The sequence below is a fragment of the Patella vulgata genome, chromosome 1, assembly GCF_932274485.2.
Source record: "Patella vulgata chromosome 1, xgPatVulg1.2, whole genome shotgun sequence".
In the NCBI taxonomy this organism is placed as follows: Eukaryota; Metazoa; Mollusca; class Gastropoda; family Patellidae; genus Patella; species Patella vulgata.
Window position 1 is genome coordinate 86,712,957 of NC_065879.2, and position 144,179 is coordinate 86,857,135.

General features: G+C 37.4%; 2 protein-coding genes and 4 long non-coding RNA genes across 8 annotated transcripts; 4 read left to right on the forward strand and 2 right to left on the reverse strand.

Moving 5' to 3' along the window:
- Window positions 1-9,868: 9,868 nt before the first annotated feature.
- Window positions 9,869-12,964, reverse strand: LOC130014431 (uncharacterized). Its single transcript, XR_008789429.1, has 3 exons — window positions 12,908-12,964; window positions 10,766-10,856; window positions 9,869-9,970 (listed from the first exon to the last, which is right to left on the reverse strand). It is a non-coding gene; the product is annotated as an uncharacterized LOC130014431 (long non-coding RNA).
- Window positions 12,965-19,447: 6,483 nt separating this feature from the next.
- Window positions 19,448-26,329, forward strand: LOC126808871 (uncharacterized). Its single transcript, XR_007674801.2, has 4 exons — window positions 19,448-19,606; window positions 21,930-22,012; window positions 23,837-24,025; window positions 26,273-26,329. It is a non-coding gene; the product is annotated as an uncharacterized LOC126808871 (long non-coding RNA).
- A 3,122-nt stretch (window positions 26,330-29,451) lies between these two features.
- On the forward strand, window positions 29,452-33,792 carry LOC126808874 (uncharacterized). Of its 2 annotated transcripts, none has more exons than XR_007674805.2 (4): window positions 29,452-29,603; window positions 31,376-31,460; window positions 31,917-32,099; window positions 33,733-33,792. It is a non-coding gene; the product is annotated as an uncharacterized LOC126808874 (long non-coding RNA). The 2 variants fall into 2 exon arrangements; XR_007674806.2 differs by lacking the exon at window positions 29,452-29,603 and adding an exon at window positions 30,064-30,087.
- A 2,561-nt stretch (window positions 33,793-36,353) lies between these two features.
- On the forward strand, window positions 36,354-42,702 carry LOC126808875 (uncharacterized). The gene is made up of 4 exons (XR_007674807.2): window positions 36,354-36,559; window positions 39,127-39,233; window positions 40,563-40,745; window positions 42,588-42,702. It is a non-coding gene; the product is annotated as an uncharacterized LOC126808875 (long non-coding RNA).
- A 3,542-nt stretch (window positions 42,703-46,244) lies between these two features.
- LOC126808848 (myb-like protein X) lies at window positions 46,245-91,808 on the forward strand. 2 transcript variants are annotated; one of them, XM_056098704.1, is made up of 7 exons: window positions 46,245-46,527; window positions 65,362-65,467; window positions 86,279-86,384; window positions 87,396-87,474; window positions 88,241-88,386; window positions 89,540-89,674; window positions 90,719-91,808. In XM_056098704.1, the coding sequence occupies exons 1-7, from the start codon at window positions 46,513-46,515 to the stop codon at window positions 90,951-90,953; spliced, it is 822 nt and encodes a 273-aa protein (XP_055954679.1). In that variant the 5' UTR covers window positions 46,245-46,512; the 3' UTR covers window positions 90,954-91,808. The 2 variants fall into 2 exon arrangements, with proteins under 2 accessions (XP_055954679.1, XP_050389833.1); XM_050533876.2 differs by lacking the exons at window positions 46,245-46,527; window positions 65,362-65,467 and adding an exon at window positions 73,297-76,562.
- A 33,549-nt stretch (window positions 91,809-125,357) lies between these two features.
- On the reverse strand, window positions 125,358-135,929 carry LOC126808846 (zinc finger protein 91). Its single transcript, XM_050533872.2, has one exon. The coding sequence runs from the start codon at window positions 135,911-135,913 to the stop codon at window positions 130,484-130,486; it is 5,430 nt and encodes a 1,809-aa protein (XP_050389829.2). The 5' UTR covers window positions 135,914-135,929; the 3' UTR covers window positions 125,358-130,483.
- Between the last annotated feature and the right edge of the window lie 8,250 nt (window positions 135,930-144,179).

Sequence of the window (144,179 nt, forward strand, 5' to 3'; positions counted from 1 at the left end):
AGAAGACATTAATCATACAACACGCCAGAATAGTTAAAAAATCAATATCCAATTATCTATAGAATTTACTTTTAAGAATAAAAAATTGAACCGTATGTTAATTGAACCGTATGTTAGTTCCGAATTGACCTAGTTTCTGTTGAGTGGACGGTAAACCCCATTCCTCTCAACTGGCGTGGTTTCGATTCCCCGGTTGTACGTCCGGGCCCTGCAGTTTCCTCCCACTGGTGAAGACCCTACGCGCTATTGAATTATTGAAATAAAATTGAACCATATGTTAGTCCCGAAATGACCTGGTTTGTGTCGAATGGACGTTACCCCCCCCTCTCTCTCTCTCTCTCTCTCTCTCTCTCTCTCTCTGTACATATATTTTATTGCCAATAAAAGTATGTCAAATTCGGCACAGAGAGAGACAGAGAGAAAGGGTTTAACGTCCACTCGAACAAAAACAAGGTCAGTTTGAAACACGGTTCATTTTTGTTTCTTTGTGTAGAGTGGACTCATATAACAAATGTTTTCTTTCACAAATAATATGTTAACTAATACCTGTGTAGGTATGTGAATACCGGTACAAACTACCTGTGTAGAGACCCGTCACAGTACAATGAACACGCATCTTATTAACCCTATCCTGACCTGATTTTTTTTACACGTAATTGTCTCGTAAATTGAGCTCAAAAGACGGAATGGTTTTTTTGTTATGTTCAGAATTTTGTTCTACGTGTAAATGGAGGCGTGGCGGTGATGTGTACAGCCTATAAATCAAATACATCGGTGTATTACTTGCGCATAATATTTAGTTAAATTCTTTGATTGGGGTTCGGGGGGTTGGATGTCCGAATGGTTAGCACGTGCGCGCTGTATCATAAGACCTATAATTGAGTCAACTGGCGTGGTTTCGAATCCCCACGGGTTGTACGTGACAAGGAGTATGGTCGCATGTTCAACCTCGTGGGTTTTCGCTGGGTCCTCCGGTTTCCTCCCACTGCTAAAGACCCATAAACGCAAGCGAATTATTGAAATAAAATTAAACCATATGTTAGTACCGAAAGACTTACTTTGTGTCGAGTGGACGTTAAACCTCTCTCTCCCTCTCTCTCTCTCTCTCTCTTGATTGGGGTTCTCTGCAGGTTTGGGCCTAGGAAGTTACTGGGAATCTTCCGGCGGAATTCCCCCTGTCGATGATGCAGGACTGTGTCTAGGTTCATTCAGATGGTACGCAAGACGGTGGTCCCGTGTACCCATTGACAATTGGAATTCGATATAAGAGCAGGCCGTAGTGCCGCTGTCCGGGCAAAATACACCTCATAGCACACTGCACGGCGTGTGCCCGTCTTCATTAGTCCAAACGAAGCATAAAAGGAGTGCGTTAAACCCCATTTTATTTGATTTTAAATTATTATAGGGTTTGGCCGGTGTCTAGGTCCGGTATTGCTTTATCCGTCCCTGCACAAGGTAACCAATAGTCAATACACTTATATACTATAAAGGGAGTATGTAGGAACGAATTCGGGGGGGGGGGGGAGAGGGCGAACCCCACCCTGCTCAGCTACATAAAAAAATGTAAAAAAAAAAACACTTTATGAGAAAAGTGTAACGGTCGTGTGCTTTATCCTTTATCATCAGATGGTCGGACGGACATTCAAAGCCCGAACTAATGATATAGACATGTGTGATACCACAATTAATGCTTTGCATCAATGAAATTGAATCACAATGTGATCCTATATAATTCATACTAAAAACAGGGTGTTGGATTTCTCTCTTTAAATAGCTCAATGTGTATACGTATAATTAAGAGACAATGATCGGATCATGTATTGTCAACAACTGTCAAACTCCCTCCTGCAAAAATTCCTGAATCCGCCCCTGTTATGATGGGTGTATACATATATAGCATGTCATATATAGTGGGCGTTAGCTGATATATTTCAATGTTGATTTATTTGGTCTATAGTCGAGTCATTCTTACTTTGTTATAGATACGACTGAATGATCATAGCTATTATACGTCACCACGCCCTAGAAATAGACACGATCTGACGAATGTCGGTAAAAAGTGCTGAAAGAACAAAGAGATATTAATATGGGGGCGAATTGTTAAAGTTGTTGGGGATCACGGTGGATAAGTGGGTAAGACACTGGCTCGCTAGCCTGGAGGCCGGGTGTTCGATCCCTGCATTGGCCGAGAAAGTTCATCCAGATTTTCCGGCGTGGTTCCCACTTGTCAGTGATGCAGGACGGAGGGCCTGATAAGGACAGCTGTCTAGTCGTTCGGGTGGGACGAAAAACCGAGGTCCCGTGTACACATTGGCGAGCACGTAAAAGATCCCTTGACTGTTGGAATTCGATATAAGAGTATGTTGTAGTTCCTCTGCCCGGGCAAAATTTCCAGCATAGCCCGTCTTCATTTGCCCAGTTCGGAGCAGAACAGTAGGACGTCAAACCCCATTTCATTTCGTTAAAGTTGTTTAACGTTTCATGAACATTTAAACGGGTTATGTTGATACTTACACATGTGTTTATTTTTGTGGCCAATGTCCCGGATCCACCCAACCAACGTACATTTTTATGGCTGGGTGTGTGATGCGACGGGTGGGTCGGAGGGCGCCTACTCGTTTTCCAATTCAAGACGGTGGCTCAGTGAGTGAGACGTTGGCTCGGTAAACTTGAAGTCCGGTGTTCAATCCTTGAAAGGGCAAAGAGATATTAATAGTATGGCATGAGGTTAAACGTTTCCTGAACAATTTTCACGGGTTATTTTGAAACTAACATATTGTGTTCATGTATTTATTTTTGTGGACATGACCCGGATCTATAGATTAAACCTATGTACATGTGTATGGCTAGGTGTGATGCGGGGGTGACTGGGGTTTAACGTCAACTCGACACAAACCAGGTCATTTCGGGACTAACATATGGTTCAATTTTATTTCAATAATTCGCATGCGCCTAGGGGTCTTTAGCAGTGGGAGGAAATCGGGGGACCCGGAGAAAACCCACCCTATCCCTTGTCACGTACAACCAGGGATTCGAAACATGCCACTTGACTCAATGACAGACCTTGCTTTAATCATTCGCCCCCCCCCTCCTTTGTGTGATGCAAGTCAGAGGGGCGGGTGGGGAGGACGCCTATTGTACGATATAAACACACCTTTACAGGTAAAGTAAAGGTGCAAAAAAAAATGTTATCCAAGGACACTGGGATCTTAATTCATCAAAACAAGTTCAAAGAAGAAAAGAATATTGTAACTTGAGATGAAATGTCAATAATATATTATCTTTACGTGATGGGTGGAGTAGGCGAGCTTGTTTGTTGTATAAAGAACAAGGGCAAGGCCAGGTGTGAGTATCAAAGCGGGGGTGTACCTGTTTAAGGAGAAAAATGGAGTTCGTATAGAACAGGTGTGGTTGAGAGAGAGAGAGAGAGAGAGAGAGAGAGAGAGAGAGATGGGGGTTTAACGCCCACTCGACACAGACTAGGTAATTTCGGAACTAGCGTATGGTTTAATTTTATTTCAACAATTCGCTTCCGCGTATGGGTCTTTAGCAGTGGGAGGAAACTGGTGCACCCGCTTGGCAGTGTTGGAATTCGATATAATAGTAGTGAGAGAGAGAGAGAGAGAGAGAAATGGGGTTTAACGTCCACTCGACACAAACTAGGTCATTTCGGGACTAACATATGGTTTAATTTTATTTCAATAATTCGATTGCGCGTAGGGCTCTTCAGCAGTGGGAGGAAACCGGAGGACCCGGAGAAAACCCACGAGGTTGGACAGGCGACCCTACTCCTTGCCAAGTACAACCGGGGATTCGAAACCACGCCAGTTGACTCAATGACAGACTTTATGATACAGCGCGCGCACGCTAACCATTCAGCCATCCAACCCCCCTTGGCAAGACGAAAAACCGAGGTACAGGTCTGTACATATTGGAGGAAACGTAAAAGATCCCTTGGCAGTTGGAATTCGAAATAAGAGTAGCTAGTAGTGCTGCTGCCAGGGACACTGTAGCCCAGTCGGTGCAGAAGAGTAGGACGTTAAACTTCATTTCATTTTCATTGCATCTCGAAATGAAATGAAATGAAATGAAATGGGGTTTAACGTCCTACTGTTCTGCTCCTAACCTGGGCTGGGCTGGGCTGGGCTAATGAAGAAGGGCATACGCCGTACAGTGTGCTATGAGGGAAATTTTGCCCGGGCAGCGGCACTATCGCCTACTCTTATATCGAATTCCACTGCCAAGGGATCTTTTACGTGCATTCCAATTTATACACGGGACCTCGGTTTTTCGTCTCATCCGAAGGACTAGACAGCTGTCCTTGTCGGGCCCTCCGTCCTGCATCACTGACAAGGGGGAACCACGCCGGAAAATCTGAATGAACTTTCTCGGCCAATGCAGGGATCGAACACCCGACCTCCAGGCTAGCGAGCCAGTGCCTTACCCACTTAGCCACGTGGTCCCCCAATCTCACTTGGCGGGTTAGTGTTAAATGATAAAGCCAGCTCAATTTTCCCTCAAAGGTCACGAGATGTGAACAGGGCTATAGCGCTAATCGAAACCCTAACCCTAACCCTGGGCCTAGCCCCAATTCTTACCCTAACCCTAACTTACAATCTCGCCAACAATCCTGTGCCCTAACATTATTACGTCTCAGCGACCATGACAAAAAATTGAGCTGGCCTTAATAAATAGATTTAGCCCACTTGGCGGTGGCTCGGGAGGTGCAAGCTGGTACGACCGAGTTTTTAATCGGAGTGACTGCATCACTGTAATCAACTCCACCCGATTTTTATCATTTCATATTCAATTATAGCTTATCAAAAAAAAGATAGTGCAAGTTTAAAATATAGCCCAACGACACGTTGATTTCTATAATAATTGCTTACAATTGGGGTGCATTAACCCGTTGCCTGGGGTATTATATGAACTGAATTAGACACTGCAAGGGTTTGGTTTTCTCGGTAGTCTATGTAATTATGTGTTGCACAGCAGTTGATGCAGATCAGATAAGAAAGGGGAGTATGGACGCCTGTTACTACCACCGTGTGGTATATCGATCGCCGCGATCACGAAAGCCCATAAATCGACACCCACGAGACAAGTCGACAGACCCACGAGGCAAGTCGACAGAACCACGAGATAAGTAGACAGTCCCACGAGAAAAGTCGACAGAACCACAAGCCAAGTCGACAGACCAACCAGACAAGTCGCCAAATCCAGGAGATAAGTCGTCAGAACCACAAGACAAAGTAGACATCAACAGGAAGGCAGCTTGGCGTGTGAGAGCTTTAGTTTTTAAATTTTACACTGACATTTTATTGCTTTAAATCTTCCGGGGTCACAAAGGACAAAGGTGAATTTAGCAAGTTAACATTTTTATTGAAAGGTTGATTACTTTCGATCATTTCCAGCATGTTTTCATGGTACAAGAATGGCTGTGCATTCATTTTCAGTGCAGATGACCTCATTTGACCTTTGACCCCGAATATCTCGAAAACGCCCCAACGGCGGACTGATTACCACTCGGCATTATATTCTACGCAAAATTTTACTCTAGAACAGACCCCCCCCCCCCGGGCATAGGCCATACAGTGTGCTACGTGGGAAATTTTATCCCTGCAGTGGCACAATGGCGTATGCCCGTCTTCATTATCCCGTACGGCGCAGAACAGTAGGGCGTTAAACGATGCGAGAAAAGGTGGTATTACTAAGCTTCCATATAGAGGAGTGTATAATCGATGTAGGCCGATGAACTGCAGATACGGGATACAATCACGAAAATATTATTTTTATATAAAGTCTAGACACGGATAAACTTTCATCCTTCATCAGATATCAACTACAACAAGTTTATACTATAAATATTTCCTTTGAGAGAGAGAGAGAGAGAGAGAGAGAGAGAAAGACATAGGGGGCGAGAGAGAAGGTGTGTGTGTGAGAGAGAGAGAGAGAGAGAGAGAGAAGACATAGGGGCGAGAGAGAAGGTGTGTGTGTGTGTGTGTGAGAGAGAGAGAGAGAGAGAGGGGGGGGGCATACGAACTAAAACGAGTTAAAAGCTATATTTCAACGAGGTTAGTTAATAGGACATTAAAATATAGGGGATGCTCGATTCACAGTCCAGAACGTCCCGAATTGACAGAATTACAATCGAGTAACGCGGAATTCAGTTCTGTCACAGTTCTGTCAGTCCCGATAACGGAGGTGGTGTGAGTAGAATCGTGACGTAATTAAAGAGAGAGAGAGAGAGAGAGAAAAATGGGGTTTAACGTCCACTCGACACAAACAAGGTCATTTCCGGACTAACATATGGTTTAATTTTATTTCAATAATTCGCTTGCGCGTAGGGGTCTTTAGCAGTGGGAGGAAACCGGAGGACCCGGAGAAAACCCACGAGGTTGGACAGGCGACCCTACTCCTTGTCACGTACAACCGGGGATTCGAAACCACGCCAGTCAACGTGACGTAATTAAAAGGTTTCGGCTGCATGGTTGGTTGAGATATTTACTTATTCAGTCGACGCATGAGTTGTAGCCAGAAATCCACTTTTTCACTCGATTGTCACTATTTTTGGGATTGAGAGAATTCAATTCCGGAACGTTCAATCGAGTACCCCCTTAGTGTATTCAAGATGAAATGTGAAATGGGGTTTGACGTCCTACTGTTCTGCTCCGACTGGGATAATGAAGTTGGGCATATGCCATACAGAGGATGGAACGAAAATCCGAAGTCCCGTTTAGATATTGGCGTGCACGTAAAAGATCCCTTGACAGTTGAAATTCGATATAAGAGTAGGCCGTAGTGCTGATGTCCGGGAAACATTTCCCTCACAGCACACTGTATGGTGTATGACCGCCTTCATCAGCCCAGTCGGAGCAGAACAGTCGGACGTTAAACCCCATTTCATTTCATGTAAGATTTAAATAATGAGCAGACAGTTATCGCTATAATAGTTGCAGAAAAGATAATGAAAAGAAAATATGTTGAAAATTCAGTCGAATTATTTCAGGTATGGCTGTTTAGAGAATAGCCGAGTCTCGATTGCCATTGCTACTGTTTTTACGATAGTAAACAAAGTCTCCATTATCCATTTTTTTGAATTAAATTATTAAATGACGACCTTGTTTCAATCCATTGAAAATCGCGACCATTCAATGCCCTAGAGAGTAGAGAGTTGATTATGGTCTTGTCATGTTAATTGATGTCTAATTAATCATTTATATAACATCTAAGGCCCAAAGAAAGACCTGCGATAGACAGATTTAACTCTTGAATAATGCAGGTTTAAAAAAACGGTTTAAAGAGAGAGAGAGAGAGAGAGAGAGAGAGAGAGATGGTGATAGTTAAGTAAGTGTTATATCATTACTGTGTAAAGATCGTGTCAACTGCTGGTAGAGGATATCTGTATTTAATATGAACAGATATTAGAACTAGTCACGTTTTTACACTAGACATGACATGTTTTACAGTTAGTTACACTCACTAATTAATAATAACCACGATCCACATACTTATAAACATTAGATTGTAGAGTCATAAATTTAATTAATAATGACTCTTGGATAATGTTATAACCACGCGCCCTACATACTTAACATTACTCGTTAGTTTAGAGTAGGGTTGGATGGCCGAATGGTTAGCACGTGGAGGCTGTATCATGCGGTCTGTCATTCAGTCAACTGGCGTGCTTTCGATTCCTCGGTTGTACGTGACAAGGAGTAGGGTCACCTGTCCAACATCGTGGGTTTTCTCTGGGTGCTTCGATTTCCTACGCGCAAGTGATTTATTGAAATAAAATTGAACCATGTGTTAGTCCCGAAATGACCTAGTTTGTGTCGAGTGAACTTCAAACCCCATTTCTCTCTCTCTCTCTCTATCCTCTCTCCATCTCTCACTAATTTATAGAGTAATCATTTAATGGCAACAAAGTGCATTAGTAAAATTCATCGGTAAACCTATCAGTTTCTAGGTGTTAAAACACAGTCGTCTTCTGTTGTGACCGAAATACCATTCGTCAATTATCTGCTCAATGACAACATTGAATTTAGACATCAAATTCAAACCAAGGCACAGAATAAATGTGTCAGCATCATTTTTTCGTTTTCCATTAATTTGGTTTCTGGATAAAGGGAAGTAAATCTCTTTAGTGAGTGGTCATAATTGGGTTCAGACCGGTAATTCCCTTCTCATTCATGTAATGATAAATCCATGACATTTCTTGAACTATAATTGTTTCTAACATTGCGATGAGAGAGAGAACTAGGGTTTAACATCCACTCGACACAAACTAGGTCATTTCGGGACTAACATATGGTTCAATTTTATTTCAATAATTCGCTTGCGTGTAGGGGTCTTTAGCAGTGGGAGGAAACCGGAGGACCCGGAGAAAACCCACGAGGTTGGAAAGGCGATCCTACTCCTTGTCACGTACAACCGGGGAATCTAACATTCCGATGAACTTAATCTTTATAACCACAACGCGTCCAACATGTCACATTCGTTTGATAAAAATGATGAAGAGGAAACTGTCAACTCTCTTCATCATTTTTATCAAACGAATGTGACATGTTGGACGCCTTGTGGTTATAAAGATTAAGTTCATCGGAATGTTAGTTATGAGCCACGGTGGCTAAGTGGGTAAGGCGCTGGCTCGCTAGCCTGGAGGTCGGGTGTTCGATCCCTGCATTGGCCGAGAAAGTTCATCCCGATTTTCCGACGTGGTTTCCCCTTGTCAGTGATGCAGGACGGAGGGCCCGACAAGGACAGCTGTCTAGTCCTTCGGATGAGACGAAAAACCGAGTTTCCGTGTAAACATTGGAATGTACGTAAAAGATCCCTTGGCAGTTGGAATTCGATATAAGAGTAGGCGATAGCGCCGCTGCCCGGGCAAAATTTCCCTCATAACACACTGTATGGCGTATGCCCGTCTTCATTAGCCCAGTATAGGAGCAGAACAGTAGGACGTTAAACCCCATTTCATTTCATTTCATTTCATTTCAGTTTCAAAAAATCTCATGGATTTATCATTACCAATCTGGTTAAAATACAGATCTATATTTCGTTTCGTTTTTTTTATACATATACTTTCGATGGTCTCTACTACATGAAGATCTGACCAGTTGTAGTGGGAGGAGGCATCAGAGGTCATACGAGCGTCTTTTGACCCTATGACGTCAGACATTCATTAATCAATCAGCGTTGACTTTTCTTGTGGTTTACCCACAGAACTCGCCGTAACAGAACGTTTCATTGGCTAATTCCTCACATCAAGCAGAATGCCTGTTATATAACAATTCTTCCAGATCCTAGTGTAGTAAAGACAAGTAAAACGAAATTTTGAACTATAAAAAACGAAACGAAATAGGATCTGTGTTTTGATCAGACTGTATCATTACGTGTTGTTAGATGTTATAAGAAATAATAATTCAAAAACAAATATCCAATAAGTGAATCAAGGATTATTTTGAGTTTGATTTTTCAGTTACTTCATGGCATAAAAATAAGGTTTTCTTTTTAATTTCTATGAAAAATGTTTTTTTTTATTTATATAGTCATAAAGTAATGGGTAATGGTAATTAATTACTTTCAATGTAATGGGTAATGGTAATTAATTACATTGCTAAAAATGATAAAGTAATTGTAATGATTACATTTAAAAAGTAATGGTGATGGTATTGTAATTAATTACATTGGCAACGTAATGGCCCCAGCCCTGTGTGAAGGAGAAGTCAAAGCCCGGAGATAACATACCATAGTAAATGTAGCAATGCCTAATGAACCGACCATGCTGTTAACCATTGCTTCACAGGTGTGTGTGACGACCAGTTTTGCGTTAAACATTAATAACAACAAACATTTTTATTTCAGAGATGAAAGATATTTATTACCGGTAATATAGACAAAAGGGATTTGATGTCTGTGGTGTCCTTTGGATTAGCGCAGCAATGTCACACTTCCATATCCTGTAATGCTGAATATAAATTAATTAAATTAATTGAAATATACAGAGAGAGAGAGAGAGGGAGAGAGAGAGAGAGAGAGATGGGGGTTAACATCTACTCAACACAAACTAGGTCATCTCGAGACTAACATGGTCTAATTATATTCCAATAATTCGCTTGTGCGTAGGGGTTTTAGCAGTAGGGGCGGTTGGGGGGGGGGGGGGAACAGAGGATCCGGAGAAAACCCATGAAGTTGGGCAGGCGATCCTACTCCTTGTCACATACAAGCAGGGAATAGAAACCACACCACTTGGCTCAATAATGACAGACCTTGTGATTTTCGTAATATAAAAGCCCAATGAAAGTTTGGTTAGCTATTTGGGAGACGCCTTGACTCTGTTTTGGTTCGGATGGGACGTAAAATAACCCTTGGCTGTTGGAATTTGATATAAGAGTAGGCCGTAACGCTGCTGGCCGTCTTTATTAGGCCAGTCAGGGCAGAAAAGTAGGATGATTAACCGTGGAGGATAAACGACTGGCTCACTAAACAGGAGGTTCCTTGTTCCATCCGGGTTGTTGGCCGGCTGACAACATCTAGTCGTTCGGATAGGACGTAAAATTAATGTCCCTTGTACAAGTTGGTATTTGATATAAGACTAGGCTATTGTGCCGCTGCACGGGTAAAATTTCCCTCGTAGCACACTGATTGGCGTATGACGGTCTTCATTATCACAGTCAGAGCAGAACAGTAGGACGTTAAACCCCATTGCATTTCATTGTATTTATCTTTATCATTCATTTCCTTTAACAAAATAGTCACTTACCATTGGCATCAAATTCGTCATTCGTCATTCGTCTGCTCGCCTATACCGTCTATAAAATTGTTCTCCCATAATTTGGTTATTCCACAATTAACTTTCAAATAAAAAAAAATATATAAAATACTTAAACATACATTATGGAAGAGCTGAATCTGCCTATTGCAGGTCTTTCTTTAGGCCTGAAATGTTATCTAAATTGTTGACAAGCCAACAGTGAGGCTGATGTCCCCCGCCGAAATCCCAAAATAAATAGATGACACACATTAATTAATCGCACATTTATTTTTTTTTTTTCAAAAGCACCAAGCAATCAAACTATACACTAAGTTACATCACTCTCTATCAAGATAGAATGAAGATTAACTTGTCCCAAAGCATTGACCAATGAAATTGATTAGCTCTGCTTAGCTTCAGCTCGAAATGTTAATCATTGAACTCAGTCAAGACATTCACAAATGAACATCTACATCAAGTTTAAACATTCTACTCCAATTAAAAGCAGAGTTGTTATGTTTGAAAGTCTTGACCAATCAAATTTCTTATCGGTCATTAGCCTAAGCAGAAAAATTCTCACCATCGCAATTAGTCATGGTAATGATATAATGAATCTATATTCGGAGTTCCATCGCTCTCACTTCATTATAACCAAAGTTATCGTGCCTCAAAGCATCAACCGATCAGATTGCTTATTTCTACTTACCATAAGCAGACAATGTTGATCATCGAACTCCATCAAGGCATTCCCCTAATGAACGACTACACCAAGTTTAAACATTCTACATCAATTAGGAGAGTTATTGTGTTCCAAAGTCTCGACCAATCAAATTGCTTATCGCTCTAATGATGTATAGCTTGTCCTCACTCTCACTTAATTAGAACTAAAGTCATTGTGTCTCATGTATATCAACCAATCAAATTGCTTATCTCTGCTTACCCTAAATAGAAAATGCCCATCTTTGAACTCCATCAAGGCATTGCCCTAATAAACACCTACACCAAGATTGAAGATTCTAGCTCAATTAGAAGGAAGGAGAGTAAATGTGTTCCAAGGTCTCAACCAATCAAATTGCTTATTGCTCTACTAATTTTAAACATATTTTATTGTTCAATAAACAACTGAACAAGACACAAGTTTTACAACTTATAAAAGTCTTTCCCAATACATATTACATAAATGAACTTAAAGGAGCTAAATCGCTAACATTTGGGACCTAGAAATTGACAAAAGTGGGTCGCAACGCATATAATACTGTAATATGAATGTATATAAACTGATTTACATTCAATGGTTTCCGTTTTTACTCTAATTTCAAATCAGTTATGTTCGGCGAAATAAGCCAGCAGTCTCAAGCGAGTGCAAATTTCTAGCGTCTGGTTATTCCAGTCTACATACGCCATTTGATTTGGTGCAATGTGTCTAGCCTCGTCCCTCGAGTCTCTTGATACAACTGGGGCTGAAGCGCATTATGGTACACGATTCGTGTACCAATGGTAAAATGTTTATTTTGTCTTAAATATTGGATATCAAAAGCCCATCTTTTTCCGGTAAGATTACAACGTGAATGTTGATTTAATTTGACAAATAAATCGTGTTTTCAATGTTGAAGATTTTGGATGATATTGAGTTAGAGACTTAGCTACTTTAAATAATATTAAATAATTTTTTATATGGAATAAGACATGAAGAACACACCAAAAAAAAAGAAAATTTATAAACTAGTTCAAAAGATCTTGATCAATACAAAGCATGACTTGTGTAATTAATTCGCATTTTAAATATTTACTGACATGAATGTTAAAGCTGATATACAAATATGATCACATTCTGGAATATACTTGCCCCCCCCCCCCTCCCCAAATTTACATAGTAGACCCTAACTCCTATTTATTTACAACAATTATTAGGATTAGTTAAGTCCTACTGTTCTGCTCCGATTGGGCTAATGAAGACGGGCATACGCCAGACTGTGTGCTATGGGGGGAATTTCGCCTGGACAGCGGCACTACGACCTACTCTTATATCGAATTCCAACTGTCAAGAGATCTTTTACATTAGCCCAATTGTTGCAGAATAGTAGGCCGTTAAACCTAATTTCATCCGTCCATTTTATTCGTCCATCCATTGCATACAGGGTAATAACTTACCTTTTAATATCGTCCACAAATCTTCGTCACCAGATCAGTGAATATCCCAACATGTCGAATCCTGCAATATTTATACCCACAAACTCTAATTAACTTTGATCTGATAATAATACTTCATAATATATGTTGGCATAATAAATCTATTTTATATTAATTTCATTGCATTATTCATTTTAAAAGTTCAATTGTGTTTTTAAATTAATTAAAAACGCAGCAATATTTTTGAAACGAAACAGTGGAGTTTATTATTGGGTTCTAAATGATATATTTAAAATTAATACTCCAATGAGTTTATTATTGGGTAATAAACTATATATTTAAAATTAAATCCTTATTTTCATTGGGTTCTCAATTTAATAAATCTAATTGTATTATTAAAAACGTCACAATATTTTGAAAGTAAACAATTATTGGTTTACTAAAATAGACGTTTGAAATTGGGTATTTTTTTTATCGGGTTCTCAACTTTAAATATTCAATTTTATTAATGATATATCACAATATTTTGAAAGCATTTAAAATTGGGTTTTTTCACCGACTGCGCCGTAGGGGTTGGGTGATGTGGTGGGAGGGGGGGCACGTGACAAAGAGTAAAATCGCCTGCCTAACTTCGCGGATTTTGTCCAGGTCCTGTGGTTACCTCCACCCCCACCCCCACCCCGACTTGTATCTTACCGACTTTAGAAATGATGATCGAGACTATGGCTAAAATTCATTGGCTAATATCTCGGTTCAAAGTGGGGCAATTTACATTATCTAGTTTTTAACTATTACTGGAAAACTGCCAGCTCTTTATCCAAATCCTCCATCATGCAGTTTTAATAATATACTGGCGTGGTTTCGATTCCCTGGTTGTACGTGACAAGTAGTAGGGTCGCATGTCCAACCTCGTGGGTTTTCTCCGGGTCCTCCGGTTTCCTCCCACTGCTAAAGACCCCTACGCACAAGCGAATTATGGAAATAAAATTGAACCATGTGTTAGTCCCGAAATGACCTAGTTTGTGTCGAGTGGATGTTAAACCCCAGTTCTCTCTCTCTCTCTCTTTCTCTCTCTCTCTCTCTCTCTCTCTCTCTCTCTCTCTCTCTCTCCCCTCTCCCCTAAGTTGTAATACAAGGATAGCTTAAAGATACATTATACGATCTGGCAGTTCTCACTATAATATACTATTCAAATAAAGTAGGGGATATTTGATTTTTAAGTGTTATTAAAGTCACCTAATGAAACTGACGAAGAAACAAATGACAAAATGATATGAAGTTCACATTCATCGATTTATTCCAAATGATCGTTAGACTAGACTGACCATTATAAGGGTAAAATGATACCCGGGGTCAAACAGCAAAGTTACCACAGCATCACAACCAAGTCAGTAACGGGTAAATCCTCCTCTGTTTGCCAAACAAGCATTGATCCGACGTGGCATACTCCTAATGAGACGTCTAAGGTCATTTTGGTCCAGATTGTTCCATTCCTGTTGCAACGCAGCAGCAAGTTCTTGGACATTGGCAGGACGTTGTTGACGTTGACGTAACCTCTGTCCAAGCATGTCCCAGACATGCTCGATGGGGGAGAGGTCGGGACTCAGTGCTGGCCAAGGTAATGTGGTGATGTTCTGTTGTTGGAGGTAACCTGTAACGATCCTGGCCCTGTGACATCTTGCGTTGTCATCCTGGAAGATGAAACGGCGGCCATGACGTCGTGCGAACGGCACAACATGGACTGCCAAGATGTTGTCCCGGTAGTACTGGCCTGTAACACGCCCTGCAACAACATGTAAAGCCGTTCTTCCAGCAACAGTGATGCCTCCCCACACCATAACAGAACCACCCCCAAATCGATCATGTCTGATGACGTTAACGTCTTGGAAGCGCTCGTTTCGACGACGCCACACCCTCCTACGTCTGTCCAAATAAATCAACAGTGAACCTTGACTCATCTGAAAACATCACATTGCTCCAGCGTCGATTATCCCAGTGTTGACGATCCCTACACCAACGACGTCTTGCCTGAATGTGATGATCTCTCAAACAAGGGATCACGCGAGGACGTCGGGCGCGAAGGTGACCCCTATGCAGTCGATTCCGAATCGTCTGGCCACTCACTCTCACACCAGTGTCTGTTTGAAGACGAGCGCTGATCTGATTTGCTGTGATGACACGATTTCTCAAGGCCAAGGTACGGATAAATCGATCCTGGGCTTGAGTTGTCGCCCTTGGTCGACCTGAGCGTGGTCTGACCTGTACAGATTGTGTATCACGGTATCTGGACCATAGCCTGCTTATGACAGACTGAGAAACATTCATCGTCCGCGCCACAACCGCCTGTGTTGTGCCGATCTGTAGCATGCCAAGGGCACGTAACCTTTCATTTTGGGTAAGCCGACGCATATCAAAATTTGTTTTCTGGTCACTAAAACAATTAAACTGATGTTTCCACCCTGGAATTCAATGCCACAATGACTGTAACATTCAAAGTCAGAGTCGTGCAAATCTTGGGTTGGACCCCCATGATGATCCCAAGCATCACCTGCATTCCATGCGGTAGCTATTGGTGCGTTTGGGCGTCACATGTAACTGGAAATGTTTCTTCTGTTAGGTTCTATAGTGACTTTTTTCGTAGTCATTTGCATATTTTAGTATTATGCCCCCAAAATCAAATATCCCCTTAGTTAAAAACTAGATAATGATAGAGCCACTGTCCGGGAAAAATTTCCCTCTTAGCACACTGAATGGCTTATGCCTGTGTTCATTAGCCCAGCCAGAGCAGAACAGTATGACCTTAAACCCCATTTCATTTCATTTTAATTCCAAATTTTCCCAACAATAGAGTTGTTTTAAATATATTCTAGATGTATTCAATACTGACACTTATTAATATGGAGGGGAAACCCTGTCACATTCCCAACTTGTAACTCACAACTTTTATCCACCACGTAAATGTTAAATTCTTATTTAAAATAAATATAAGAAATTACAAAAACGAAAGTTAAAAATCAGAAATAAAAGGAGCTAAGTCTCTAACTCGATATTGTCCATAATAATCGAAATTAAAAACACGAATTAGAATTCAATATTGATCAGTTTAGTCAATATTGATGTTGTTATCTTGCCGTGAAAATATGGGATCATAATATCCAATATCTAAGACACAATTAACATTTTATAATCCGTACATAAGTCGTATTGGTTTCTGGTGCCATTTTGTAACGAACATATAAAAACATATCCTACAACACAATGTGGAAGTAATTACTAAAGGTTGATTCACAAACGACAAAATAATAATTTAAAGAATGTGTAGAATGGACTAAGCATCCGTAAACGACTGCTGTCAATTTGAAATGTTCACATATTCTACCGAACATAATTGATTAGAAATTACAATCTTTTTTTTAAAACAAAATTGAATATAAATTACTTTAAATGCTTTTAGAACCATTTTTGTCTATTTTATGGTTCCAAGAATAGAGTCATATGTCATTTAAACGTCAGAAATAAGATTTGAACATTTACACGAATAAAAGCTGGGAGTTAGAAGTTGGGCTTGTGATAGGGTTTCCCCTCCATATGTTAATAATAGATTTCTTCTGCTAATATTATTTGAAATATAATGAATATTAAATACATTAATACAGATTTTAAAATGGTTGATGTGTTTAGCAAACACAGATAGGATACACAATGCATTCCGAATTTTTATTAACGTCACTTATTTTCAGGTGTCTCAATACATTCTGAATAATAAACTTTAAAATAATGATTTAATCAAATTAATAGCTTTCAGAATCTTTATTAATATCACTTATTTTCAGGTGTCTCAATCCATTCTGAATAATAAATTTTAAATAACTGATTTAAACAAATACATAGCCGTCTGAGGCCTTATTGAACGCGGATTGTCGGTGAAAAAAACAATTTTAAATGCTTTCAAAATATTGTAGTATATTCAATAAAAGAACTGAATGTTTAAGGGGTGAGGCTACCTGAAAAATGTGTTCTTAAATTCTAAAGCTATTGAATTGAAAATGGCACAAGTAGTTAGGAAATGTAATAAACAAGGGAAAACTAACATTAAAAAAAACAAGCCAACAGTGAGGCTGTTGTCCCCCGCCGAAATCCCAAAATAAATAGATGACACATATTAATTAATCGCACATTTATTTTTTTTCAAAAGTATCGAGCAATCAAACTACTCTCTATCAGATAGATTGAAGATTATCTTGTCCCAAAGCATCGACCAATGAAATTGATTAGCACTGCTTAGCTTTAGCTTGAAATGTTAATCATTGAAATCAGTCAAGACATTCACCTAATGAACATCTACATCAAATTTAAACATTCTACTTCAATTAAAAGCAGATTTGTTATGTTCCAAAGTCTTGACCAATCAAATTGCTTATCGCTCCTTAGCCCAGGCAGAAAATTCGCACAATCGAACTTAGTCAAGGTAATGATATAATGAATCCATATTCAGAGTTTCATCGCACTCACTTCATTATAACCAAAGTTATCGTACCCCTAAAGCATCAACCAATCAGATTGCTTATCTCTGACTACAGTAAGCAGACAATGTTCATCATCGAACTCCATCAAAGGATTCACCCAATGAATGCCTACACTAAGTTTGAACATTCTACCTCAATTAGAAGGAGAGTTATTGTGTTCCAAAGTCTCAACCAATCAAATTGCTTATCGCTCTGCTTACTCTCAGCAGAAAATGTTCATTATCGAACTTAGTCAAGGTATTGATGTAATAAAGCTATACAGCAAGTGTCCCCACTCTCACTTAATTATAACTAAAGTGATCGTGTCCCAAAGCATCAACCAATCAAATTGTTTATCTCTGATTATCCTAAGCAGAAAATGCTCATCTTTGAATTCCATCAAGGCATTGACCAAATAAACACCAAGTTTGAACATTTTAGCTCAATTAGAAAGAGAGTTATTGAATTAATCACATCAAGCAAAACGCCAGCTATATAACAATTCCTTCAGGGCCCTGTTTCTCGAAATCTTAACTAAAGGTAAAATCCAAATTTTACTAGATTGGCTAAGCACTAAAATCAATCTAATATTATCCAATCAAATTACTAAAATTTGGATTTTATCTTACTTAAAATTTCGTGAAACAGGCCCCAAATCCTAGTGTTGTGGAGACAAGTTATACGATATTTTGAGCTATAAAAAACGAAACGAAATAGGATATGTGTTTTAATCACATGGAAAGAAACACCTGCAATAAACAAATTTAGCTCTTACATAATGCCTTTTTAAAGTGACTATCCAGATTTGAACAGAGTCTCAAAAATAAATGTCGGAGTACGTATGAAATTTAAGCGCTAAAATATAGAATGGTCTATTTAGCTTATCTCAAAATTTCAGCTCAAAATATTGAGTCGTTTGGACGTGAACGTCAAAACTGCTTATCCGGACACGTAATTCGTTTAAGATTTCGGGTCAATTATTTCGTTGGGTGACCTGATAATCGATTCCCGTTCCTTGAGGGGTCTATAAAGTGAATGATCCATGAGCTGTACTTGATACGAAATTTAAATTTCACCTTATTTTTATAAAATAAATGTCTGGTTTTATCCAGACACCGCATAATACAAATACAGCTTAGGACACCGGTCTCCATTTCCAGATGAAGACTGACAGGTTTAAGTTGTTTGAAAACGTATCATAAATATTGAGTTAGTTGCTCGGTCCCCAGGTTGAGGATTTTAAGGGATTTTAAAGGGACAATAACACTCTTGCTGGCTTGACAGCTCCAGAAAATAAAAAAATAGCCTTATTCTAAGTACTAGATGTGTTAGTGTCCTACCTGTTGTGTAAATTATCCATTAAAACCTGTTTTACTTGTCCAGAGGGTTCAAAAATATTTTTAAATCCAAGTCACATTTGAAATCATTTAGTTGAATTTTTCTAATTTTTTAAATTAGGTGTGTTAAGATCAAATTTGCATCATCAATTAATTGGAATATTGTAAAATAGTACAACTTGTTGGACCAGAATAAAGATTGGGACATATTATTCAGTTACAACAAGAGTGGTATTGAGCCTTTAACACAAAATCAAACAGTTTTATTCTCCAAAAATTATCGGGATTGCCCCTTTAATCAAATGATCTATTTGTGTCCTGTTTATCATTGACGTTATTGTTCCCTGAAAATGAAAACTAATGATATAATAATAATATTATTAGAATTGACTTGAAAAGCAAAACCACATATTTAATATAGATTTGATTAAATTTGAAAAACAAGAATAAACCATTTATATAGTCGGTTATCCAATAAATATGGTCAGGCTGTCAAATTGTGAAAACAATATTATAACTTTTGTATGGCGGTCCAATAAATATGGTCAGGCTTTCAAACTTGAAAAAAACAAATATTATAAATTTTGTATGGCGTTCCAATAACTATGGTCAGGCTTTCAAATTTGAAAAAAAATTATAAATTGTGTATGGCAGTCCAATAAATATTTTAAATGGGGGAAAAAAGAATAAAAAGTTTCAATGAAATATTTTAATTTAATTAAATGATGCCAGGTATAAGTATGGTGTGTTTAGCCATGTTCCAACAGTTACCCCGTCTAAATTAGCCCAGTCGGAGCAGAACAGTAGGACGTTAAACCTCATTTCATTTCAACATTTACCTGAGTATTGGCGAATATTTGTGGCAGAAACAAAAAGTGGTGAGTAGTTCTTTTAAATTTTAACAGGGGGATTGTACATGACTAGGAGTAGGGTCGTCTGTCCAAACTCGTGGGCTTCGGGTCCTCATGTTTTTTTGGGGGGGATGGTCTATGGCATTCGCTTTAGAACATAAGGTCTGTCATTGAGTCTACTGGTGCGGTTTCGATTCCCCGCTTGTACGTGACTAGGAGTTGGGTCGCCTGTCCAACTTCGTGGGTTTTCTCCGGGTCCTCATGTTTCCTCCCACTGCTAAAGACCTCTACGCGCAAGCGAATTATTGAAATGAAATTGAACCATGTGCTAGTCCCTAAATCACCTGGTTTGTGTCAAGTGAATGTGTATAACTACCACTCAACTCATTTATCGTTGATAATAGGCTGGATTGATTAGGTAATTAAGTGATCAACGTATTTATCGTGTTATACGGTCTATACACCTACCTTGATTAACTACTTAATCTGCCATGATTGACTGACTTAATCCGTTGTCGGAAAATTCATCAATCTAATCTTAAGCACAAGTCATTGCTTCCCCTTTGTCGGACTATTCATCAATCCAATAAGAGTTACTATAATTTTAATCCACGTGTTTATCTCGCGGTTTCTCCATTGTCGGACATTTTAGTCCCATTCATGTGAGCCGACAGCATCGTAAGTGTATATAACACCCTAAATCAATGGACAGTCATTTTGTCTGCGATATCTTTTACGTCTTTTAAGACTCCATATAGAAATTCTCATCTACAGTGGCACTTTCCCGTGATCTCGAGCGCCGCACGAAAATTGCTTAACATATAAAGAAGGCAGTGCTTACTATGAAGCTATGTGCTATGGCTCACGCACGCCATACGCTGAAGTTATGAGTGATTTAACTATCTATGTAATTTTAAAATACTGACTTATGAAGCAGGAAATGGTGTTTTGTCATCACCACAAGTATTATTATTTCGAACGCCTTTCTTTCATTTGTGCCGTATAAACCAAGATATGTACTTTTGGGGGAATATTAATGGCTGAGGTTTAAGCCGGTACGGATCGGCAAACTTTCATTCTATCGTGTTACGAAAACACGTAATTTTGTAGGAATATTACTGACATACATTTTAATATCATAACCATACGGGAATTAAATATGAAAAAACAGTGAGGTGTTTCTATTTCTATTACGCACGCATTTGAATATTTTGTTGACATTTTATAAAGAAAAAAAAATGTTCTGTGGACATCACAAACTATTCTTATTTCGGAAGTTCTGCATTCATTTGCTGCCGTATAAACGAAGACACGTAATTTTGAAGGAACATTACGTTTGTGAATTTGATGCCAAAGCAGGATCGACAAGCCCCCATTCAATGTATTACGAAAATGCTTAATTTTGTAGGAGAGTTACTGACATAAATTTGAATGCCGTATGGGAATTAAATGTGAAGAATAGCGAGGTTCGCCAATTTTTTATTACGTACGGGATTTGAATATTTTGTTGACATGTGATTTTAATTGTGGTATGAATTGAATACCGTACGGGAATTTAATATCAAAAATAGCGAGGTTCACCTATTTTTATTACGTACGGTATTTGAATATTTTGTTGACATGTGATTTTTAATAGCGATTAGAGTTATGCCCCTTTATTTTCGGTAAAATGTCCGACAAGAAAAATTTTAAAATCCCATCACTGATGTTACCGCTCTCTCGCCGTGACTCAGTGAAGTCACCGTGACTCAGTGGACCCACCATGACTCAGTGAGTAAGGCGCTGACTCTATATCCAGAATCGATCTCGGCGTTGGCTGAAAATATATTAGAACATAAAACAGGGGCGGATCCAGGAATTTTCGCAGGAGGGGGTTTGCCAGGTTTCTGAGACAATGTATCTCCCCCCCCCCACACGCATTGCCTCTATCGTCATTATGGCGTATATACACACACATTGAACTTTTAAAACAGGGAAATTCAACATCTCGTTTGACGTCAATTTTTATTATGAATTAATACAATGACATTGTGATTCAATTTCATGGATGCAAAGCCATCAATTGTGATATCACATAATGTCTATATCATTATCTCGCGCTTTGAGTGCCCATCCTGTCCACATCTGACGATAAAGGATAAAGCACACGGTAGAGAAACTTTTCTCATAAAAAGTTTTGATTTACAAAAAGAAATTTATGTAGCTGAGCAGGGGGGGGGGGGGTTCGACCCCCCCCCCCCAATCCCCCCCCCCTCTGGATCCGCCCCTGTAAAACCACATTTCATTTCATTTATATTTTTTTTTCCAAGAATGTTTTTATTATGATTTCAATTTTATTCAATAAATTTAGACCTACTATTAGATTCAAGATGGCTACGATGTTTGTTAAAGTTATGATAGTACTGGTTTTGGTTGGAATTCTTAGTGTTCACGGTAAGTTTATTATTTTAGCATTGAGAGAGAGGGGACAGAAAGGAGAAGAGGGAGAGGGGGGAGAGAGGGGGTGGAGAGAGAGAGGGGGGAGCATTGAGGGCCTCTCCTTCTCTTTTTCAATCCAATCTGATTAAAACACAGATCCTATTTCGTTTCGTTTTTTATAGTTCAAAATTTCGTTTTACTAGTATTTACTACACTAGGATCTCGAAGAGTTGAAATATTATTACCGGCGTCATGGTTGAAGTGAGGGATAAGCCAATTACGGTTTAATGCACGGAACGTGTACGTACTGTGGGTAAACCACTAGAAACGTCTACGCTGATTGATTAATCAATGTTTGACGTCATAGGCCAAAAGCCGCTCGCACGACCCATGGAACAACCTTCCAGTACAACCGGTCAGATCGTCATCTAGTGTAAGCCATCGAAAGTATAAAAAAAAAGAAATGAAATATAGATTTGTATTTTAATCAGATTGTCTCCAATCGTGCATTTCTATATTTCTTTTGTAACTAAGACATATTCACCACCCACTACACTGATGGTTAGATCTATTTCCTAAGGTTACCTGCAGATTTCGTCAAGGTCACGGAGATGTAAACAGGGCTAGCGCTAACCCAGACCATAATCCTGTTTACATCTCGTGACCTTGACGAAATCTGGAGACAGCCTTAAAATTTAGATCTGACGATGTATTAATGTATTGTGCCACCATTACGTAGTAGTTATTAGCACACTTTCCTCGGTGTATCGGTGAATATCAGGACAGTTTTGGTCGAGCCGACCAAAACTGTCCTGATATTCACCGATACACCGAGGAAAGGTGCTAATAAGTTACTTACATCACATTTCTATCGAGTATTGTGAAGCAAAATGTGAAAAATAGTATATATTATCGAGTCGTTTCAACCGAAAAGTGACAAATACTTTCTGCTCTTTCATTATTTATCCCTTTCTGAGCCTCACGTTACATTTCATGGTAGAATGATTTCGCAGTGGAGAGACGACCTCAGTAGTATTTACACGTGCGTCTTGCTATGATACTCTGAGCGTAAAACAATCACGTGTTTGTTTAGACCACATCGTCAAAACAACTTGTCTATGGCGTAGAGGACTGCGATATTATTAAATGTAGTGTAAAGGAAATGCGAAACGGGGGTCATTCCTGGTGAAAGTATGCATCGGCGGATGGTTCTTCCGTTGAAATTTATTTGTAATAAAGTTTATGACTTTCTAGGCGTTTTTTTTCATCCTTATTTTTAATGCCTGTGAAGTGTCCAGCAAGAGAACTGCGCCTTCTATCATCACAATTAATTAAAATAATTATTCAATATTCTAATTTATATATTTTGAATATTAATATAAATCAAACCAAATTATGAAATAGATGCCAATTGGTATGTATAATAATTGATTTTTGTAATATGTTGTTATGTTAATTTAATGTCATTGTATATGTTTTTGAACTGCCATGTAGTTCCCCCTATTTTGTTTTGTTACTATGATTTTGACTAGTTGTTCCATGTACATTATATAGAGCCATCGTTATCAATTGCGATCTGGGTCGGACTAAATGTCCGCTACTTATTGCTTGATATGTATCTAAAACGGTATAAAAGTATCCGTGTATCAGAAATGAACAATACTCTTTCTGTACATTTCTGATACACAGATACTTTTATGCATGTATTGCAAATAAACAGGACAGTTTTATCAAAGGTTGCCAGTGGCAACGAGTAGAAGTGGGATGTAAATAATGATATCCCCAGTATTCTAATGAGACCATATTATTGAAAATAATTTATTGTTTTTATCTCAAAAGTTAATGGCGGTATGTGGGAATACTTTATAAAGGAGAATGACGTTGATAGCGATGGCGTATTAAAGGGTGCCGAGGAGTTGGCCAAGTTAAAGGCGTCGTTGATGAAACTACTACGTATAAGCGAGGACACAGCTCAAACGGCCATTGATTCGGCTGATACAAACTATAATGGGGAGATTAACGCAGAAGGTATTGTATTTCACTGACAGCATTATGTAAGAGATAAATCTACCTATTGCTGGTCTTTCTTTGGGCCTTAAATGTTATATATATATATATATAGAGAGAGAGAGAGATAGAGAGAGAAATGGGGTTTAACGTCCAATCGACACAGACTAGGTCATTTCGGGACTAACATATGGTTTAATTTTATTTCAATAATTCGCTTGCGCGTAGGGGTCTTTAGCAGTGGGAGGAAACCGGAGGACCCGGAGAAAACCCACGAGGTCGGACAGGCAACCCTACTCCTTGTCACGTTCAACCGGGGATTCGAAACCACGCCAGTTGATTCAATGACAGGCCTTATGATACAGCGCGCACATGCTAACCATTCGTCCACCAGTCACCTACCCCCACCCCACCCCCCGCAAATGTTATAATAAATTTTTAATTAGACATTTATTAATATGACAAGAACATAATCAACTCTCTAGGTCATCGGGTGGCTCCGATTTTAAGTAGACTTGAACAGTTTGGTCATTTAATGACTTAATTTAAAAATGGAGCAGCGAGGGTAAGACTCGAATTTCCAGTATGCCAGATACGATCAATGCACACATCTTGTCAAAACTACAACCATTGATAACTTCGCTCAAAATAAAGTAATTTGAATGAAAATTTCAATATATTCATTTTGTATCATCTAGGGGGGTTGAATGGCCGAATGGTTAGCACGTGCGCGCTGTATCGTAAAGCCTGTCATTGAGCCAACTGGCGTGGTTTCGCATCCCCGGTTGTACGTGACAGGGAGTAGGGTCACCTGTCCAACCTCGTGGGTTTTCTCCGGGTCCTCCGGTCCCCCCCCCCCAATGCGACAGACCCCTACGCGCAAGCGAATTATTAAAATAAAATTAAAACCATATGTTAGTCCCGAAATGACCTGTGTCTGTGTCGAGTGGACATTAAACCTCATTTTTCTCTCTCTCTCTGTCCTATATATCGGACGATGTCCGCTGACCGTTCCTATCCGTCCCTATATAGTTGCAATATGAAAATACCGCTCTTCCCCACCTCTGTTCTAAGGCTATTTTGAAACCGTTACCTTCTATTTTGCATCGTGATTTTTTTTTATTTTCGCCAAAAAGATTCATTTCTCACCATATCTGTCACTAATTTATAATAATTCAGCACTATTTCCAAGTAGAATTTTGCGATTAAATAAACATGCGGTCGTAATGGCTGATCAGTTCAAACGTATTTTGTGTATGTTTGTAATCGCAAAATTCCACTTGAAAATAGCGTTGAATTATTATAAATGCGTGTCAGCTGTGGCAAGAAATGATTCCTTTGGCAAACAAAGAGGAATCGAGGTGGAAAAATAGTCGGTAAGGAATCCAAAAAAGTCTTAGAACAGAGGTGGGGAAGAGCGGTATTTTCATATTGCAACTATATAGAGGCGGGTAGAAACGGCCAGCGGACATTGTCCGATCCGATACCATTCACAAAGGAACTAGCAGGTAAAAAATAAATTAGGCGCTATTTTGGACAAAGGGTTTCGATCTCATTGCACCTCGCGAGGAGTGTTAGTGTATATTTATCGCCCGACTCCACGCTCCCACGCCGAAAAATCCCGACGAACTTTCTCGGTCAACTCCGGGAACTAACAGCGTACGTCCTTGTAAGTTTAACTCACTGAGCCAAAGCTTATTTGTCTAATGTATGCACGAGCCACGGACACAAAGTGAGTAAGACACTGATTCGCTAAGCTTGGAGGTCGCGGGTTCTCTCCCGGTGATAGCCGAGACAGTTCATCGGTATTTTCCGGCGTAGTTTCCCCTTGTCAGTGGTGCAGGATGGAGGAAAGGGGCAAGGACAGACTGTCTAGTCGTTCGGATGAGACGAAAAACACAGAGGTCCCATGAAGACATTGGCCGAGACAGTTCATTCAGATTTTCAGCGTGGTTTCCCCTTGTCAGTGATGCAGGACGGTGAGCCTGACAAGGAAAGCTGTCTAGTCGTTCGGATGGGACGAAAAACCGAGATCCCGTGTACACATTGGCGTGCACGTATAAGATCCCTTGACAGTTGAAATATGATATAAGAGTAGGCCGAAGTGTCGCTGCCCGGCCAAAATTTCCCTCATACCACACTGTCTTCATTAGCGTTTTACCCCGTCTTCATTAGCCCAGTCCGAGCAGAACAGTAGGACGTTAAACCCCATTTCATTTCATTTCCAATGTATGCAATAAAAATCTAAATATCTTTTTATGTTTTCAGAATATGGAAGAATGAGAACGGAGTTATTGGAATAAATTAAAATTGGATTATACTATGCCTTCCATCTTTATTGTCATTAATTGTGTTTTTTTAAGCAAGAAAGTTCATCGGAATTTCCGACGTGATTTCCCCTTTTCTGTGGCGCAGAACGGTGGGCCTATGACAATAGGCTTGTAGTTTGGATTGTACGAAAAACCGATGACCCGTGTATACATTGGCGTGCACGTAAAAGACCCCTTGGCAGTTGGAAGTCGATAAAAGAGTAGGTCATAGTGCCGGTGCCCGGGCAAAATTTCCCTCATAGCAAACTTTGGCATATGCCCGTCTTCATTAGCCCAGTAGGAGCAGGGCCCTTATTCACGAAAACTTAAACTAAGATACAATCGAAATTTTAAGAAATACTGCAATTCGATTGGCAGACCAATATGCAAATTGGATATATGCAAATTGTTTTACTGGTCAGCCAATCGAATTGCAGTATTTCTTAAAATTTCGATTGTATCTTAGTTTATGTTTTCGTGAATAAGGGCCCAGAACAGTAGGACGTTAAACTCAATTTCATTTCATTTCATTTAAGCAAGAAAGTGACTATTTTCCAATATGAGTATATTGGAGGGAGGGGGGGGTCTTTTATTTAAAATTCCATTTCATCAGGGGCGTGGTGACCCATGGATTTTGCACGAGGAACAAGATTCCGGAGGGGGAGGGGGCACGCGGAAAATCCCGCTTGGCGGAAAATCTCGGCCAATGCAGGAATCGAACACGCGACCTCCAGGCTAGCGAGTCAGCATCTTACCCACTTAGCCACCGTGGCTCCAACAATGTTTGGAGCTTACAGATGATCTTCATACTTATAATAAGAATGGACCACCGATGCTTCCACCATATGCTAAAACTATTGCACATGGTTGTAGGCCAGGGGCCTGTTTCACGAAATTTTAACTAAGATAAAAATCCAAATTTTAGTAATTTGATTGGATAATATTAGAATGATTTTAGTGCTTAGCCAATCAAAATTGAAGTATCTACTTATAAAATTTGGATTTTATCTTTAGTTAAAGGAGCTAAATCGCTAATATTTTGGACCTAGAAATTGGCACAAATGAGTCGCAACACATTAATGTAATATGAATTTATATAAACAGATTTACATTCAATCGTGTCCGTTTTACTGTGAATTGTCATCAGTTATGTTCGGCGAAATACGCCGGAAGTCTCAACCGCAAGTCAGTTTCTAGCGTCTGGTTATTCCAGTCAACACCGATATTATTTATTGCGCATGCTCTCCAAATAAGAATATGATATCACCGTTTGACATGACTTGTGGAATATGTCTAGCATCATTCTTTGAGCACCTTGTTACAAATGGCGCTGAAACGCATTATGGTACACGATTCGTGTACCAATGGTAAAATGTTTATTTTGTCTTAAATATTGGATATCAGAAGCCCATCTTTTCCAGGTAAGATCACAATACCAATGCTTATTTAAATTGCAAAAAAAAATCGTGTTTTCAATGTCGAAGATTTTGGATGATATTGAGTTACGAGAAACAGGACCCTGATTTCATTTCTCATTTGAACTACACATTTGTTTCTAGGCAAAATTCCACTTCGCGTGACTAAGAAATGAGGGAGGGGTGGATTAAAAAGGGTTGGGGCACGTCCTGGATAAAGAACACCACCGACAGAAATAATCCCATCTTAACATTGATCAGATAGGGGTAGGGGTGGCCGAATGGTTAACGCGTGTGGGTTGCATCATAAGGTCTGTTATTGAGTCAACTGGCGAGGCTTCGATTCCCCGGCTGTACGTGACAAGCGGTAGGTCGTCTGTCCAACTTCGTGGGTTTTCCCCGGATCCTTCGATTTCCTTCCACTGCTAAAGACCCCTACGCGCAAGCGAATTATTGAAATGAAATTGAACCATATGTTAGTCCCAAAATGACCTAGTTTGTTTCGAGTGGACGTTAAACCCCATCTATCCCTCTTTTAGCATTGCTCAGAGGGGTGTGAATTGGGCTCATTAAACATGGCTAGCTAACCTAAACTACAACATGACCACGTCCATATTCCAGCGACTGCCATTATAATGCACGTATAACTATTTGCTTTGAAATGCATTTCTATTCCGTTTTACAGCTTTCATGCACAAAAAGACTATAAATACACACGCAGAATAATTAGGAATTAAAATGTCGGTCAACTAGCTTCGTGGCTGTTCTCAAGCGGATCTAATTGTGAATAAACATATATACCTTATGCACTTCCTTCCATGTATAACAACAGTTACAGACCTAAATGACCACACTGGTCAGCAGTGAATTTTCGCTAGGCCGCTAAAATCACTGATAAGGATGACATCGATGCGACTTAATGAGCCAGAAATATATTAACTTTTTCCCTGCGACAAATTAAATTCTAAAACATTTTTTTTTATGTATTGGAAAATAAATAAAAGCGTTTGACGTATTTGTAGGTAAAAATTATTTCCTATTTAGTGTAAATGGGTATTAAAATGACTAAAAGGCAGCATTCCGCCCGAAGCAGTAACGTCTTATGTAAACAATGCACGCGTCATTCAGCCAATGATTGACCCCGCGTGCTGTGACGGCACGTGTTAAGGCAGTCATCTTTGACAGAGACATTACTACTCGTAATTCTCTGTGAAACAGATTGCTAAATGACATTATTTATGAATAGCCCCAAGACGGATGAAAAGTACTTTAATTTTGTTAAAATGTTATTAAACCAGTGTTGAAATCAGTTTGTGTCGTCATACCTTTTACTTTATCTTTTCATCGTTTACCGTGAAACAAAGTAGCCTAGTGCAGCTTTACGGTTGTGCTAATATTTTTGGATATAAGCCTAATGTCGTTATACATGAAATCAATTTAAAATCTACTATTAATGTCTCATGTATACATTAATTTATGTATCCAAAGGTATAGGCTCAAACGTATATCTATATCCAATATGGCTAACTTTATTGCCTCATAAATATCTCGTTACAAGCCGTGGAAAAATTGATCGGAAAAATCCGAAATTCAGAAATAATGATGGCAGATTTCATAGCTTTTGTACTTACACAATTTAATTACAGAATTACGTTTTTATTAAAATAGTAATAAATCCCACAAATCTCTCAAAATTATTTTGATTAATATTTTGGAGGCAATTTAACCGCAAATTAGAAAATTTACCAACAATTTTCCACTCGACTGTGTTGACGATCCAAGATGTGTTTTTGATTACAATAATTAATGGCGACAGTTGTATAAAAAAGACGGGTCGCGTCGTGTCGATATATCCATCAATTTGTTTCTTGACAGGTAAGCGCCATTCTTTTTTCTGTCTCCAAACAAAATTTCAATATTTTATTAACGTATTTTGGATTTTATGCTAATTGTTGGCCGGTTGGGGAGGTTCGCTTTATATAAATGAGTATTTTGGGGAATGTCCGCTCTATATGAATGAGTATTTTAGGTCAGTGCTTATGTGGAGACGTAACCTCTCCCCCAAAATTCTTAAACCTACCCCTTTTTAGAAGACTTGGGCCCAATTTACCGTTTACCCCTCTTAAAAGGGTTAGGGTTAGTATTTCCCAAAATACTAATTTATATAAAGCGGCCATTATGAACTCCGGAAATTCCCGAACCTCCCCAACCGGCCTATGATTAGCATCTCCCACCGTATTTAGTTCTGTGGCCTGTTTAAATGATAGTACAGATAAATGCGGGTTACTATGGATCCAGTATATGTGCTGGATAAGGAAACGAAATGAAATGCAACTGGCGTGGTTTCGATGCCCCCGTTGTACGTGACAAGGAGTAGGATCGCCTGTCCAACCTCGTGGGTTTTCTCCGGGTCCTCCGGTTTCCTAACACTGCTAAAGATCCCTACGCGCAAGCGAATTATGGAAATAACATTGAACCATATGTTAGTCCCGAAATGACCTAGTTTGTGTCGAGTGGACATTAAACCCCATTTCTCTCTCTCTCTCTCTCACGAAATGAAATTGGGTTTTGCTCCGAACTGGGCTAACGAAGACAGGCATATGATATGCAGTGTGCTATGAATAAAATCGAAATTTTAAGAAATACTGCAACTTCATTGGATATATGCAGTATTTCTTTAAAAATTCAATTTTATCTTAGTTTAAGTTTTCGTGAATAAGGGCCCAGGTGTGCGAGCCAGCTCTTTAATCAAAGTGCCATCGTGGCCCCAATATATTTGTTTATCGTATTTAGTTGTTCCTTAGCCGCCTGCTAAATAGATAAATACGGTTACCATGGGTTGTGTTCTAGAACACAAACAACAGAAATCCTTAAACACATTGGTGTGTTCTTTAAAGAATCGTTGACAGTTGGAAATGGTAGCAAGTAGGCGGAAACGCTGATGTCCGGGCAAAATTCTACCACCGTGTCGAGATATAAAAATAGGCGGTAGTGCCGCTGTCCGGGCACAATTTCCCTCATAGCAAACAGTATTGCGTATGCCCGTCTTCATTAACACAGTCGGAGCAGAACAGTAGGACGTTAAACCGCATTTCTGTACGTCGTTAATGTGTAACGTTTGGACAGCGGTGTAATAAGCGTTGGTTTCATCTGGAAAATTACTTTCGTGTTCAGCGTCGGATTAAGGCATTGGTTTTTTAGGAGCTGCAGCCTAGGGACCCCCGAAGATTAAGTTGAAAGCTATCATGAATTCTGAATCAAAGTAAAAGTTCTCTAAATTATCTATTGAAAAGAGAGAGAGAGAAATGGGGTTTAACGTCCTCTCGACACAAACTAGGTCATTTCGGGACTAACATATGGTTTTAAATTTTATTTACATAATTCGCTTGCGCGTAGGGGTCTTTAGCAGTGGGAGGAAACCGGAGGCCCCGGAGGAAACCCACGAGGTTGGACAGGCGATCTATTGAAAAGGCTTCAATTAATATACTGTATCTCTGTTAAACATACCACGGCAAAGAAGAAACAATTAATAATTTTTTTAGATATTTGTTTCCAAAACATTATGTAAAGCAAATTTTTAAATTTAAAATTATTGTTAGTCTCGCCGTAGCCAATGAAATTTTAATCCAGCTCTGTTATGCGTCCAGTTTCAGGAAATCGGTGACGTCATGGTTCTGTCAGCTGGAAAACTTTTAGCATGTTTGGTGTTAGTGGCTGTAGTTACCGTTCATGGTAAGTCTGTTAATTGTGTTTCTTGAAAGCTGATCCTGCTCTACTCGGTCTCCAAGAACCATTGTAAAGATTCTGTTCTTCAGTAAGACAGATATGTGTTTCTCGAAAGCTTATCTTGCCCTCCTCTGCCTTCTGGGCGACCAATATCTCCAGCTAGAACGGCAATGGATGGTTTGGGAAAGAGTCTATGAGTATGGTAGGATCCCTAAAGAAGTTAATGTTCTCGCGTAGTTCTTGTCCTTTTCATATGGCTTGGGGCCATTTTTAGCCTAGAATTTACGCCATTTCTTGATGAAATGGTAAGATGGCTAGACGCTAAATTTGTGCATAAGCTAGAAACATCAGGAAATACCCTAGTAGAAAGTATCATTGTGGAATGTGGAAAATATTGAGTTAGAGGTTTAGCTCCTTTAAGTTCAGCCCAAAGTAAAATTTATAATAAAATGATATTGACAGTAAATGGTATGTGGGCGATGTTTATGCAGAGTATTGACTTGGATAACGACGGCGTGTTAAAAGGCGAGGCGGAGATGGCGAAACTAAAAGAATCTTTGGTGAAAACTGGTGAAACTGCTGAGAGTGCTCAACAAGCAATAGATAGTGCTGACACTAACTTTGATGGCGAAATCGACGCTGATGGTAAGAAGAATATACACTGTAATTCCACCCAGTTTTTAAAACCACCCTATACTTAATTCTTGTTAGTTTTGTGGGGGCTTATATTCGAGGACCGCACCTCACAAAAACAAAACCCAGAAAGCAAACCTTCGAGGGTGATATCTCAGACAAGTTGTCTGTGAGAGGAAACCGGGGTACCTGGAGAAACCCCGCGAGGTTGAGAAGGTGCCCCCATAGGCGTACGGGGAAATTTTGGACTGGGGGGGGGGGGGCGGTGGTGGTTGGTGCCCAAAAATGTAGTTAGGTTCTTAGTATGTTACTTAATAATAATAAATTCTCTGTTAAATTGGACACATTCAAGGACGCAATATTATTTTATACAACTTTTACAAAGTACAATTGTGTGCCCAAATTTTCCCAGCATTTGGTGCCCAAAATGGGGGGGCAGCCGCCCCCCCCAGCCCCCCAGCTCGTACGCCTATGGGTGCCCCTATCTCCAAGCCACATACGAAACCACGGCTGCAATCCAGAGGTGACTGGTCAGCTAGATAGAGTTGTCAGTTGACCACAACCACAACCGGAAGCCAGATGTGACCGGGCAGCTAGAGTTGTCAGTTGACCACAACCACCACCGCAAGCCAGAGGTGACCGAGCAGCTAGAGTTGTCAGTTGACCACAACCACAACCGGAAGCTAGAGTTGTTAGTTGACCACAACCGGAAGCTAGAGGTAACGGATCAGCTAGAGCTTGAAGCTCGACTAGGCCATTCCAACCCCACCAGCAAGCCTTCGGACAAGACACAAACTATATACAGATACTGCAAGCAATAAACAAAAAACATATACATGTATATTAAATCAAGTGAATGGATCCGGGGGACCAGTCGTAAGCGTCCCGGGTCTTTAATGATATTGAACGGATTATAAAAAAAACTTCTTACTTTTTATCACACACAAGTGTCCTATGGAAAGCAATTACTGCAATTACTGATTCTCACTCGTATTCTTACGTTAATCTTGGCTAGTCTACAGTCGTACGTAACTAAGGTACGAAAGTTAAGTGGTAGCTGGCTTTCTCCGCAGGTAGCGTGTCTCTGATGTTCAGAATGGTCTACAGCAAATGAAATTATATTAAATGTTGACAATTTCTGACGCCCATTTCTGTAAACACTGTTTTGGCATATATTACGGGGTTAAACTAAAACATCACACCAACATATTGGGATATGTATAGGTTTTATACAGATAGAATCTTAACTAATCCTAATAATTGTTGTAAATAAATAGGAGTTAGGGCCTACTATGTAAATTTTGGCGGGGTCCAAGTATATTCAGACCCCCCCACCCCGAAAAACAATCGGGAGGATTGGGGGAGGGGGCGGGGTCGACACCCCCCCCCCCCCCGCCCCATGTGTGACGCCCATGTTCTACATTAAGAACACAGTATATCACTCGCCATTTTGTCTTGACTCGGTGAAGTCATTTTATCCTTGATTATTTCTATACTTTTAACACTTCCCGTCATTAAGAATTTGTTCCGTGTGTCTTAAACTGCCGTTTTTAACATTTATGTTAAATGGTTGGGTTGGGGTGGGGTGGGGAGCAGAGTGATAACGTGTGTGATATTAATGCTATGTGTCATATTTTATTTTCAGAATATGGCGAGTTGAGGACGAATTTATTGTAATTCCTCAGAAATAAAATATATAACTCTATATATGTTGTGTTTCTTCTATTATAAATACGAGCGAGGAGAGAATGGTTTCAGGCCCTGAGTTCACAAAGCATTCTCAGACTCCTGTTAAGAATTTACTCAACCTCCAATCACTGTTTATGAGAATTATCTTTGACAATTATCTGCACATAGTTTCTTATTGAAGTTTTTGAAACATTAAAACAATAAAAGTTTAAAAAGGGCTATATGTTAATTAAAATAAGGCGAACAATTTCGAGTAAATTCTTAACTTAAGTCTGAGAATATTTTGTGAACTTGGGGCCAGGTGTGTTCTTTAGATCATAAGGTCTGCCATTGAGTCAAGTAAAAGGTTCGCCTGACGACCAACCCTGTGAGTTTATTGAGCGTCCACCCCGACCGCTGCTATAGTTCCCAACATGATCTAGTTTGTTTGTGTCGAGTGGATGTAATTATATCCGACTTCAATGTCAATGTGCCTGTCCAACCTCGTGGGTTTTCTCCGGGTTCTCCGGTTTCCTCCCACTGCTAAAGACCCCTACGCGCAAGGGAATTATTGAGATAAAATTAAACCATATGTTAGTCCCGAAATTACCTAGTTTGTGTCGAGTGGACGTTAAACCCCATTTCTCTCTCTCTCTCTCTCTCTCTCTCTCCCCGCCCGGTGCTTTTGTCCCCGACATGATCTAGTTTGTTTGTGTCGAGTGGATGTTGAATCCGACTTCTCTCTCATTTATAAAGCAAGGCTGACACTTGCACGATTCCGTGGCACGCATTGGCACGACTCGAGTCGTGCCAGTGCGCAAACTAGTCGTAAACTGGCGTGAAGTGTGCGTAAACCCGTCGTGACTGCGTGCCATGTCGGGACGAGAATTTTGAACTATGCGCAAACTGTTCGTGAACTCGTCGGGACGATGCGGGGGGATGCGCGGGACGATGCGTGACAGTGCGCGCCATGCCACGACTGTCACGAACTGCCACGACTAGTTCACGACTAGTTCACGAACAGTTCACGACTACTGCGGCACGACACCGTCCGAATTGCGCGACCTCGTCGTGTCAACGTGGACACTGATGGGCACGCATTCGTGAACTCGTCGTGAACTATGCGTGAACTAGTCGTGAACAGTGCGGGAGGCTCCCAGTTCGTGTCCCAAAATGGGCACGACTTGCCACGACAAAATCGTGGCCAAAAGTCGTGCAAGTGTCAGCCTGGCTTTATAAACATAAGATATCGTGAAAGAGACGATGTTATCTCGAGATATTTTGGTATTTTTAAGGTGACCTTTGAGGGATTCTTTGACCAGTTACAAAGATCGGACATCTCTCAATTGGCCCATATTCCGGGTCTCACGAAGCACTTAAATTATATTTATGGCCGGTATTCGTGCCACGGAACCCCTGATCAGGTCCCCGATGCCCTACCCTTGCGATGTAGGGGTAAAGTTAGAAGCCTTATTTTTGTCCCCCGCCTTTCCAAGAAAGCAGGGGACTATTAAAATGGGTTCGTCCGTCTGTCTGTCCGTCCGTCCGTCTAATTGAGCGAGAATGTTCAAAATTGGTGTAGGTGTTCATTAGGTCATTGATGGATATCGATGATAAACATTGTATGCTTAGGGTAAGCATAGATAAGCATTGTGATTGGTTGATGCTCTAGGACACGATAACTTTGGTTATAATGAAGTGAGAGTGATGAAACTCCGAGCATAGATTCATTATATCATTACCTTGACTAAGTTCGATGATGAGAATTTTCTGCTTAGGCTAAGGAGCGATAAGCAATTTGATTGGTCAAGACTTTGGAACATAACAACTCTGCTTTTAATGGAGGTATTATAGAATGTTTAAACTTGATGTAGATGTTCATTACTAAAGTAAACCATAGCTAAGCAATTTCATTGGTCGATGCTTTGAGACAAGATAACTTTGATTCCATCTGATAAAGAGTGATGAAACGTAGTGTATTGTTGATAATCAGTCTGATTGCTTGATACTTTTGAAAACAATAAATGTGCGATTAATTAATATGTGTCATCTATTTATTTGGGGATTTCGGTGGGGGACATCAGCCTCACTGTTGGCTTGTTTGTATAGGGATACACGGGGTCTGGGTGAGTAAGAAGTTGGCTCACTAGCCTGGAGGTCCCATTTTCGTTCCCTGCGTTGTCCCAGAATGTTCATCGGGATTTTCCGGAGTGGTTGCACCAAATGGGGTTTAACGTCCTACTTTTCTGCGCAGATTAGGCTAATGGAGACGGGTTTGCGCTATACAGTGTGCAATACGGCCTACTCTTGTATCGAATTCCAACGGACAAGGGATCTGTTATGTGCACGGGACCTCGGGTTTTCGTCCCATCCGAACGACTATACGTTGTCCCTTGTCCTGCACCATTGACAAGGGGGAACCACACCAACGCAGGGGGGTCGAACACAGGTTAGCGAGTGAAAGTCTTACTCACTGAGCCACCGTGGCTCCCCAATAAAAGTTGAGTTTCTGGATAATATAAACAGTCGATTTTATCATGAATAAATTCCTTTCTTCTTAAACGATTGAAAAGTTTTGTTCTGGCATCGATCGTCTGTTGTAAATCTGTTGATTTCACTCCCCAGATGTGACAAGATTTACACGTTAGACGTCTGTTAATTTATGCACAGCCATGTTGTGACACCTAATCCCCTTGATATAACAAAACCAACGATATAACAAGAACAACGATTGGTGGTTCAAAGTTCGGCAGAATAAGAGTCGATAGGCCTACACACAATCTCTCGAGAAAGGCGTCTAATAGGTAAGAGATTTCATTATTCAATTTTAGATTTTAAAATTCCAAAATATATTATAAAATATCTTTTCCGTCTTGTATGAAAGGGAATTGTGAATTAAGATAATCTCATTAAAATACAGTTTGGTTTTTTTTTGGGGGGGGGGGGGGTTAAAGAAAAAGTTAAAAATGAAATGAAATGAAATGGGGTTTAACGTCCTACTGTTTTGCTCCGAACTGGGCTAATGAAGACGGGCATACGCCATACAGTGTGCTATGAGGGAAATTTTGCCCGGACAGCGGCACTACGGCCTACTCTTATATCGAATTCCAACTGTCAAGGGATCTTTTACGTGCACGCCAATGTGTACACGGGACCTCGGTTTTTCGTCTCATCCGAATGACTAGACAGCTGTCTTTGTCAGGCCCTCCGTCCTGCATCCCTGACAAGGGGGAACCACACCGGAAAGAAAAAGTTAAAACCTCATTTTTAAAAAAGTCATTTTAATTGTTAGATGTTTAGATGTTTTAAGAGTTTGCTTTTTATAATTGCATAGCTAATTGTGCAATGTTTCTTTTCTTTCTTTTAAATTTTATTTTTGATATATTATTATTTTAAAAATTTTTGAGTCGTAAAATTCCCCCCCCCCCCAAAAAAAAAACCAGAATCCATAAAGATTTTATGAAATCCTATACAGGCCCAGTCATGAAATTTGCTGGACTTAAACTACAGTCTGTGTACGATCATTCCCCAAAGTTTCAGTTATCTTGGTAGAGAGAGAGAGTGAGAGAAAGAGAGAGAGAGAGAGAGGATTTAACGTCCACTCGACAAAACTAGGTCATTTCGGGACTAACATATGGTTTAATTTTATTTCAATAATTCGCTTGCGCGTAGGGGTCTTTAGCAGTGGGAGGAAACCGGAGGACCCGGAGAAAACCCACGAGGTTGGAGAGGCGACCCTACTCCTTGTCACGTACAACCGAGGATTCGAAACCACACCAGTTGACTCAATGGCAGACTTTATGATACAGCGCGCACGTGCTAACCATTCACGCCCCCCCCCCCCCCCCAAACAAGCAAACCCATAAAAAATTTATTAAATCCTATAAAGGCCCAGTCACGAAGTTTGCTTGACTTAAACTACAGTATGTGTACGACCATTCCCCAAAGTTTCGGTTATCTTGGTACTCTTGCATAAAAGTCATGTATTTCCAAAATATACCCCAAATGGCCTCCGCTGCATTGAAGGAAAAATTGTCAATTACTCGAACACATTCCTGTTTCGGGATTTTGATGGAATCGAGAGTTAATTATGGTCATGTCACGTTAATTAATGTCTAATTATATAAAATTTAAGACCTGCAATAGGCATATTTAGCTCTTGCATAATGAAATGAAATGAAATAAAATGAAATGGGGTTTAACGTCCTACTGTTCTCCTCCTATACTGGGCTAATGAAGACGGACATACGTCATACAGAAGAGAATATTGATTATCGAGGCTAGGCCCAAAATTCAATCGCTAAATTCTCGGTTCAGAGTGGATCAATTTGACTGAAATTTTCAGCAAATTCCCTTTACATGATCTATTTTTTATCTATTATAGTGAGAACTGCCAGTTCTTTATCTAATCTCCCATAATGTATCTTTAAGAAAATGTTCCCTGGGCCGTATAATAAATTACATTCATGCGTCCGTTTGTTTGAAATTTGTGGTTTCGAATCCCCGGTTGTACGTGACAAGGAGTAGTGTCACCTGTCCAACCTCGTGGGTTTTCTCCGGGTCATCCGGTTTCCTCCCACTGCTAAAGACCCCTACGCGCAAGCGAATTATTGAAATAAAATTAAACCATATGTTATTCCCGAAATGACCTAGTTTGTGTCGAATTGACGTTAAACCCCATTTCTCTCTCTCTCTCTCTCTCTTTCTTGCGTCCCTTTGTTTGAAATTTATCATTAGTCCCGAAATTACCTAGTTTGTGTGGAGTTGACGGTATACCCCATCTCTCTCTTCTCTCTGTCTCTGTCGTCGAGGGGATCACGTGGCTAAGTGGGTAAGACGCTAGCTCGCTAGCCTGGAGGTCGGGTGTACGATCCCTGCATTGGCCGAGAAAGTTCATCCAGATTTTCCGACGTGGTTTCCCCTTGTCAGTGGTGCAGAACGGAGGGCCTGACAAGGACAGCTGTCTAGTTTTTCGGATGAGACGAAAAACCGAGGTCCCGTGTATACATTAGAATGCACGTTAAAGATCCCTTGGCAGTTGGAATTCGATATAAGAGTAGGCGATAGTGCCGCTGCCCGGGCAAAATTTCCCTCATAGCACACTGTATGGCGTATGCCCGTCTTCATTAGCCCAGTATAGGAGCAGAACAGTAGGACGTTAAACCCCATTTCATTTCATTTCATTTTCTCTGTCGTCGAAGAAAATGTCCCTTTGTTTGTATTTTATTATTACGTATTTAGCTGTACCGATTTATGAAAGAGGAATCTGAGCTTTGTATGAAAATAATGATTTTTGAATAATTTTATCAATATATTTATTTTCTTTCGGTTTTTTTTTTTATGAATTTGATCGATAATTTCTTTCTTTCAGATATATTTCAAAATATTTGATCTGGTTGGTATATAGATTTCTCACTATGTCACGGTTTCTAGATATCACGTTACTGGTCTTAGTGGTAACTGTGACGTCATTGTACGGTAAGCCTATTTGTTTTGCTCTCTGTCTGAAATGAAAAGGGGGGTTGGGTCACTTGGGTGGCCGATTGGTTAACGCGTGTGCGTTGTATAATAAGGTCTGCCGTTGAATCAAGTGGCTAGTACTTGACAAAGAATTTGGTTGTGTGCCCAAGGATCTTTTACGTGCACGCCAATGTATACATGTGGCCTCGGGTTTTCGTCCCATCCAAATGACTAGACAGCTGTCCTTGTCAGGCGGCTCCGTCCTGCACCACTGACAAGGGGAAACCAAGCCGGAAAATTTCGATGCACTTTCACGGACTGGGAGCGAACCCACGACTCCGACTAGCGAGCCACCGTTTGACATGACTTGTGGAATGTGTCTAGCCTCGTTCTTCGAGTCCCCTGTTGGAAATGTCATTGAAACGCATTATGGTACACGATTCGTGTACCAATGGTAAAATGTTTATTTTGTATTAAATATTGGATATCAGAAGTTTATAACATCAATATTGATTTAAATTGACAAATAAGTCGTGTTTTCAATGTCGAAGACTTTGGATGATATTGAGTTAGAGCAGTGATTCTCAGCCGGCGTGCCGCGCGATATCTTCCTAGCTAAGTGTGCCGCGCGATATCTTCCTAAGTGTGCCGCGAAATTTTGAACGGCACACTAAGAAAATGTGAAAAACCACGTGATCCCAATTGAGCGTATTCACTGGTATCTACTGATAGCTGTGTTTTTCTTTATTTAGTTTGAGTCATTATATGTGTCTATGACTAGTCTCTGTCTACGGGTGTATTCCGTTTGACTTATCATGTTTTTATTTTGCCGCTATTTTTTTCATGTGTTCTAAGGTGTGCCGTTGGCAAAAAAAGGTTTAGAACCACTGGATTAGAGACTTGGCTACTTCAAGGATATTAACTTAAAGATACATTATGGGAGATAAGATAAAGAGATGGCAGTTCTCGCTAAAATAGTTTAAAAAACTAGATAGTGTAAGGGTAATTTGCTGAAAATTTCAGTCAAATTGATCCACTATGAGCGGAGAAAGAAGCGGGTGAAATTTTTGCATAGTCTCGGTCATCTTTACAAAAAACATTAATATAAACAGCATAGACTCGATTATCCACTTTTTCTGATTTAATTATTAATGGCCGTTAGCGGCATATAGGAATCTAATCCAGCCAACATCGATGGCTAGCCTTGACATCGAGAGTTTATTATGGTCTGGATAAGTTAATTAATGTCTAATTGATAATTTTGATAACATTTCAGGCCTAAAGAAAGACTTGTAATAAGCAGATTTTGCTCTTGCATAATGCATGTTTAATCTTGTTTCATTTAAGCCGATGATATGTGGGCGAGATTTATGCAAGAACACGATTTGAATAAAGATGGTTTCATAAAAGGCGAGGCTGAATTCGCCAATCTACGTAACTTCTTCCATCAAGAGAAAATACCGGAAGCGAAAGTAGAGGAAGTTCTGCGCAATGGTGATGAAAATGGTGACATGGCTATAGACCCAGAAGGTAAACTCAAGCTAACATTTAAAGTTGCCACCATCTTGTATTGTGGTCTGGCCTCGCTGGTCGTTCTCAGAGATTTCCGGTTTCACCTTCATCTCAGACCTATTGGGTCGAAATTCATATTGCTGTGGGAGGAAAGGGGTGAGGAGGGTTCGGGGGTTCAGCGTAGCGAATCTAAATGGGGTTACGGGGACTTGCCTCGGGACAGCATTGAAACTAAGGGGAGATATATTACAAAATTTTCAGTTGCGGTGGGAAATGAAATAAAATGGGGTTTAACGTCCTACACCTCTGCTCCTGCTGTGCATGCAGTGTACTGTGAGATCAATATATGGCCCGGACAACGGCACTACGTCTTATTCTTATATCGAATTCCAACAGAAAAGAGATCATTTACGTGCACGCCAATGTGTACACGGGACCTCGTTTTTTCTTCCCACCCGAACGACAGCTAGCATGGCCAAATGGTTTAAAGCTTTGGTGCATAGGGTCTGTCATTGAATCAAGTGGCTTAGTGTCAAGGAATAGGGTCGATTGTTCATCCTCATAGGTTTTCTCCGGATCCTCTGGTTTCCCTCCTGGGGATCACGGTGGCTAAGTGGGTAAGACGCTAGCTCGCTAGCCTGGAGGTCGGGTGTTCGATCCCTGCATTGGCAGAGAAAGTTCATCCAGATTTTCCGGCGTGGTTCTCCCTTGTCAGTGATGCAGGACGGAGGGGCTGACAAGGAAAGCTGTCTAGTCGTTCGGATTGGACGAAAAATCGAGGTCCCGTGTACACATTGGCGTGCACGTAAAAGATCCCTTGGCAGTTGGAATTCGATATAAGAGTAGGCCGTAGTGCCGCTGCCCGGGCAAAATTTCCCTCATAGCACACTGTATGGCGTATGCCCGTCTTCATTAGCCCAGGTTAGGAGCAGAACAGTAGGACGTTAAACTCCATTTCATTTCATTTGGTTTCCCTCCACTGCTAAAGACCCCTACGCGTAAACGAATTACTGAAATAAAATTGAACCATATGTTAGTCACGAAATGACCTAGTTTGAGTCCAGTGAACGTTTAACCCCATTTCTCTTTCTCCCGAAATGGCATAGTTTGTGCATTTCTTTCTCCTTTAAACTTTTGTGTATTTTCACTCTGCACTCAGAGAACTAGCTACTCTAGTTGGGGAATAGATCTCTCCCCTAAACGGCTGCCATATCCAACAATCAGTATACTATTTTATAATGCGGTCCTACTCCGGTTCACATCTGTTATACACAAAAAGACTAATTAAATCTTTTCAATTTTAGTAAATGAAAGTAGAATATATACTTCTCAAAATTCTCGAAATATGCTTAGTGTTTTCGACTAAAACTGTCGAGCTAGGACTTAAAATGTCGGTCAACTAGCTTAGTCTCTGTTCTCAAACAGACAGCGTATGTTCAGTATGGGGCTAGCTAACTGACCAGCAGGCAGGGCAATAATAAATTCTCGAAGTATACTTTGTGTTTTGGACTAAAATCGTTGATATAGGACTTAAAATGTCGGTCAACTAGCTTAGTGTCTGTTCTCAAGCGGAGCTAATTGTAGATAAACAGGGTAGGTTTAGTATGGAGTTCTTTTAGAAATGCCACTAAATATATCTTAGGCATCTGGGGCCTGTTTCACGAAATTTTAACTAAAATAAAATCCAAATTTTAGTCATTTGATTGGATAATATTAGATTGATTTTAGTGCTTAGCCAATCAAGATTGAAGTATCTACTAAAATTTGGATTTTATCTTTAGTTAAGATTTCGAGAAACAGGGCCCTGGGCCGATTTTCATTTTCAAATATGAAATATTGATGTATTTTTTTCTTTTTCAGAATACAAAGATATTCGACTTGAAATGCTAAACACTGACCATATCGAGGCAGCTGAACTTATTTCCATTTAGATGATCTTATGATCAGTCATAAAAAATAAAGATGGAAAATTGTTGTGATTTTTGTTTTTCATTTGTTTTTTTAAAAACTCTAGTTTATACACAAAATGAAATTTATAGGGGTTAAACGTCGTACTGTTCTGCTCCGACTGGGCTAATGAAGACAGACATACGCCATGCAGTGTGCTATGGGGGAAATTCTGCCCTATGACCTAGTCTTATATCTCGACACGATGGTAGAATTTTGTACGGACAGCAGCGTTTCCGCCTACTTGCTACCATTTCCAACTGTCAGTGATTCTTTAAAGAACACACCAATGTGTTTAAGGATGGATCTCGGTTTTTCGTCCCATACGAATGACTAGACACAATTTTTAAATGAAATGAAATAAAGTTGGGTTTAACGTCCTACTGTTCTGCTCCTACTGGGCTATTGAAGACGGGCATACGCCATACAGTGTGCTGTGAGGAAAATTTTACCCGGGCAGCGGCACTATGGCCTACTCGTATATCGAATTTCAACTACCAAGGGATCTTTTACGTGCACGGGGTACACGGGATAGTTTATACACAGAATGACAGGATAACTGCACCATGACAGAAAGACTGAAGAAACCACACAGAATGTGTAATTGATTAGGCATTTTGGGGTCAAAATTGGTTGGTAAAAAAACCCCTAATTTTTAATTTGACTGATTTCTGTTACACGGTCGACGCATTGCGCCAAATTTTCAACTATACAGTTCAGCATATAAAATGGCACTGCAAGTGATGGCCATCAGCTTTAGTTTTGTGATTTAGAAGTTGGTGACCATGGCGTATGTCTTTGATTTTTCTGTCTGATGATGCCATCGAATGGGTTGAGTTGCTTTAATTATATATACCGGTATACAATAGATAGTCCATGATAATAAACAATAGTATGACAATATTTATAGCAGTATATCAGACACTCTGATTATTTTATATGTCAATTAAAGAAACATTATGTAAGATTTAGATAAATATAAAACAACAACAAAAACAAGGCTGGTCGTTATTGCCATAATAGTTTAAAGGCTCAATACCAATCTTGTTGTAACTGAATAATATGTCCCAATCTTTATTCTTGTCAACAAATTGTACTATTTTAGAATATTTCAATTAATTGATGATACAAATTTCATCTTAACACACCTTATTTAAAAATTTTGAAAAATTCAACATGATGGTTTGAAACGTCTAACGTAAACCTTTTCAAATGAAATTTCGATTTAAAAATATTTTCGAACCCTCTGGACAAGTAAAATAGGATGTAATGGATAATTTACACAACAGGTAGGACACTTAAACATCTAGTACTTAGATAGAGATATTTTTTATTTTTCTGGAACTGTCAAGCCAGCAAGAGTGTTATTGTCCCTTTAAAAAGATAATATAAAATGAATGTATTGAAAATTTTAATCAAATTAGTTTATTCTGAGCAAGTTTATGAATGGCTACTTTTATCTGGTTTCAGACAGCGGGTGGAATACCGCAAAAATTATAAAGGGAAGTAATCAATGGTTTATCAGACCACTAATATTTTCTTATTGGGATATTATCTGGGTTCAGACAGTGGATGTAATTAATGTTTTTATATATTTGGGTACAACTCCATTGTAAGGTGGAGGTTGGATGGCCGAATGATTAGCACGTGTGCGCTGTATCATAAGGTCCGTCATTGAGTCAACTGGTGTGGTTTCGATTCCCCGGTTGTACGTGACAAGAAGTACGCTCGCCTGTCCAACCTTGTGGGTTTTCTTCGGGTCCTCCGGTTTCCTTCCACAGCTAAAGACCCCTACACGCAAGCGAATTATTGAAATAAAATTAAACCGTATGTTAGTCCCGAAATGACCTAGTTTCTGTTGAATAGACGTTAACTCTCTCTCTCTCTCTCTATTGTCAGGGCTTTTATCGGCTGTCTCCGTGAGTGATGTCATGTATTTCCGGAAAATTTCGCCTTGGTCGGGGATATAAGTGTTTAACGCAGATATGGCGGGCATTATCTAATGTACTCAATATCCAAGCCACTCGGTGATCTAGATAGTTAATTATGGGTTTTTCGTGTGAATAAATGTCTAAATAATAATTATTTATTATAAGATTTAAAACCATAAAAACCACCCATGTGTTAGTTCCGAAATGACCTAGTTTGTGTCGTGTGAACATTAAATCCCATTTGTCTCTTTAATTTATTCTTGTTGTAAGTTCCCTGTGTAATAGACACTAACATAAAGGCCATTAGAACATCACCCTAATCGGATTACAGTAAAAACATTACAAGTTCACACTGGTACATGTAATTGTAATATTGACTGGTTGTTCGCGAAAAACAGGTGTAGTGCAGTGTTGTATATATTATCGACTGGTTATTCGTGACAAACAGGTGTAGTGCGTAGTGTAGTGTATACTATTCCCAACTGTTCTGCTCGGACTATGCTAATGACGATGGGCATACGCCAAATAGTGTGCTATAAGGGGAATTGTGCCGAGAGAGAAAGAGAGAGAGAGAGGCACCACAAACAAGCGGAAACCATGCCGGAAAATATCGATGAACTTTCTCGGCCTACTCAGGGATCGAACACGGGTCCCCCAGGTTAGCGAATCAACGTCTTACTCGCTGAAGCACCGTGGCTCCCGCAAATTTGGACCTTTCTCTAATTCCTGGGGGTGGATGGCTGAATGGTTAGCACGTGCGCGCTGTGTCATAAAGTCTGTCATTGAGTCAACTGACATGGTTTCGATTCTCCGGTTGTACGTGACAAGGAGTAGGGTCGCCTGTACAACCTCGTGGGTTTTCTCCGGGTCCTCCGGTTCCCCCCCCCCCCCAATTTTCGACAGTGCCCTTTTTTACTGCTGAAAGTGCCTTTTCTCAGACCCAAATATGTCCGTTCCCAACCCGTTGCAGGGATCCCAAATGACTCAAACCATCGACTCAAACACACTTTCAAACGAATTCTTGTTGTTTAGCTGACGGTGCCGTAATCCTATAGAGTGACTATAGACAGACATCAATGATAGCATCTTGTTAAAATGCCTCGCTCGCCTTGACAATTTTCGAGTCGCGTGTTGAACTGGCGTTTTTGCTCGATTTTAAGGCTCTTTTTCAACGATTTCCGAACGTTTACTTACACGTAAATATCAGCCAAATAGCTCTTGGAATGGCTACAGATGCAGGAAATGACGGATAATTTTCTTCGGGACCCCCCCCCCCTCTCAGCGGCGTGCCGCGTCTCCGCGGTCAGTGCCCTCATTTTGCGGCGCCCCCCTTTTCAAAATTCCTAGATCCGCCCCTGAGACGTATAGCTGCAGTGTCGCTGTCCTGGCAAAATGTCCCCTCACAGCACATAGCATTAAATCAATAGCACGTATGTAGGATCAGACAAGCAGGACATGTAACGCCATTTCATTTCTCATTGCTACTTGACGAAAAAAGAAAACACTTTCGAATGCCAATATATCGCTTCAATAAGTCGGGGTTATAGGCTTAAAACATCAATAAGAACACACGATTATGCACTACAACGGTTTAGCGATAATGCTCTGGGACAAAGGTCTAACGCGCGACGATAATAACACAGTCAAACGGCTTTTACACGGACAAATATTACCGATTGATTAAAAACTTAGTGTTAAACGAGGGGGTCTTTTCTAAGCGTACCTGTGTTGTCACTATGGTGACGACGACGCCGTTATGTGTAAGTTGTCGGAGGCTTAAGGGTGTTAAATCTTAGTTTGTTAAGTGATATTGGGCCATTCGATTTATTTATTACCCCAGTTTTACAGGCTATTAACGGAGTAGGGGTTTAATTAAAAAATATACGTGAATTTTACGGCTTATTATAATGGCAGACACACAGGTAAGGCCTTGCTTTAATTTTAGAATGAATTTTATGTCAAGAATATAATCGCTTTATAATCGACGATTCTTCAAGGGAAAATGTTTATAACACGGGAAGTCGAACATTTCCTTTTTATTGAGAGATCGATATAAAACTGCTGCAATGATTATCAGAAAAGTCGTTCAAAGATTGTTTATTTTCCGGATTCCATTTTTAAATGAAATGAAATGAAATGGGGTTTAGCGTCCTACTGTTCTGCTCCTAAACTGGGCTAATGAAGACGCCAGTGTGCTATGAGGGAAATTTTGCCTGGGCAGCAGCACTATGGCCTGCTCTAATATCGAATTCCAACTGCCAATGTGCATGCCAATGTATACACAGGACCTCAGTTTATCGTACCATCCAAACAACTAGACATCTGTCCTTGTCAGGCCCTCTGTCCTTGTCAGGCCCTCCGTCCTGCACCATGAACAAGGGCAAACGATGTCTGAAAATCCTGATGAACTTTCTCGGCCAATGCAGGAATCGAACACGCAACCTCCAGGGCTAGCGAGCCAATGTCTTACCCACTTAGCCACCTTTGCTACGAATCCATTTTTGAGAGGTTAGGAATGCTGTGAAAGTTTTAATTCGGAAACCGATTTCAACATTGGTATAAATTAATTTAAGTAGCAATAAAACTGTCATTATAAATTTAGAAAGTAATAGCAATAGCTTCAATTAACAATCTACACAAACTAGGTGATTTTGGCACTAACATATGATTCCGTTTTCACTTGCACTAGGGGTCTTTTGCATTGATAGTAAACTGGTTGAAAATCCATGAGTTTGGACAGACAACCTACTCCTTGTCACGTACAAGCTGGCAATTGAAACCACACCACTTGACTAAATTATAGACCTTATACTCTAAAGTGCTTTCTGGCCAGGACAGCTGTCTAGTTGTTCAGATGGGACAGAAAAATCTAGAGGTCCTGTGTACTCATTTGCATACACGTAAAAAAGATCCCTTGGCAGTTGCAATTCAGTATAAGAGTAGGCAGCAGTACAGTTGTCTGGACAAATTTGCCCTCATAGCCACACTGTATGGAGTATGCCCGTCTTCATTAGCCCAGTAGCAACAGAACAGTAAGGGGGGTTGTATGGCCGATTGGTTAGCATGTGCGCGCTGTATCATAAGGCCTGTCAATGAGTACACTGGCGTGGTTTCGAATCTCTGGGTCGCCTGTCCAACCTCGTGGGTTTTCTCCGGGTCCTCCGGTTTCTTCCCACTGCCAAAGACCACTACGCGCAAGTGAATTATAGAAATAAAAAATTAAAATCATATGTTAGTCCCGAAATGACCTAGTTTGTGTCAAGTGGATGTTAAACCCAATTTTTCTCTCTCACACAGAACAGTAGGAAGTTAAACCCCATTTCATTTCTTAAAGTCTCAATACCACTCTTGTTGTAACTGAATAATATGTCCCAATCTTTATTCTGGTCAACAAATTGTACTATTTTACAATATTTCAATTAAATGATGATACAAATTTCATCTTAACACATCTAATTCAAAAAATTGGAAAAATCCAACTAAATGATTTGAAAAGCCTAATGTGACTTGGATTTAAAAATATTTTCGAACCCTCTGGACAAGTAAAATAGGATTTAATCGATAATTTACACAACAGATAGGACACTTAAAGATCTAGTACATAGAATAAGGCTATTTTTTATTTTCTGGAGCTGTCAAGCCAGCAAGAGTGTTATTGTCCCTTTAATAATAGGACCATTTATTTCAATATCTGTGTTTACATATGGGGTGGCTAAGTGGGTGAGGCGCTGTCTCGCTAGCCTGGAGGTCGGGTGTTCGATCCCTGCATTGGCCGAGAAAGTTCATCCAGATTTTCCGTTGTGGTTCTCCCTTGTCAGTGATGCAGGACGGAGGGCCTGACAAGGACAGCTGTCTAGTCGTTTGAATGGGACAAAAAACTGAGGCGTGCACGTAAAAGATCCTTTGACAATTGGAATTCGTCATAAGAGTAGGCCGTAGTGCCGCTGTCCGGGAAAAATTTCCCTCATAGCACACTGTATGGCGTATGCCCATCTTCATTAGCCCAGTTCGGAGCAGAATAGTAGGACGTTAAACCCCATTTCATTTCATTTCATTTTGTGACTTTTTATATTGTTGGTGCATTCATTGAAAAACATGGTAACTTTTTATATTGGCCTATGAACAGGTTTGTACAAACAAGAAGAGGTTAAACTGTGTTATTATATAGCCTATTATTATAATGATATAACAAACAGGTTCCTACACAGTCAACCAACACCTTTAATTAAACATACAATATACCCCCTACACACTGTATTAGGCCAAGTAATATTATAATTGTAACATGGATGGGAATTCTTCCTTTGTTCTTTTTCATTGAATAAGCAGATTGTTTTCCCTCTGGGTGAAGCTTAACCGTGCAATAACTCGACATGTAACATGGATGGGAATTCTTCCTTTGTTCTTTTTCATTGAATAAGCAGATTGTTTTCCCTCTGGGTGACTGTGCAATAACCGTGCAATAACCGTGCAATAACTAGATATGTAACATGGACGAGAAATCTTCCTTTGTTCTTTTCGTTGAATAAGCAGATTGTTTTCCCTCTGGGTGACTGTGCAATAACCGTGCAATAACTAGACATGTAACATGGACGAGAAATCTTCCTTTGTTCTTTTCGTTCAATAAGCAGATTGTTTTTCCTCTAGTAGTTTGGGTGGAGCTTAACCGTGCAATAACTAGACATGTTACATGGACGGGAAATCTTCCTTTGTTCTTTTCTTTGAATAAGCAGATTGTTTTCCCTCTAGTAGATTGGGTGGAGCTTAACCGTGCAATAACTAGACATGTTCAATGTTATTGCACTATTTTGCTGGTTTACACTAGTTTTAGTAGAAATCATATAGAGAAGTGGGGTGGGTTTTCTGTTCAATAACAATAAGCATGTTGAGCAGGTGTCAGTGTTACAAGTCATTTATTATAGCACGCTTCATTCGTTAACAGGTTTAACAAGTTTGCCTACGGCCTCGATTTTTAAACCTGTTAACTCACGAAAGCCATGCTATAAATATAACTTGTTTCAGGGGTCTGTTTTTGGGGTTTTTTTTAAACAATATTTTAATCAGAAATTGAAAGGGATTGAGGAACAGGCATAGTCTATATGACCTCTCTAAGGGAGAGAGAAATGGGGTTTAACGTCCACTCGACTCAGACTAAGTCATTTCGGGACTAACATATGGTTCAGTTTTATTTCAATAATTCACATACACATAGGGGTTTTTAGCAGTGGGAGGAAACCGGAGGACCCGTAGAAAACCCATGAGGTTGGACAGGTGAACCTACTCCCTTGTCACTTACACCTGGGAAATCGAAACCCCCCTGTTTTTATAAGGATGCAAGCAGAGCATTTTGTTATGTTTAATGTTTGGTCATTCAAGAAGTACAAGCAGGTAATCAAAACCATGCCATTTGACTCAACAACAGACCTTCTTACGTGCACCCAATAAAGCCACCCCACCCTACCCGTCTTGCCTATCAAGAACACAAACTTTAAAGGAGCTAAATCGCTAATATTTCGGACCTAGAAATTGACACAAATAGGTCGCAACGCATATAATAATGTAATATGAATGTATATAAACTGATTTACATTCAATCGTTTCCGTTTTTACTCTAATTTCAAAACAATTATGTTAGGCGAGAAAAACGCCAGAAGTCTCAATCAAATGGAAAATCTAGCGTCTGGTTATTCGAGTCTACGCTGATAGTATTCATTGCGCATGCTCTCCAAATAAAAATTTGAAGTCACCGTTTGACATGACTTGTAGAATATGTCTAGCCTTGTTTTTCAAGTCGCTTGTTGCAAAGGTTGCTGAAACGCATTATGGTACACGATTCATGTACCAATGGTAAAATGTTTATTTTGTCTTAAATATTGGATATCAGAAGGCCATCTTTTCCCGGTAAGATCACAACATCAATGTTGATTTAAATTAACAAATAATTTGTGTTTTCGATGTCGAAGATTTTGGATGATATTGAGTTAGAGACTTAGCTACTTTAACTTGGCGTGATATTCTAGTAACATACTGAAATATTTTTAACAGTTGATTCTAATATCTATGTTATCAATTTATTGCTACAATTTGAAAATACAGTGGTCTCTGACAATTCTGACATCATACGGGATAGATACAATATGCCATATTTCACAGCATGTCGGAAGACTTAATTGCCTCAATACCGGATTACACAGCATGTGATGACAAGCACTCTCTTACAAGAGATTATAAAATTATCAAGGTAAACAACAAAGACCGACACATATTTTATGCTCACAGATAATTGATTGGTGATTGCTTGTCGGTTAACACCCACTGATTGAAGGCTGGATTATCCAATCTCTTTTAAATTAATTAATTAGTTTTATCAATGAACATTTAATACCAAGATAAGATTAACTCTGTAATTAGATAAAGACATTAGCCTATCCAATTACCTACTACTTAAACAATACTGCACTTGACGACAAAGGGATTATTGTCTAGATTAACCAGTGACTAATAGATTAACCAGACACTAAGATTATATACATAAAACCAATAACAATAGCCACTTATCTTTTTAATCCAAGAGACAATGAATGAATTATTTAGTTAAACATACATTTAAACAAGAGCTAAATCTGCCTATTGCAGGTCTTTCTTTAGGCCTGAAATGTTATATAAACTATTAATTAGACATTAATTAACTTATCCAGATCATAATCAACTCTAGATGGCATCGCTAGTCTGCAATCTTGGATTATGAGCCGATTTACTGCATAACTTTCCTTCGCGATTTAACAATTTAAATGGATAATCGAGACTATGCTGTTTATCGTACTGACTTTAGTTATGATGATAGAGGCTAGGTGGAAATTTCAAACGCTTAGTTCTTGGTTCATAGTGGATCAATTTTAATGAAATTTTCAGTAAATTACCTTTACATTATCTAGTTTTTAACTATTATAATGAGAACTGCCAACTTGTTATCGAATCTCCCATAATGTATCTTTAACTTTTATTATATGGAAAGAACCACGCGGACATTTTTATTTGTAAATACTCCACAGGTACAGCTATGTGGTTTTTACTGCGAGAACTTCGTTTTTCCACATTAAACAGCGGATTCTTTTTCCCACAGGGTTTTTTCAATCAGCAGCGATCTCCTGTTTTAACTTGTTTTCATTATGACAAAGTGAGAAGATGACCAGCCCTCTCATCTCAGGACAATGATTTTAAAAATGTGTTTTAAAATGACTTTTAGATATACAAGAACTTTTTATTATTTAGTGTTTTTACCTATCTTCTATATATTACTCATTCAGATGTAATTTAAATAACTTAATTAAATCAACCTGTCCATAATATCATATTTTAATGTATTTGACATTAAAGATACATTATGGGAGATTAAATAAAGAGCTGGCAGTTCTCACTATAGTAGTTAAAAGCTAGATAATGTAAAGGGAATTTGCTGAAAATTTCAGTAAAATTGATCAACTCTGAAACGAGATTTTAGCAATAAAGTTGATGCGATAAAAAACATAGTCTCGATTATCCATTTCATGATTTAATTATGAATGGAAGTCGAACAGGAAATCGGAACCTACTCCAATAAACATCGCAGGCTAGCGATGCCATTGAGAGTTGATTATGGTCTGGATAAGTTAATTAATGTCTAATTAATAATTTAGAAAACATTTCAGGCCTTAAGAAAGACCTGAAATAGGCAAATTTAGCTCTTGCATAATGTATGTTTAAATTTGTAATAAACAACAAGAACAAACAACATCGGTATATTCAATAGCATTCTTAGATCACTTACATAGTGTTCAACTCTTCGTTTTTTTTCCTCTCAAAACTAAATTGTACATGAACTTGAGTGTTTGCAATTTTTAAAGAGATATGTTGTAATTGAATGTGATAAATATCGTATACAGTGATAATGAGTTTCTAATCCTATATATGACTGATTCCTGAGTACATTGAGAGTGATAAATATCCGTATACCCTGATAATTAGTTTCTAATCCTATATTTGATTGATTCATGTGTACATTTTGAATAGAAGATAAGTGAATAATATTTAAAATACTCATTAACTGATAACACCTGAACTTATCTCACATATTTTATAGCAAAAATGGCTAGCTTTTTATCTATATCTTGCATAATGTATCCTTAAAGTAGCTAAGTCTCTTAATTCAATATTATCCAAAATCTTTGAAATTGAAAACACGATTTATTTGTCGGTTTAAATCAACATTGATGTTGTGATCTTACCGGGAAAAGATGGCCCTCTGATATCCAATATTTAAGACAAAATAAACATTTTACAATTGGTACACGAATTGTGTACCATAATGCATTTCAGCACTATTTGTAATAAGGGACTCGAAAAACGAGGCTCGGCATATTCAACAAGTCATGTCAAACGGTGACGCTATATTCTTATCTGGAGAGCATGCCCAATAAATACTATCGGCGTCGACTGGAATCTAGAGATTGAAATTCGATTGAGAATACTGGCGTATGTCGCCGAACCTAACTGATTAGAAATTACAGTAAAAACAGAAACGATTGAATGTAAATCCATTTACATACATTCATATTTTACTGTATGCGGTGCGACCCATTTGTGTCATTTTCTAGGTCCCAAATATTAGCGACTTAGCTCCTTTAAAATACTTGTTTACCGATAACACATGAACTTATCTCATATATTTTATTCATTAAAGATACATTATTGTAGGGTTTTTATACTCTCGGCTAAAAAATTGATTTTCAGGTTTTTTTTGTAGGTTGTCCATCTTCTCTTGAGCTGAAATAAAATGTTTATATTAATATCAGAAACATTTGTTAGGACACTCCAAAGTATTTGACTTTTTTAAGAATATTTTTGATTACAAAGAACCATTGGACATGAACAGTGCCATATTTAGATGAAGCGAGGTCCTATGAGCACCTCCCAATCTCACAACTAGTTAAAGATACATTATGGAAGATTAGATAAAGAGTTGACAGTTCTCACTATAATAGTTAAAAACTACATAATGTAAACTGAATTTGCTGAAAATCTCAGTCAAATTGATCCACTCTGAACTGAGAATTTAGCGATTGAATTTTGGGCCTAACCTCGATCATCATTATTTAAGTCGGTACGATAAAAAAACATAGTCTCAATTATCCATTTTTTGATTTAATCATCAATGAGTGTTGAGGAGCAGATCAGGTTCTAATCCAGTAAATATTGCAGGCTAGCCATGACATTGAGAGTTGATTATGGTCTGAATAAGTTAATTAATGTCTAATTAATAATTTAGAAAACATTTCAGGCCTAAAGAAATGAAATGAAATGAAATGGGGTTTAACATCCTACTGTTCTGCTCCTAAACTGGGCTAATGAAGACGGGCATACGCCATACAGTGTGCTATGAGGGAAATTTTGCCCGGGCAGCGGCGCTCTGGCCTACTCTTATATCGAATTCCAACTGCCAAGGGATCTTTTACGTGCACGCCAATATGTACACAGGACCTCGTTTTTCGTCCCATCCGAACGACTAGACAGCTGTCCTTGTCAGGCCCTCCGTCCTGCATCACCGACAAGGGGAAACCACGCCGGAAAATCTAGATGAACTTTCTCGGCCAATGCAGGGATCGAACACCCGACCTCCAGGCTAGCAGGCCTAAAGAAAGACCTGCAGTAGGCAGATTTAGCTCTTGCATAATGTATGTTTAATGTATCAAATAATGCATGTTTAATAGATATATAATGTATTTTTAACATAGTTAACCATTAATTATTTGATAATAATGATACAGTCTATAATGTTTACTTAAGTTTTCACACTTCTCTGCCAAAACACTTTTTGATTGGGGGGCATTGCGCGATTAAACCGGCAGGTCTTTATTTTGGCGTCAATTGTTATATAGATTATTATTTAAACATTTATTTACACGACAGGCCTATAATTAACTCTCTGGACCATCGGTTGGTAGATATTTAAATGGATTAGAATGCTTCGGCCATTTAATGATTTAATTTAAAAATGGAAAAGTGAGGCTAAGTCTCGAATAACAAGTACAGATGTTTCAACTATGAATAACTAATGCACACATCTTTTCAAAACTCCAAATGTGATAACTTCCTTCAGAATAAAGTAATTTGAAAGAAATTTTCAATTTATTCATTTTGCATGATCTATTTTTGAACTATTATAGCAAGAACAGCTAGCTCTATATCTAAATCTTATGAAATATATCTTTAATTAACTGCATGTACATATTGAAGGTTGTACGTGGCAAGGAGTAGGTCCATCTGTCCAACCTCATGGGTTTTCTCTGGGTCCTCCGGTTTCCTCCCACTGCTAACGACCCCTACGTGCAAGGAAATTATTGAAATAAAATTGAACCATGTTATTCCCGAAATGACCTAGTTTGTGTCGAGTGGACGATAAACCCATTTCTCTCTCTCTCTCTCTTTCTCTCTCTCTCTCTCTCTTTCTCTTTCTCTCTCTCTCTCTGGCATGTACATGTAGTAAAAATATAATGGAAATCGGTTATTATGATCAATAAGAATGTTGTACACAATTAAATTCTCTTTCCATTCGGTCAATATCAGAGTCAATCACCATTTAATCCATGGTGCCTTTGTCTTCAAACGAATAGAATCTTCATATAGCATTTTTACATGGATTAGACCTTGCACAAATGTCGTCAAAAGTCCATGTATCAAAATAAGATGTGTTGACAAAAGTCGAAAATGGTTGTTTCAAAGTTAAGGTCTTGTTTTGGTACATAATGTATCTATAACCAAAGATTGTTTCAATGACATTTAGTAATGGAACTGGAATATACAGGTCACAATTTTATGGAATACAATGACTAGAGAAGCCTAGTCGAAACGTCGCTCAGTAATAGGCAATAATTATTTTCCATAGAATTGTGACCTGGGGCCTGTTTCACGAAATTTTAACTAAGATAAAATCCAAAATCTACAGGTTTGCATTTAAATGAGCAGAAATGTTATCTGAGAGCTTCTGACATTATCAGATTCTTGGGTGATCTCCTAGACTTAATGGTGGGGGGGGGGGATGGTTAACACATGCGCGTTGTATCATAAGGTCTGTCATTGAGTCAACTGGTATGGTTTCGATCCCCCATGTGTACCTGACCAGGAGTATGGTCGCCTGTCCATCCTCATGGGTTTTCTTCGAGTCCACCGGTTTCCTGCCACTGATAAAGATCCCTACCCACAAGCGAATTATTAAAATAAGTTGGAACCATATGTTAATCGTGAAATTACCTAGTCTGTGTTGAGTGGGCGTTAAACCCCAACGTCCAACCTCATGGGTTTTCTCTGGGTCCTCCAGTTTCCTCCTACGGCTAAAGACCCCTACGCACAAGTGAATTATTGAAATAATAAAATTGAACCTAGTTCGTGTTGAGTGGACAATAAACCCCATTTCTCTCTCTCTCTCTCTCTCTCTCTCTCTCTCTCTCTCTCTGTGAGTCTCTCCTCCTTTAACACCAGTTATATCTCATTGTAAGAGTCTCGACTAATCCAACACTATATAAGTAAATAAACAGGACATGACTTTTATACATGATATAAGTACTATTACGTTTTACTACATACTTCATATCGTTTAATTGTTTATAGTATACTTACTAATAAAAACATACATCAAAACAACAACTCATAAAACTTAAAGGGGATATGCGTCATTTGATTTCAACTGAATTAAAGTAACGCCTGCTAGGACATGACTGTTATACGTGATATAAGTACTATTAAGTTTTACTGCATTCTTGATATTGTTTACTTGTTTATAGTATACTTACTAATAAAAACAACAACTCATAAAACTTAAAGAGGCATTAGGTAAGATTGGATAAGAGCTGACAGTTCTCGCTATAGTAGTTAAAAAATAGATAATGAAAAGAGAATATGCTGAAAATTTCAGTCAAATTGCTTCACTCTAAACCAAGATATTAGCAATTCAGTTTTAGACAAGTCGCGAACGTCATTAGTAACTTTGGTGCGTAAATAAACAAAGTCTCAATTATCCATTTTTGCGTCAAATTATCCATCACAAAATGTATTCAAATCCACTAAATATCGCAGGCTGACGATGGCATCAAGAATTGATTATGGTCTTGATAAGTCAATAAATGTCTAATTAATAATTTGTATAACATGTCAGGCCTAAAGAAAGACCTGCAATAGGCAGATTTAGCTCTTGCATAATGTATGTTTAATATATAGGCCCCTTGAATACCAAGAAATTAAAAACATTGACATTAAGTGACATGTTGTGTCAAAATAACCCTATGAGTCAGTTGTCACTGAGTCAAGTATGATCTGTTTAGGTAATGTTATCTGTAGTTACGATACAGTCAAGGATTGGTTATATAGTGTAATAGTAGGCGTATTATCTTGCACAACCATTTAAAATAGATAGTAAAATAACCTTCTTACATAGCGCTCTGTGACCTCCAGTATGTAATACTGCTCTTTGGCGCTTCACATAATTGTTCATAAGTTTAAAAATTAGGCATAAACATTTAAAGAGGCATTATGGGAGATTAGAAAAAGAGTTGACAGTTCTCGCTATAATAGTTAAAAAAAATAGATAACGTAAATAGAATATGCTGAAAATTTCTGTCAAATTGCTCCACTCTGAACCGAGATATTAGCTTTTGAATTTTAGGTTATCTTCGATCATCATTACTAAAGTCGGTATTATAAAAAACAATGTCTCGCTTATCTATATTTACATTTAATTATTTTTCAAAAAATGTATTCCAATCCGCTTAATATCGCAGGCTAGCGATGGATTCGAGAGTTGATTATGGTCTGGATAAGTTAATTAATGTCTAATTAATAATTTATATAACATTTCAGGCATAATGAAAGACCTGTCATAGGCAGATTTAGCTCTTGCATAATGTATGTTTGAAATATTGCTCATAGCCTATTGTATATCTTGCATAAAGCTGTAAAATACTGTCTAGCAAGCAAATTACATGTAATATAAGCTTCCTTGGCTTGTTTTTTAATCCTATTTTTTATGCCTTTAAATTATACAATAACACTTTCAAAATTAAATACTGTTTAAACCTTTTGATTTTCAATTATTTCTAACTTTATCTTCTTGATTCACAAATTACTGGGCAATAAAATTGACTGGCCATCATATTTTCGGCTAGATATTTTGAGCTTAAGCTGGATAATAACTGGTGAAAGTGACTCAAATAAAATCTCTGTTCTGTACACAATAAATGATCCACTTTCATTTAATCTGAAGCTAAATCCCTTTTCTATTCATAATAGTAATTTTTATTGCTTGGCCTAAATCCCTTTCTATTCATAATAGTAATTTTTATTGCTTGGCCTAAGCCCTTTATAGACAATCACAAAATAGTAATTTTTATTACTTGGCTTAAGTCCTTTATATACTATTCAAAAAAAGTAGGGGATATTTGATTTTTAAGTGTTATTAAAGTCACCTAATGAAACTGACGAAGAAACAAATGACAAAATGAAATGAAGTTCACATTCATCGATTTATTCCAAATGATCGTTAGACTAAGTAAGGCACAGACTGACCATTATAAGGGTAAAATGATACCCGGGGTCAAACAGCAAAGTTACCACAGCATCACAACCAAGTCAGTAACGGGTAAATCCTCCTCTGTTTGCCAAACAAGCATTGATCCGACGTGGCATACTCCTAATGAGACGTCTGAGGTCATTTTGGTCCAGATTGTCCCACTCCTGTTGCAACGCAGCAGCAAGTTCTTGGACATTGGCAGGACGTTGTTGACGTTGACGTAACCTCTGTCCAAGCATGTCCCAGACATGCTCGATGGGGGAGAGGTCTGGACTCAGTGCTGGCCAAGGTAATGTGGTGATGTTCTGTTGTTGGAGGTAACCTGTAACGATCCTGGCCCTGTGACATCTTGCGTTGTCATCCTGGAAGATGAAACGGCGGCCATGACGTCGTGCGAACGGCACAACATGGACTGCCAAGATGTTGTCCCGGTAGTACTGGCCTGTAACACGCCCTGCAACAACATGTAAAGTCGTTCTTCCAGCAACAGTGATGCCTCCCCACACCATAACAGAACCACCCCCAAATCGATCATGTCTGATGACGTTAACGTCTTGGAAGCGCTCGTTTCGACGACGCCACACCCTCCTACGTCTGTCCAAAAAATCAACAGTGAACCTTGACTCATCTGAAAACATCACATTGCTCCAGCGTCGATTATCCCAGTGTTGACGATCCCTACACCAACGACGTCTTGCCTGAATGTGATGATCTCTCAAACAAGGGATCACGCGAGGACGTCGGGCGCGAAGGTGACCCCTATGTAGTCGATTCCGAATCGTCTGGCCACTCACTCTCACACCAGTGTCTGTTTGAAGACGAGCGCTGATCTGATTTGCTGTGATGACACGATTTCTCAAGGCCAAGGAACGGATAAATCGATCCTGGGCTTGAGTTGTCGCCCTTGGTCGACCTGAGCGTGGTCTGTCCTGTACAGATTGTGTATCACGGTATCTGGACCATAGCCTGCTTATGACAGACTGAGAAACATTCATCGTCCGCGCCACAACCGCCTGTGTTGTGCCGATCTGTAGCATGCCAAGGGCACGTAACCTTTCATTTTGGGTAAGCCGACGCATATCAAAATTGGTTTTCTGGTCACTAAAACAATTAAACTGATGTTTCCACCCTGGAATTCAATGCCACAATGACTGTAACATTCAAAGTCAGAGTCGTGCAAATCTTGGGTTGGACCCCCATGATGATCCCAAGCATCACCTGCATTTCATGCGGTAGCTATTGGTGCGTTTGGGCGTCACATGTAACTGGAAATGTTTCTTCTGTTAGGTTCTATAGTGACTTTTTTCGTAGTCATTTGCATATTTTAGTATTATGCCCCCAAAATCAAATATCCCCTACTTTTTTTGAATAGTATAGATATTCACATAATAGTAATTTGTTTTGCTTGGCCTAAGTGCTTTTTAGGTAATCCATAGAATTTTATATATGAAGTTAATTTGTATGTTAAAGGGGGTATAGCCATTTTCTTAAGTACCTTAAAGTAGACAAAAAATGTTTTGTTTTTATTATTATTATTTTGTCGGTTGTGATTAGATATGCGTTATTCAAGAACTAAATCTGCCTATTGCAGGCCTTTCTTTAGGCCTGAAATGTTGCCTAAATTATTAATTAGACATTAATTAACTTATCCAAACCATAATCAACTCTCGATGCCATCGCTAGCCTGCGATATTTAGTGGATTTGAATATATTTTGTAATGGATAATTTAATGTAAAAATGGATGATCAAGACTTTGTTTATTATCACACTATAGTTAGTAATGACGTTCGAGACAAGCCTAAAATTGAATCGCTAACATCTTGGTTCAGAGTGAAGAAATTTGACTGAAATTTTCAGCATATTCTGTTTTCATTATCTATTTTTTAACTATTATAGCAAGAACTTCAGCTCTTTATCTAAATTTTACATAATGCCCCTTTAAGTCTTTCATAATGGTAATTTTTATTGATTGGTCTAAGTCATTTATAGGTATTCAGATTGACTTTCATATGTATGCTAAAATAGGCATGGTGATAAGGCCAAAATAAAGGATACCTGTTTTTATGGTTACCTAAACCACCCTATTTTTTGGAACCAAAATCTGTTGAGTCCACGATCTGGTACGTGCATATATGTTCGGATACGTTTCGATACGACCAACACAATTGCTACGAATGGCCACAATATATGATAAGACCTGATAGGTTCACCATGATTACTCCATTATTTAGACCACAATTTCAATCGTAGCGTGAATCGTGATAGTGAGAGAGAGAGAGAGAGAAAGGAGTTTAACGTCCACTCGACACAAACTAGGTCATTTTGGTACTAACATATGGTTTTTAATTTTATTTCAATAATTCGCTTGCACGTAGAGGTCTTTAGCAGTGGGAGGAAACCGGGAATCGTGATATTGGAAACCTAGCATTAGCTAGAAATGATGGGAAATAAATAATACAAACCCAACAGAAAAAAAAGTTAAAAAATTTCCAACCGACCTACCTACCCTTTTTTTTTTATGTGGCTAAATAGCCGTAAACACTTTCTTCTCAGGGATCCCGATTCGCGGTGGCACCTACCCTTTATTTTTTTGGGCCAAGTAGCGGTAAACATAAGTATTTTTTTATCCTTGGCCTAATAACTAGAGCAGTATTTATACAGTGTATAGCCTGTACAATAAAACACTTTATCCAATAATTGAATACTTTAACCTTAATATCACTGGTCAATATGGAGATTTTCTAGGAATTAAGTGCTGTATTGTGTCAAGGAGCCTAGGGTTGATAACTGGTCTTACTTATTATATCACATTGTACATCCATAAATGATCAACTTGGTGGCTGCAATGATACAATAAAATCTTATCTTATCATCAGGTCTGTGATTGAGTCAACTGGCATGGTTTCGATCCCCCATTTGTAAGTGACAAGGAGTAGGGTCGCCTGTCCAACCTCGTGGGCTTCTCTGTCTCTTCAAGTTTCCTCGCAAGAGTAAAGACCTGTACGCGCGAATTACTAAAATAAAATAAACACTTCCAGATCCAAGTGTAGTAAAGACAAGTAAAATCGAAATTTTGAACTATAAAAATGAAACGAAATTGGATCTGTGTTTTAATCAGAATGGGAGTAGACATTAAACCTCTCTCTCTCTCTCTCTCTCTCTCTCTCTCTAGTCTCTCTCTCTCTCTCTCTCTAGTCTCTCTCTCACTCTCTCTCTCACTCTCTCTCTCTCTCTCTCTAGTCTCTCTCTCTCCTCTTCTCTCTCCCTCTCTCTCTCTTTTTCTCTCTCTCACTCTCTTTCTCTCTCTCTCTCTAGTCTCTCTCTCTCCTCTTCTCCCTCTCTCTCTCTAGTTTCTCTCTAGTCTCCCTCTCTCACTCTCTCTCTCACTCTCTCACTCTCTCTAGTCTCTCTCTCTCTCTCTAGTCTCTCTCTCTCTCTAGTCTCTCTCTCTCACTCTCTCTCTCACTCTCTCACTCTCTCTAGTCTCTCTCTCTCTCTAGTCTCTCTCTCTCTCTCTAGTCTCTCTCTCTCCCTCTCTCTCTCACTCTTATCACCTCAAGTAAATATTGACAGTAGAACATTAAAACTCCATTTCATTTCTTTTCATGTAAATTCTGACAAGTAAATACTGATAAGTAAATACCTGTTATAGGTTTGTTAATATTCAATATCTTATGTCTATAATGACTAATATATCAAACATTGTTCTAGAAACCAATACCATATTCATTCAATTATATAAATCAAACAACCATTATTTCTAGTACCGGTACACACAGGACAGTCTCTAAAATATTTGTTTGGTCCAAAAAAAATAGAAAACATCAGTAAGCATGCAAAGCACTATGGTGGCTGTTAGCGGCCATTCAAATGAATCTAAATCGTCACCTTGTGAAGAAGGCGACAAGTCGACAAAATCAACCCTCCAACACGACAAAATAACCCGACGATCGACGCCTTCATTTCGTCGACTTGTCGGGTCAATTCTGTCGACTTGTCGCCTTCAACTTATTCACAACCTGACAAGTCGACAAAATACAATTATTTCGACTTGTCGTGCGGCGACTTGTCGCCTCGGAAGTCAAACTCGAGCTTGCGCATTTGCTGATAGGATAACTTGCATGCGCACAGATTAACTTCCAAGGCGACAAGTCGCCGCACGACAAGTCGAAATAATTGTATTTCGTCGACTTGTCGGGTTGTGAATAAGTTGAAGGCGACATTGCGACAAGTCAACAAAATCAACCCGCCGACACAACAAAATAACCCGACGATCGTCGCCTTCATTTCGTCGACTTGTTGGGTCAAATCTGTCGACGTGTCGCCTTCGACTTATTCACAAGCCGACAAGTCGATGAAATCAACCCGCCAACACGACAAAATAACCCGACAATCGTCGCCTTCATTTCGTCGACTTGTCGGGTCTATTCTGTCACAACCCGACAAGTCGACAAGTTGACAAAATACAATTATTTCGACTTGTCTCCTCGGAAGTCAAACTCGAGCTTGCGCATTTGCTGAGTCGCCGCACGACAAGTCGAAATAATTGTATTTTGTTGACTTGTCGGGTTGTGAATAAGTTGACGCGACAAGTCGACAGAATTGACCCGACAAGTCGACGAAATTAAGGAGACGATCCTCGGGTTATTTTGTCGTGTTGGCAGGTTGATTTCGGTTGGCGACGATTTAGATGACATTTGAATGGCCGCTAACAGCCACCATAAAGCACTGAGTTTTGCTTTTGTTGCTGTTTCGCCATAGTCCTTGAAAATCAAACATGTTTCATCTTGCTCTGATTAAGGGGGTACTATGGGAGATTAGATAAAGAGCTGGCAGTTCTCACATAATAGTTATAAACTAGATAAAGTAAAGGGAATTTGCTGAAAATTTCAGTCAAACTGATCAACCCTGAACCGAGATATTAGCTATTGAATTTTAAGCCTAGCCTCGATCATTATTACTTTATGATAAAAAACAAAGTCTTGATTATCCATTTTGCCATTAAATCATCCATCAGAAAATGTATTCAAATCCAGTTAATATCGTGGGTTTTCTCCGGGTCCTCTGGATTCCTCCCAATGCTAAAGACCCCTATTCGCAAGCGAATTGTTGAAATAAAATTGAACCACATGTTAGTCTCGAAATGACCTAGTTTGTGTCGAGTGTTGATGTTTCGAGTGGGATACCCATATTTCCGTGCACCGCACACCAAAAACTTGCCACAACAGACTGTTTTATTGGCTAATCTCTCACACCAACCAGAACGTGGGCAATATAACAACTCTTCCAGATCCTAGTGCATGTTTCTCTCTCTTCTTATATTTTGTCATTTGGAGAAATTTTATTTTGCCAATAATTTTGAGCTCTTCTCAAACTCCACCTGACTACTGGATATTGGTTTTTCTTTGAAAACATATCACAGTGGTTCAGATAGTTCCTTACTGTGATTGATCAAGAGTCAATAAATTATATTATCAAGTTCCCAAAGAACTAAAAATTAAATTGAGTTGGCCTTTGTAAATATATTATATAGGCCTACTTATGTCAGTGTTAGAGTAAATACTCAAGATACTCGATATACTCAAGAGTCATTGTTTATCAAATATTTACCCGTAGAGAAGGTAGCCATTACATTATTGCTACACTCATACTGGACCTTACACACTCAAAACTGAGGATACTTTTAGAGACGGATGAAGTGATATTGTGTGGAAATGAAATGAAATGGGGTACTTTTAGAGACGGATGAAATGATTTTGTGTGGAAATGAAATTGCGTACTTTTAGAGATGGATGAATTGATTTTGTGTGGAAATGAAATGAAATGAATTGGGGTACTTTTAGAGACAGATGAAATGATTTTGTATGGAAATGAAATGAAATGGGGTTTAACGTCCTACTGTTCTGCTCCGACTTGGCTAACAAAGACGGGTATACGCCATACATTGTTCTATAAGGGAAATTTTGACCGGGCAGCTGAACCATGGCCAACTCTATATTGAATTCCAACTGCCAAAGGATCTTTTACGTGCACTCCTATGTACACATGAGACCTCGATTTTTCGTCCCATCCGAACGGCTAGACAGCTGTTCTTGTCAGGCCCTCCATCCTGCAACACTGACAAGGGGAAGCCACATCTGAAAATGATTTCGTGTGGATAGTGGAAACCGAGAAGTTGTAACAGTTAGGAATGAAAAGAAAATATGTTAAAACTTAATTTATTTTGATACTAACAAGTTAATATTTTAGAGAGTCACTATGAGTAATGGGATTTAGTGAGGACATTAGACATTCAGAATTAAGAGAGAGAGAACTTGGGTTTAACATCCACTCTATAAAAACTAGGTCATTTTGGGACTAACATATGGTTCAATTTTTTTGTTAATTCGCTTGCGCGTAAAGGTCTTGAGCAAAGGGAGGGAACTGAAGGACCCAGGGAAACCCATGAGGTTGGACAGGTGACCGCTTGACTCAATGACAGACTTTATGATCCAACGAGGATGCATTAACCATTCAGCCGTAGTGCCACTGTCCGGGTAAAATTTCAGTCTTAAAACACTGTATGGGGTATGCCCAGTTAGGGCCGAACTGTAGGACATTAAATCTGATTTCATTTAAAACTCTAGTTTGTGGGGTTCAGTACCCTATAACACAGCAGTAGGCTACTTTAGGTTGATTTAAGATACATTATGTAAGATTTAGATAAACAGCTAGCCATTCTTGCTATAATAGTTTGAAAATAGATAATGTAAAATGAATAATTTGAAAATTTCATTCAAGTTACTCTATTGTGAGCAAAGATATTAGCCTTTGAAGGTTTGACAAAACGTGTGCAATAATTTCAACCACCGTATCGGTTGTTCGAAGCTAGGTCTTGCTCTTCAATTTTTAGCTTAAATCAAGATATGGCTGAACTGTTCTAATCTATTCAATATTGGAGAAATCCGATGCCATTGAGAGTTGATTATGGTCTGGATAAGTTAATTAATGTCTAATTAATAATTTAGATAACAATTCAGGCCTAAAGAAAGACCTGAAATAGACAGATTTAGCTCTTACATAATGTATGTTTAAGTTATTAATTGTATCAAGTTAAAAACATATATAAAATTCTGAAAGACTATACTGAAAATTCATAATTTTTGTATTCCTTTTCAGAATTCGAAAACGCATGAAAATGAAGAAATAGAAGATAATCAAACTAGTGCTCGATCAGAAGAAAAAAACAACAAAGAGAAAACTTATGAAAAGCAAGACGGACAAGGTAGGATTTTCTTTATCATTTGTTTAATTTTTTTTATTTTTTGTCTCTCCCTTTTTTAGATTTACTCCCACGATTAATACTAAAATTAGTTATTTTTTAAAAAGAATTTTAGAATTGCTTTCAGCTTACGTACATGTAGAGTCACTTAGATTTTTAGGTTTGAGTTACCTATGCACTTGTATTTTGATTTTGCATTTACTACTTATAGGCCAGGGTCCCGATTCATAAAAATTTCAACTAAAATTTTTTAAAGATGCAGTCATTTCATTGGTTGAGAATTATAGACCTTGTACAAATTTTAGCTCTTGAAACCAATGAAATAGCAGGATTCTTGAAATATATTAGTTAATATTTTTTAGGAAAAAGGACCCAGTAATATAGGTTTTATACTAACTTTATTAAACTGTATCTTAAGATATTTATTATTGTTAAATCATGATGAACTTTCTCGGCCTACGCATAGGGAGTGGACACAGGACCTCTAGGTTAACGAGGCAACGTCTTGTTAATGCATTACATGAGTTGTGTGTCACTTAAGCTTGGTGTTGAAATTATTAACTTTTTTTTCGTGCTAATAGAAACCTGTTTTATCAATTATTAGGCCATACCAATTCAATCCTCTGTTCTTTGGGATTACCTGTAAAAATTGTTCTTTGGGGATGAACACCTGTAAAAATTGTTCTTCAGAACGAACACCTGTAAAAATTGTTTTTCGAGAATAAGCATCTGTACAAATTGTTTTTTGGGAACACCTATAAAAATTGTTCTTCAAGAACACCTGTAACAATTGTTCTTCGAGAATGAACACCTGTAAAAATTGTTCTACGGGAACACCTGTAAAAATCGTTCTTCAAGAACACCTCTATAAAAATTGTTCTCCGGGAAAACCTGTGTAAAAATTTCCCTTCTTATATCTTCTGGAAAAAGTCTTCTTTAAAAACCAAAAGTATTTGGTTGTGAAGTTCAAAAGTTTTAGGAGGAGTGGATGACCAAATGGTTAGCACGTGCGCAATGTATCATAAGGTCTGTCATTTAGTCAACTGGGGTAGTTTCAATTACCTGGTTGTAGGTTTCCTCCCACTGCTAAAGACCCCAATGTGCAAGCAAATGATTGAAATAAAATTGAACCATATGTTAGTCCCAGGGTGACCTAGTTTGTGTCGAGTGGACGTTAAACCCCATTTCTCTCTCTCTCTCAAAAGTTTTAAATAAAACATTTTCCATGTTGATTCAAGTAGATGTCCAGATCCCAAAAACATAAAATCAAATTCGTGTGGCCTTGATATAATAATCCCTTTTGGGTTTCATATTTCAAAGAAATTATGGATTAAAATTTGTGTGCATAATATTTATTTTAAAGGAATTATATTTCAATCATTTGAAATACATTTTTTCGAATTGACTTTTGATCGTTTTTGTCAAGCTTTTAGTTTTTAACCCTGTTAGAATTAGATTTCTAAAACAAATGTTAATGATTTTATAATGTCAAAAACATACCACTTTACAAAGTTTTTTAGTTTTTTTTAACCTGTTAGAGCTTTCTAGAATTAGATTTCTAAAACAAATCTTAGCACCTGTTAATGATTAATAAACACAAAAGTTTTTATCATGAAACGTATGCGAAAAAAGAAAAGATTATTTCTGTAGGCATGCGGTTGTGAGTTGGTGCTGACTGTGTTCCCATAGTAAAAGCGGGTTCCATATTTTTAACCTTTTGTTCACCATGTTCTAATTATTTTAATGTTTGAAGTAAAATGCCAATTTCGTGCATGCAGAAATGAAATGAAATGGGGTTTAACGTCCTACAGTTCTGCTCTGACTGGGATAATGAAGACAGGCATACACCATGCAGTGTGCTATGAGAGAAATTTTGCCCAGACAACGGCGGCGGTACAACCTATTCTTGTATCAAATTCCAACTGCCAAGGGATCTTTTATGTGCACACCAATGTACACACAGAACCTTGGTTTGTCGTCCCAACCAAAAAACTATACGTTGTCCCTTGCCAGGCCCTCCATCCTTCACCATTGACAAGGGGGAACCAAGCCAGGAATATCCTGATGAACTTTCTCGGCCAACGCAGGAATCAAACACGAAACTTCCAGCTTAGCGTGCCAACGTCTTACTCACCGAGCCCTTACGATTCCCTATTCTAAAATGAATCCTTAAAATTTTCTGTGTATGAACTTAATGGGAATATGATAGCTTAATTAGCTTTAATTTCATTAACCCCGAACAAGGCAATGCTTAATGCTTTTAGAGATATTTTTATGAGTTTTTATAACAAATAATGACCGGTTATGGGGTGGACATGTATACCCACTTTCTCTTCTTCAGCTTATTAATGATCTGGTTATGGGAGTATTTTTTATTTTGTTTAAAAGTGTGTTTTGTCCTTATTGTCAATTAATTTATTTATTGTATTGGACAGTTTTTTTTATTTTGTTTAAAAACTTTGTCCTCAAATAATTTATTTATTGTATGGGATAGTTTTTTTTATTTTGTTTAAAAACCTTGTTCTTAATGTCAGTTAATTTATTAATTGTATGGGACACATTTTTTTAATTTTTTTTTTTAAAAAAACTGTGATTTGTCCTTGATGTCAAATAATTCATTAATTCTAACTATATAATTAATTAATAAGGTTCTTTCTCAATGTTTATAGTCTTAATAAGGTTTTTTTAGTCTTAATAAGGTTTTTTAGTCTTAATTAGGTTTTTTCTCCATGTTTAAAGTTTTATTAAGGTTCTTTCTCTGGTAATAAAGAGGCATTTTTATTGACAAATCATAAATTTAAGATCTACTATATTTTTGGGCACGAGAGGTCAAATATGTGCGCCTAATGTTCCGAAAAGTACTTAAATTTATTTTGAATTAATTTCACTAAAGAAAACATTAATTCTTATAATTATTATTTTGCATTGGTTGTTTTATCTGATGAGTAAAAATGCCTCGATTTTTAAAATTATTATATGTTTAATTGAAAATTAATAAAAGAACACTAATCAAAATTTTAAACACCCATAGTGAATAATGAACTTTTCTAATCAACATAATGTTATCTAACAAATGGATTAGTTCATAATTGACAAAAGGGATGTTTTTATTTTAAAAATAATTATTCTTAGAAACCTCTGTCAACAAAATGTTAAGAATGAAATGTAACCTGGCAGATTAACATCACCTCTGTATTTATAGGGTTAAATTTGAGACTAACAAAGTTATTTTTTATGTAAAATGAGGGGCATAAACTGTATACTGAATGAACAGACAATTTTTTCCATCTTTCTCAAATCATTTTATTGTCACCATTCATTTGGGGTTTTTTTCCGAATCAAAAGTTGGTTTACAATCATCAAACTATATTCAAAGCCTTATCCTTTATTCTTCAGTTCCCCGGTTATACATGACAAGGAGTAGGGGCACCTGTGCAACCTCGTGGGTTTTCTCCGGGTCCTCCGGTTTCCTCCCACTGCTAAAGACCCCTTGTGCAAGCGAATTATTTAAATAAAATTGAACTATATTAAAGTCCCGAAATGATCTAGTTTGTGTCAAGTGGATGTTTAACTCTCGCTCTCTCTCTCTCTCTTTCTCTCTCTCTCTCTCTCTCCTCTGTCTCTCTCTCTCTCTCTCATTTACAAAAGAAGTAAAACCCTAGAAAAAACTGATTTCCTCCCACTGCTAGGCACAAACGAATTATTGAAATAAAATTGAACCATATGTTAGTCCCGATAGACCTAGTTTTTGTCAAGAAAAACAAACTTGCCTATTATTCTTGAAATAGTTCTGGGTGTTAATGAGGATGAGGAAAGGTTGAGAAATGATCTGCTAATATCCAGTAATTAGCACCATTAATTAGTGATAATAAGACAACCTTAATTCTGATTAATGGATTTATACCAAGACAAAAAGACATCACTCAGTATAATAATAATGGTTTCAGTTTCAAGGTCTGGTTGTAGAATATTGACTTGTCTGTTCAATTATGAAATTATTATGGAGCTTACTGGACAAGAGATTTATTTGAGAATACTGAAGTACATTCTTTTTGAAATCATCATCTTCTTTATCATCATCATCATCATCATCACCATCATTATTTTCATCTCCATCGTGTTTATTCATCATCATCATTATCGTCACCATCTTTGTTATTTTCATATCATCATTTTCATCTGAATGCATCTTCACTATCTTCATGTTTATGCATCATCATCATCATCATCATCATTTGTATGCAGCAACAGCATCTGTATGCATCGTCATCAACAATCATCATTCTATTCATCTCAATCGTCATCGTCGTCATCATCATCATCATCGTCATCATCATCATCATTCTATTCAATATTTCCACCATGTTTTTAATATATTCAGATATATCTATTCTTTTTACTCACCTGTCCTCAAGTTGAATTTATTTCTTGATGCTAGAAAAATCAATGTCATTCCAAGAATATTTCTAATATTATTTTAATCTCACATATAGCGCATCCACTGTTTTTTCTTTCTACCAAATAATAAAATCGTGATAGAACTTAAACTTTGATCAATAATACCATCATGTTAAATAAACAACAGTTTGTGCTCTTTGTTTAAAGGACCTAATAAAACCATATTATTGATTTAAATCCAAACTGTATCCATGCCATCCGTGGGTCTACAGAGTTGATTTTGAGCTTGTTGTGTAAATAAAGGTCTAATTAATATTTTCTTTGACATCCGAAGCCTAAATAAAGATCTAATTAATAATTTCTATAACATCCGAAGCCTAAATAAAGACTTGCAAAAGGCAGATTTAGCTCTTGCATAATATATGTTTAATAAGCGACATTTTGTGCTCATTTTTTAAAGGATGTAATAAAACTATATTAGATATTTTAAAGATGCATTATGTAGAAGCTAAATTTTTATTTTGGCTTCAAATATTATATAAATTATTATATAATTTGGATGGCCGAATGGTTAGCATGTGCGCGCTGTATCATAAGGTCTGTCATTGAGTCAACTGGTGGGGTTTCGATTCCCCGGTTACGCGACAAGGAGTAGGGTCGCCTGTCCAACCTCGTGGGTTTTCTCCAGGTCCTCCGGTTTCCTCCCACTGCTAAAGACCCCTACGTGCAAGCGAATTAATGAAATAAAATTGAATCATGTCTAGTTTGTTTCGAGTGGATGTTAAACCCTCTCTCTCTCTCTATTCACCTGACAAACCCATAATCAACTCTCTAGACAATCGGATGGCAGAGTTTTAAATGGATTTGAACACCTGTGGGATTTGAACACCTGGGAGATTTGAACACCTGTGAGATTTGAACAATTTAAAATGATAATTGAGACACGGTCTTGGTTGGAAAGTTTGAAGCCAAAATAAAGACCTGCAATAGACAGATTTTCTCTTACATAATGCTTCTTTAAACATTTAAAAATGATGTAGGTTGATTTAAATTGATTGACATTAAAAGGATATGAAAAAGTTTGCACTTAGATAAACCTACACGTTGACCAATTAACAGATAAGATAAAATAACATAATAGCGATTAAGGGTGTATTGCACTTGAGATAAACCTACGCGTCGACCTATTAACAGATAAAATAAAATAGCATGACAGCAAGTAAAGGTGTATAAAATTCATAACTATGTGCAGATATGCAAATAATTAGGAGAATGACAGAAAACAAAAACTTCTTTTCTAAAACACAATTTTTATGGGAAACAATCACTGGTTTTATTCTAAAAGCACGCAAATTTCCAACAAGTATCCTCTTATCGTTATCAAGCGCAATTACATTTAGTAAACATGATTTCAATATATAATTGTGCTTGAAAACAATAAAAGGATACTTGTCGAAACGTCGTGCTTTCAGAATAAAACCAGTGATTGTTTACCATAAAAACTGTGTTCTGTTAATGTGTTTTCCAATCGCTAAATGCCACTTATAGATTACTTGTTTCCTGAAAATTTTTTATCTATGTGCAATTTCAAAGTGCTTGGCCTCAAATATATTTTGAAATTGTTAAAAATTTAAGGACAGCAACATCCATAGTTGTGTTTTCCCTAATTAGAAAATTGCTTTTTAAGAATGTTTTTAATAAAAAAATTTAATTTTTGGATTATGCCAAGTTTCAAATTTTTCAAAAAGTTACGGTAAATTTCAAACCAGAATTCTGATAACATCTGCAGCATCTTTTCTGCAAGTAATTATAAATTTTAAACGTTTTCAAAAGTGTAACCACAATTTCCAGTGTTTTTGTTTTTTTTATTTTCTATGACACAAATCTGTAGCTTTTCTTTTAATTTTACAGACACCGAGTAGGGTCGCCTGTCCATCCTCGTGGGTTTTCTCTGAATCCTCTGGTTTCCTCCCACTGCTAAATACCCCTTCATGCAAGCGAATTGTTGAAATAAAATTGAACCATATGTTAATCCCAAAATGACCTCTCTCTCTCTCTAGTCTCTCTCTTTCTCTAGTCTCTCTAGTCTCTCTCTCTCTCTCTCTCTCTCTAGCCTCTCTCTCTAGTCTCTCTAGTCTCTCTCTCTCTCTCTCTCTCTCTAGTCTCTCCCTCTAGTCTCTCTAGTCTCTCTCGTCTCTCTCTCTCTTTCTCTCTCTAGCCTCTCTCTCTAGTCTCTCTCTCTAGTCTCTCTCTCTAGCCTCTCTCTCTCTCTCTCTCTAGTCTCTCTCTCTCTCTCTCTCTCCTGTATAATTTTACACTTAAATAATCATCATGTTTTAATCCTATATATTTCCTAGGTTATTCCAATTTCCTCTCTCTCTCTCTCTCTCTCTCTCTCTCTCCCTCTCTCTCTCTCTCTCTCTCTCTCCTGTATAATTTTACACTTAAATAATCATCATGTTTTAATCCTATATATTTCCTAGGTTATTCCAATTTCCTCTCTCTCTCTCTCTCTCTCCCTCTCTCTCTCTCTCTCTCTCTCCCTCTCTCTCTCTCTCTCTCCCTCTCCCCCTCTCTCTCTCTCTCTCTCTCTCTCTCTCCCCCTCTCTCTCTCTCTCTCTCTCTAGTCTCTCTCTCTCTCTCTCTCTCTAGTCTCTCTCTCTCTCTCTCTCTCTCTCTCTCTCTCTAGTCTCTCTCTCTCTCTAGTCTCTCTCTCCCTCTCTCTCTCTCTCTCTAGTCTCTCTCTCCCTCTCTCTCTCTCTCTCTAGTCTCTCTCTCCCTCTCTCTCTCTCTCTCTCCCTCTCTCTCTCTCTCTCTCTCTCTCATTTGTCTTCGAATTAGCTTGGCGGAAATTCATTTATTAGGTCTAGTGTATGATAATAATTAATTAACAATGGTCTTCCAAAAATAACCCAAGTTTGTCTTAGGCTTGATTAGTTTGTTGACAGAGGTTGCTAGGCAACAGGAATTAATACCAACCAATAACAAAAAATCTAACAAAAATTGTGTCTTGTGTCTAACTGTTGGCTGTTCTTTTTTTTGCACTCTTTAGCAGTTCAGGACATTAGTCTTTAGAGAGAGAAGTCTGGGATTATACATAAAAGGAAGGGTGAGAACGATTTTCAGTGTGCACGCACGTGCAGTTTTACGCGCATAAAAAAAAAACCGGTAAGTAAGGACACAGAGTGTTGTGGCTTCGCATGCACCCCGATTAAAAAGTTTTCAATTCTTTTTGTCAATAATTTTAAACACAAGCAATTTGAACTTTAATTTAAAAACGATTGCTCAGAAACAACCAAAATGGAGACAGTAAATCACAATGGAGACGTCAGTGTCCTTAAGTTGGATAACTCCGACAAGTTGGATAACTCCAACAAGTTGGATAACTCTGACAAATCCAACAAGTTGGATAACTCTGACAAGTTGGATAACTCCGAGAGTGACAAACTGATCAGTAGTGACAAAACTGACAATATGAAAATCGGTACCCATAATAGTGATAATGATATTCAGAGCCAAAAGGATGAAAGTCAAAATGGAGATGTTTCAAATCCAAACACGCATAATTTGACAGTAAATTCTAAGGATGATCCTGAACAAAGTGTCGATCATAATATTGATAATGTAGGTGATAAAAGCAACGAAAAAAATTCTGAGGATGAAAATGTGCCCGAAAAACATAATGATCAAGAAAGCGAAATTAAAAATGACGATGTTTCTGATCAACATGAAGAGCAGGGAAAACCATCAGAGACTGAAAATGATCTAGATAAAATCAATGAAAATCCTACCTCGGCTGCTGAAAGCAATGAAAATAATACTTCAACAGAATCTCCTGAAAATGAATCTAAGAATATAGAAAGCGAAACTACTCAGGATGAAACTTCTGTTAAGATTGATCAAGGTGTTGCCGAGGAAGGCAATACAACCCTTTCCTCCACACCAGAAAAAGGGCAATCAAAGGTAACTGATGTAAGGGAAGATTCGGATTTTGAGGAATTAGATGCCCGAAATTCTTTAAAAGAATCTAGCGAAGAGTCAAAATCTTCTGACAAAGAAAGGAATGAAACAACAGAGTCCAATAAGGAAGACACTACTACCTCTGCAATTACCAAAGAACATGATTCTGATGTGACAACATTAGTAATTTCCCCAGACACAGAAGAATCTGGTGATAATATAGATGAGACCAAAGCAACCAATCCTCCAGAATCAAGTAATGATTCAGAAGATGCTACAAAAACACATGGAGATGAAACCCCACCAAAAGTTACCAAGGACGATAACAAGGAACATCATGAGGATGAAGGGAGTCATGATGACGAAGGTGTTGCCCATAATCATGAGGAGAAGCCTCAAACCGCAGACGATATTCAGGTTGATGAGAGTGAATCTTCTTCCCATGAACCAAAAGAAAAGGATGAAGATCAGGAACAAGCCGCACATCAGTCCGAGAGTGTACATGTTGATGACAGTGCATCTTCCTCAAAAGAACAACAGGAAGAAGCTTCACCTCATTTAGAGGATTCCCAGGTTGATGAACAACAAGACAAAGAACCTGATCATGTTGATGGTAACTCATCAAAACATGAAAATGAGACTCCTTATGCTGAAGATACGCATGTTTATGACAACGAAAATTCTTCTTCAATAGAAAATCAGAAAAATGTAACCACTCACCATGATGAACAGGCTGATGATGATGGATTATGCACAAGCTCAACCAATGAACAAAAAGAAGAATCAGTCATTCCAAACCGTAAAGAAGAAGACTCCCAGAAGGAGGAAGTTGAAGAAAATGAGCAAAGTGATCAAACTAATGTAGCCGTAGTAAAACCATTATCTCCAACACCTACTAAAGATTTAGATACAAGGGACAGTGATGAAGAGGAAGTTGGATCCAAAGTTGAAGAGCAGGAAGTAGAAACTGAAAAGGATTTATCAAAAGAAAGTCCTCAACATTCAAGTGAGTGTGATCCAACCACAGAAAAGGATACTGAAAATAGTCCACAGCACGACTCTGTAGATTATTCTCAAAGTCCTCAACATTCAGAGGAGTCTCATAATGACGACTCTATTGGCAGTTATCAAGACAACCACAAAACAGATGACCATGAAGATCCTCATTCTGACACAACTGGTGCAATTTCTAATTTTGAGAATAATGACAATCTTCCTGCTGGTCAACCTCCTATTTCCACCACATATCAACAGAAAGATGAAGAAGATACAATTAAGAATTCTAATGAGGATGGTAAACCAGAAAATAATGACACTGAAGAACAAACTGTAAGCAAACTGAATGAGGAAAATAACCAAGGAGAAATAGAATTAATCGAGCGTCCCTATATATGGGAAGATGATGCAGAAGGAACTAATGATATTGAGGCCTCAAATAAAAATGAATCAGAAAAAGCAAAGAGGGAAGCAGAAGAAAAAGAAAAGGCTGAGGTAGAAGAAAAGAATAAGGCAGAAGCAGCAGAAAAGGAAAAGGCTGAAGCTGCAGAGAGGGAAAGGGCTGAAGCTGCAGAGAGGGAAAAGGCTGAAACTGCAGAGAGGGAAAAGGTTGACGCTGAAGAGAAGGAAAAGGCTGAAGCTGCAGAGAGGGAAATGATTGAAGCTGCAGAGAAGGAAAAGACTGAAGCTGCAGAGAGGGAAAAGATAGAAGCTGCAGAGAGGGAAAAGATCGAAGCTGCAGAAAAAGAGAAAGAAGCTGCAGAACGGGAAAAGGCTGAAGCTTCTGAAAAAGAGAAGGCCGAAGCTGCAGAAAGAGAGAAAGCAGAAATTGAAGAACGAGAAAAGTCTCAAGTGGCAGAAAGAGAGAAGGTAGAAGAAACTGAGAGAGAAAGGTTGAAAGCCGCTGAAAAAGACGGTGCAGAAAAGACTTCTATGGGTTCTCAGACAGAAACTGAACAGAAACCAACAAAACCAAAACAAATTCAAAAAAATGAAGGGGAAGAAAAAGAGGACTTTACGAAAAAGATGTTTGAAAAACATTCTCGAAAAGTTGAAGAACATGATGAGAGAGGTCAAGACAGACATCCTACTCCAGTACGAGATCCGACACCAGAGCCTACAAAGTCTCCAGAGCCTTCAATGGAAACTGAGCAAAAAATAATTCAAACAACAGAAATTGATGAGGATGAAGTGCGGGGAAAGGATAAGAATCAGAAAGAATCCTCAGAGGATATTTTGAAAAGAGGTGAAGCCTCAACGCCAGAATCTAAAGAAGATTGCACAGCAAAGTCTACAGAAAAAGTTGAGAAGACTGAAATTAAGGAGGAGGAGAAAAGCATCCAAGAAGAAAAGCCCAAGCCCCTAAAATCACAACAAAATATTTACAAAGAACCAATGCGCAGAGGTTCAAGAGCCTCTGAAAAATCAACCACAACTCCAAGAAAATCGTCAGTGAGAAGCTCACGTGCAGCACCAGCTGCTGTCCAACCCAAACAAGAGCAGTCTAAAGCAACAGTAAGGAGTAGACCGCGGGAAGTCCACAGACCATCCTCACAACCTCAACCCTTGAAAAGGGAAAAAACGGAACCTCCACCAAAGATCAAGCAAAGTCAACGTGGTCCCGAGACCGGTAGTGAAAGATCTCGACATTCTTCTTCGTCATCTTCCCAGAAGCGACTTTTACAAAGAGAGACTGTCAGATCACCACAAAGAAAACAGCGACCAATGACTACAGGTGTTCGAGGTACTTGTCGCAAAACTATTTGACAATAATGAATAAATGTCGAATCACATATTTGCTTTTCAGTTCCAATGAAAAATATTTTCGTTACATGTTGATCATGAATATTAACAGAAAGCTGTCAGAAAATGTGTATTTCCCACATCTGGTCTTGAAGCCGATCTTTTGCAGTAGAGTTTGCCAAATCATGGAAAGCAAATATGATGTAGCATACATTTACTCATTGTTTTCAAATGGGGCATGATAATCATCATATGATAGTAGATTTAGTTTGCTTAAAGCACAACTGTAAATAGGACACCAGAACTTAAGACACACTGTTTCGCTATAAGGCGGGTGGTGGCATGACATCCATCAGTAATGGTGAAGCGCTTGTATTTAAAGATAGAAATGGTCTCACTGATTTAGGCAATGGATGCCAACATCAGCCATATAGAGACCGCCAGTGTATTGATGGTAATAAAGTTTATTTCGTTGTGCTTTAAGCATAATAGTGAAATATATGCATGATATTTAAGCATGATGATATCACTGTAACCCAGGTATCATTTAATCTTGTGTATTTAGCACTAATTTCTTTCACATTTATTCAATATCAAATCTTTGTTTAAAATCTTGTAAAAATCGTTTAAAATCACCAAAAATCATCTAATTTGTACTTGTATCCAGTTTAATTCTGACCATTCAATTTTGATAATGAGTGTCCAGTTTACAAGTATTTAATTTCTCGATCACAGTTCAAAAATCAACAATCAACAATTATTGATGTATAATTGATTTTTATAAATTTTTAAACAAAGATTTGATATTGAATGAATGAGAAAGAAATTAGTGCTAGATACACAAGATTAAATGATACCCAAGTTACAGTGTATGTATCTTTAAACTTTCAAGCAGCTCCCGTCAAAAGGCAACACCTAGTAACTCACTTTTTTTATCAAGATTAGGACCAAATTTGTAGTTACTAGTGTATATTCGATCTTTTCATTTTGTAAGCAATTACACCCATGACGCAACCTAGAAACTTCCTTCATTTGCCTAGTATGCCACAGAAAAACCTAGTAACTCAATAGTCAAATCAATGGATAAGCTGGATTTTAATATTCATTCATTACGTTTTCCATTGTTTTCTCAAAATAAGAAAAACATGAGTTACAAGGTGTTACCTTTTGACATGAGAGCTAGCGTTATATATAGTTATATAGATAAAATCTAGATATGCATGAAAGTGAGGTATTTGGTAAATGAAAGTGTTTTACCCATGTTTACACTTTTACCTAGAGAAATGTGGGTGTGGGGGGGGATGCTGCAGTTTATCCACATTTTTTTTATGTAAAATGAGTAAAACAATTTAAGGGTTTTCCTAGAAAAGGAGTACATCTCACCCCTGCTTAAACTTTAACCTTATCTTAAGAGATTTGTGTAAAATAGGATAAAACTGAACAAATATGGAAATTATATTCTAGTAAAATGAAATGTTTGAAACATAGTTAAAGTATTGAAAGAATAAATGTCAGTGGGCCATTTTAAATCACAGCTCAAAACGTTCTTATCTCAAAACCCTGATCTGTAAATAATCAGTGAATATAACAACCAACATCTGCTTAGAAACTGGTCTTCAGTATTTAACGATCTTTATAAATGACGATATTATTATGATTGCAATAATGCCATTATCAGTACCAGTAATTATTAGTGCAATAATGGCTTTATTATTACTGGTTTTTAAATGTCTTTGCTTGGCAATATGCTTGCTATGCTTGATACTGAAAATTATTCTGTATGCAAATGTCAATATTTAGTGTATTAACTGCATGTTGTGTGTTCGTGTTGTGTTCGTGTTGGCACATTAATCTTCTTATTCTTATTAACACCACAACTACTAATTACTTACTAACACAAAACAGGACTTAGTTTTCAGGTGTGAACAATTTCAGATATAAAAAGATTACGTCCACTGAAAGGTATAATTAAGATAAACTCAAGTGTTTTATGGAAAACAGGGGGTTGGATGGCCGAATGGTTAGCACGCGCGCGCTGTATCATACGGCCTGCCATTGAGTCAACTGGTAGGGTTTTGATTCCCCGGTTGTACGTGACAAGGAGTAGGGTCGCCTTCCAATCTCGTGGGTTTTCCCAGGTTTCTTCCCACTGCTAACGACCCCTTTTTGAATAATTGAAATGAAATTGAACCATACGTTAGTCCCGAAACCAGTTGATTATAAGAACAGTTACTCTTGAATATCTTAACGAAACCATATGGAAGAGTATATTAGACATAAATATAATTGCCGAACTCCGAGGAGATAAATGATCTATGAGTTGGTTGTGTGAAAGCGACAGGGACCTAAGTAAATTAGTTGGTACGAATGTCCAAAGCTACCAATCCACCCCTGTTTAGGTTGATGATCAGCTCAGGAATGACTTAACCTGTAACCGGTCATTGTTGTAATCACCACAACGTTATACAGCTAAGTGGTCACAGTCGACTTTACCACAGCAAGAACCTTTTTTATAAGCCGCATTTGAGTATTTAGTTCCATATTTAATTGATATGGTCAGGCATGCATGTCAGACAGAAACTTGTCTTGTCAAGGGCATTGAGAAAAACATGTCTTTGTTCAGCATTTTTTGACGAAAAACATAATTTAACAATGTCAGGAACGTTAAAGACGCTCGAAGTGGTTGAAATATTTATGAATTATTCCAACTCGGATTATATCGATGACACCGACTCTGAGGACGATATTTCTGATGAAAAGGATTTAGAATGATTTGCAAATTATAGATTAACTTATCCCCTTCAACTTTTTTATTTGTGTCAAGAGTCTATCACTTATAATTATTCAGCAGTAGTCAATTGAATTAGGCATACAAAATATTTCACGTCAGCCTTTATTTAGTCTGACCACTTGACGTCATGACGTCAAAATGACATCGACCGGTTAAGGGTTAAGCAAAATACATTATTTATTTTTGTGTGGCAAATTATGAAATGTTTTCAAACTGTTCTCTTTAAATTTTGGATTTTGGATGATCAGATCCACTAGGGAATGACTTGAACAGTAATATACAGAACATGATTCATTTGGTCTCAATGTGAATCTGTTTTAGACGGCTTTCTTTAAATCATGGACTATTGACACTGAGTTTTCAGCTCAGCTGTTTTGATAGATTCCCAGTTCAATGAGCTTAACCTATAACACAATATTGTCCATTATATTCGAAATTAAAAACACAGATTAGATTTCAATGTTGTTCCATTTCAATCTATATTGATGTTGTTATCTTGCCGTGAAAATATGGGATCCCAATATCCAATGAACATTTTATAATCAGTACCATTTGTAATGAAGAAAGAGAAATAATAAGGATGAACTAAGCAGATGCGAAAGACTGCCATTCAGTTTGGAGTGGTTCATGTATTTCACCAAACATAATCATTTTAAAAATTGAATGTATATAATGTGATTTACATTCATATTACATGAAATGAAATGGGGTTTAACATCCTACTGTTCTGCTCTGAACTGGGCTAATGAAGATGGGCACATGCCATACAGTGGGCTACGAGGAAAATTTTGCCCAGACAGCGGCGCCACAGGCCTACCAATATATCGAATTCCAGCTGTCAAGGGATCTTTTATGTGCACGCCAATGTGTACACGGGACCTCGGTTTTTCATCCCATCCGAACGACTAAGACAGCTGTCCTTGTCAGGCCCTCTCTCATGCATCACTGAGAAAGGGGCCAATGCAGGGATCGAACACCCGACCTCCAAGCTAGCGAACCAGCATCTTACCCACTTAGCCACCGTGACCCTGCATTCATATTACAAGTATGTGAGTTCAAACCATTTTGGTTTATTGTAAGGCGTCAAAGCATAGAGCCATGGGCCCTTTAATTTAAATGAGAGAGAGAGAGTATTTAGCATTAATTTCTTTCACATTCGTTCAATATCAAATCTTTGCTTAAAAAATTTGTAAAAATCATTTATTATCACCAAAAATCATCTAATTTGTACTTGTGTCTAGTTTAAAGCTGACCATTCAATTTTCATAATGAGTGTCCAATTTACAAGCATTTAATTTCACTGTTAAAAAATAAACAACCCAATTGATTATTGATGTATAATGATTAATTTTTGAACAGTGGTCAGGAAATTAAATACATGTACTTGTAAATTGAACACTCATTATCAAAATTAATCAGTCAGCTTTAAACTGGACACAAGTACAAATTATATGTTTTGGGGTGATTTTAAATGATTTTTACGATATTTTAAACAAAGATTTGATATTGAATGAATGTGAAACAAATTATTGCTAGATACACAAGTTTAAATGATACCCGGATTACAGTTTTGTCATGTACAAGCAGAGAATCGAAACTACACTACTTTATATATAAACAAATATGAAATAAACACAATAGTAATCTGTTGATTGATCTGGCGCTTTTGTTCGCCAATGCCGTTTCAAAGAATGATGGGTCCGCGAGTTTATTCGCTACTGTGAGTCACTTTGTGCGAGTTGTTTCGCTATTGTCAAAGATTTGATATTGAATGAATGTGAAAAAAAAGTATTACAGTTTTGTCATGTACAAGCAGAGAATCGAAACCACACTACTTTATTGTTCCTGATTATTTAAACTTGAGTATCTTTAAAGATACATTATGGGAGATAAGATAAAGAGATGGCAGTTCTCGCTATAATAGTTAAAAACTAGATAGTGTAAAGGTAATTTGCTGAAAATTTCAGTCAAATTGATCCACTATGAGCCGAGAAAGAAGCGGGTGAAATTTTTGCATAGTCTCGGTCATCATTACTAAAATCATTAATATAGACAGCATAGTCTCGATTATCCACTTTTTTGGATTTAATTATCAATGGCCGTTAGCGGCATATAGGAATCTAATCCAGCCAACATCAAAGGCTAGCCTTGACATCGAGAGTTTTTTATGGTCTGGATAAGTTAATTAATGTCTAATTGATAATTTAGATAACATATCAGGCCTAAATAAAGACTTGTAATAAGCAGATTTTGCTCTTGCATAATGCATGTTTAATTTGATACTTATTATGGCAGAATGAGATAGCATAGACCATTGTTAATCCTCCCTCCTCCTCAATCCATGCATATTAGTTGTAAGGGTACCTCCCTCGGGTACTAAAAAGAAGTGTGTTGCACCTCCTCAAGGGGTGAGATGGATGGCCGAATGGTTAGCAACTCGGCGCACTGTATCATAAGGTCTGTTATCGATTCCTCGATTGTATGTGACAAGGAGTAGGGTCGCCTATCCAACCTTGTGGGTTTTCTCTGTGTCCTCCCACTGCTAAAGACGCCTATGTGCTAGCAAATTATTGAAAAAACTTGAACCATAATATGTTAGTCCCAAAATGACCTAGTTTGTGTCAACTGGACGGTAAACCACATTTATACTCTCCTCGTAGAATGACTTGCAATGACTTGCCTCTGTTAGTAGAATGACTTGCCTCTGTTAGTAGAATGACTTGTCTCTGTTAGTAGAATGACTTGTCTCTGTTAGTAGAATGACTTGTCTCTATTAGTAGAATGACTTGCCTCTGTTAGTAGAATGACTGGTCTCTGTTAGTAGAATGACTTGCCCCTGTTAGTAGAATGACTTGCCTCTGTTAGTAGAACGACTTGCCTCTGTTAGTAGAACGACTTGCGACTTGCCTCTGTTAGTAGAACGACTTGCCTCTGTTAGTAGAATGACTAGGAACTCATTCGTTGTAGATCATATGCTATGTTATCTATGCTAAGTCAATGATTTGATCCAGGTGTGGATGTAAGATGGGGTTATTTAAAATGATATACCAAATGTTAGTATACCACTTACCTTAAATCAAGGTCATTCATAGAATCAAGTGGCGTGGTCCCGATTCTCCCGAGGGGTTTGATGGTTAATGCGTGCACGTTGGGTCATAAGGTCTGTCATTTAGGCAAGTGGCGTGGTTTCGATTCCTCGCTTGTACGAGACTATGAGTAGAGTCACCTGCCCAACCTTGTGGGTTTTCTCCGGTTTCCTCCCTCTGCAAAAGACCCCCACAAGCAAGCAAATTAATGAAATAAAATTGAACCATATGTTAGTCCCAAAATGACCTAGTTTGTGTTGAGTGGAGCTCTCTCTCTCTCTCTCCTATATCTATTAGTATGATATAATTTAATCATTGCATGTCATAGTATTATCTATGTAGTGCTGTAAAAAATAGTGTACGCAGTAGTTAGAAAAGCATATAGCATATTGTATACTCTTCAAAAAAGTAGAGGATATTCAGAAACAATACAAAACTGCGGAAATGCACTGCTGTTTTTATTAGAGGTAACCAGTGTATGTTAATAACAGGCCAATTGCCTACACATGAACATAAACAGTTCATATGGGCAGCTTATCTGACGGCCCCATTTCACTCGCAAAGAGATACACTGTCAAAAGTGAAAATGGACGTTTTTAATTTTTGTCTTAATAATGAGTAATTGCTCCACCAATCCTTAGACATTCAGCAATTCGTCGTGGTATGCTCCTAATCAACCGTCCAATCATGATTTGGGGCAATCTGACCCACTCCTTTTTGAAGAGTATATAATCCTTATAAAACATAGAAATAGATTTCACTAAAATTAACCCACTTATATGGATATACTACGTCTAAATTTTATTAACATGCTACGTTTCGATACACATACAGGTATTGTTATCAAGCTGGATAACGATATCTGTAAGTTTATCAAAACGTAGCATGATAATAAAATTCAGAAGTAGTATATCCATATAAGTGGATTAATTTTAGCATATTGTATATTTAGATGTTTGCTCAGTCGTATAAGTAAATGACTCAGTTATCAGTCAGATGATTCAGTATAAATAAAATAAAACCAAGTATGAACAATCCAAACCATTAGACAAAATTCGAAGTCCTATAAAAACGGTATAGGCAAAATAGTGTAATAAGGCAAAATAGTGAAATCAAGTGGGTATTGATTAATTAAATCCCCAAAGGAGAGAGGTCTTATACACTATGGAGGGTTTGGATGGCCGAATGGTTAGCAGGTGCGCGCTGTATCATAAGGTCTGTCATTGAGTCAACTGGCGTGATTTTCGATTTCCCGGTTGTACGTGACAAGGAGTAGGGTTGCCTGTTTTCTCTGAGTCCTACGGTTTCCTCCCACTGCTAAAGACCCCCACGTGCCTGCGAATTATTGAAATAAAGTTGGACCATGTGTTAGTCCCAAAGTGACCTAATTTGTGTCGAGTGGACTTAAACTCCATTTCTCTCTCTCTCTCTCTCTCTCTCTCTCTCTCTCTCTCTCCCTCCCTCCGCTATTTATTAATCAAATCCCCAAAGAAGAGAGGTCTTATACACTAGCTATGCCTGTTCCCCTATCCCTTTCAATTTCAATGAATCAAATATTTAAAGAAAAAAAAAATGAAAGGCGTGAAAATTAAATTGGTTTGGTCACAGTAGTAGCTTATTAACACCTAGTTTTGTGTTTTTTGGATTTGCTAACACTAGAAGATGGAGGGAAGAAAGGAGCAGGGGTTAGGACAAATGTTGATAAAAAGAAGAAGGTACAGGAGGGATCACCAGATAGTAAAACTGGTAAGAAATGGGGCTAGGGAGGGACAGGTGGTGTTGTAAAAAATGAGGTAGGGGTGGGTGAGGGGATCACCAGATTGAAAAATTGGTAAGAAATGGGGTCACCAGATTGTAAAATTAGTAAAAAATGGGGGGAGGGATAGGTAGGGGTCACCAGATTGAAAAATTGGTAAAAAAAAAATGGGGGGACGGAGGTGTGGTGTGTAAGAAATGGGGGGTAGGGATGGGTGGAGGGTCACCAGATCGACGATTGGTAAGAAATAGGGGTAGGAATGAGTGGTGTGGTTATAAATAGGGATAGGGATGGGGGGGGTAAGAAATGGGGGTAGGGATGGGTGAGGAATCACTAGATTGTAAAATTGGTAAGAAATGGGGGGAGGGATGGGTGGGATACTGATAAGAAATGGGGGTAGGGAGGGATGCCTGACCAGGATGATCGAGGATACTCTCATTTTTTGCTAGATAAAGATGTCGGTATCCTTGTCGAAACATCGCATAGTAATAAATCTAATAATTGTATATCCATAAATTTGTACCTTGAATTAATATCTTCAGTTACTAAATGCCAATCAAAGAAGATATATTCTTGTTTTGAAAGATATGGATGGCAATGGCTAACGTCGCTTAGTAATAAATTCAATAATTATGCATCCATAAATTTGTACCTTGTGTTAATATCTTCTGTTACAAATTAATGCCAATCAATGGATATATATTCTTGTTTTGAAAGATATGGATGACAATGACTAAGTAAGATAATATTAATGAAATGAATCTGAGTCAGATAATTAATAGAATTGAAATAGAATAGATTTGTTTGTTCAGTGAGGAATTGATTTTTCATTTTGTTGATGATTAGTGTTTTCTCTGTCGTTAAATTCGCCGATTGTCATTTGTATTTTTCTGGGAATATCAAATTGTCAACGGCTTCATCCACGCTAAAATGTACTCCTACTTATTATTTAATTTACGGAAATTGGAAATCTATATTTCTTTTAGAGATTTAACTTTTAAAGTATTGTAGTTTGCCAGGGAATTAAAAATCTCTAAAGTAACGATCAGAGATATACAGGTCACAATTCTATTGAATACATTTACTGTTTATTATTACTGAGTGATGTTTTGACTATGCTAGGTTCACACTGTCATGCGATGCATTACGATAGGATATTCTCCATTGAGTCCGCGATCTACTACGTGCACATACGTTTGGATATGTTTCATTTCAACCAACCCGATTGTTACGACTGACCTCAATATATGATAAGACCTGATAGGATCACCACGATTACTCCATGATGAAATCAAGATTTGAATCGTAGCATGAATCGTTATAGTGGGAACATAGCATTAGGCTTTTCTAGCCTTTATCATTCAACAATCAGCGTCTATACTATTTTTTTCTCTAACAAAACTAACTGCACCCTTTATCTAACTATCAGTAGTAGTTTTTATCTCCTTTATTTTTTTTTTAAAAAAAAACTGTGACAAACCAAATTGATTTAACAAATTATTGATTAGGTTTTGTCTGAGTATGGTCTTTTGATTTTTGCTTTGTCATGTTTTCTCGTTTAGTCGGATTGATTTTATGTTGGAAAAACATTTCAAAATTTCAAGTAGAAAGCATAGCAAATTTTAATTTATAGGTAGTCAATTTGAAGTAGAATGTATAGCAAGGTTTAATTTGAAGTAGAAAGCATAGCAAGGTTTATAAGGCAGTCCAAGGCAAAGCATATTGAACATTATAAAAATATTTACCATGGGCTTGAAAATAGTCTTAGACTAAAAAATAGGTTAATGACAGGATTTTCAAAATTTTCCACTGAAATATGCCTTGATAAGGATGTCGGTCAATAGAAATGATTGCAACTTGGCATCAATGATCAGAAAGGGGGAAATTGACTCAAGGCTAGATAAATGAAAAATTAATCTTTTAGGTCCACCAGATGGAGGTGGGGGTGGAGCGGGCTTCGCCATGGAAACAGACCAAAATAAATATTAATATTAAGTTTGTTCATTGTTGTATTTCTTTAAATTATTTAATTTTTTGTTGGCATTTATTATTTATTAACTTTTAGACATTTATTTCACGTTTAGATTCTTCTGATGGCCGTGCTGAACAACGAGAATTCTTTAGACGTGAGTTGACGAGGATAGAAGAAAATTTAAAAAAAGAGTCTTCCAAGATACAAAAGCCTTCTCAGTAAGTTGACAACAATGATTGCAGTACTATATATAATTTGTAAACTGTTACTCGATCTCGTTCTGCACATGATATCATCACATGGATGCGAACTGTCCTATAAATATGTGTGGCATATTCTTCTTCTTCTTCTGTGGTTAGCACGCTGTATCATAAGGCCTGTCATTGAGTCAACTGGCGTGGTTTCGATTCCCCGGTTGTACGTGACAAGGAGCAGGGTCACCTGTCCAACCTCGTGGGTTTTCTTCAGGTCCTCAAGTTTCCTCTCACTACGTGCAAGCAAATTTTTTAAGTAAGATTTAACAATGTTAGTCCCAAAATGACCTAGTTTGTGTTGAGTGGACTTGAATCCTCTCTCTATATTTAACTGTAACCAGTTACCAAACAACAAAATGACACTCTTAGTCTTGGAGTTCTCTCCCTTGAAAAATGATTTTTATACTCCCACATTTTCATGTGGACGTAATTTGTTGTCACCCCTGTCCTTTTGTTCACATTTTGTTTGTGGACACTCTATGGGTCACAATTTTTATCCGATTTTGACGAAACTTGAAATGTAGGTTTATATCCCAAAGATCTCTGTTCATTTCGATATTGGCATGGACTTCATGGATTATACGAAAAATCACGTTTTTCCCTTGTGGACATTCTAGAGGTCACAATTTTTATCCAAGTTTGATTAAACTTAAAATATATTTTTATATCCCAAAGATCTTGGTTCCTTTCGATATTGACACATGTTGGATCGTAACATACTGGATTATGGCACCTGATTGTACATAAAACACTTTTTTAGCTTGTTCTCTGTTCATCTCTTGCAAAATGTGGGCATGGAAATCGCTTGTTAATTTGATTAATTTTTGGCAGTATTAACCAAACTATTTTACATGGAGATGAGGTGATTTTATGATAAGATAGTCTGTAAAGTCATGTTCATGTATGCAGACTGAATTATTTTTGATATTAAAAATGAATGTGTTAAAGTTTATATCATTATTTTTTATTTTTCAGAAAAAAACATACACCGTATATATTTAATGATCTAGCACCTTACTATGATACGTATACGGCCAGATATTTAATAGAAACAGTAAGTTAGTTATATACATTAACATCTGTCCTTAATCAATAACAGCCATGGTGGCTAAGTGGGTAAGACGCTGGCTCGCTAGTCTGGAGGTCGGGTGTTCGATCCCTGCATTGACCAAGAAAGTTCATCCAGATTTTCCAAAGTGGATTCCCCTTGTTAGTAGTGCTGGAGGGACAGCCTGACAAGGACAGCTGTCTAGTCGTTCGGATGGGACGGAAAACCAAGGTCCCGTGTACACATTGGCGTGCACGTAAAAGATTCCTTGGCAGTTGGAATTCGATATAAGAGTAGGGCAAAATTTCCCTCATAGCACACTGTATGGGTTATGCCCGTCTTCATTAGCCCAGGTTAGGAGCAGAACAGTAGGACGTTAAACCCCATTTCATTTCATTTCTGTCATTGAGTCAACTCCATGCTTGTACGTAACAAGGAGTAGGGTCGCCTGTCCAATCCTCGTGGGTTTTCTCTGAGTCCTCCAGTTTCCTCCCACAGCAATTAATGAAATGAACTATATGTTAGGCCCAAAATGGCCTAGTTTGTGTCAAATGGACGTTAGACCCCATTTCTCTCCCCATTTCCCTCCCTTTAAAATAAAGTGAATTTAAGTAGACCTGTCTGTTTAACAAGAACCTTTCCGACTTCAAGTTCAAACAAATTGCATCCACTAGCATTGCACCTATATTACCAGTGCTCACACCTCTCAACTTTTACGGAAGTTTGTGGATCTTAATGTAAAGAGTTTGATTAATTTATGGTTTCATTACAGCCAGAAGAATTACAGCATGCCTATACGAGTAGATGTACGGCCATTGGTTTAATAGATCCCTGGAAGAACTTGGCTATGGATCAGTCGGTTCTTCCAGTCATAGAATCTAAACCAGTTAATAGACAGGAAAAACAACTTAAGAAAGAGTAAGTTTTTAAATAATTATTTTTGTAATTAGCATTGTGTTATCAGAGCCGTAGACTCTGCAAACTTGTTGTCCTTGCAAACTTTTTCATATTGGACACTAATCACCGCCATTTAAGCACTTAAATATTGTTATTATCTATGTCATAACTAAAGATTTCACTATAAGCAGTGATATTTGCTCTTCATAGAACAGCTGATACCACTTGCCATATTCATATGATTAAGATGTTGTTGTTGTTGTTGTTTACTGCAAATTTAACGTCTGATACATTGTACATGATATAATTGATATATGGACTGGTTGATTTAAACATACATTATGGGAGATAAGATAAAGAGCTGGCAGTTCTCACTATAATAGTTAAAAACTAGATATGTAAAGGCAATTTGCTGAAAATCTCAGTCAAATTGTTTCACTATGAACCGAGAATTAAGCGATTGAAATTATGGTCTAGCCTCAATCATCATTTCTAAAGTCTGTAGGATAAAAAACATAGTCTCGATCATCCATTTCATGATTTAATTGTGAATGGAAGTCGAGCAGCAAATGGGATCATAATCCAGTAAATATCGTAGGCTAGCGATGCCATTAAGAGTTGATTATGGTCTGGATAAAGTAATTAATGTCTAATTAATAATTTAGATAACATTCCAGGCCTAAAGAAAGACCTGCAATTGGAAGATTTCGCTCTTGCATAATGTATGTTTAATTAAGTTATAAGAGAGAGTGAGAAATGGGGTCTTTAACGTCCACTCGACACAAACTAGGTCATTTCGGGACTAACATATGGTTTAATTTTATTTCAATAATTCGCTTGCGCATAAGGGTCTTTAGTAGTGGGATGAAACCAGAGGACCTGGAGAAAACCCACGAGGTTGGACAGGCGACCTTACTCCTTGTCACGTACAACAGGGGATTCGAAACCACGCCAGCTGACTCAATGACAGACTTTATGATACAGCGCGCACGTGCTTACCATTCAGCCATCCAACCCTCCAATTAAGTTAACAAGTTATAAAAAATGGGATAAAGCATTAAAAAGTTATTATAAATCAAATTGTCACTTTAATTAAAAATTTGATTAAGAATTTTCATTGTATTTTATATTTCTAACCACAAATTTAATTTTAAGTTTTAACCTTAAATTTCAGTAAGAAAATACAAGAACGAGCAAAGAAAGGTAAAAAGGAAGGAAGTACAAGACTACCCAAGTACCCTGTTGTTACCTTAGAAACGGCTGACTTAGCGAATAAACAATTATATTATAGTGATGTTCCTATGTTACGGTAAGAGACTGGAATTTTGGGACTAACATGTGGTTCAATTTTAAATCAATAATTCCCTTGTTTAGTTTCTGGAGCAGTGTTGAGTAATTAATTAGCCTGTTAATTACTCAACACCTTTTCAGAAAATAAACAGTTATAAATCCAACAGTCATTATCTAATGTAGACAGAAATGAAATGGGGTTTAACGTCCTACGGTTCTGCTCTGAACTGGGCTAATGAAGACGGACACACGCCATACAGTGTGCTATGAAGGAAATATTGCCCGGACAGCGGCACTACGGCCTACTCTTATAACGAATTCCAACTGTCAAGGGATCTTTTACCTGCACGCCAAATGTGTACACGGGACCTCGGTTTATCATCCAATCCAAACGACTAGACAGCTGTCCTTGTCAGGCCCTCCGTCCTGCATCACTGACAAGTGGGGGAACCACGCCAGAAAATCTGGATGAACTTTCTCAGCCAATACAGGGATCGAACACCTGACCTCCAGGCTAGCAAGCCAACGTCTTACCCACTTAGCCACCTTGACCCCTAATCTAGACAGACCATTACTAAGCGACGGTAGAATCCCAAAGGTTTTCTATGATTCTCAACAGATTTGAACATTTTTCTAACATTGGTGGGGGGTTGGATGGCCGAATGGTTGTGACAAGGAGTAGGGTCGCCTGAAATAAAATTGAATCATGTGTTAGTCTGGAAATGACCTAGTTTGTGTTGAGTGGATCTTAAACCCATTCTCTCTCTCTCTCTCTCTCTCTCTCTCACAATGGTTTGAAACTAAACATTAAATACAGAAACTCCTGCTAAAACAGCTACCCAAGTTGTAGTGTGTTAATATGGTAAAGAAAGACCTGCAATAGGCAGATTTAGCCCTTGCAATTTTGTATAGATAGATTTATATATACAACATAATAAATGACGTATTTATATATGGTGCCAATATATTTTTAGAACTAATATGGGGCACCTGGCTGCCACCCAGTCAATTTGAACATTCCACCCATTGTATATTGATCTCTCAATTTTCTTTAAATTTTCAGAGAAGAACTTCGTCAAAAATACAGCGCAAATGCTACCAAGAAGGTTGAAGAAGATTACGAGAAGACTAAACAAGATTTCTATCGAATGGACCTTGATAAACTAAACGAAGTCCATCCCGTTAATAGACAGCATATGAAAAGCACATACTTCGCTTATCTTCAGAATACGCCTGGTTCGAAAAAAGCAGTCAACGAATGTGTGAAAAGTGTAGAAAAAACGAGCAAAGCTAAATAAATTATTTATATTTTACTGGGACATCATGTTTTATAATTGGGTGTATTGATATTGTATTATTTTAAAAGAAAAAATTCAAATTTCATCTTTGACAGGGGCATCTTAACAGCATTATAGGCCCTGGGGCAAAGTAGTGAACTGGAGCCCCTGCTTACACAAAAGGGGAAGAACGATGTAAGTCACTTTTTTTGTCTTTTCGCATAAAAGACTTTTGGACGAGAATGCTTGATGCGAACAGAACAACTTGGGCTTAATTACAACTTCTAAATGATGTTTAATACGAATCATAATTACGAGTACAACAACTGACTTCAACTTTTTAGCCAAATTAAGGTCAAATAAATACAATTGACTTGTATTTTTCCGGGAGGCCATTTCAGAAGGGCCTTGGTTCGATGCGACTTTGATTGTTTTTACCCAAAATAGTTTGTTCCACAGAAAGCTTATACAATTTGCTACCAGATGGCACCATTAATTGGGGTTCGTTGAAAAAGTGACTATGATCATTCTTCCCTGGGGCTCTTCAAATGTAAATGGTGGATAAATTTATTGTATTGGTACTTAAAACAAAATCAGTGTCACAATATACATAGATTAGCATGAGGCACCTTTGCTCGTGGAGCCCCGCAGGCAATTGCCCAGGGTGGCCATGTGTTCAGACGGCCGTGACCTTGTCTGTAATCTTTCACCACAGGCCTATATAATTATTGTGAACTTTTGCATAAAGTACTTGTGGAGATTTTAGTCAAATTGATTAATTTTCCGCTCCATTATTCATTATAGATTACACTGTAATCCAGGTATCATTAAATCTTGTGTATTTAGCACTAATTTCTTTCACATTCATTCAATATCAAAAATTCGTAAAATTCATTTGAAATCACCCCACGTCATGTAATTTGTACTTGTGTCCAGTTTAAAGCTGACTGATTAATTTTGATAATGAGTGTCCAATTTACAAGTATTTAATTTCCTGATCACTGTTCAAAAATTAATCATTATACATCATTAATCAATTGGGTTGTTTATTTTTTAACAGTGATTGAGAAATTAAACACTTGTAAATTGGACACTCATTATCAAAATTGAATCGTCAGCTTTAAACTGGACAGAAGTACAAATTAAACGATTTATGGTGATTTTAAACAGTTTTTACGAATTTTTAAACAAAGATTTGATATTGAATGAATGTGAAAGAAATTAGTGCTAGATACACAAGATTAAATGATACCTGTGTTACAGTGTTAAGAACCGACACAAAATTTCAACACTTGCATCCAAACCAATAACCCACGGTCTTGTGTGGGTGGGTTAAACGACACCGAACCTACATAAATGGTGACACAGATGCATTTTGATGCCAGTAAGAGACTAAAAATAATCAACGTTTAATTAACATATTCTATCCGCGCATATATTCAACCCACTCACCTGTTTCTACAGATTATTTCCTTAGACACAAGTGTTGAGACAGTCCCCACTTAGGCACATTATAATGGTAGACAGTTTTTGGACCCCAAGCGTTATTCAACTTTGAGGTCGACACCGCAGATAGAACATGGTAAATTAAATGGAAATATATCACCATTTTCTTATTCCATCAGCGCAATAATTTGATGTGTGTGTGTGAATTAGATTGTTAGGATTAGTCTTAATTTTCGATGTTTTTAGTTTTGTCTTATTAATCGATTTTGTATTTTATGCCCTATCAAATAGTCCGTCCATTTCATCAAGGCAAGTTACCCTCTTATGGGTTTCTTACTATATGAAATTTAAGTGTGTCTGTTTTATGTTATTACCCCTTTTTGTGACAAATGGACAGATCCAAAAGTATTAATTTTATACTGACCAAAGAATAGTCCACTATTGAAAATGGGTTACGGTCCTAAATTACAAGTTAATATCCCTTTGTGACAAATGGACAAATTCAAAAGTATTAATTTAATATTGACCAAAGATCAGTCCATTATTGAAAATGGGTTATGACCAGTACTTAGAGACCTAATAGTGTCGGCAATTAGTTAATATCCGTTTGTGATAAATTTGCTTATCCAAAAGTATTTATTTTATTAAATTTTATGGATCAAATTTAGCACCACTATTCATAAATATTAAAGCAATTTTGATCGTATTAACAGAACACAATTTTTATGGGAATCAACCAATGTGTTTCTCGATTGCTAAATGTCACTAAATTATTTATCAGAACGATCATCCTCAGTATCCTCAGTGATCTCATTCTGTTCTACCATGTGTTCATTGTATTCATGGTTTCAAATCCCCAGTTGTACGTGACAAGGAGTAGGGTCGCCTGTCCAACCTCGTGGGTTTTCCCCGGGTCCTCCGGTTTCCTCCCACTGCAAGCGAATTATTGAAATAAAATAAAACCATGTTAGTCCTGAAATGACCTAGTTTGTGTTGAGTGGACGTTAAATTCCATTTCTCTCTCTCTCTCTCTCTCATCGTATTCAAATTATCTGCCCTTGGTCATAGCTTTGTTCTACAAACTAATCAAAAAACAGTTTACAAACCAGTCTTAGCCTCATTGCTTACATCCACAACAATATGGCAGCTTGTTTTGTTGGAACAAGGTGAGAGTTACTTCCCTTGACCAACTTCCTTTGTATTTAACTATTTTTTTGATTGGTCAATAAAAATAGCACAATCATCAAGGGCAGACAATTTGAATAAGTGTCTCCCCTAATGGTTCACCATGGAACCCAGGCGTTAGTAGAGTGGAACAGAACTAGGTCTATGACCACTGGGAATATCGAGGATGCACTTGTTGAATCTTCATGCTTTATGTGTACAAATCCATGATTGATTCCCATATAAATTGTGTTGTGTTTTTTTTTATCAGACTCAAACGCTAAATGCCACAATTATTAGATGCATTTTATCAGAATGTATTATCACCATTTTGCCTTATCCTAATCTTTTGTTTATTTGTATTAAATGTTTTGAATCGTTTGTATCATAATTTATTCAGATAGCAAATTTAAGCTGGATTAAAATCCCCAGCCATTAAAGTCCATGTGAATGTTAACTCTCCTGGCTTAAAGATACATTATATAAGAGTCAAATCTGCCTATTGCAGGTCTTCATGTTGGCTTCAGATGTTATATAAATTATTATTTAGACATTTATTCACATAACACGGTGGCTAAGTGGGTAAGACCCTGGCTCGCTAGCCTGGAGGTCGGTTGTTCGATCCCTGCATTGGTCGAGAAAGTTCATCCAGATTTTCCGGCGTGGTTCCCTTTGTCAGTGATGCAGGACAGAGGGCCTGACAAGGACAGCTGTCTAGTCGTGCGGATGTGACGAAAAACCGAGGTCCCGTGTACACATTGGCGTGCACGTAAAAGATCCTTTGACAGTTGGAATTCGATATAAGAGTAGGCAGTAGTGCCGCTGTCCAGGCAAAATATCCCTCATAGCACACTGTATTACGTATTCCCAGTTCGGAGCAGAACAGTAGGATGTTAAACCCCATTTCATTTCATTTCATTTATTCACATGTCAAGCCTATAATCAACTCTCTAGACCAACAGATGGCCGAGATTTAAATGAATTAGAACACCTGCGAGATTTTAAAATTTAACGATCAAATTGATAATTTTTATTTTCCATGTGGGCAGTTAATACAATAGCTATTATTGCAGATGCACATTTGATCTCCTTTTGAAGAATCAATGATCTTGTGGATATATGGATAATTCATTCTGACCTTGAAATTAGTAATTCACTCGGACTTTGAAAGACGCATTATGTAAGGTTTAAATAAATAGCTGGCTGTTCTCGCTATAATAGTTCAAAAATAGATAATGCAAAATGAATACATCAAAAATTTCATTCAAATTACTTCATTCTGAGACAAGTTATCACTGTTTGTAGTTTTGACAAGATGTGTGCATTGATTGTTTATTATCGTAACCACGGTACTGGTATATTTGAGTCTTGGCCTCACTTCTCCATTTTTAAATTAAATCATTGAATGGCCAAACCGTTCTAATCTAGTTAAAATCTCGAGCATCGTATGGCATCGAGAATTGATTATGCTGTTGTCATGTTAATAAATGTCTAATTAATAATTTAAATAGCATTTAAGCCCTAAAGAAAGACCTGCATAATAGGCAGATTTAGCTCTTGAATGATGTATGTTTAAAAAAAAATATCTCAAGAATTGCCTAGGACTTGGGCAAATTTAGCTCTTGAATAATGTATCTTTAAGTGACGTTATAGGAAGGATATTTTACTTACATGTGAATGTTAAACTCTGTTCGGCTTTAGATTTAAACACACTAATTAAAAATAGCCGTCTGTCTGAGTGGTATATTATTTGTTATTATTGTATGTTATTCATTGAATCTGTGATAATTAGAATTGTATAAGGCCTTACCAAATTGTTTTTTCTGTTCTTCGAGAACACCTGTAAAAATTTTCCTTCTTGTTTGTTCAGGAAAAAAACCAAAACCACTAAAAGTACTTGCGGAGAGGTTGGATGGCTGATTGGTTAGCATGTGCATGCTTTATCATATAAGGTCTGTCATTGAGTCAAGTGGCACAGTTGTGATTTTTCCTGCTTGTACGTGACAAGGAGTAGGTTCACCTGTCCAAACTTGTGAGTTTTCTTTGGGTCCTCCGGTTTCGTCCTGCTGCTAAAGAACCTTACGTGAAATAAAATCGAACCATGTCTTAGTCCCAAAATGACCTAGTTTGTGTCGAGTGGACGTTAAACCCCATTTCTCTCTCCAAAAGTACTTGGTTGCACTTTTCAAAATCTTTTAGTTCCAAATTTCTATGTTTTGAAATATAAACAAAATATCTTTCACATGATTTAAGTAGCTATTAAATTATCAAGAGCCTAAAGAACAGAAAATCAAACTAGTGTGTGGCCTAACTTCCAAGCACATGTTTCAGGCCTGACTTCTTTCAGATTTAAACTAAGGTAATTCATGACTTGTGCCTTTTCATTGGACAGGAGTTCATTTACTCTTCTTTAGATCTGCCTTTTTATTGGCTGACAAGTTTTCAATTCTTAACCAATTAAAAGATAGTATGCTTTAAAAAATATCTCATTTTAAGCTTTGAAGGAATAATACTGCATGAATTTCGTTTGTTTGAAATCAAAACTGTGTTGGTCAGTGCCAGGCTTTGCTTAGTTGTATATGTTTTGTTAAACTCTGTGATATATTTTTAAAGTTTGTTATATATTTATATGTATATCTTTCCAGAATTGTATTTCAGCATCAAAGCTTTAAATTTTAACAATGTTTTGCCTCATCTAATGTTTAAACTTTTAAGATATTTTGCCTCATATAATGTTTAAATTTTAACAATGTTTTGCCTCATCTAATGTTTAAACTTTTAAGATATTTTGCCTCATATAATGTTTAAACTTTTAAGATGTTTAGCCTCATCTAATGTTTAAATTTTAACAATGTTTTGCCTCATCTAATGTTTAAACTTTTAAGATGTTTTGCCTCATCTAATGTTTATAGTAGAAATTCAATTTTGTATTAGCTTTGCTTTGAAAATAGAAATGGGGTTAATAATTTTAAATATCAAAATCTTTATTTCGGAATGAAATATACATGTAGGCGGTTCCACAACATGGTATTATAAATTGTTCTCTTTCTGAAGGGGGGGTTGGATGGGCAAATGGTTAGCATGTGCGCGCTTTATCAAAAGGTCTGTCATCGAGTCAACTGGTGTGGTTTTGATTCCTCGGTTGTAAGTGACAAGGAGTAGGGTCGCCTGTCTAACCTTGTGGTTTTCTCCGGTTCCACCGGTTTCTTCCCACTGCTAAAGACCCCTACGCGCAAGCAAATTATTGAAATAAAATTGAACCATGTATTAGTCCCGAAATAACTAGTTTGTGTCGAGTGGACATTAAAACCCATCTCTTCCTCTTTTTTTGAATCTGAGAAAAATTTTAATTGTATAATTTGTTATAATCTTTCCTTATTAATACAAACTTTTTCAAAAAATCTAACCTTATTGCTAACTTTATTAATAATCATATTCTTTTTAAGATAGTATACTGTAATAAATAATTTTAAATCTAGCCTTATTCTCTTTCAACACAACTGTTCAGTTTTGTTCTGTTTCTGTGTGTACCATCGCTTTGATATTTTGTTTTGTTATTAAATCTGTCAAAATTGGAATTAATACATTAATAAGCATATTCTCTTTCAAAGTAACTATTTTGTCAAAATTTAAATTGTATATTTTATATTGTTAATTTTATACTAAAATAATTCTTTAAATCTAGACTAATTCTCTTTCGAAACAACTGTTGCGTTTCTGTATCTGTCAAAATTTAAATTGTATATTAATAAAGTTCTGTCAAAATTTTAATTGTATATTTTATATTGTTAATTTGTGTGCACACATATAATATACAAAGAATATAAATGTTGTATAATTTATTTTGTATAGTATATATTTAATTTGTATATTCAAAATGTATAATATCTCATTGATGCCTTATACATATAGAGTATAACACACATCATATATAATGAATAAATTATTTAATTTAAAACAGAGTATTAAGTGGCCTTTTAGCAAACTGAGGGGGGGTTGGATGGCCGAATGGTTAGCACGTATGCGCTGTATCATAAGGTGTGTCATTGAGTCAACTGGCGTGGCTTCGTGACAAGGAGTAGGGTCGCTTGTTCAATCTTGTGGGTTTTCGGCGGGTCCTCTGCATGCAAGCGAAGTATTGAAATATAATTGGACCATGTGTTAGTCCTGAAATGACCTAGTTTGTGTCGAGTGGATGTTAAACCCCATTTCTCTCTCTTTATCAAACTGATCAGCAGTAAATATTCGTTTGGCCACTACTATCACTGAAAGGGATGACATTGAAGCGAGTTAATTAGCTCTCAATATGAATTTTTTTCCTCTGTAAATTAAAATCTAAAACAATTTTTTTTTAAATTATAAGGGAAAAAGAATGTGTTGAAAGTGTTTCTGGATAAAAAAATATTTCCCATTTAGTGAAACGGATATATGAAATAGTACACGAAGATGTAAAATAAATAAAAGACACCAATGATGCCCGGACCAGTTTGTGTTACTACACCAGATGTAAACAACGCACGTGCTATCGAGCGGCAGGAACGGATCCAGATGAGGGGGGGTGGAGGTCCATTGAAGTGAAAACGGGAAATTTGAGATTCTACCACATGTACCGCCTGAATTAGAAAATATCTCAACCAACCAATTACGTCCAAAGTCTACTGACAGAACTGTGACAGGACTGAATTCTGTGTTACTCGACTGCAATTCTGTCAATTCGGGACATTCTGTACCAGCAATCAACCATCCCCAACCTAAAAACTAATCTACAGACTAAATGGAGATAATTTTAAATAGGTGAATGTTTGTTCAATGCATCAAGGTATTTCTGGATTTGCCTTTACACATGTGCACTGGGCGTGATTTCAATTCCCTGCTTGAATCTGACAAGGAGTAGGGTCACCTGTCCAACACCATAGGTTTTCTCTTGGTCCTGCAGTTTCCTCCCACAGCTAAAGACCCCTACGTGCAAGAAAATAGAGACTCAAAATGACCTAGTTTGTGTCAAGAGGACGTTAAACCCCATTTCTCTCTCTCACACACATGTGCATCTCCGTCCTACATAACTGACAAGGGGGAATCATGCTCGAAAATCCTGATGAAATTTCTGGGCCAATGCAGGGATCAAACACGGGACTTCCTGGTTAGCGAACCAACATCCTACTCACTAAGCCACCGTGTCTCCCGCAAGAGAAGTAGCTGGGGACATTGTTGGCACTATAATCCCCCCCACTGCCGATGGGGGTTCAGGGAAAAAAAAACATTTTCAAATTTTGGGTTTTTGACAATCCTAATACTAGAAGTGCATAAATTTGGGTTCATTTTTGTGTCAGTTTAAAAAAACTAAAATGCTTGTTTTGAAGAAGAAATTCACTTTTATAAAAAAAAGTCAGTTTTTATATAAATCTAAAGGAATAAAATACAAAATATCCTTCAATCTTTGTGAGGGAGACACAGTGGCACAGTGAGTAAGACGTTGGCTCACTAACTTAGTGATCCTGTGTTCGATCTCTGCGTTTGCCCAGAAAGTTCATCGGAATTTTCCGGCATGGTTTCTCTTTGTCAGAGGAGCAGGACCGAGGGTCTAGCAACTGTGAAGAAGTAGGTTTTCCGTATCATCCAAATGACTAGACACTGTCATTGCCAGGCCCTCCATCTGGCACCACTGACACAGCGAAACCATGCTGGAAAGTCTTGGAGAACTTTCTCTGCTTGGTTAGCAAGGGCTAGATCTATTTTACGAGGCCAAATGCATAATTTGTCAAGGTTGCCGAGATGTAAACAGGGTTAGGGCACGTGTTTGTTGCCGAGGATTGTAGGTTAGGTTTAGTGTAAGGTGTAGGGCTAGTAGGTCTTGGGTTAGGGTTAGCACTAGCTGTAGTCCATGTGACAGACCTCGGATTTTGGAGCATCATTACCAATTTGATAAATAAATTCAACCATGATTTTCAGTTAGTCTGGTGGCTGAAGTGTTGAAATTTGGTTGATGGACTTCCGGGTCACTTTGCTAAATTCCATCTTTAAAAATGGTCGCTGTTATTTTATCTAAATTGAGCGCATCAGGGAAACCTTCATAACTCCTGAACAGAATTAACTTATGGATATGGAATGTAGCTCACAATGTTCTCAAGAAAATGCTACATCTGCTGCTATATGATACTTGATGTTGAATGAATCATATATTTTCCAAATCAACAGACTATTCTGGAAAAAGCAACGTTTTGATATTTTTTTTTTTTCTCAAGTTTTCATGATTTATTTTGTAAGTTTACTACCAAATCATGTTCAGAGCAATTTTAGACAAATAATGTGTGGGGTCTTCCTGAAGTTATTCATTTAGCATAAATAAACACACCCATTGGTTCTCCCTGTACAGCTGCGGTGGCCGCAGACTCAACAAAAGTCTTAAGTAGACTGTCAAATTTAAAATGTTGAACGTTGGCGAGGCAGGGCACCAACTTAGTGAATGTTTAGCTAGTCTGTCACAATCGAAACGATATTTGGGGACGGGTTGTTTCTGTGTCAAAATTTGTCACTGAAGAGAATTTTGAGATTATGTCACTTCTGTGATGTTGAACGTTGGCGAGACAGGGCACCAACTTAGTGAACGTTTAGTGTGTCACAATCGAAACGATATTTGGGGCCTGGTTGTTTCTGTGTCAAAATTTGTCACTGAAGACAATTTTGAGATTATGTCACTTCTGTGATGTCATTTTCGGTTGGGGTTCTATCCGATTTCCAAAATGGCCGTCAAACTTTAACGAAAAACGAATTTTTTGTTCTGATGGGTGAGTATCACGCAAGGTAAGATTTGTGATATATCATATATAGGGTTTTCGTAGCCACTGAATTTAAAATTGATCTCTAAAAATGAATTATTTATTGGAATTTTCGATGAAACGGAAAGGTTTGTTCCGCACAGGAATTAGCTTAGAAGAGACAAATACAATTTGTAGAACCAGATATTTGATGTTAGTGAACCCATTTTTTCCAGGACACCTGTTTCACACAAAATCTTATTTTCTATCCAGATGGACCTTCCGTATAATAATCTATCGGCATACAAAGTTTATGAAAATACACATTTAAACTGCATTTAATACGGTCTACCACCTGTAGGACTCTCCCTTCAACTTAAAAATAAATTGTTTATTGGAATTTTCGATTAAACGTAAACTTTCTTGTAGCTGTAAAATACTCAACTAATATACCCGTTGTTAATTTGTAACATGTTTAACATCATATCTTTCTACACGAATTAACAATAAATTGTTCATTGGATAAAACAGAAACATTTTTTATACTTGTAAGATAAATACCAATTGTTTATATGATAGGTTGAAGTCTAACATGTAATACGGAAATTTTCAACACGTTTAAGCACCATACCTTTCTACACGACCTAACAATAAATTGTTCATTGGATAAAACGGAAACACTTTTTTTAATATAACTCTAAAATAATATACGAATTATCATTTTATATGGCGTATTTTTACTGATAATTCAAGTATTCAAGTAATGCGGGAATTTGAAACCCATTTTAACATCATATCTTTCGCCTCCCTTTTCAGGGATGGACACTCAAAAGGAGTATGGTAGTTTCGGGGGGCCATAAACTAGTCAATGTTCTTCTGTAGTCATGAATTTACGTCGTTTTTGATGAACTTTTAAGATATATGCATAAGATGTGTCATTTTTAGCATTATCCTTAACATCATTTTCAGCATCATTTTTGAGTTTTTAATCAAGTTCAGTGACTCTGAAAACTTTATAAAGGAGATATTATAAGCTATATAAAACAGAAAATTGACGATTTTCTAAAAAGATCATTCATTTTATGGAAATTCTGGCCGTCGTTTTGAAATTTCGCCATCTTGGATTTTTCAAACTTTTTGTTTAGATTAAACATACATTATGCAAGAGCTAAATCTGCCTATTGCAGTTTTTTCTTTATGAAATGTTTTCTAAATTATTAATTGGACATTAATTAACTGATCCGGGCCATAATCAACTCTTGATGGCATCGGATTTCTCTGATATTAAATAGATTAGAACGGTTCAGCCATATTTTGATTTAATCTAAAAATGGAGGATCGAGACTTTGCTTCGAACAACCAGTACAGTGGTTGAAATTATTGCACACGTCTTGTCAAACCTTCAAAGGCTAATATCTTCGCTCGCAATAGAGTAATTTGAATGAAATTGTCAAATTATTCATTTTACATTACCGTTATCTATTTTCGAACTATTGTAGCAAGAATCGCTAGCTCTTTATCTAAATCTTACATAATGTATCTTTAATTGTAAGTTCTGCAACACTAAGCACCCTTTCAATTGGATAGTACATATCATATCAAAACAAAGAAATGACTATTATCTGACAAATTGGCCATTTTAGGAAATTTGGTCGCCATTATTTTTTATGATCAATGTTTCTGATATCTATTAAATCACTTTAGTTGACCAAATAGATAATTTGGCTTTTTTGGGTCTGAACACGATTTGTTAGTAAACTTATGAACAGACATGAAAGTAAATCGAAAATGTTGATTTTTTTCAGATTAATCTTTTATTTTAAAACTGATAGTATTGATTAAACAACATATACCATATACCAGCAGATGCAGAATTATATTATGAACATTTTGAGCTATATTACATATCCATAGGTGAAACTGTTCAGGAGTTATGAAGGCTACCCCGACTCGCACTATTTCAAATAAAAAAATCGGTGGCTGTTTTTAAAGATGGCCACCAAACTGACATTTGGCAAAGTGACCCGTAAGTCCATCAACCAATTTTGGACACTTTAGACCTAGGGCTAACTGAAAATCATAGTTAAACCAATTCATCAAATTGGTAATGAATATCTGCCTGTCACATGGACTACTGTGTTTCAATCTCGTAATTATGCATTTGGCCTTGTCAAACAGATCTAACTGTAAACTAATTATGCATTTGGCCTTGTAAAATAGTGAGTTAGAGCCTTAATCACTGATTCACTGTGCTTCCTTCAAATTAAAATCAAACCATCAATAAAAAGATTTATATAATAAAATGTAATAAAGATAGGTTGCCAGGCAACAAAAGATACGCCCACAGCAGCTAAGTCGTCCAGACAGTCAACAAAGTTTGCCGCATAATTTTTTCTTTTATCAGTAATTAAAACATTTACTACACCAGTCCTTCACGTTTAAATGGGAGCTTTTACGCCTTTCCCACTTGACGCATGTCGGCTTTCCTTCGAAGGAGTCATTAAAGACTCCTGCAAATTAGCTAAATCGCTCTCCTAAATATTGAGATTAATAAACTACTTTCAGTTTTTGTTTACTTTTAAACTGCATATATTCAAGGTATCAGGACCTTTTTATGGCTCCCGCACAATTTTATAAACATGAAGGAAATGAAATGAAACGGGTTTTAACGTCCTACTGTTCTGCTCCTAGACTGGGCTAATGAAGACGGGCATACGCCATACAGTGTGCTATGAGGGAAATTTGGCCGGGCAGAGGCACTGTCGCCTAATCTTATATCGAATTCCAACTGCCAAGGGATCTTTTACGTGCATTCCAATGTATACACGGGACCTCAGTATTTCGTCTCATCCAAAGGACTAGACAGCTGTCCTTGTCAGGCCCTCCTTTCTGCACCACTGACAAGGGGAAACCACGTCGGAAAATTCTGATGAACTTTCTCGGCCAATGCAGGGATCGAACACCCGACCTCCAGGCTGGTGAGCCAACGTCTTAACCACCTAGCCACCGTGGCTCCATAAACATGAAGGACTGCTACACTCTAAATTCTGATTACATTTAACAACCCATTACTAACTTCTTTGAAAGGTATTTAGTTTATCGCATAGTACTAATTGTGTATCCACAAAACTGTACCTTGTGTTAACCTATTAAAGATACATTATGGGAGATTAGATAAAGAGCTGGCAGTTCTCACTATAAAAGTTAAAAACTAGATAATGTAAAGGGAATTTGCTGAAAATTTCAGTCAAATTGATCCACTCTGAACCGAGATTTTAGCGACTGAATATTCGAGCTAGCCTCGATCATCATTACTAAAGTCGGTAGGATAAAAAACATAGTCTCGATTTTCCATTTTTTGATTTAATTATGAATGGAAATGGAACAGCAAATCAGAACCCAATCCAATTAACATCGCAGGCTAGCGATGCCATCGAGAGTTGATTATGGTCTGGATAAGTTATTTAATGTCTAATTAATAATTTAGATAACATTTCAGGCCTAAAGAAAACCTGCAATAGGCAGATTTAGCTCTTGCATAATGTATGTTTAAATGGATTCTCTGGAACAAAATAATGTACATGTATGTTTAAGTAATTATCAGAAATCATTAGAATTTGTTTTGATTGTTTGTCTCAGGACCTTAAACACTGTGTAAAAATTTATATTAAGTTTAGCCAATAGAGCTTCAACAAGATTTTTCAAAGTGATTAAGAGTCATTACTCTGGCATTAATTTTCGGAAATCGTTGAAAATCAATAAGGTACTTCGTCTCATGACCATAAACACTGTGTATAAATTTAAAGTCAATTGGATATTAACTTTAGCCTCTAGAGTGTCCACAAGCAATTGTGGATCCCGCGCTGACGGGCGGACAGGGGTGACGACAATATACGATCACATTTCAATGTGGCATATAAAAACAATACATATAAACAAGTTTCATTTACTCAAATTAAAACCACATGTCAATTTCATTTACTCAAATTAAAACCATCTGTCACAGTCATTGTTTTTTAAGGCGAGCGATCGCTCTCAAGCGCCTGCCGCTCAGCTGAATGTCAACCGAGGGGAGATTTTTCTCCCTCTCCTTAAAGGCTCAATACCACTCTTGTTGTAACTGAATAATATGTCCCAATCTTTATTCTGGTCAACAAATTGTACTATTTTACAATATTCCAATTAATTGATGATACAAATTTCATCTTAACACACCTAATTTAAAAAAATTGGAAAAATTCAACTAAATGATCTTAAAAGCCTGACATAAAGCTTTTCAAATGTGACTTGGATTTAAAAATATTTTTGAACCCTCTGGACAAGTAAAATAGGATTTAATGGATAATTTACACAACAGGTAGAACACTAACACATCTAGTACATGTACTTAGAATATGGCTATATTTTATTTTCTGGAGCTGTCAAGCCAGCAAGAGTGGTATTGTACCTTTAAAATTGAAAATCGCTCTCCTTTACAAAGTCATGGGGGGTTTATTATCATTTATGAAACCAGGAATGACCCCCTGATCTTCAGAACCATTTCCCATACACACAACTAATCACTCTCCTTAATACCAGATCACTCTCCTTAATTTCTAAAATCACTCTTGTTATCCAAACGGGGACATTTTTTTAGGGGAGCGATTTTTTCAATTTGTTGATTAAGGGGAGCCTTTTTCGGCTCTCCTCTAAAATTCAAACAACAACTGCTGTCAAGTTCAATTACTCAAATCAAAACCAACTACCGGTTAAAATATTTATAATTTTTTACGATACAAAAATCTAATCATGATAAAAATTATTCTTACTCAACTTAAATTATACATGCGAAAACTAAATTGCTTATAAAAAACACAACAACCATTTATACAGAATACATAATACTAATTTGTTACACATATATAGTATGAACAACACTTACACTGTCGATTCCCATTTCCGCCAATTGCGATAAAAATATAATTTTGGGATAAAATATTCAATCTGGCATTTCTTTTTTACCTGTGGCGATAATTTTTTTCTTGCCGCAAAGCTTTGATTTCCATGCATCCGTTACGGTTCATTGCCTTTGATTGAGTGAGTTATCAATTAATAGGTCTATCTTTTGTCTATTGATTAATCTCTGATTAGTGTTGATAAGAGAAAGAGAGAGAAATGGGGTTTAACGTCCACTCGACACAAACTAGGTCATTTCGGGACTAACATATGGTTTAATTTTTCATTTCAATAATTCGCTTGCGCGTAGGGGTCTTTAGCAGTGGGAGGAAACCGGAGGACCCGGAGAAAACCCACGAGGTTGGAAAGGCGACCCTACTCCTTGTCACGTACAACCGGGGATTCGAAACCACGCCAGTTGACTCAATGACAGACTTTATGATACGCTAACCATTCAGCCATCCAACCCCCCTAATCTCTGATTAGTGTTGATAAGTATTTACGGTAAGAGTAGCAATAAACTAATCAAGAGACAAAAGATTTCATTATTATTTAATTATATTTTGATTATTATTTTTTTGGGGGGGGCGGAAAAAATATATGGTTAATAAATTAAAATGAGAAATTGGCGGAATAAAAATGGAACCCAGAGTGAGCACTAAGTATGACGTTTCGACAAGTATTCTCTTTATCACTTACTTGCCTTCCCCCAAAATAATACTGACACCTGAATGGATTATAGAAATCTGAATAAATTTTCAGATTAATTAAATTGTCTTTAAAGATGCATTATGTAAGAGCCAAATCTGCCAATTGTAGGTTTTTATTTTGGCTTCAAATGTTAAATAAATTATCATTTAGACATTTATTCACATGACAAGCTCATAATCAACTCACTAGGCCATCGGATAGTGCAGATTGAAATACGATTGCCATTTAATGATCTAATATACCAACGGAGAAGCGAGGCTGAGTCTTGATTAACAAGTAATTTTTGCTATGATAATAAACAATCTATGTCAAAACTTCAAATAGTGTTTACGTCGCTCAGATTCAGAATAAAGTAATTTGAATGAAATTTTCAATATATATTTGAACTATTATAGCAAGAATGTCCAGCTCTTTATCTAAATCTTATATAATGCATCTTTAAGTGCTATAAGCTTTTGAAATATAGTCTCCATCATCCAGAAAAATATTTACGTTCCCAGACCCTCCGTAAATTGAAGACTAGGCAATTCTAGGTGACCAAGACTATTGGAATATATAATCTCCATCATCCAGAAAAACATTGCCAGATCCTCCGTAAGTTGAAGACTAGTAGGAGATTCTGGGTGACCAAGACCATTGAAATATGATTATATAAAGAACTCTTCCAAGCAAAACATCTGTGATAATAAAATGTTAATTATACCACACCCATTTGATATTCTGTTCTTCTAGCCACTTGTATCTTTTGTTAAAAATTTCAAATCTTAAAAATTTGGAACTAAAAGCTTTTGAACAACACAACCAAAATCTTTTTTAATATTAGATAAAAAACTTTCTCACGAATGAAATAAAAAATAATTTTTTTACAGGTATTCCCAAAAGAACAGAAAATCTAATTTTAATTAGATTATTCATATACTAATGTCCAAAAGAAAGTATACACTGTGCATTTTGTCCTGCTTCAAACAAAATCGTTTTTCAATTGTATGCGGTATTTGGGTACAATGTCTATTTGTTTTGCCTTTTATTTGCTTAGAAATATTGAGTTTGGACGCACGAGACATGTCCAGTGTAGTTTTATCACATTTTTTTTTGATTTAAACAAAACTTAGTCATATTTTTAGTGTGTATACTTTCTTTTGGACATTAGTATAGTTATTTGTATAACCCACAATCTTTTACACGAGTCAAAACATTCCTCTTTAGATTGCTTCCATTATTATGTTACAACGTACATGTACATGTAATGTCAAAATCTGAGAAAATAAATGAAAACCAATTTTAGTTAGATTATTCATTGTTACTTGTATAACCCACAATTTAAAAGAAATGAAATGAAATAGGGTTTAACGTCCTGCTGTTCTGCTCCGACTGGGCTAATGAAGACGAGCATACGACATACAATGTACACTACGGCCTACTCTTATATCGAATTCCAACTGTCAAGGGATCTTTTACGTGCACGCCAATGTGAACACGGCACTTCAGTTTTTTGTACTATCCGAACGACTAGATAGCTGTCCTAGTCAGGCCCTCTGTCCTACATCCCTGACAAGGGGGAACCATGCCGGAAAATCTGGATGAACTTTCTCGACCAATGCAGGGATCGAACACCCGACCTCTAGGCTAGCGAGCCAGCGTCTTACCCACTTAGCCACCGTGAATCCCACAATTTAAAAGAAATCTCTGGCCTTATGCTACAATATCAAACACTGAGGAAATCAATGAAACTTGATTTTAGAGAGAGAGAGAGAAATGGGGTTTAACGTCCACTCGACACAAACTAGGTCATTTCGGGACTAACATATGGTTTAATTTTATTTCAATAATTTGCTTGCGCGTAGGGGTCTTTAGCAGTGGGAGGAAACCGGAGGACCCGGAGAAAACCCACGAGGTTGGACAGAAACTTGATTTTAATTACATGTAGATTATTCATGGTTACTTGTTGTATGACTATCTTTTACATGAGTTAAAACATGCCTCTTTAGATTGCATTCATCAGTATACGATTTATGACAACCATTTTCAAGACATGTGTAAGGTTTCGGATCACCGATGTGAGTCTTCATATGATGACTTAGATGTTTGACTGACTTCCCACAAATGTAGCACTGTGTGGTTTCTTTTTCCGGCTTAGGACTGCCGTGGCTGTCCACGTGGATCTTACAATACTCCCGACGTGAAAACGACTTCTGACAAATCGGGCACTGATAGGGTTTGAGCCCTAAATGATCCTTGAGGTGACGAGTTAACTGTCCAGCAAGTCTAAAGCCCCGTCCACATTGGTCACATTGGTGAGGCTTTACGTCCGAATGAGTGGTGATATGCTTAGACAAAGAACCTCGTTCTTTGAATCTTCTACCGCATATCTCACAAGAATATGGCATGAAGTCGCTGTGGCGCCGCCTGTGGTGAGTTAAATAGGACACCTTCTCAAACTCCCGCCCACAGATCTCACAAATGTGACTTGCACCGACAACATTATGATCACTACCATGTGTCAATTGATGACGCTTCATTACGCAATAATTGTCAAATTTTTCGGCACAATATCGACAGGCAAATGAACCAGTTTTGTCTGCGCTTCTTTTCAAATGCCGTTGGAACACGTATTTCTTGTCAAACGTTTTCCCACAAGCATCACATTTATATTCCGATGGTCGTTTAAATTCCTCGTGCGAGACTAAATGCCGGTTTAAACCTTTCTCAGTGGGAAAAGTTCTTCTACAGAAGTCACAGGGAAACATTTTATCACCATCTTGCTTGGGTACCATCTTCTTCTTTTTGAACTTTCCAGCACTTGAACCTTGATTCTGAGTAAATGATATGTCAGTTTTAAGGAAGCTACTTTCAGAAGGATCACTATCGCTCTGATGATCAGAAAATGTTTTATCTACAATAGAGGATATATTTATTCCTATGCCATCATCTGAATCACCATCGTCAAAAAAAGATGCAGCTATAGGCTCTTTGTTATCCACAGAACTCCTCTTTCTTTTTGAATGTTTTTGATCTGCTTTCCTTCGTAGATGACTTTCATCTGACTTGTTTAGGTACTTTGCATTATTTAATTCCTCAGCCTGGTTTTCCACTTTGATTTCAATAGCCTGGTTGCCATTAATATTTACTGGTTCTTGCCCAGACTCTTCCTGATTCATCAGTTCTGTATCTTCAGTATGCGCAGGTTTATCAAAAGTTAATCTATGTTCTTCTTTTGCCCCATTTTCATCAAAAGCTGGGAGTCCACCGTAATCACTATCATCATCTGCCACATCAGCATCATCTGAACATTCTGCTGCACCAGAATCACTCAGCATAGAAAAGTCATCGGACACCTTTTTAACAATCCCAGCTCGTGGAGATGCCTTCTGTTGTGGTGGATCAAATAATGGATCCTCTCTTTGGTTTAACCATTGGCCATATTTATCTTCCTGGCTATTAATATTAACACCAGGTGCAGGTGTCTTCTCCATCACTTGGGTGACTTCTCGGGCATCAGGTCGTGGGGACATGGCAGCTTTTAAATGTAGCATAATGTGAGCCTGAAGATGATCGCTGGAAGGAAACCGTTCATTGCAGACATCACATTTGTAGAATTTGTAGCCAAGATTAGTTCTATGTGGTTGACTTTCTTTTACATCTGTGCTTTCTGGTGCTGGAAGTTTACAAGTTTCTGGAAGATCTGAATTTTCAGGAGATTTGTTTTCTTCAATAGCTTTGTTGTCATGTAATAATTCTTCAGCCAATGTGTTGTTAGTACTTTGTTCCCCATTACTATTAGGTTGTTTGACTGAAGCAGGTGTCATTAGTAATGGATGGCTTACAACTAATGGTTTTTCTACCGATTCTGGTTTCTGACAATTTGCTACATCTGAATTTGTTTGTGTTGATTGTCCGTTGTTTGTGAATCCTGCAAACAGAGAGAATTGTTCACTAAAATTTGAAGCTCTTACCAAAACCTTTTGTCCCATAGAATCACTTTTTTGTTGTTTTGTTTGCTCTGGTTTCCTTTTACACTTAAGTGTCCTAGCTAAGTGCTTGAGATATCTGTTTCTGTAATTGAAATTTTTACCACAATTATCACACGTAAAACGGTACTTCCCTGTATGCAAGCTGGCATGTAAATCCAAACGCGTTTTATCAAAAAAATCTTTCCCACAGACCTCACAACTGAAAGGTCTACACTTGTCATGCACATTTCTGATGTGTCGGTATAAATCACTTTTCGCTAGGTATGCCATTTCACATCCCTCCCGGTCACATTTGTAAGGTTTTTTACCTGTATGAGTCTGCATATGCCTCAATAAAGTAGATTTGCGTACAAACGATAAAGCACAAACATCACAAATGAACAATCGAAACCTCTCATCATGGTTTTTCATATGTTCTTCCATATACTTTTTTTTTACCAGTCTCCGGCACAGATTGCATTCGTCTCTTTCTATCTCAAAACTATTCTTGTAGACATCCACATCCCAATCGCAATGATGCTTTCTAAAATGCATATTACATTGAGTCTTCCGTTTATATGCTCTATCACAAACTTTACATTTGAACGGTTTGTCGTCTGAGTGGACAGACATATGACGTGTGAGTTGACCTGCAAGACCAAAACCACGACCACATATTTCACAACAATGATTCCTTTCCCTAGAATGAGTGACAGAATGTTTGGTCAGGGCACCTTTATCGCTGAATGCTGTATCACAAATATCACAAACAAAAGGTTTTTCTCCTGTGTGAAGTCGTGAGTGTTTCAGCAAACTGTGATAGGATGACAAGTTCTTTCCGCAGACATCACACATAAAGGTTGAGGAATTACTAGTCACAGTTTTTTTAGATGAATGACATTTCATGTGGACTTCTAGACTTTCAAGACAATCAAATGACTTAAAGCAAACAACACACTCAATTTGTTCTTTATCAGTTAAATCATTACGATCATCCCTATCACCTTCTGCTTCACCTCCACTGTCCACTGCTCCATCAATATCACAATCTGTGTCATCAAAATTATCTTCTTCACCTTGAACTTCTAATGCTCCATCCACATGACCAGCTGACTTATCTACATTTTTTGCTGTTTTAAGAGGTTCCCTTTTCAAACTTTTGCTTAAAATTTTGTGAGTTTTTGAATGTAATTTTAAAGCCATTTTGTTTTTAAAGGACTTTCCACAATCCTGACATTCAAAAGTTTTGGGCATATTTAGCATTTTATTAATCTTAGATGCTTTATGGACACCATCATTTTCATTTCTGTCTTGTTTAGGAGATTCATTTTCCAAATTTTTGTTTACAGATTTATGAGTTTTTGAGTGAAATCGTAAAGCCATCTTAGTTTTCAAGGATTTATTACAAACATCACATTTAAAGGAAGTCTTTGAAGGTGGTTTGCTAAGTTTTTTAACTATGCCACTACTAGATGTAGGTGAGTTATCAACCAAGCCATCTGCTTTGTCCTCAATGCTGTCTGGTTTTGGGGGATCAGTTTCCAAATTTGTGTCTAAATTTTTGTGAGAACTCATATGGAATTTTAAAATGCTACAATCAGAGGATTTCTTGGAAGAAGTAGTCTTGATCTTTGGCTTCAGCATCTTACTTGATGTAGGTGCTTCGTCAACAATGTCATGTGCTTTGTCCTCAATGCTGTCCAGTTTAGGTGGTTCAGTTTCAAAATTGTTGTCTATGGTTTTGTGAGATGCCATATGATCGCTTAACTTCATCTGGTTTTTAAATGACCTACTACAAACATCACATTGAAATAACTTCTTTGACAAGTGGGATTTGCCATGGGACTTCAAACTTGTAACATTAAAAAATGATTTACTACAAACATCACATTTAAAAGGTTTCTCTACCATATGAGTTTTTTTATGCTCTTTAAACGTAGCAGCATCATTAAATGATTTACTACAAACATTACAATTTGTTTTAATTACATGAATTCGTGAATGTTTTAACAAAGAAATTATATCGCTGAATGATTTCTTACAAGTTGTACACGGAAATATCTTCTGTATTTTTTTATGAATTTTTTTGTGCTTAACTAACATTTTAGCCTGGGGAAATATTACATTGCATAATTCACACTGATGTTTTTTTGACGTTATTGCCATTTGTTTTGCTGTTTTCGTAGCAACATGTTTATTTTTAATAGTTTTACTAAATGTTTTGTTTTGTTGAGCTTTTTTAACAACTGATTTCTTTGGTTTACAAAATAATTTAGGATTTTTGTCTCTTGAATCTGTTTGTGATGAGTTTACCTTCTTCCTTCTCTGCGTATTTTTCTGGGATGATTTTTTTGTATTATTATTTTGCTTTTTAAATTTTCTCGTGTGTATCAGTGGCTGGGTATTGAATGATGCCTCTAATTGGTCAGGAGTCATCTCCAAATCAAACGGCTCTTGAAATTCTTCATGTGAATAATCATTAACTTGTTCCATTTGGCCTAGGTAATGCTCCTGCCCAATATTAAGGTCTGTTGTTGGTTCCATTTTTATATCCTTACTGAGAAGTGGTGAAAATATTAACCCATCCATTGGACTGGGGCTATGACACATGTAAACAGTTTGTAATGCATTGGCTGTTTCTTCTAATGAGACATTATAAGCATCTGGCATGATTTCACTGTCCATGTACTCCATTTTTATGTTTGAATTAAGAGCCATGTTGCTTGAGTACTGTATCAACCTGAAAAGAAAAGAAAAGAATATATAAGTAACTAACATATGGTTCAATTTTATTTCAATAATTCGCTTGCGCATAGGGGTCTTTAGCAGTGGGAAGAAACTTAAGGACCCGGAGAAAACCCATGAGGATGGATAGGCGATCCTACTCTTTGTCAAATACAACCGGGGAATCAAAACCATGCTACAGACCTTGTGATACAGCATGCATGTGCTAACCATTCAGCCATCCAACCGGAGGAGATCACATGGCTAAGCGGGTAAGGCGCTGGCTCGCTAGCCTGGAGGTCGGGTGTTCAATCCCTGCATTGGCCGAGAAAGTCCATCCAGATTTTCCAGCGTGGTTTCCCCTTGTCAGTGATGCAGGACGGAGGGCCTGACAAGGACAGCAGTCTAGTCGTTCGGATTGGATGAAAAACCGAGGTCCTGTGTACACATTGGCGTGCATGTAAAAGATCCCTTGGCAGTTGGAATTCGATATAAGAATAGGCCGTAGCGCCGCTGCACGGGCAAAATTTCCCTCATAGTACACTGTATGGCGTATGCCCGTCTTCATTAGCCCTGGTTAGGAGCAGAACAGTAAATATCACAGGCTAACGATGGCATCGAGAGATGATTATGGTCTTGATAAGTTAATCAATCTGTAACTAATAATTTAGATAATATTCCAGGCTGAAACAAAGATGTTGTTGTTGTTCTTATTATTTAACGTCTGCTTCCACCGAAGGTGATATCGCAGACAAGTTGTCTTTTTTTATTTTTATTATCTTAGCGTATGCACAGGGGTCTTTCCTGTGGGAGGAAACCGGAGTAAACCCACAAGGTTGAGAAGGCGCCCCTATCTCCATGCCACATACGCTCACACCAGGGATCGAAACCACAGCCACAAGCCAGAGGTGACCGGCCAGCTAGAGGTCGAAGCGTGACACTCTAGACCACTAGGCCATCACAACCCCCCTGGAGCATGTGCATGATGATGAGTTAGTTGTATTTTACGTCCGCTTCCACCGAGGTGATATCGCAGACAAAGGAGCATGTGCATGTGAGTCTGGTCTTTTATATCTTATCAAAGCATATGCATTGGTCCAGTCCATAATTAAAACTGGCCCAGTCCATTATTGACACAAGGGTTGGAGTTAGACTTGTCAATTTTACTACAGCTCTATGATAGTCGTACGGAAGGAATACCTGAAGTCCTTGTCAGACATCTGTAATTTTCATAACACAAATGTCAAGTCTTCAACTTTCAAGTTTATAACACAAATGTCAAGTTTTCAAGTTTATAACACAATCGTCAAATCTTCAAGTTTATAACAGGATCGTCAAGTCCTCAGTTTATAAAACAAACGTCAATGTCAAGTCCTCAAGTTTATAACACAATCATCAAATCTTCAAGTTTATGACACAAACGGTGAACATTCATTCATTATTCATATATATTATTGTGCATCATTTCATTTTGGTTTTCACTGCTAGTTCTCCATTAACAAATAACTGATTTGTCAGATTTTCGACTTTTCAACAAAAAAATGTTTTGCATGAAAGAATAAAATTACTCACCAGACTATTTATGTGTTAAAAAATGTATATTATAAAAAAAATATAGACAACAGCCCACGAGAACAACAAACGTCCAGAGAAGACATTGGTTGATTTCATATACTGGACGAGGATCAAGCCATCAAAGTGTAGGTTATTGTGGATATCACGATATTAATTTAGTTATTTCTGATTCTAATTGGCCTAATTTAAAGAAGTTTATTTCCTGAGGTCTATCAAGTCCTCGTGGGAAGGACCAAATAAAATAAATTGGGGAGGTTCGATCCAAAACTAAATATGTTATTGATTTCCGCCTTTGATAGTCTTGTTGAACCAGCCACTCAACTCCGAGTATTTGGAGTATTTGTCGGTACCGTGTTTGTCACATCGAGTTATATACATGGATATTAACTTGACCGCGCGCATGTCAAATCTTGACAGCATTCCAGTCGTAACATACAAGGCTATGATAACAGCGATTGTAACATGGACAGGAAATCTTCCTTTGTTCTTTTCGTTGAATAAGCAGATTGTTTTCCCTCTAGTAGATTGGGTGGAGCTTATATTAACCGTGCAATAACTTGACATGTTCAATATGTTATTGCACTCTTTTGCTGGTTTACACTAGTTTTAGTAGAAATCATATATGGGGCGCCGTTTGTAAATTAATTATTTAGCTTTTTATATAGCAAAAAACACTAGATTTAATTTAAATTTATATATATAGTTAAATCTCGACTTTTGTGCAAATTTTTCACTTTTAATATTTAAACTAAAAATACAACAAAAACTCAATATTTAACATAATATATATAAATATTTCTTGATTTATCTCGATCTATTTTCATATTTAACATTTAGCATTGAATATTAAGACCAAAACAAGAGATTTGATGATATATAAATATTTAGCTAAATATTTAGTTAAATGTTTAAACATTTAGCTAAATATATATTTAGTTAAATGTTAAAATATTTAGTTAAACATTTATGTATTTAGTTAAACATTTATATATTTAGCTAAATAATATATATTTAGCTAAATAATATATATTTAGCTAAATTATATATTTAGCTAAACATATAGTTAAATTTACAAAGCGCAACCGTACCACGCCGTTTGTAAAATAATTATTGTTGTAAGCGACTTCACACTAAACGATGACGTAGTGTACAACTTTCCATTGACTGCACCTTGCCTTGATCTGTGCGAACGACACGAGGTACCGCGGCCGTGATTCGGGTTACAAGTTCGTGGTCAGCTTCCATTTCTAATTGCTAGTAGGCCTATTGTGCCAAGGCTCACGTGTCGGGTACACGTCATCATTTTATGCGCAGTTTTTTGTGTCGCTTACGATAATAGAAATATTGGCGGGACCACAAATATATATTTAGTTAAATATTTATACATTTAGCTAAACATATATATTTAGCATGATATTTATATATTTAGTTAACTGTTTATAGTATTTAGCATTTATACCTACGAAAAACAGCACATATATTTAGCTATATATTTAACTAAGCGATGTGAAATCAAGATATAACATTTAAAGTTTTTCATAGACCAAAAACTCGACTTTTAGCTACAATATTTTTTTATATTTACATATATGCCATTTTTGTTCTAATATTTATCTAAATATATATATTCGGAGTTAAATCTAATGTTTTTTGCTATAAAAAAATTAAATAATTATTTTACAAACGGCGCCCCATAATCATATACTGATATAGACTAGTAGTGGGGTGGGTTTTCTGTGCAAAACAACAAGCAAGTTGAGCAGGTGTCAGTGTTACAAGTCATTTAAGCACGCTTCATTCGTTAACAGGGTTAAACCTGTTAACTCACGAAAGCCTAGAAAGCCGTGCTATAAATATAACTTAGCCTGCAGATTCTTAACCTTTTTATCCTGCAATTCATTTGATATAGGCTAAATTAGGGCTGTGTCGATATATCGATACACCGATAGGTATCGATACGTTCCAGCAATAGAGACTTTTGGCAAGCGTAAATTTCTGGCCCGTATCGCGTATCCGTATGGATTTTGCGTGTGACGTCATCAATGTGTGTGCATTTCTCATACGAAATACGTCACACGGATACGGCAGCACGTATCGAACAGCTTTCAAACGGAAAAGGTCCGTATTACATTGTCGTGTCCTTTTACCGTCTTTTTTACTACTTTTAGACGCGGAATTGTTGTATCGTAGCGTTTTTATGAATCTTTGTGTATTCTAGAACACGAAGGTGTATATTTGACGCGATGTTAACCATGATGGTTGATCTACGTGCTAAATTTATGGAACGGAACATTGCAATTCTGTAAATGATTTTATTCTGTGGTAAAGGGGTATAAACTTTCTGAAATGATACATTATTAGTGAACCAAAAATTGCAGTCGAGTCGAAGTCGAAGATTTTTAATAAGATTCGACATTATTTTTTTTTAATAGCTCAGCGACTGTCGGGCGACTTTATTTCCTCCGGGAAATTGTAGGCTCTAATAGGCACTTGACTAGTACTGATGGTGATCTTCGTAGATATCTGCCATCATGCTGTAATAGAACTAAGTTCAGCTGATCGACGCACACGTACGCGACGCGAAAATTTGCCAAAACTCTAAAACTACATTGACGCAACGTATCACGTATACGATACGGATACGTGACACGGATGGGAAAATTCCGCTTGCCAAAAGTCTCTAATATTTATATCGATACGTAATATGGCCGTATCGCCGTATCGTTGAACAAATTATTCAGTTGAGAAAGACCATGAATTGAAACCTACGTGACGAAAGAAGACGATCTCGGCATGGTTTGCCAATCGAGCGTCTTCCACGCCGTGTATGAATTCCAGGTACCGGTATTCTGGAATATTACTGACGTGAACTTCAAGTTGGTACGTGAATTAAATATGGAAATTTTTCAAAAGGTGTACCTCTGTCGTTATTTTTGTGGTAATCACATACATACGGCATTCTCCATAAATTACCAAGAATTATTTTTGTTGAAGTCTAGTTATATCAAAGGGAATAGACTCTTATAATTAACCCATTTCCTACGGGATCTCAATTGACCCAACATTATTCCGGCCGTTTGTTTCAAAATAGATTAAGAACCCTGATGCTTGCTTACTCATCTCAAATGTCTTGAAACTGAATGTAGTTTGAGGTTATTTTGGGCATAATTAGTGATGTCACCATATCGCGATACGTATCGCGTATCGGTTTGCCGTATCGTCAATACGTATTGTATCGAAAATGAACTGTATCGACACAGCCCTACTATAAATATGTATTTGTTTATTTAAATATTTTAGTTATATCGCGCTGTAAAGTATGTGTGTATCAATAGATATGAAAAATAAAATCAAATACTATCAAATAGATCTTATGAACGGTAAAATGTTCATATTGCAGACGTCTTCGATATTCATATAATACTAATAGTTATCCTTACTTGAATTTGAACATAACTAGGCGATGTTACAAATGGCGCTGAAACGCATTCTGGTACACAATTCGTGTACCAATAGTAAAATATTTATTTTATCTTAAATATTGGATATCAGAAGCCCATCTTTTCCCCGGTAAGATCACAACTTCAATGTTGATTTAAATTGACAAATAATTCGTGTTTTCAATGTCGAAGACTTTGGATGATATTTGTGTCTTCATTAGAATAGCTGTTGCAATTTCCATTAATACTTTCATTGATCAAATATGTCACATAAATACATGTAGGTTCTAAGAAGACAAGCGGTATCCCTGTGTTATGGCAGCATATATTTACCAACTTTAGAAAAAATAAAAATTAATGTCTCTTCTAAATAGTTAAAATCGACTTGCAATTAGTTTTAAATTTTATCTTGATAATATGTTTCAAGTCACATTACTAAAAACTAGTCTGACTAATGAACTGAAAAGCACTTTGGAAATAGGCCTACTTTGAAAAAAAAACCCAACCAAGATCCTTAATTCCAACGTAATAGGCCTACATTACATATTTACGCGAGTTTCCATTTCAGACTTCCCCCAACAGGTAGAAATATAGCGAAAAATACATTTTAAATAAAATTACATAATCATTTTAGATAAATTTTACCTGTGGGTGTATCTTGCATGGCAACCACTCGTTATTAGGTTTATGAATAGCCATTTTTAGTGTTTATTTTCTTACTGAAAGGATACTTAGGTACCAGGCCCGTAGACAATGGGGGGGGGGGGGCAAGGCCTCCCTGAAAAAAAATGTTTTGCCCCCCAACTCCCCTAAAAAAAGTTGCCAGTTAGGTGCAGTTATTTTATTACAAGTATAATGATTACACAGCTATACATATTATTTGCAAATAATTGTCCGACATCGGGGTTGCAGCTAAAGTTATTCAGAGGATATAGGGTATAGTTTCCATTATTTCCAATAATACCCGATCATAAGGCAAAATAAAGATAGGTTGCCAGGCAACAAAACATACACCCACAGCAGCTTAGTCGTTCGGGCGGTCAACAAGCGTTATCGCATATTATTTTCTTTTTTCAGAAATGAAAACATTTACAACACATGGAAATTTGATTACGAGTAACAACCCATTAAAGTAGCTAAGTCTCTAACTCAGTATCATCCAAAATCTTCAACTTTGAAAACACAAATTGTTTGTCAATTTAAATCAACATTGATGCTGTGATCTTACCGGAAAAAGATGGGCTTCTGATATCCAATATTTAAGGCAAAATAAACATTTTACCATTGGTACACGAATTGGAACCATAATGCGTTTCAGCCCCAGTTGTAACAAGAGACTCGAGGAACGAGGCTAGGCACATTGCACCAAATCAAACGGCGTCGCCATCCTTATCTGGAGAACATGCGCAATAAATACTATGTAGACTGGAATAACCAGACGCTAGAAATTTGCATTCGATTGAGACTGCTGGCTTATTTCGCCGAACATAACTGATTTGAAATTAGAGTAAAAACGGAAACCATTGAATGTAAATCAGTTTGTATACATTCATATTACAGTATTATATGCGTTGCGACCCAATTGTTTCAATTTCTAGGTACCAAATGTTAGCGATTTAGCTCCTTTAAGTAATTGTCAGAAATCATTAGAATTTATTTTGATTGTTTGTCTCATGACCTTAAACACTGTCTATAAATTTAGCCACTAGAGCGTCCGCAAAATTTTCAAAGTGATCAAGGGCCATAACTCTGGCAATAATTATTGGAAATCATTGAAAATGAATAGACCTCTTCATCTTATGACAGGAAATCATTTACTCGTTAGATCTGCCTTTTGATTGGCTGAGAGTTAAATTCCTGAAGGGGGATTGGATGGCTGAATGGTTAGCGTGCGCGCTCTTTATCATAAAGTCTCATTGTGTCAACTGGCGTGGTTTCGAATCCCCGGTTGTACGTGACAAGGAGTAGGGTCGCCTGTTCAACCTCGGGGGTTTTCTCCGGGTCCTCCGGTTTCCTCCCACTGCTAAAGACCCTTACGCGCAAGCGAATTATTGAAATAAAATTAAACCATATGTTAGTCCCGAAATGACCTAGTTTGTGTCGAGTGGACGTTAAACCCCATTTCTCTCTCTCTCTAAATTCCTGAAAATTCTTCAACTCTAAACCAATAATAAGAAAGCATGCTTGAAAAAATATCTCATTTTAAGCTTTGAAGGAAATGAAATAAAATGGGGTTTAACGTGATTTAATGAAGATGAGCATGCGCCATACAGTTTGCTATGAGGAAAATTTTGCCCAGGCAGCGGCTCTACGGACTACTCTTATATCAAATTCCAACTGCCAAGGGATCTTTTACGTGCACGCCAATATGTACACAGGACCTCTTTTTATTTCATCCCACCTGAACGACTAGACAACTGTCCCTTGCCAGGCCTCCGTTCTACACCACTGACAAGGTGGAACCAAGCCAGAAAATCCAGATAAACTATCTTGGCCAATGCAGGGATCGAACACGTGACTTCTAGGTTAGTGCGCCTGTCAAACCTTGAGGGTTTCCTCCGGGTCCTCCCACTGCTAAAGACGTGAAAGCAAATTATTTAAATACAATTGAACCATGTGTTAGTCCTGAAATTACCTAGTTTGTGTCAAGTGGATGTTAAACACCTTTTCTCTTTCTAACAACATAATGTATATTTTTCCCAGAATTGTATTTCTTCAAAATAGAAATAAAGCATCAAAATCTTCACTTGCATTTTATGTTTTCATGTAATATAGGCAGTTCAACGATGAAATGAAATGGGATCCTACTGTTCTGCTCTGACTGGCATACGGCATACGCCATACAGTGTGCTATCAGGGAAATTTTGCTCGGGCAGCAGCACTATGGCCTACTCTTACTCTTATATCAAATTCCAACTGCCAAGGGATCTTTTACGTGCACAACATGTATACACGGGACCTGTTTTTTGTCCCATCCGAACTGCTAGACAGCTGTCCATGTCAGGCCCTACCTCCTGACTGGGGTAAACCACATCCGAAAATCCCGATGAACTTTCTCGGCCAATGCAGAGATCAAACACATGACCTCCAGGCTAGTGAGCCAGCGTCTTACCCACTTAGCCACCGTGGCTCTGGCAGTTCAACAGCATGGTATTATAAATTAATCCCTTTCAGAATCTGAGAGGTGGGCGAATGGTTAACATGTGCGCATTGGATTATTCAATTGGCACAAATCCTCCTTTTCACTCTATTGGCACTATTGTGGGGATTCTTAATAATTTAAAAGCTGTATTAGAATTCAATTTGCGGAAGAAAAAGGTTAATATTGAGGGTTAATTGACTCACACCAATGTCACCCCTTTCAGTGATAATAGCGGCAATATTTCAGGTAAAAACGTTCAGAGTCACATCGAACCAAGGCCCTTCTGAAATAGCCTCCCGGACAAATATGTCCATCGTACCCTTTATTTGACCTTAATTTGGCTGAAAAGTGGAAGTCAGTTGTTGTACTGGTAATTATGATTCGTATTAAACATCATTTTAAAGTTGTAATTAAACCCATTCATTGTTCTGTTCGCGTCAAGAGATAGAGAGAGAGAAATGTGTAATACGTTTAGTAGAATTTTTGCTCGAGAAATAACATACAGCTGTATTCGCATAATATGTGATATGTACTTAAAATACTTAAATCAACTTAGGGTTTAAATGACATATTGTTATATAAAAAAGAGTCTTTAACCAAAACGTGTCAATAATTTACCACCAGAATTACACGTGAGTGGAATTATTCTAATTGCATCATTTGATTTAAAGTAACCAATCATTTTGTTAATTACACAAGTTCAGGGCCATGATCACGCTTTATTGTGCATGATATTCAAATACCTTTAAAAGAAACCGGGGAACCCTATAAGTCAGACTTCTATTAGGTTCCAGAGAGCTTACATCTGAGTTCCTAGACAGCCGCGAGGCTGGCTAGGGTAGAGAAATGGTATGTAGAAGCAAACTGTCGCATTGTTATTCCTGGCAAGACAGACGTCTTAAGAAACTGTAAGAAGTAAATACACAACGTGAAGCAGAAGTAAAGACAGCTAGAGACAAATTCTAGACGATCACAAGGCTACAGAAATATGTAGTAAGAAAAGATGCGTGGGTCGGACGTAGGATGTGGCGACCGGTTTTTCCAACATTTACGCCCGCTCTCCACGTCAGACAGAAAGACTCATGGTGCTACATATTCGATTTGGTGCACGTGACTACGAGATCGAGTAACCTGGAAGAAGATTAGAAGAAAAGAGAGTAAGCATCACATATTTTCCACATCTAACCAGCGACTGCATAGCACTGCATAGTCTTACATATTCGATTTGGTGCCGTAACGAAGTTTCGACCTTTGGGGTAAGAAGTCACTTTAGAAGAAGAATACATATTTGAAGACGTTAAGAAGAAAACCTGTACAATCCAGCAACAGAAAAATTGTGGTGGAAAAAAAGAAATCTGGTGAAGATATTCGAAATATTGGGTAAATACATTTTGTTTGGTAAATTAAATGTGTTCAATTTGTTTAAAGACCAAATAATATTAATTTAAAGTTAAAATCTGATTAGAAACTAAGTATTTAAAATTTAACTGTATAGAGAATAAATTAGAGTCATTCATAAGTTTTGATTGATAGGTTTATTAAACAATATAATATCACTGGTTAGGTGTGTACATTGCCAGGTTAACATGACCTGTAGTAAATTTGTAGTAAAATTAAGGTTAAAGAGAAAGTTTAAGGAGTAGGTTTTAAAAAAAAATTTTTGATATAACTAAGGAATAATAAGGAAACGGAATAGAGAATAAAGTAAGGAACTAATGTTGTCTCCGGATCACAGTGAGAACGACGGCAGAGCTAAGGATGAAGTTTGTGAGTGATTAACTCTAGTTTCCTAGTTGGCCGTGGTTTCTACTGTGATTCGTTAATTTTTGTTTTTTGTTGTTTCGTATACTATATAATTTTGAGGCCCTTAGTCCAGGCCTTAGAGTTGTTGTAATTTAACTTTTGATTAAAAAGTTAGGTTATGTTAAAAATCCCATATAATTAAAAATAGGGATGTTGGTTATAGTTTTCCTGGGAAAAAAAACTAAAATTATAGGCTCGTTAAATTGTGAGATTATCGCAAAGTCATTAATACGAGTTTTATAGGAGGTTCAAGTTAAGAATGCGACACTTTTTTAGAAAAGTGTAGGTATACGGTAGATTTTGTCCGTATATAATTTCATGTATTTTAAATTTTTGCTTTAGAAACGTAAGATTAACGTTTAATATATACTGCTAATTCCTTTAAGCTGTCGACATGTACGCAATGATTAGGAATGTGTAATTTGACATGAGGTCGAATTATAATAAACAATAGGTTCTAACACTGTGTTAAATTTGACGTGACGCGTTAATATATAGGATATAGTAAACTGTATGTGTATAGACTAATGTTCCTGTAGATGAAAGTGCACTTATTCACTTGGGACATGGTTATAAATGAAATGAAATGGGGTTTCGCGTCATACTGTAGGATACATTGGAATGTCATTCATATACTGGCCATATTTGATTGACATTCTCGATAGTGTTATGTCATACTAATGTTGGAATAAGCTTAGGATCCGGTTTGTTTTAGACATTCAGTGGTGTACGATAACATTATATTTGTTTGGTTGACATGTAAAAAAAACGAAATAGTAGTCAAAACAGAAATTAGAATTGTATAGTGATTAGGTCGAAAGGTCACATTACTGACGGTGAAATATAAAATAATAATGTAGGAATTCTAAAACAGAAACGGAAATTATAAAACATAACCGTAATTATAAAATTGTCCATTACTTATCGAGTTAGGTCATGAGGTCAAAGTTAGTTTGAAATTTATAATTAAAGGGACACATCAAAGTTTATTAATAATTAAATAAAGTTTAATTTTAATTAAAAGTAAGATTTACTAATAATTTTTCGAAATAATAATGTTAGACTAATAAATAGCAAAATAAAGTTTTAATAATTTAGGAATAGTTAGTTCTTGGTCTGATGGCAATGACATGTTTGATTGACGGATAAAATTGTACAAACCAATCATACTTAGAAGAAAAAAAAAGAAAGTTTCAACTTGACACTATGGTAGCTGGAACAGACCAATACAAATCCAAGAAGAAGAAATGGTTTACCAATTTACCAAATTGACATTTCCTGAGACAGAATTTAAAGTGAAACCTGAACTTTATAAATATTATGTGATGTGTTATAGTGTTTTGAAATTAGGATACTTGAAGATTTAAAAAAGACAATTTGTGTTTTCTGTGTTTAGGCTTAGTGGATTTTCATAGGATTTTACAGTGATGAACTTTTTGGAGAACTTTTGCATGCAACTTTTGATTTTTGATTTTTGATTATATGTGTGTTTGTGTTTTCACAGTTTTGTTATATAGTATAGTATCATTGATATTTGCCTGTTGCATGAATAATTATAGGGTTTAGCACATAGAAGTTTTAAGAGTCTCCTACCTGTTCATTTAGCATAAATCTTGCAAGTGGGGGAGGTGATATATGTTTATTTTCTAGATTTCTGCTACATTTATGAATAGTTATATAATTCTACAGATGTTGGTATGGTTATTATAAAGGATTCAAGGGATCTTTTACCCAATACCGAGCAAAAAGTCTTAAAGAAAGGGACGAATGTAATACTTTTAGTAGAATTTTTGCTCGAGAAATAACATACAGCTGTATTCGCATAATATGTGATATGTACTTAAAATACTTAAATCAACTTAGGGTTTAAATGACATATTGTTATATAAAAAAGAGTCTTTAACCAAAACTTGTCAATTATTTACCACCAGAATTACACATGAGTGGAATTATTCTAATTGCATCATTTGATTTAAAGTAACCAATCATTTTGTTAATTACACAAGTTCAGGGCCATGATCACGCTTTATTGTGCATGATATTCAAATACCTTTAAAAGAAACCGGGGAACCCTGTAAGTCAGACTTCTATTAGGTTCCAGAGAGCTTACATCTGAGTTCCTAGACAGCCGCGAGGCTGGCTAGGGTAGAGAAATGGTTTTAGCTAGTATTGTTATCTATTATGCTTGTATACCTGTATTCAGCTATATATATATATAAAATATGTAAAAGCAAACTGTCGCATTGTTATTCCTGGTAAGAAAGACGTCTTAAGAAACTGTAAGAAGTAAATACACAACGTGAAGCAGAAGTAAAGACATCTAGAGACAAATTCTAGACGATCACAAGGCTACAGAAATATGTAGTAAGAAAAGATGCATGGGTCGTATGTAGGATGTGGCGACCGGTTTGACAATGTCCGCTCTCCACGTCAGACAGGAAGACTCATGGTGCTACAAATGGGGTTTAACGTCCACTCGACACAAACTAGGTCATTTCGGGACTAACACATGGTTCAATTTTATTTCAATAATTCGCTTGCGCGTAGGGGTCTTTAGCAGTGGGAGGAAACCGGAGGACCCGGAGAAAACTCACGAGCTTGGACAGGCGACCCTACTCCTTGTCACATACAACCGATGTTCGCGTCAAGCATTCTCGTCTAAAAGTCTGTTTTGCCTTTTATGCGAAAAGACAAAAAATGTGACTTAGATCGTTCTTCCCCTGGACTCTTCAAATATTTACTGCTGATTAATTTGATGAAAGGCCACATAAAACTCTGGATAAATTTTAAAAATTTATTCATTATATATGATGCGTGTTATACTATATATGTATAAGGCATCAATGAGATATTATACATTTTGAATATACAAAATAAATTAAGCAACATTTTTACTCTATGTATATTATATATGCGCACACAAATTAACACTATAAAATATACAATAAATATTCTGACAGAACAATTACTTTGAAGTTCTTATTAATATATTATGTAAAAAAAAAATCAAGCAACATTTATACTGTTTGTATATTATATATGTGCACACAAATTAACACTAAAATATATACTCCTCAGAAAAAGTAGGGGATATTCAGAAACAATACAAAACTGCAGAAATGCACTGCTGTTTTTATTAGAGGTAACCAGTGTATGTTAATAACAGGCCAATTGCCTACACATGGACATAAACAGTTCATATGGGCGGCTTATCTCACGGCCCCATTTCACTCGCAAAGAGATACACTGTCAAAACTGAAAATGGACATTTTTTATTTTTGTCTTAATAGTGAGTAATTGCTCCACAAATCCTCAGACATTCAGCAGTTCATCGTGGCAAGCTCCTTATCAACCATCCAATCATGATTTGGGGCAATCTGACCCACTCCTCTTGCAGTGCCACGGCCAATTCTGGCAGTGTTGTCGTTTGACGTCACGAACACATCTCCCAATCAAATTAAACGTAACACACTAAAGCAAAGATATGCTAACATTAAATCTTATGCAAGAACCGATAGGAAAGCTAACATGGATAGGATAAACCAGCAAGCAGCAGTTTTCATCAACCCTTCCTTGAAGAATCAAATTTGACAATGAATCCCTCCCACATGTATGGCGCTATTGCGTGTCGCACATGCAGCCGAGTGGTTCTGTTGGGGCAATAAGTTCTTCATCTGTGAACATACTCTCAAAGCATGTCAAGTGTCCAAGACTATTTATCATATCACAACCTGCATAGGTATTTGCATTTCAATATCCCCTACTTTTTTTGAAGAGTATATATAGAATTTAAATTTTGACAGAACAGTTACTTTGAAGTTCTTATTAATATATTATGCAAAAAACAAAAAATCATTCATAATAAAACAACACAAGGTATATATGGATATAACTACTTCTCTATTATTTAATAACTACGTTTCGTAACACGTTTTCAAGTTAATGATAAATATCCATCTAGTCAGCCTATTTATACATATTTTGGATTACACCAACTCATTTAAAGAATCAAAAATAAAAAATAAAGCAAAATTTATACCCCTTGTATATTATATATGTGCACACAAATTACCACTATAAAATATATACAATTAAAATTTTGACAGAACAGTTACCGGTACATTGAAATTAAATTTTAGTATAAAATTAACAATATAAAATATACAAATTAAATTTTGACAAAATAGTTACTTCGAAAGAGAATATGCTTATTAATGTATTAATTCTAATTTTGACAGATTTAGAGAAAGAGAGAGAGAGAAATGGGGTTTAACGTCCACTCGAGACAGACTAGGACATTTCGGGACAAACATATGGTTTAATTTTTTATTTTAATAATTCGCATGTGTGTAGGGGTCTTAAGCAGTGGGAGGAAACCGGAGTACCCGGAGAAAACCCTACTCCTTGTCACATACAACCGTGGATTCGAAACCACGCCAGTTGACTCAATGACAGGCTTTATGATACAGCGCGCACGTGCTAACCATTCGGCCATCCAACCCTCCTGACAGATTTTGGAACAAAACAAGATATCAAAGAGAAGGTACACATAAATGATATAATTAATGACTTACAGAGCAGTTTGACAGAAACAGAACAGGACAGTTCTTAAGCGGCCCACACCGTTCAATTTTGGGTCAATTAATTGATGTCAAGTAATTAACGAAGAAATTAAACGTGTATGGAAGACATTGCTAGTGCCAGAGATGCTTTCATCTCAAAGTTTTCAATCAGAAACAAAACTGACGCTAAAACATTGATTGTGTGTTGGAAAGGTCAATTTCATCAATTAATTTACATCAATTAATTGACGGAAAAATTGAACGAGTATGGGCCGCTTCATGAAAGAAAAATACCAGATTTAAAATTCTTTATTATAGGATAAAATTAAATGGTAAATAATTAGAGTAGCGTGAACTAAGTCGTCAGATATTCAATATTTTAACGACAGATTTATAGAGAGAGAGAAATGGGGTTTAATGTCCACTCGACACAAACTAGGTCATTTAGGGACAAACACATGGTTCAATTTTATTTCAATAATTCCTTGCACGTAGGGGTCTTTAGTAGTGGGAGGAAACCGGAGGACCCGGAGAAAACCCACAAGGTTGGTCATGCGACCCTACTCCTTGTCACGTACAACCAGGGAATCGAAACCACACCAATTCACTCAATAACAGACCTTATAATACAGCGTGCATGTGCTAACCACTTGGTCATCCAACCCCCTCGACAGATTTCTAACTTCTTACAGTAAAAACAATACATAAGAAATAATACTGAATTTATCTGACCCCGATAACAATCACACACAGCCCATAACAAAATTAAATTACTCAAAGATACCCAGTTTTTAAATAATATATTCACTACAATTTTAAATTAAAGGAGCTAAGTATCTACCTCAATAATTAACATAATATTTAAATAAAATATTCACTAAAATTTTATATTAAAGGAGCTAAGCCTCTACCTCAATATTTAACATAATATTTGAAATTAAAAACACCAATTAGAATTCAACATTTGTTCATTTCAATCAATATTGATGTTTTTATCTTGCTGTGACAATATGAGATCCTAATATCCAATATCTAAGACACAATGAACATTTTATAACCAGTACACGAGTCTTGTATTCTGTAATTTTGGGTGCCATTTGTAATGAACAAAGAAAAACATATCCTACAGGACAATGTGGAAGTAATGGGCGTCCTCGCTAGAGATAAAGGGACATAATTTATAGACGAGGCAGTCCCACGTGACCTCATTGTTTACCTTATAGCACAGTTTTCCTGTACATTCATTATGAACTCGTGTGTTGACAAACGTTAGTTTTTGTCGTTAATATGGAATTTAATACCGATACGGTTCTCTTACCATCAATAAGGTCACATGGAACCGAGTTTTTACTAGCGACACCTGCTGGGAATTCCTTGACAAATGTTAGTTTTTGTCGTTAATATGGAATTTAATACCGATACGGTTCTCTTACCATCGATAAGGTCACGTGGAACCGAGTTTTTACTAGCGACACCTGGTGGGAATTCCTTCAGCGAGGACGCCCATTAGTAATAACTGATTCCCGAACAACAAAAGAATAATATTACAAACGTGTGGAATGTACTAAGCAGACACTAATCTGATTAAAACACAGATCCTATTTCGTTTAGTTTTTTATAGTTCAAAATATCGTTTTATTTGTCTGTACTACACTAGGATCTGGAAGAGTTGTTATATAACAGGCATTCTGGATGGTGTGAGGGATTAGCCAATGAAACCATCTGTTACGGCGACTTCTTGGCATGCGATGCACGGAACTGTAGGTAAAACACTAGAAACGTCAACGCTGATTGATTAATCTGACATCATAGGGTCAAAAGCCACTCATAGGACCCTGGCACTACCCTCCAGTACAACTGGTCAGATCTTCATGTAATGTACGCCATCGAAAGTATAAAAAAAAATTAAACGAAATATAGATCTCTATTTTAATCAGATTCAGCAGACACAAACGACTGCCGTTCAATTTGGAATGATCACATATTTCACTGATTAGAAATAACAATAACAATTTAACAAATTAAATATAAATCCCCTTAGATACATTGTCTTTTATTTTAAGTTTCCAAAGAATATAGCCATTTGCCCTGCGATGTATGTGTGAATTAATATATGTATTCTTGTCCTTCCCCAAATTAAACATACATTATGCAAGAACTAAATCTGACTTTTACAGGACTGAAATGTTATCTAAATTATTAATTAGACATTAATTAACTTATCCAGACTATAATCAACTCTCGATGCCATCGCCAGCCTGCGATATTTAGCGGATTGGAACACATGATTAAACCTAAAAATGGATAATCAAGACTTTTTTTTTATCGTACCGACTTTAGTAATGATTGAGGCTAGGTTTAAATCCAAAAGCTAATATATCGGTTCAGAGTGGAGCAATTTGACTGTGTAATTTACATTATGTATTTTTTAACTATTATAGCAAGAATTGTCAACTCTTTATCTCATCTTCCATAATACCCCTTTAAAGTACAGTAAACTTTGCATAAGTCAGTCGGATCTTCGCTCAACTCGGATAAAATCATTTGAACTCGTTTATCCTGCACATTTTTCTTATTAAATTTCTACGCGTCAGTCAGATTTCCTAAGTCGGATCTTTGCTTAACTCGGATCAATCCATTTGATCCGTTTCGTCCCGATGGTCTAAAACGCGGTTAGGTATTATTCCATGCACAGAGCCCCAAAATACTTTTCCCTATCATTTTGACTCAAATCAGCCAATTTGACACGACGCAATAATAGAATTTTCCCGGAAAATTCAAAACTCACTGTTTGCTGTACAAGACACTTTCAAGGAAAATTTAGGACATTTTTCAAAGATGGCAACAAAACAGAAGTTATCTACCCGCACCAAAACAGAAGTTATCTACCCGCACATAGAAAAGCTTGAAATGTGCCTTTGAATCAATTCTTATCCTGCTCTTGCAGTTTATTTCTAATCAAGTTAAGATTGAATTTCGCTTGACTCAGATAAAATTGGTCAGTCCACTTATATCCGACTTATCCAAAGTTTACTGTATACATGCTGAAAACTAAATTGCTTATTAATACGGGGTGGGTGAGGGTGTATAGCTGAATGGTTAGTGTCTGTGCTTGTATCATTAGGTCTGTCATTGAGTCAACTTGCGAGACTAAATGTCAGTTTAATCCTTTCTCAGTGGGAAATATTCTACTACAGAAGTTACAGGAAAATATTTTATCACCATCTTGCTTGGGTACCATCTTCCTCTTTTTGAACTTTCTGGTGCTTGAACCTTGCTCCTCGGTTAATAATGTGTCAATTTTAACAGCGCTACGATCAGAAGGATCACTATTGTCCCGATGATCAGAAAATGTTTTTTGGTAAAATAGAGGATACATTTATTACCATGCTATCATCTGAATCACCATCATCAAAAAAAGCTGAAGCTATAGGTTCTTTGTTATCCACAGAACTCGACTCTTTGTTATCTGTGTTACTTCGTAGATGACTTTCATCTGACTTTGCATTATTTAATTCCTCAGCCTTGATTTCCACATTGACTTCCATAGCCTTGTTGCCATTAATATTCACTGGTTCTAGCTCAGACTTTTCTTGATTCTTCAGTTCTGCAACTTCAGTGTGCACAGATTTTTCAAAAGTTAGTCCATCTTGCTCTTTAACACCATTGACATCAATAGCTGGGAGTCCATCGTATTCACTATCATCATCTGCCACATCAGCACCATCCGAACATTCTGCAACACCAAATTTACTCAGCATAGAAGAATCCTTTTCAACAATTACAGCTGATGGAAAAGCCTTCAGTTGTGGGGCATCAAATAACTTATTTAGGTACTCTGCATTATTTAATTCCTCCGTCTTGGCTTCCACATTGACTTCCATAGCCTTGTTGCCATTAATATTCACTGGTTCTTGCCCAGACTTTTCTTGATTCTTCAGTTCTGCAACTTCAGTATGCACAGATTTTTCAAAAGTTAGCCCATCTTGCTCTTTAACACCATTGACATCAATAGTTTGGAGTCCATCATAATCACTATCAACATCTGCCACGTCAGCACCATCTGAAGATTCTGCAGCACCAGAATTACTCAGTGTAGAAGAGTCCTTTTCAACAATTACAGCTGATGGCAAAGACTTCAGTTGTGGGGCATCAAATAACTTGTTTAGGGGCTCTGCTTTATTTAATTCCTCCACCTTGGTTTCCACATTCACTTCCATAGCCTTATTGCCATTAATATTCACTGGTACTTGCCCAGACTTTTCTTGATTCTTCAGTTCTGCAACTTCAGTATGCATAGATTTTTCAAAAGTTAGTCCATCTTGCTCTTTAGCACCATTGTCATCAATAGCTGGGACTCCATTGTAATCACTATTATCATCTGCCACATCAGCACCATTTGAATATTCTGCAACACTAGAATTACTCAGCATAGAAGAGTCCTTTTCAACAATTACAGCTGATGGAAAAGCCTTCAGTGGTGGGGCATCAAATAACTTATTTAGGTACTCTGCATTATTTAATTCCTCCGCCTTGGTTTCCACACTGACTTCCATAGCCTTGTTGCCATTAATATTCACTGGTTCTAGCTCAGACTTTTCTTGATTCTTCAGTTCTGCAACTTCAGTGTGCACAGATTTTTCAAAAGTTAGTCCATCTTGCTCTTTAACACCATTGTCATCAATAACTGGGAGTCCATTGTAATCACTATCAACATCTGCCACGTCAGCAACATCTGAACATTCTGCAGCACCATTATTACTCAGCATAGAAGAGTCCTTTTCAACAATTACAGCTGATGGGAAAGACTTCAGTTGTGGGGCCTCAAATAACTTGTTTAGGGGCTCTGCTTTATTTAATTCCTCCGCCTTCATTTCCACATTCACTTCCATAGCCTTATTGCCATTAATATTCACTGGTTCTTGCTCAGACTTTTCTTGATTCTTCAGTTCTGCAACTTCAGTGTGCACAGTTTTTTCAAAAGTTAGCACATCTTGCTCTTTAACACCTTTGTCATCAATAGCTGGGAGTTCATTGTAATCACTATCATCATCTGCCACATCAGCACTATCTGAACATTCTGCAGCACCAAAATTACTCAGCACAGAAGAGTCATTGAACACCTTTTCATCTATTACAGCTGATGGAAAAGCCTTCTGTTGTGGTGCATCAAATAAAGAATCTTCTCTTTGGTTTAACCATTGGCCATATTTTTCTTCCTGGCTATTAATATTAACACCAGGTGCAGGTGTCTTCTCCATCACTTGTGTGACTTCTCGGGCATCAGCTCGTGGGGACATGGCAGCTTTTAAATGCAGCATAATGTGAGTCTGAAGATCTTTGCTCAAAGAAAACCGATCATTGCAGACATCACATTTGTAGCCTAGATTAATTCTATGTGTTTGACTTTCTTTCACATCTGTGCTTTTTGATGCTGGAAATTTAGACTTTTCTGGAAGATCTGAATCTCCAGAAGATTTATTTTTTTCAATCACTTCTTCATTTTCTAAAAGGCCCCTATCATCCAACGTCTTAGTATTTTGTTCCCCGTTGGGATTGGGTTGTTTGGGTGAAGCTGGTGTCACTAGTAATGGATGACTTACAACTAATGGTTTTGCTACCAGTTCTGGTTTCTGAGAATTCGCAACATCTGATTTTGCTGGTGTTGATTTCCCATTGTTTGTAAATCTTGCTCTTTTCATTTTTTTTTGTCCCACAGAATCACTTTTCTTTGGGGTTTTTTGCTCCTGTTTCCTTTTACACTTAAGTGTCCTAGCTAAATGCTTGAGATATCTGCTTCTGTAATTGAAATTTTTACCACAATTATTACACTTATAACGGTACTTTCCTGTATGCTCACTGCTATGCAATTCTAAACGCGTTTTATCAAAAAAATCTCTCTGACAGACATCACAAGTGAAAGGTCTAAACTTGTCATGAAAATTTCTGATATGTCGGAGTAAATCACTTTTCGCTAGGTATGCCATTTCACATCCCTTCCGGTCACATTTGTAAGGTTTTTTACCTGTATGAGTTTTCATATGCCTCAATAAAGTAGATTTGCGTACAAAGGATAAAGGACAAACATCACAAGCGAACGATCGAACCCTTACTCTATGGCTTTTCATATGTTCTTTCATGTACTTTTTTTTTACCAGTCTCTGGCACAGATTGCATTCGGCTCTTTCTACCTCAAATATTTCCTTGTAGACATTCACTTCCAAATTACAATGCTGCTTTCTAAAATGTATATTACACTCAGTCTTCCGTTTATATGCTTTATCACAAACTTTACATTTGAATGGTTTTTTGTCAGAGTGGACAGACATATGACGTGTGAGTAGACCTGCAAGACCAAAACCACGACCACATATTTCGCAACAATAATTCCTTTCCCTAGAATGAGTGACAGAATGTTTCGTCAGGGCACCTTTATCGCTGAATGCTGTACCACAAATATCACAAACAAAAGGTTTTTCTCCTGTGTGAAGTCGAGAGTGTGTCTGCAAACTGTCTTTGGATGACAAGTTCTTTCCACAGACTTGACACATAAAGTTTGCGGGATTACTGGTCGAAGTCTTCTTAGATGAATGGCGTTTCCTGTGGATTTCTTGGTTTTCAAGGCAAGCAAATGGCTCAAAGCTAACTGGACACTCAACTTGTTCTTCATCAGTGATATCACTTGCATCTTCCGTATTATCTTCTGCTTCACCTCCACTGTCCACTGCTCCATCCACGTCACCATCTGTGTCATCAAAATTTGTACATGTATCTTCTTCTCCAACCCCATGATCTGTTTTAAGAGGTTCCTTTTCCAAACTTTTTCTTAAAATTTTGTGAGTTTTTGAATGGAAATTTAAAGCCCTTTTATTCTTAAAGGACTTTCCACAAACATGACATTCAAAAGTTTTGGTCACATTTAGCATTTTATTAATTTTAGATGCTTTATGGACACCATCATTTTCTATTTTTAGGTTTATAGATTTATGAGTTTTTGAGTGAAATCTTAAAGCCATCTTAGTTTTCAAGGATTTATTGCAAACATCACATTTAAAGCGAGACTTTGCAGGAGTTTTGCAACAGGTACGTGGCTTCAGTATCCCAACTGTTGATTTGTCATCTGCTTTGTTCTCAATGGTGGAAGGTTTTCGTCTGGGGTTTTCGTGAGATCTCATATGGCAGGTTTTAAAAGATCGGTTACAAATGCCACATACAGTTGAATTCTTAGAAGGAGTAGTTTCAATCCTTGGCTTCTGCATCTTATGAGATGTAGTAGTTGCCCCGTCAACAATGTCATGTGCTTTGTCCTCAATGCTGTCCAGTTTAGCTGGTTGTTCAGTTTCCAGATTTTTGTCTATGATTTTGTGAGAACTCACATGGAATTTTAAAGCCCGGCTGCTTTTAAATGATTTACTACAAATGTCACAATCAGAGGACTTCTTGGAAGGAGTCGTCTTGATCTTTGGCTTCAGCATCTTACTAGATGTAGGTGCCTCATCAACAGTTTCATCTGCTTTGTCCTCAATGCTGTCTAGATTAGGTGGTTGTTCAGTTTCCAAATTTTTGTCTATGATTTTGTGAGACCTCATATGGTATTTCAAAACGGGGCTGCTTTTAAATGATTTACTAGAAACGTCACAATCAACGGACTTCTTGGAAGGGGTAGCCTTGATCTTTGGCTTCAGTATCGTACTCGATGTAGGTGCCCCATCAACAAGGTGATGTGCTTTGTCCTCAATGCTGTCCGGTTTAGGTGGTTCAGATTCCAGATTTTTGTCTATGGTTTTGTGAGATGCCATATGATAGCTTAAATTCATGCGATTTCTAAACGACTTTTTACAAACATCACATTCAAATAACTTCTTTGACAAGTGGGATCTGCCATGGGACTTCAAACTTGTGACATTAAAAAATGATTTACTACAAACATCACATTTAAAAGGTTTCTCTCTCATATGAGTTTTTTTATGCTCTTTAAACGTAGCAGCATCATTAAATGATTTACTACAAACATTACAATTTGTTTTAATTACATGAATTCGTGAATGTTTTAACAAAGAAATTATATCGCTGAATGATTCCTTACAGGTTGTACATGGAAATGTCTTCTTTATTTTTTTATGAACTTTTTTGTGTTTAACCAACATTTTCTTCTGAGGAAATATTACATTGCATAATTCACACTGATGTTTCTTTGACGTTATTGCCATTTGTTTTGCTGTTTTCGTAGCAACATGGTTTTTTTTAATAGTTTTACTAAATGTTTTGTTTTGCTGAGCTTTTTTAATACCGGTAACTGATTTATTTGGTTTATGATGAACGTTTTTTGAATTTTTGATTCTTGAATCTGTCTTGGTGGAGTCGACTTTCCTTTGTCGCGTTTTATTTTTCTTCCATGACTGTTTTGTATTTGTTGACTTTTTAAATTTTCTCGTTTGTACATGTATTGGTGGTTGGATATTGAATGAGGCTTGAAGTTGGTCTGGAGTCATCTCTAAATCAATAGGCTCTTGAAATTCTTCATGTGAATAATCATTAAATTGTTCCTTTTGGTCTATGAAATGCTCCTGCTCCATATTAAGATCCGTTGGTGGTTCCATTTTTATATCCTTACTGAGAAGTGGTGAAAATATTAACCCATCCATTGGATTGTGACTATGACACACATTAACAGTTTCTAATGCATTGACTGTTTCTTCTAATGAGAAATTATGAGCATCTGGCATGATTTCACTGTCCATGTACTCCATTTTTATGTTTGAATTAAGAGCCATGTTGCTTGAGTACCGTATTAACCTGAAAAGAAAAGAATGGAAATAATTAAAGATGAGTCTGGGAGCTTGAGCACTGTATTAACCTGAAAAGAATATATATACATGTACTATAGGTAATGAACTCTATTATACCAGGGGCGGATCCAGAGGGGGGGGGGGGGTCGAAACCCCACCCTGCTCAGCTACATAACAAACATTGTAAAACAACACTTTGTGAGAAAAGTGTAACGGTCCTGTGCATTATCATTTATTATCAGATGGTGGGATGGGATGGACATTCAAAGCGTGAAATAATGATATAGACATGTATGATATCACAATTAATGCTTTGCATCAATGAAGTTGAATCACAATGTGATCCTATTAATTCATAATAAAAATTGACATCAAACAGGGTGTTGGATCTCTCTCTTTAAACAACTAGCCCCTGGTTATTCTAGTCTGCATAGTATTTATTGCGCATACTCTCCCGATATGAATATACGGTCACCGTTTCACATGACTTGTTGAATGTCTAGCCTCGTTCTTCGAGTCCCTTGTTAGAATGGGCCTGAAACGCATTTTGGTACACGAATCGTGTACCAATGGTAAAATGTTTATTTTGTCTTAAATATTGGATATCAGAAGCCCATCTTTTCCCGGTAACATCACAACATCAATGTTGATTTAAACCGACAAATAAATCGAGTTTTCAATGTCGAAGATTTTGGATGATATTGAGTTAGAGACTTAGCTACTTTAACAGGAGCCTGGTTAACCTCCTCATGCAAAAATTCCTTGATCCACCCCTGCACACAGGCATAATTTCTTGATGCAGTGCATTGCTTTGGAGAGAGAGAGAGAGAAATGGGGTTTAATGTCCACTCGACACAAACTAGAACATTTCAGGATTAGCATATGGTTTAATTCTATTTCAATAATTCGCTTGCGCGTAGGGGTCTTTATCAGTGGGAGGAAACCGGAGGACCCAGAGAAAACCCACGAGGTTGGACAGGCGACCCTACTCCTTGTCACGTACAACCGGGGATTCGAAACCATGCCAGTTGACTCAATGACAGGCTTTCTGATACAGCGCGAACGTGCTAACCATTCAGCCAACCACCCCTCCCCCCCCGCCCATTACTGGAGTTTCACATGACACTAAATGTATATTCAGTTAGTGAAATGAAATGAAATGAAGTTTAAAGTAGCTAAGTCCGTAACTCAATATCATCCAAAACCTTCGACATTGAAATCACGAATTTTTTGGCAATTTAAATCAGCATTGGTGTTGTGATCTTACATGGAAAAGATGGGCTTCTGATATCCAATATTTAAGACAAAATAAACATTTTACAATTGGTACACGAATCGTGTACCATAATGCGTTTCAGCGCCATTTGTAACAAGGTACTCAAAGAATGAGGCTAGACATATTCCACCAGTCATGTCGAAGGGTGATATCATATTCTTATTTGGAGAGCATGCGCAATAAATAATATCGGTATTGACTGGAATAACTAGACGCTAAAAACTGACTAGCGGTTGAGACTTCTGGCGTATTTCGCCGAACATAACTGATGACAATTCACAGTAAAACTGACACGATTGAATGTAAAACAGTTTATATAAATTCATATTACATTATTATATGTGTTGCGACTCATTTGTGCCAATTTCTAGGTCCAAAATATTAGCGATGTTGCTCCTTTAACTGAGGATACGATCCCATGGACGATTCACAGCTACAAAAGAAAGCAGGCAATAAGAATTGTAATATAAAAACACAAATTTATATGGAAAACAATCAATGATTTTATTTCACACTACTTTTCAAAAAGAGAAGATGGAATCATTAAAACTAGTGTCTATAGGAAACCTACACCGACGGACCAGTACCTAAATTTTCATTATAACCACCCCCTTGAAACAAAAAGGGATCGTTGCCACCCTTACCCCGGGCCCACAAAATTTGCAGTGATGACCAACTAGAAGAGGAGTTAAACCATATCAGGAACATGTTTATTAATCTATATCAGTACCCCAGAGAGCTCGTTGAGAAAACTGTTACGTCAAGCATTAACAACAGAAATAATGCCTGACCCCCTAAAGAAGATCTCCCGATAGCTATTACAGTACCATTTCAAGGAAATATCTCTTACAAGATAAGAAGAATCCTCCAAGAAGCGGGTATCAAAGTCTACATCAAAACTGGTAAAATCATAAAAGACATCCTTGGTGCCAATGGAAAGACTGAATCTTCAACAGATAAACAACCTAAGGGCTGCGTGTACCAAATCATGTGTTCCTGTTCAAAGAAATACATCAGTGAAATGAAATGCCCACTTGTAAAGAGGTTGAAACAACATCAATTGAGAAGCACAGACAACAAATCAGCTGTATATGAACACCTAAACCACCAAATGCCACCATGCCACCAAGTAAACTATTATGAGGTCCAAGTGCTAAACAAACATCTCTAAAACAAGAAATCCACAAAACTACAAGAAGCCATCCAAATCAAGAGATTTAAACCTGAACTTAATAGAGACGAGGGATTATATCTTCCAAGGAGTTATGATACATGTATCTTACTTAATCCTAGTCTTTGATGTCCATTTGTATTGTTATTATTGTTCTTTTTTATTAGCCCTTTGATGGTTGAAGATTAGTTACTGTTTTTGTTACCTTGTGAATAATTTAATTTCTTGCTATTATACTGTCATTACTTGAGAAATGAAATGGGGTTTAACGTCCTACTGTTCTGCTCCTAAACTGGGCTAATGAAGACGACCATACGACATACAATGTGCTATAAGGGAAATTTTGCCCGGGCAGCGGCGCTATGGCCTACTCTTATATCGAATTCCAACTGCCAAGGAATCTTTTACGTGCACGCCAATGTGTACATGGGACATTTGTTTTTTGCACCATCCGAACGACTAGACAGCCTTCCTTGTCAGACCCTCCGTTCTGCATCACTGACAAGGGGAAACCATCATTACTTGAGAACAACAAGAGGAACTTGTTGAAATGTAGTGTGAAATAAAATCAGTGATTGTTTTCCATATAAATTTGCGTTTTTATATTATATGTTCAATTACTAAATGCTGTATAAGGATTTCAATAGAAATGTATTGATTTTAAAAATATTTTATATGTATTTGGAGATATTATTAATGCCACTGGTCATAAACAGATTGAGAGAGAGAAATGGGGTTTAACGTCCACTCAACACAAACTAGGTCATTTCGGGACAAACATATGGGGTCTTTAGCAGTGGGAGGAAACCGGAGGACCCGGAGAAACCCACAAGGTTGGACAGGCGACCCTACTTGATCATAAACAAGATACACTGTAGAACCTGGTTGCTTAACACAAACAGAAATGAAATGTGGTATTAATGTCCTACTGTTCTGCTCTGACTGGGCATACGCCATTCGGTCAGCAATGAAGGACATTTTGTCGGGACAGCAGCACTACGGCCTACTTTACTGAATTACAACTGCCAAGGGTTCTTTTACGTGCACACCAATGGGGAATTGGTTTCCATCCCATCCGAACAATTAGACTTTTTCCCTTCCTGCACCACTCACAAGGGGTATCTGGTGGTTCGTTCTACAGCCCTAGGTGCCCTCTCTGTCCTACACCCCTGTAAAATCAGCCAACCCCGGAAACCTGGACTTTTTGGTGAATGAGCTAGTGCCTTTCGCAAGCTTAAGAGGGAGTACATGAATTCCTTGTCCTACATCTGTAATTTTCATAACACAAGTGTGAAGAAACGTCAAGTCATCAAGTTTATAACACAAACGTCAATGTCAAGTCATCAAATTTACAACACAAACATCAAGTCTTCAAGTTTATAATATTAATAAAATAAAACCAAGTACGAACAATCCAAACCATTAGACAAAATTCGAAGTCCTAAAAAAAACGGAATAGGCAAAATAGTGTAATAAGGCAAAATAGTGTAATCAGCATACTAACAAATATCTAGAAATGGTTCCACTACTGATGTCTTCCGTTTTGCTCCAGCCACCGTAGTGGACCGTCCTAAGGCCTTCCTTTGAGCAAGTTTTGTAATCATTTGACTACAAAAAAGTTATTGGCCTATATCTCCCTTAATTTCTAATTACACTGATTCCAAACTGTACTGTACATAGCTTGACATATAATAAACCAAGGTGAAACATTACCGCATCATTATATGATTTGATTAAACCCTAAAACCCAACTGCTATGCGAAATTTCTGATCATTTTAAAATGGCTGCCAACCCAGAATCACATGATCTAATGTCTCTCGAAAATACAGAAAAACTGTTCGGTATTGATGGTAAGTTAAAATTAAGATTTCAGTCTTCCACTCTTCACTATTTGTAACATAATTACTTACATGTATTTCCATGCAAACTGTGATGATATGTGTTAAAAATTTTGCAATTGAACCTAATTTTACTTGCTCAAAGCCTTGAATAGTGTATCAATTGTAGCCGTGAAAAAGAATTATCATGGCTACAACTATTGCAGCTAACAAATGTCAAGTCTTCAAGTTTATAACACGAACGTCAAGTCTTCAAGTTTATAACACAAAAGTCAAGTCATTAGGTTTATAACATAAACAAAGGTCAAGTCTTCAAGTTTATAATACAAACAATTCTAGTTCTAGAAGGGATGTAGTCATAACGACCCTATGCCATAACGGCCAAAAACAGGTTTGTTCAAAACGGCCCTACTTTAGTCATAACGGCCAAACAGTTTGGTTATAACGGCCAAACAATTTGGTTATAATGGCCAAAAAATTTGGTCATGACGGCCACAAACATTTTTTAATTTTTAATATTACTTGGACTTTTCGATAAGCAGTACTGCTAATCAACTGTGAAAAATTACCGACAGCCCTGGTCCAATATTATTACACCAACAACAAATATATCTTTCCATGAGGATGTTTGAAAGATCAATGTAGGAAGATATGGTGTGTGAACCAAGTTCAGGTACAACTGTACTAAAGTTTACAGTGGTATATATAGTGGGTCGCAGAAAGGAAAAAATAAATTAGTAGATGAGAATAGATATAGTATATCTATTCTCATATACATATGCCAAGAAGTCTTCAACTGAGAGAAGGGTGTATTGGCGCTGTAGCATAAGGACAACAAAACATCGATGTGGTGCTACAGTTATACAAACCATGTGAAATTATTCAAAGGAAAGAGGTGAGTACTAATTAATCAACTGATTAGGTAATCCCTAATTAGGGACTTCACACCCTCTGGTCTGAGTAGGTACATGTAATAAGAGATAAACATTAATCATTTATTTTTTTATCAAATAAAGGTAAAAGAAATGGCTATCTCCAATCAGTGTCTTAAGCACTGCTACGGATATGTACCAGAGTTCATGGTCCAGTAGTGTAAAGGAGATATCTTGACTGAATATTATATTTTGTATGTTTTATACAATGTAATATCTATATATAATATTATAGTTAAATGTTAAATGTCTATGTATGTATAGAAATAATTTATATTATCTATTATGCAATAAATGGTTTGGGTTTTTTTTTTTATAAATTAATGTTTATGTAATGTATGTATTTATATTATCTATTAAACAATATTTTTATATAATAAATGTCATTTCCCACATGTAATAAATGGTTTGTTTTATTATGGCTCTTATGACCAAATTGTTAGGCCGTTTCGACCAAATTTTTTCGCTGTTTCAGCTAAATATTTTGGTCATTATGACTAAATTTTTGGGCCGTTATGTCTATAACCCTTCTAGAAGGTTCCACACTACTGATGTCTTCCATCTTGCTCCAGCCACAGTAGTGGACCGTCCTAAGGCCTTCCTTTGAGCAAGTTTTGTAGTCAAACAACAAGTCTTCAAATTTATAACATAAACGTGAAAACTTCAAGTTTAAAACACGATCGTGAAGGTTATAATGGTCAAGTTAAAATGGTCAAGTTTATAACAAAATCAAGACGTTCACTTTCATCAAATCAACTGTTCAATCAGAAATAATAACATTGATAATTCATTGTGCTAGTTCCCCATTGACTGTTTTCTCAGATTTTCCACTTTTAAACAAATGAATGATTTGCATGAATGAATCCAATAACTTACCAGAGTAATTTGTCTTAAATAATATAAAAAAAAAAGAATAGAAAACGGTTCACGGCAACAACAATGTCCAGGGGAGATAATTATGACATTGGTTGGTTTCATATAACAGACGGGGATCAAGCCATCAAAGTGTAGGTTATTGTGGATATTATGATGTCATTTAAGTTATTTCTGATTCTAATTGGCTTAGTTTATAGAAGTTTATTTCCTGGGTTTTATCAAGTCCTCATCGGCAGGACAACTAAAAGAAATTGGAGAGGATCGATCCAAAACCATGTTACTAATAGCGGCCTTTGATAGTCTTGTTGAACCAGTCTCTCAACTCCGAGTGTGTTTCGACATTGAGTGCTGCGGTATCCTGACAAACTGATAGGGTGAAATCGGAGAGAGTTAATGAGGTTTCAATATTCATTGATGAGCAGTAAATATTGCCTTGGCTGTAACTATATATATGGCTAAAAGGGGCGAGTTAATTCACTCTTGCTGTTAAAACTATTAAACTCTAAAACAATTCCGCCAGGTCCCACGATTTCCTCCCACTGCTAAAGACACATACGCGCTAGCTAGCGCATTATTGAAACAAAATTAAACCAAATGTTAGTTCCGAAATCACCTAGTTTATTTCGAGTGGATGTTAAACCCCACCTTTCTCCCTCTCTCAATAAAACAATTCAGTTTTAAGCATATTTTGGGGAAGGGCAGACAAGAACAGGTCGCGTTCCTTTCATTATGATTTAACTAGCAGGATACCCGGCTTCGCTCGGGGGTCATAACTCCAAAACCGGAAGTGGTAGACTAACGCCACCTGGCCTACTATACTCCCCGGTCCGAGCTACCCCTATACCCGAAATTTCAGACTCGGGGCAGACCTAGTGTAGCCGCCAATCCCGAACAGACCGGCTTCGCTCGGGGGTCATAACTCCGAAACCGGAAGTGGTAGACTAACGCCACCTGGCCTATATTACTCCCCGGTCCGAGCTACCCCTATACCCCAAATTTCAGACTCGGGGCAGACCTAGTGTAGCCGCCAACCCCGAACAGACTTCGCTCGGGGGTCATAACTCCGAAACCGGAAGTGGTAGACTAACGCCACCTGGCCTATGTTACTCCCCGGTCCGAGCTACCCCAATACACCAAATTTCAGACTCGGGGCAGACCTTGTGTAGCCGCCAACCCCGAACAGACCGGCTTCGCTCGGGGGTCATAACTCCGAAACCGGAAGTGGTAGACTAACGCCACCTGGCCTATGTTACTCCCCGGTCCGAGCTTCCCCTATACCCCAAATTTCAGACTCGGGGCAGATGTAGCCGCCAACCCCGAACAGACTTCGCTCGGGGGTCATAACTCCGAAACCGGATGTGGTAGACTAACGCCACCTGGCCTATGTTACTCCACGGTCCGAGCTACCCCTATACCCCAAATTTCAGACTCGGGGCAGACCTAGTGTAGCCGCCAACCCCGAACAGACCGGCTTCGCTCGGGGGTCATAACTCCGAAACCGGAAGTGGTAGACTAACGCCACCTGGCCTATGTTACTCCCCAGTCCGAGCTACCCCTATACCCCAAATTTCAGACTCGGGGCAGACCTAGCCGCCAACCCCGAACAGACAGACAGACAGACAAACGACAGTCACAAATATATATATAGATAGATATCTCGATATTGATTGAGTAACTCAATTTTGATGCTGCCGAGGCCGTATGATGTGAATTAATTCATCTCTACAAAGTCAAAAGAAGGCTTTCGTATTTCGGCTGTGAAATAGATTGAGACCAGGCCCGGTTCCTAAAAAATATATAAAGTAAGCAAATCGAGTCATGCTTCACTTTTACTTACGTAATAAACTTTATAAAATACCGTCTCTAGAAAATTCTCAAGACCATCCGTAAGCACAAGTCAAGAATGACTGGTAAATTGAGACTACGATGCTCTCTAACGTCATAAAAACAATTTTGGTATGCGAATTACGTCATAAATTGGTCGGCTGCAATATTGGGCTGCATAGGGAGGTTTCGATGCAATACTGTGTGTCTGGTGTTATAATTGTCATTGTTATAATTTTATGTACATGTTTATATTGTATGTTGTCCTAAATGGATGTTTCGATGCAATAAAATCTTATCTTAGACTCATAGAGTTATAAAATTGTCTGCGAT

What these genes read in the sequence shown, in the direction of transcription:
- LOC126808848 (XM_050533876.2), top strand. Translation starts at nt 73,337, where the DNA reads ATGAAAATCGGTACCCATAATAGTGATAATGATATTCAGAGCCAAAAG. An exon ending in AAGATACAAAAGCCTTCTCA is followed by an intron (nt 86,385 to 87,395) that starts GTAAGTTGACAA and finishes TTTATTTTTCAG; the next exon opens with AAAAAAACATACACCGTATA. An exon ending in AGTGATGTTCCTATGTTACG is followed by an intron (nt 89,675 to 90,718) that starts GTAAGAGACTGG and finishes TTAAATTTTCAG; the next exon opens with AGAAGAACTTCGTCAAAAAT.
- LOC126808846 (XM_050533872.2), bottom strand. Translation starts at nt 135,913, where the DNA reads ATGGCTCTTAATTCAAACATAAAAATGGAGTACATGGACAGTGAAATC.